Raw genomic sequence first — 143,513 nt, 5'->3', positions numbered from 1 at the left:
GGGGGCAGGAGGGGAAGGGGACGACAGAGGATGAGATGGCTGGATGGCATCACTGACTCAATGAACGTGAGTCTGAGTGAACTCCGGGAGCTGGTGATGGACAGGGAGGCCTGGCGTGCTGCGATTCATGGGGTTGCAAAGAGTCAGACACAACTGAGCGACTTAACTGAACTGAACTTAGAACAGAAAAATAGACCTCTGCGGTTATCAATTAGTTATATAACTGCACTATGTCTTCTCACTTTTAGCAGTGTACAAAAGTGTTTTACACTGTTGCAATTGGTCAACATCTGTGTTTCAGTTCAGTTCAGTCGCTCAGGCCTCCCTGTCCATCACCAACTCCCGGAGTTCACTCAGACTCGCGTTCATTGAGTCAGTGATGCCATTCAGCCATCTCATCCTCGGTCGTCCCCTTCTTCTCCTGCCTCCAATCCCTCCCAGCATCAGACTCTTTTCCAATGAGTGAACTCTTCGCATGAGGTGGCCAAAGTACTGGAGTTTCAGCTTTAGCATCATTCCTTCCAGAGAAATCCCAGGGTTGATCTCCTTCAGAATGGACTGGTTGGATCTCCTTGCAGTCCAAGGGACTCTCAAGAATCTTCTCCAACACCACAGTTCAAAAGCATCAATTCTTCGGTGCTCAGCCTTCTTCACAGTCCAACTCTCACATCCATACATGACTACTGGAAAAACCACAGCCTTGACTAGACGGACCTCAGTTGGCAAAGTAATGTCTCTGCTTTTGAATATACTGTCTAGGTTGCTCATAACTTTTCTTCCAAGGAGTAAGCGTCTTTTAATTTCATGGCTGCAGTCACCATCTGCAGTGATTTTAGAGCCAAAAAAAAAAAAAAAAAAGTCTGACACAGTTTCCACTGTTTCCCCATCTATTTTCCATGAAGTGATGGGACCAGATGCCATAATCTTCGTTTTCTGAATGTTGAGCTTTAAGCCAACTTTTTCACTTTCCTCTTTCACTTTCATCAAGAGGCTTTTTAGCTCCTCTTCACTTTCTGCCATAAGGGTGGTGTCATCTGCATATCTGAGGTTATTGATATTTCTCCCGGCAATCTTGATTCCAGCGTGTGTTTCTTCTAGTCCAGCGTTTCTCATGATGTACTCTGCATAGGAGGTAGATAAGCAGGGTGACAATATACAGCCTTGACGTACTCCTTTTCCTATTTGGAACCAGTCTATTGTTCCCATGTCCAGTTCTAACTTGCTTCCTGACCTGCATACAGATTTCTCAAGAGGCAGGTCAGGTGGTCTGGTATTCCCATCTCTTACAGAATTTTCCACAGTTTACTGTGATCCACACAGTCAAAGGCTTTGGCATAGTCAATAAAGCAGAAATTATGTTTTTCTGGAACTCTCTTGCTTTTTCCATGATCCGGTGGATGTTGGCAATTTGATCTCTGGTTCCTCTGCCTTTTCTAAAAACAGTTTGAACATCAGGAAGTTCACGGTTCACGTATTGCTGAAGCCTGGCTTGGAGAATTTTGAGCATTACTTTACTAGCATGTGAGATGAGCGCAATTGTGCAGTAGTTTGAGCATTCTTTGGCATTGCCTTTCTTTGGAATTGGAATGAAAATGGACCTTTTCCTGTCCTGTGGCCACTGCTGAGTTTTCCTAATTTGTTGGCATATTGTGTGTTTAGCTCACTATTATTTTATATAAATAGTTCCATATACTTAAATTCCACTAGCTTATACATTATATGCATGCCACTAAATATAGAATCCTTGTCTAGATCACTATTGCTATTTAGGTTAGTGCTTCATTTTCTCTATGAGTATTGATTTTGGCATAACAATCTATAAACATATTCCTTTGGTTGATAATCCCACTACGGAGATTGCTAAAACAAATGATTGGATCAAACATTTGAACATATGAACAGTTTTATGATCCCCAAGCCTTACCAGGTTGCTCTCCAGAAGAACTGGCTAATTTACAAAGTCAGGAGTGATGTGTTGGTGCCCTTCTTCCTCCCTAATCCTGCCAGTGCTTAAAAAAGAATCACTGGGTTAGTTTTGCTAATTTAACAAACACGGTAGAACCTCATGATATTCCAGGTTGAGTTTCTTCATTATTAAGAAAGCTAGGATTTTCCTCATGATTTCCTATCTATATTTTTCTATGTGTACAATATTTGTTTCACTTTCTCTTTCTTATATGTTAAGGAAATACTTTAAAAAATGAGGAACAGTGTTCAAATATTAACACTCTAATAACTGGGAAATTCTCATATTCAATTCACTTGACTAAGATTTTTTAATTACTTGTACTATACACATACCATCATAAGACTCTAAGAAATTGCAAAAAAATTAATAATAATTGTAATTGTTTAAAAGTTGGAGATGGGACTTCCCTGGTTGTCCAGTAGGGAAGACTCCATGCTCCCAATGCAAGTTTGATCCATGGTCAGGGAGCTAGATCCCATATGCCACAACTAAAGACCCAGTGCAGCCAAATAAATAAATAAATACTTATTTTTTAATTTTATTTAAAATCATTTATTTTATTTTAAAATAAATTTTAAAAGTTGGAGATGGTGCCAAGTAATACCAGATATCTGATACTACCATTCAGAAATACGATGCTATAAATGGAAATACCACTTTTTCAAATAATGACACTTAGCTATTTTGTTTTCTTTAAGAGTTTCAGGCTTCTTTGAGATTCTGACAAAGGGTCCTTCTGATCTATGGGTCATCTCCGTGAAAGATACCCATATGCATACACTTTGCACAAGGTCTCACAGATTTCCATGGGTTCCCAGTTAACGATTCCTGTTTCAGCAGTATTATTTGTATCATTTTTTTTCCTTCAAAATGTTTCTCCTAACTACCCTCTTCACTATATCCCATTGCTGATCCCCCTGGTTTGTATCTGGGGTTACAGAGAAGAATATCAGTGGACACTAACCCTAATGCTGTCATGACAGCGATGAGTTCTGTAACGGAGGTAAGGCCAGCGTGCAGTGGAGGTGTGCTGAAGGAGAGCCATCAGTCTAGTTTGACTCACCACTGCTCACCCCAGACAATTTCAATAGCTTCCTAACTGGTCTTGATTTCTCCTTTGCCTTTTGCCCCAATTCACTTTTTGCTTACTAGAACAAAATGTCCTCTTAAAGCCTAACCAGACCACATCATCCCTTTGTAAAACTCTCTAATCACATGAAGAATAAAATTCAAACCTTTATCCATAGCTTCCAAAGCTCTACTTCATCTGGCCCAGTCCTCTCTCTTATTACTCTCTGTTAAGTTGAATCCATCCTAGCACCACTTCCCTTTCACCTAAGGACTTTTGCACTTCTTTCCCTACCTGAATCACACATCTCCTGGAGCTTCCATGACTTTCTTTCTCTCTTCATTTAGATCTCAGGTGGCTGAGAGGTGCATTCCCTGAACACACTGTCTAAAATCTTCTCTCAGGACTTCCCTGGTGGTCCAGTAGTCAAGACTGCACATTTTCAATGCAGGGCCTGCAGGTTGGACCCCTAATCAAGGAACTAGATCCCACATGCAGCAACTAAGACCTGGAACAGCCAAATAAAGAAAGAAATATTTTTAAAAACTAAAATAAAATCTCCTCTCCACCCTGATCATTCTTTTACTGTTCACTCTGTTTCATAATTTTTCATCACACTTGTCATCACCGGGCACTTTATTAATATGTGGTTTGGTTTCTGATTTTTCCATTCATAAATGCCATGAGTACAGGGACTTTGTTTAGGTACTGGTGTAACCGTATGTAACAGTGTCTGCCCAGTACACATAATAAGTTTTTCCAATATTTATTAAATAAATGTTGGGATTCATACTTTGTTTATGCACTATAGATCATACTATTTTCTGTTTACAGAGTAAAAAGTTAAAGAAAACTTTTTAAAAGTTAAAAATCTTCAACTACTATAAAAGGATAAAAGGTGTAATGATAGCAGTCTAGTATTCATATCTTAAATGTACCTATTATTGTGAAAAATTAACATGAGAAGACCAGATTTGTAATTTTTATAAAAAATAAACTGTCTATAAAAAGGAATGCATTTCAGTTCTAATGAGATGGATGAACCTAAAGCCTATTATACAGAGTGAAGTAAGTCAGAAAAAGAAAGATAAATATCATATATTAATGCATATATATGGAATCTAGAAAGATGGTACTGACTGTTCTATATGCAGAGGAGCAAAGGAGACACAGATATAAAGAACAGACTTTGGACACAGTGGGGGAAGGAGAGGGTGGGATGATTTGAGAGAATAGCATTGAAACATATACATTACCCAATGCAAAGCAGATAGCCAGTGGGAGCTTGATGTATGACACAGGAAAACCAAAGCCTGTGCACTGTTACCACCAAAAGGGGTGTGGTAGGGAGGGAGACGGGAGGGGGGTTCAAGAGGGAGGAGACACATGTGTGCCTATGGCTGATTCATGTTGATGTATGGCAAAAGCCATCACAATATTGCAAAGTAAGTATCCTTTAATTAAAAACAAATAAATAATAAAGCTGTCATGCACTGTATTTGAAAAAATTCAGTGTAAACACATATTAAAGGGTTGAAACTACATAGAAAGTTTATGTAATTAAAAGTAGAATTCTCTCCTATTTATATTCAAATATCTGTGTGTGCACCAAGTTGCTTTAGTCCTGTCCAACTCTTTGTGACTCTATGGACTGTTGCCCGCCAGTCTCCTCTGTCCAAGGGATTCTCTAGGCAAGAATACTGGAATGGGTTGCCATAACCTCCTCCAGGTGATCTTCCTGACCCAGTAATGCAACCCACATCTCTTACATCTCCTGCACTGGCAGGTGGGTTCTTTACCACTATTGCCACCCAGGAAGCCTTCACACACACACACGTGCACGCACGCACACACACGTGCGCACACGCGCACACACACACACACACATATATACTTAAAATGTATACAAATTAACCTACATACCATCTTTCAATTTCTTTAAAAAATGCTGAATTTATCTTGGAGGATTTTTAAGGTTTCAACACTTAAGGCTACACTAAGGACTTCCCTGATGGTCCAGTGTCTAAGACTCCATGTCCCCAATGCAGGGGTCCTGGATTGGATCCCTGGTCAAGGAACTAGATCTCCCATGCTACAACTAAGAGTCTGCATGTCTCTAAGAGCTCATATGCCACAACTAAATATTCCACATGCTGCGACTAAAGATCCCACATGCTGAAACTAAGACCCTGGGGCTGCCGAATGAATGAATAGATAAATAAATATTAAAGCAAAAGAAGGCTACACTAATTCTTCTAAGGCTGAGGAATACTTTTGACTAAACAGGTCATAACTTATGAATGGGAATTTAATTTAGATTAATTCTAAAATTTTTTATTTCTAAAATGGTTCAGTAGATATCTCTGTATGCATGCTCAGTCATTCAGTCATGTCTGACTCTTTGCGACCTCATGGACTGTAGGCCACCAGGCTCCTCTGTCCATGAGATTCTCCAGGCAAGAATACTAGAGTGGGTTGCCATTTCCTTCTCCAGTCTCTGTATAGATACATGTAATAAATATAGATTAATAAGGATCATACATATTATACAATATGTGATATTTAATATATCATTGAAAACATTTGTCATATATTATATAATTTTACTGAGGATAAATAAAGTTCCTGGAAATAAAATATTTGAATTTGATACCATCAAATTGCTCTTCTAGATATCAATTATCCTTTAAGAAATAAAATGTGAAAATTCTTGTTTTCTTATACTCTTGACAACTTTGGACATTAATTAAAAATTACAGTCAGTTCCATGAATTAAAACAAAATTGTGCCTCATATTGTTTTGCCTTTTTTAAAAAAATTATAAGACGTACTAAATGATGCTCTATCTGATCCAAAATTATGGAGTACTTGCTTCAGTGATTTGGTTCAAAAAGGTTATGAGTATTTATGCCAAAAGGAAAACAGACTTTAAATAACTTAAGTAATGATCACTTCATTTGTAATATAACACCATCACATTCAGTTCAACTCCTACAATTTCCATCTATGTAAAAAAGTCTATTATTACGCATTAAGCATCTATCTTTCCATTATACTACAATGGTCTTCTAAATGTCAAATACAAGGGGTACTAGTACTACTTTTATAATTTGCCTTTATTATTTGCTTCTTTAATTTTTGCCATTAATAGTACAATAACCCCTCAAAATTTCCTCTTCTTTTTTGCTTCTAGGACATGTGCTCTGGGTTGTCTCTAACTCCAATATCATTCCAGGTTTGATTACAGCATACTCTTCCTTGGTACATCCCCTCATCTTAGGGATCTCTTAAAAGTTGGTCTTTAGCATCTTCACAATACACACACAATCTGCCTTACCTCTTATATTTTCATATTACCAGCATGGTGATAAGTTATTAATTTTGAGCTCAGTTCAGCCCAGATATCTTCTCCGGGGATATTCACCTATTTAGTCAAATAGAAATCTCATTCTGAACATTCCACAAGAAGCTTAAAACTGAACAGATCCCCAGACAATCAGCTTTCTCTTTTCTTTCTCCATCATCAGCAATGTTTCTCACTTCCTTCTCTCTGTCCCACCCAGTAAATAGCACCACAACCAATCACTCAGGCAGCAAGCCTTCACAGATACCTTCCGCAACCAACTACTCATACCAGCATTAGTGCTATTGTTACCAAATCCAAGCTTGCTCTGCTCGCCCATCTGATAGGCCAATGAATCCAAGAGATGAAATGTTGAGACAAGGAAGAGACTTTAACTGGGAAGCTGGCAGACCAAGAAGATAGCAGGCTAGCACCTCAAAATAACCATCTTATTGGGGTCTTTTATAGATCAGAGAGAAAGAAGCAATGAGTTACTAAAGTCAAAAGGCAGAATAGAGAGGGAGATGCAGTGGTGAAGTAAAGCGAAAGATCTTTGGTCTTGCAAAACATCTCCAAGGGAATGGCCAGCCTTTGGAAGGGGGTGTGTTAATCTCTTCTCTTCACAGGTGGGCAGGGACAAACTCTGCAAGTTGAACTAAAGGCACTTTAGCTTACAGTCAAGCAGAGGGGCAGGGTCCTCCAGGCAAGCCATTGAATATGATTATAATAATAAAAGCAAATCAAAGAAAGTTTCCCACATGAAGTCAGAATTGGCTTCCTCCCTCCAACACTATCCTTTAAATATCCTTTCCAAATACATGAAAGCTTGTCTTTCACACTCTAAAACAGTCCAGTATACCTTTTGAATGGTCAAATGAGTGAATACATTGGAACGGAAGATAATAAAGAGAAAGAAATGATGGCACGTAGCGCCCTATGTTAATATTCAATGGAATAGGTTTTATATTGGTTTTCAAAGTGTTTTTTTTTTTAACTTGAGGTCTCTTCATTCAGCGTTATGAAATGCCTATTGACTTTTTCTTGTACGAAGTTGCCTTCCTTCCTTCTCCCTCTTTTCTTCTCTTTCTCCATTAAATCTTGCCTTTCTTTGGGTCCCTCTCCCTGTCGGGGAACCCTCCTCCCAGCACGCTGGTCAGCTCCTCTCCCAACTTGCTGGTTTAGCCCCGCCCACGCGGAGCTCAAGTCACGAGGCCGCGGGCGGGGCGCAGCCAAGGGGGCGGGGGCTCCACAGCGCGCATGGGCGGAGCGGGGAGCGGGCCGCCCCAGCTATATCTGCGCCTGCGCGGTGCCGCTGCGGGGCCAGTCGGGACGGAGGAGACAAGATGGCGCTGCGGGCGATGCGGGGGATCGTGAACGGAGCCGCGCCTGAGCTACCAGTACCCACCAGCGGGCCCCTGGCGGGGTCTCGAGAGCAGGCGCTGGCAGTTAGCCGGAACTACCTCTCCCAGCCTCGTCTCAGTAAGTATCAGAGAGCAAGACGAATCCTGTCTTTGCTCTTAGCCCCTTGCTCCCACTCACCTGCTTAACCAAAGGGGTGGGTGGGGTGGGGAGGGTTGTTTTTCGGCCTCGCGCCCCTCTACCCCGACCTCCGCGTCTCTCTCTAGAAGGAGATTTTCAGTGTCTCTTAATTTCCGTGCCAGCGGTGAACTCAGGGGAAGAGCACCATCGGAACTTTTTCCTGGGTTGGTGGGCTCCGGTCTGTTGCCCTACCCTGTGCAGCTTCCCGAGGCTGGAGCCTGCTCAGGCGCTTGCTTCCTGTCCTGGAGGCAAGGCCGCTCCTTGCAGCTCTTATCCTGATCTTCTGCTGGCCTCATTTGGATCTGCGAGGGTCGAGGGAACACCCCTCCCCATCCCTCTGCCTCGGGTGTGGACTTCAGGGCAGGTTTTGAGCTCCTGCCGAGGGAGACGGTGTAGTGTCATCGCTGACGTGGTCAGGCTTTTCTCGGATGGAGGTCAGGCCCGCAGCCAGAGGGAGATGTTGTTCGGTGGAGAGGCAGCCCCGCAGGACACCTAGATACCAGCGAAAGCCAGACCTGAAAAGTACCCCGCAGGTCATCCCAGTGTAAGCCTCTCATTTTACAGTGAGAAGCCTAAGGTTCTGAGAGAGACAGGGCATGCCAGGCTTTAGATGCCTAATTACTGACAAAGCAGGAAAATTCAGATGTCTTCATTCCTGCTGGACCTTTTTCCTACCATTAACTTGAGTGCAAGGTTGTCTTAGGGAAGACAAGCAGTTTTGCCTGTATATGTCGAATATATGCAAAACATATGCAGAGGCATGTTTAAAATGTTGTTATTCTGAAAAAATCCTGATAACCAGGCTTAAATGGACTGCTCAGCAATTCCAAATAAATGGTTCTTGATTACTAAACAGTGAGATTGTGTATCATCAGACCTTCTTTAGGCATTGGGGATGAGCCCTGAAAGTAGACCCTTTACAGTTTAGGAAAGCACCTGATGTTTCCCAACACTGCTTAATGGCTAGAGTGCCTATTTGTGGGTGGCTCTTCGGTTGGAAAGAATTTCAGATGAAGGGTTTCAGTCTGGCGGCTCTCCTCCTGACTAATCCCATCCTGATCAGTCACTGGGTCATGTGACAGCACTGCAGTGTGAAGGAGGAGGAAAGACTTGATCATAGGTTTGCTGAGATGTGCTCTTTTTTCCTTGTTTGAGATACAGTTGATCTATAACATTGTGTTTCAGGTGTACAGCAAAATGATTCAGTTATATGTATGTGTATATGTGTGTGTTTCCCTTTTTAGATTCTTTCCCATTATAATGTTAAATTAAATTATAATTATAAAGGTTATTACAAGATATTGAGTATAGTTCCCTGTGCTGTGCAGTATGTCCTATTGGCTACTGGTGTATCAATTGTAATTCCAAACTTCTAATTTTTCCCGCCCCCCCCCCCCATGTGCTGTTTATAATGGGAATTATTTGCATTAGAGAATGCCTTTTGGGAGTTTGAGCTGAAGTAAATATTTCAAGAAATTGACAGAAGTTGCATTCATAAGAATACGTTTGTGCCTAACAATTACAGATAACTCTTACTAATTGCATTTGTATGCATTGATGTTCTTTGGGTAGAACAGATAAGACATTAGTGGTGCTTCTAGGGAAAGATTAGAAGAAGCAATAGTCATTTTTCCATATAATTATTCACTCAATCTCAATTCAGAGTATCAACTGAAACGAAGTTGAAAGAGTACTCCATGAGTAAGGTTGTGACCTCTTAAGGGAGGGATGATTTCTGGACATTCTGTGTGTGCTTAGCGTGGCTGAAGAACTTCAGGAGATGAGATGCCCCTGATAAGATACAAGATTGCAACAGAGTGCTTAAAACTGAAACTTTGTGGTTCAGGAATCCTTTTTGTATCCTCAGTGCCTAGTCCTGTGCCTTCTGTTGTGTAATTGTTGTGTAGCTTGTATTTAAGCTCCTTATTCTGATCGTTTAGTGTTTGAATCCTTAATGTGGATGGAACCCGAGTAGGGAGTTGGGGTACTTGGTTGGAGTTTTCCTTCTGTGTCTGGATTATTCTAAAAAGCACAAATGATACCATACTTATGCTAACAGCAAACAGCATTTGAATGTCATTTTTTTCTTATATTGCTACATTCTTGGTTCTGGTTAACACTTTAATCACTTCTGAATAAATATTGATTAACCTTGTCACTTTTCTAATTAAAGATGTTACCATCCTTAGTGAAAAGTTATAGTTAATGTGTGTTGTTTGAATAAAGGAATGGAATATTGGCAGTTCCACTGTACAATAGGATGCTGATTTTGAAAAATTAGGGGATTATGGGGCTGTTAACAAGGTCTGGAAAAAGATCTGCAGACTTGAAATAATCTTGAGCACATTGGTTGAATTTCTAGTCACAAGGAAAGAAAGCTTGATTTTCTTTTACACTTTGAGCAAGATTCAGTAATACACTTAGAGCTTTTGGATGTTAAACATTTTGAATTAATCTCCTGTGTAGAGCTTTTGGATGTTAAACATTTTGAATTAATCTCCTGTTTCTTGAGATCCTAGGTCCTCCTCTCTTGCAGTTCTTATGTCATAAAGTAAACCTAACCTCAGTGAAAAGTCCAATAAAGGAATCATTGGCCTGCCCTTTTTCTAGACCCTCTCTCTCCTTGCCCCCTGCAAGGTGTGGGTCCCTACTTTTCTTGCACAATAGATGATGATTGTTCTGGTTTTGTTTTGCTAATAAGGTAGAGGCTGAAGGACTAGATCCATATTGTGCAATGGTTGTTGAATTTTCTCTTTGAAAGTTTCACAATCATTAAGTAGTGTTAGATCTGTTGAACAGTCTTGTATCCTGTAGGAGGAAGAGGATGTCATCTGACCAAGGATGTGCTTCTTAAAACCTTTGTAGATTTGGGGTTTAAAGTGTTGTTGTCTAAATATTTATCACCTCCCTAAATATTCAGGATCAAAGATGTAACCATATCTGCTTTGTTGTCAAAAGTTCTAATCATTTCATGCAGACCGAAGTTCTTGTTTGTTTGGAATTTTACACAGGCATATTTATGTAATTTGTGAATGGATTTTGATATTTTGAAGAATAGCTTAATGTCTTTGGCAGCTTTACTCTAAACAGTTGTCTTTGGTTTGGGCTGTTAATAGTAATGGTGAGGTGTGCGTGCGTGCTTAGTCGCTTCAGTTTTGTCTGACTCTTTGCGACCCTATGGAGTGTAGCCCACCAGGCTTCTCTGTCCATTGGGATTCTCCAGGCAAGAATACTGGAGTGAGTTGCGGTGCTCTCCTCCAGGGAATCTTCCTGACCCAGGAATCGAACCTACATCTCTTACATTTTCTGCATTGGCAGGTGCGTTCTTTACCACTCGTGCCACCTGAGAAACCCAATAATGATGAGGAAAGCTGGGCAAATGCTGTTGAGAGATAAAAGGTGGTGTTTGATGTTGTTTTCTCTGCTTGTCTTCCACCCTCCCCCAACCCCACCATTTTATTATTATGGAAAGGTGCTATAGTTTGTATATAAACTGTCTTCTCCCTGTTTGTAGTCCAATGCTATAAACTGTCTTATCTCAATATTTTTAAATTACACTGGAGACTAAGGGTTAACAAACTTAGAATTAGGAGAAGGGGGACACAAACAAACAAAAGTAATTTTAGCCCTCTCTCTTTGATTTAGTAACAGGTTTCTCAGAGATGTAGTTCAAGTGTGGAATATGTATGTCAGCCTTGCCTGCCTCCCAGTGTGTTTGTGAGCTGAAACAAGGTAACCTATCTGAAGATGCTCTGCTAAGGGTGAAGCAGTTTGTTTTGGTAATGTGTTTTGTTTAGTTTGGATTGTGCCATGTGTTAGTTTCTTTTGTATCCAACTTTAATTTAAATCAAGCATGTTGCTTAAACTCTGCTTTTTATCTGAAGTGGTCTCCTGGTGCTTACCAGTGAGAGCAAATTGCTGAAACATCTCCATCAGTTTCTCCCTTTTCTGTTTCAACATTTCTAATGCTTGCACTCCATTGGAGAAAGATTATTTTTCAGTAATGATAGAGTGTCCCAGATCACAGAAAAGGACCAGTTCAGTTTTAGAATTTGAGCTGTAGCACAGAGTTAAAGAAAAAGTGACTGGAGGTGGACTGTGTAAGTTCAGATCCTTAGGGAAGTTACTTAATTTTGGGGGGGGGGGGGACTTGGGATAATATTCATTAACTCATAGACCTGTTATGGAGATTAAAAAAGAATTCCTGGCAAGTACTCATTAAATATTATCGGCGGTTTTGGTATTAATCAATTTGAATGGTTCTTGGCTTTTTTGAAGGCTACGTACATTGTTTTAAATTCGGAGACTGTGATGAAGTAGAATCTTGTCTTCTATAGTAGCAATCAACTTGGTTCACTATTTCCAGGAAAAGCAATCATTAGTGTATTTTTTTTTCATGGTCATACTTTTGTCTTGTGACTGGCAAAACTTCATAGTTTTGAATGAGCTTGAATTTAAACATGAGATTCTAAAGGATCATTGTTGACGAGGTTAAAAATTCAAAGAAATTGCAAATCTTTTCCAGAAAGTAAAGAGAATTTCAGAACCTGAAGTGTTTAAGTTGCCTATAAATCTCAAAACTGAATTCCCTTCACTGGCCCACTCTCTCCTCCTGTTCCCAACTGTTAAGGTTTTTGAAAAAGTCAGTGTTTTAAAAGCCAGGTGCTAAGAAAATCTGTTTCTAATGTAGTTCACTTTGCATATCCACATAGCAGTTTTAGAAAATCATTGAAAATTAATATTTGGAATTTTAAAATGAGAACAATGAGGAAAAAAATCTAAAAAGAGTAAATGTGTGTTTGTGTGTATAACTGATTCACTTTGCAGTACATCTGAAACTAACACAACATTGTAAATCAACTATATGCCAATAAATTTTTTTTCAAAATTACATAAAAAAGTATTCTTAAAAAATGAGAAAAATTAGGGAATTCCCTGATGGTCCAGTGGTTAGGACTCTGCACTTTTAACTCCCTGGCCTGGGTTCAGTCCTCGATCAGGGAACTACTATCCCTCAAACCAGATGACACTGCCAAAAATAAAATAAGAACAAGGAAGAAATTGTTTCAGGGGTAGGAATTATTTTTAAGAGTATTAGGTTGTTTTAAAACAGTAGGGAGGATGGATCAGTAGTATGTTAACTGTCTTTCAGGTTGGCGGCAGTCAGTTATAACGTGTAATATTCTCTACCTGGCAAAGCATAAATGTGATGTACAGGCAAAGCATAAATTAAAAAAGAACTTATGAAAACAAATAATGCAATGATACTAGGAAATGCGCTTTTGTATTTTTATTCTTGTATTAAGTTATTTGCTGGCTATTGTTGGCCTCTAGTTCAGTGAGTTGGGAGGATTATCATAAAAGTAGTAGAAAATATAACAATTGAGATCTTTCTAATAATCTTGAATTGCTTGCTTGCTTAGGTGTGCAATCATATCCTACCTACTCTTTGTGACCCCATGAATTGTAGCCCCCCCAGCCTCCTCTGTCCATGGGATTTCCCAGGCAAGAATACTGGAGTGGAATGCCGTTTCTTCCTCCAGGGGATCTTTCTGACCCAAGGATCAAACCCACACCTCCTGTGTCTTACATTGCAGGTGTATTCTTGACCACTTGAGCCATTAGGGAAAACCTTGGAGGCATGATTAACTTGTTTACATGGACATCCATTCAGGTTGTGACTTCCTTTTTATCTAAAGTTGAAGAAAAAGGAAAAATAGAGTACTTTTAGGGACCTCTGTTCGGAGAAGGCACTGGCACCCACTCCAGGACTCTTGCCTGGAAAATCCCATGGATGGAGGAGTCTGGTAGGCTGCAGTCCATGGGGTCGCTAAGAGTCGGACATGACTGAGCGACTTCACTTTCACTTTTCACTTTCATGCATTGGAGAAGGAAATGGCAACCCACTCCAATGTTCTTGCCTGGAGAATCCCAGGGACCGGGGAGCCTGGTGGGCTGCCGTCTGTGGGGTCACACAGAGTAGGACACAACTGAAGTGACTTAGCAGCAGCAGCAGGGACCTCTGTTGATCATTACAGTTATAAATGTATTCAAGCAAATATTTGGTGTCAGGAGTTAAATGTCCTCAGAATGAAAAACAGGTGTCTTAATAGTGCTTGCTCTCTCTCTCTCCGGAGCACTTGCTTCCTGGCTAAAGAAATTGTGGTTTTAAATTCTGAAGCTCCTTGAGTGATCAGACTGCTTGTTTAAATGGTTTCCTTATTCTTGGGCATCTACATTCATGCAGAAATTTCTGTCTAAGACCCCATAAGAAATCATGCAAGTGAAAATTTCCCAACTGATTGACAGCTTTTTATAAATTATTTATTTCATTTGTTTATTCAGCTTTTCTGATTATAAAATTTAGTTAATTCTGACATTGTTGGATTTGCTCTCCTGAGTTCTGATTTACACGATTACTGTTAATTACGCTTGGCAGGTATGGAGCTGTGTTGTGGTTCACTGATGGCTACACCTTTTCTAAAATGAGGGATTTGGGTAGCTTGATTCTATGCATAATTTGCAGTAGAAAATATAAGCTTCTACAATGACAGTAACATTTGACTTTTTTTTTTTATAGGATACTTTTATGTTCTCTGGCCTTTTATCCCCCTGCATAAGCTCTTTTTTTGCAGTTTTTATGGTACCGTTTAATGATGGCTTTTTATCTTAACAGACTACTTTTTCTCGGATTTCTTCCATGAGTTTTGTCACTTTTGCTTAAAAAGGCTTCCCTTCCCCTTCTCTGTCTACTTTGCTAAGTGCCACCTTTTCTACAAAGCCATTTCTCTTCTAAATAAGAACAGCTGCACTGTCTTCCCCATGCTCCACAGATCCTCTGAACACCTCTGTTAGAACCCTTAACTCCCCTCCTCCTCATAAAATTGTGGACTCTTAGGAACTCTCTCTCTTGGCCTTTGTTTTCCTAGCCTAGGTCCTTGAAGCAGTGTGATTTATAGTAAGAATTCAACATGGTTTGGGTTGAATGAAGGGGAATTATGAAAAGTTGTACAGATAGGGGCATATTTTATGAATTCAGTGAAAAGTTTCATACTGTTTGAGTGCTCCATATAATAATGGATGTGACAAAGTAGAGGACTTTTGGTGATACCAGAGAAGTAATGGAGACTGTTGTCGTATTTGACTGGCACTGACTGTTTCTGTTTCTTTCCAGCATACAAGACAGTATCAGGAGTTAATGGTCCACTAGTGATCTTAGATCATGTTAAGGTAATACCACTGTCCTTATCATCTAACCATTTATGCAGTTAAAAGTACAGTACTGAAAACTCTAATTTTTTGTAATTAAAAATTACAAATTTTAAGCCTGCCTTGGTCTGAATGTCATTGCTACATAGGAGATAAGAATTTTAGAGCAGAAGTCAGAAGATAGGATTCTAGTATTGGATCTATTGTGGATTCTGTTTGTGGTCTTGAGTCCCTTATCTGCAAAATTTTTAATTTTAAAAAATAAATTTTTAATAAAATTAAAATTATTTTAATTAAAATTAAATTTTAATGAATTAAAAATTTTAATTTAAAAATTTAATTCTTCCTCCTAGGTTTATTAGGGAAATAATTGTAATATTTGTAAGTATGTTTTATGACTTGTAGAATATTAGATATACAGTATCTTATGGCTCTTGTCATAGACTACCATGTATTATAACTCCTTGTTACATATTTTTTTTATCTTCTCTACTAAATTTTAAGGTCTTTAAGTGAATAAACAATAAACTTTATCTTTGAGGACCTGACACTAGTGTTCAATTAATGAATAAACGACCGGTTATCTCAACAGCGGCTAAAACCATAAAGTGAAGAATAGCTTTTACCTATTCAGTTTGTTGAAAGACTCTTTTGTTACCTTTTTTTTAGCTACACCTATATAATAAGAATTATCTTAGAAAAAGAGGCACGTAATATAGTTTATAATTGAGTACCTTGGGTGAAGCCTCCTGAGTTCTGTGTTAAAATACCTTCAGAGGAGATAATTTGTGTAATATGCTCAGTAATTCTGCTTTGGTTGTTGTTGAGAGTGGATTGGGGGAAAGGTACACATTTATTAGTTTGTTGGGAGAAGTAATGATGAAAGTACGTTTGGCATGTGGCCCTTCTAGATGCAGAAAGTAATCAAAAGACATTTCCTAAAAGAGTGCAAAGTGCATTATCTGTTCAGCTTTATTTAAGTTAATATTTTTATGCATGACAGGGTACCTATACAAATCAGATTGAGCACATAGCTTGCTCCTGGCCGTGGCTTCATGCTAGTGTGCAGTTTGATTCAGAGCTTCAGTATGTAGCACTGAAGTTGTACAACATACATGCAGATGTCGATTAATGTTTTGTGAAAGGATGGAGCATACACTTTTCTTTTTTGAGAAAGTATTGAAAACATTATTTGTTTCTTTATCCTTTATTCTTTTTTACATACTTCTTATTAGATAAAATTGGGGGCTTATATTTTAAAAATATGAAGCATATTAGTAATATACTTTCAAACAGTTTAAAAATATTCAAGTTTCAACTATATTAAATGTTGAACTCAGCACCAAAAATATACAATACAAATATGTAAATGTCTAATTGCTAAGGGCTGTGAAGGATAAGTACAAGATACTGTGAGAGTCAGTAACGGGAAGGACTTCGAAAACATCTTGGAGGAAGTAATTTTAAGAAAGCTGAGAAAGTTTTATTGAATGTTTGGGGTATAATGCCAACTGAGAAAAAACTGGTAAATAAAGTTGTAAGAATATATATGCCATAATGCATATATATAGGATCAAGGAATAGATAATTTTATACAAATTGTATCAGAATAGATGATGATGGAGACTTCTATGTTTAACTCACTTTCTGAAGGTAGCACATCTTTCAAACCAGACAAAAGATAGTATCAGAAAAGAAACAGTGTAGCTATTCTCACTCACAGGTACAGATTCCAAAATGTGAGCATAAATGTAAGCTCACATTGGATATTAGCAAGAGCATATTTTAAAAAGTCAACAGAATTATGACAAAGTAGAATTTATCCTAGTAATACAAAGATGATTTGATATTAGAAAATGTCAGTATAATTCAGGTCATTCATAGATTAAGCTAGAGAAAGCTTATGCTCTTTTCAGTAAATACCAAAAATATATCTGATAAAATTACTTGCTGCTTAAAAAAAAAAAGAAGAAGAAGAAAAAGAAGGTGGTTTTAGAAATAAGGGATAGAACAAACTTTCAAAACCTCTCAAATGCTATCCACTATAACCTACCACAAACAGCATCCTTAAGGGGAGACTCTGGGAACATTTCGCATTTAAGTCAGGAACAAGATGAGGGGGCCCGTTGTCCCCACCACTCTCCATCTTTGTTTATCCTTTTGCTTGAACCCTGATCAGTGTTGTGGGAAAAAGAAATTAGGGGCTATAGGGATTAAAAAGGAAAAGGCACAACTATCATCATTTCTTGGTACTGTGATTAAACAGAAAACACAAGTCATTCAGTGGATGGACTATTAGAAACAGTGGTGTTAAACAGTGTTGCTGGATTCAGAAGGTCAGTCTGTAGAAACCAGTAGTGTTTTGTATGCCAGGAGTAACTACTGGAATAACTAGTAACTTTTTACAGAAAACTTTGTTGAGAAACATAAAAGTCAGCTTCAAATAAGAGGAGACTCCACACCCATGAATGAAAAGACTTAGAATTCTCCCCAGGTGACAAAATCAGTTAGAAGCAGATCATAAAGATTTGGTGCAAGAGTGGGCAGGCATTTCAGTGGAACAAAACTAAGATTCCTAAAACCAGCTCTTCTCACACCTGAGAATTTGACTTGATAAATGATAAAGGCTACATTACAAGTCAGTGGGGGCTATTTTGTGTTACTCAGTAAATAAGAATTGGGGCGTTTGGCTTCCTGTATAGAAAAAAGAAAAATGAGAAAAATACAATTACTTACCAGAAATAAATCCAAATGGATTAAAGACCTAAACATGAAAAACCTATCAGAAGACAATATAGAAGACCATTTTTCTTTGTGATTTTAGATTGGAAGGTTTACCTACAAAAAAGAGGCAAATCGTAAAGGAAAATAAGTCATTTTATTGTAAAAACTTCTTTCAATTAAGATTACCATAAATAAAATTTAAAAAACAGACTGGGAGCAGATTCTTGGAAAAGGATTAATATTCAGAATCTATGAGACTTATCTAAAAGTAAATTAGAATAAGCAGATTCAGTTGAAAAATGAGGAAAATATGTTAATAAGCCAGTTACAGGAAGTGAAGTCAGAATTGTCAATGAACATGAAAAGATGCTTAGTAGAATCAGAAAAATGCAAATTGAAAGATACTATTCTTTATTTTATCAAAATGGTAACAATTAAAGTTTGATAATATAAGATTGGCAAAGATGTAGGGAAAAGATACTTTTCTGTGCTACTAGGAAATTGTAAAGATTACTCCTTTGCAGAGTAATTTCACAGAAAAATGGACACAACCTGTAACCTGCCACTAGGTAACTAAATACCTTAGGGAAACTTAGGCCCACTTGCATGAGGCCCATATGTGAGACTGTCCATTGAAGTATGTTTGTACTAGAATAAATTTGGAACAACCTTGAACACCAGTGGTAGAAGAACAGCTGGGTGAAATGTCACATCACTTGATTTTATTTTAAATATTATCATGACAGACCCAAAATATTCAGGCAAGTGGGAAAAAGATGATATGTTTAGTATGTTCCCATTTAGGTAAAAGAAACATTAATGGTATATTTTTGGAAATATGCAATTTAAAATATTAAAATGGACTAGAGGAATGCACTTCTGGTTAGGAGAAGTGTATATTGAGGGGGGTATATTAGCATTGTTTATAATGAGTAATTACTTTATTGTTTGGTTGCATTTTATTCCTGTTCTCTGACAGCACGAGGTGATTAGTGTTTAAACAGCCCAGAAGCAAGCATCATTGCTGAGTAGAGGGAATATAGTTATTTGTTAGTTTTATCATCTTTCTATAGTCTGAAAACTTAAAAATATACATGGAAGAAAAAAAATAATTAACTGCTGTGTTCCCATAGAATCAAGATTCTTCTTTCTGTACCTTTCGCTGTGTTTGTCAGAATGTGTGCCAACAATGAGCGTTTTAAGGACTGAAACTACCTGAGGATATTTTAGCCTCTTGATATACACCTGCATGTATAGGGGATGTGTAGGGATTGCACACGCGTGTGTGCTGTGGCAGAGTCTGTAGAGCATTTGGCCTTCTAAAATGTCGGTTTATTGAGCCTTTGTTTTCTTCCTATTTAGTTTCCCAGATATGCTGAGATTGTGCACTTAACACTACCTGATGGGACGAAGAGGAGCGGGCAAGTTCTAGAAGTTAGTGGTTCCAAAGCTGTGGTTCAGGTAAGCATTACTTTAAAAATCTGGCCAGTTGAACATTTTGCTAATCACAAAAAGGCATAAAAAACACCATTTCTTATGATTTGTAGTGGTTTTTAGTTATTCTTATGTTTTCTCGTGATTATCGCATAAGTATACAGATCTTTCTTGACTTACTTGTGGGATGACAGCTTGATAAACCCATCAGTAAGTTGAAAATACCATTTAAGTTGAAAATGCATTTAGTACATCACAGCTTAGCTTAACTTCCATTGAAGATGCTCAGAACACTTAAGATTAGCACGGAGTTGCACAAGACCGTCTAATGCAAAGGCTATTTTACAATAAAATGGTACATATCGAATGTATTTCTACCATATGACCCCTCTGTTTTTTTTAGAGATTGATTACTGACTGTGAGGGAAGAAAATGAATTTTCCTTGTTTCTTGCCAAATGTCTGCCACCTATGTGCATTCTAGCCCAAGAGCTCCACTGGTATAATGGCTTTTTTTTTTTAATTGGTAAAATGAAGCAGATAATCACATAGAAGGAAAGAGACAAAAAAACAGAATGCACAGCTTGTGGGTTGAAACCAAAACAAGATCTGAGTCTTCGACTTTAAATTGTCTCTGATAAGTCTAGTTTTTAATGTTACTGACTATAGAAAGTAGCAGTTTTCTCGAATAACATATTGCCCTAAAAAGTAGTATGGATGGCATCACTGACTCAATGGACATGAGTTTGAGCAAGCTCTAGGAGATGGCAAAGGACAGGGAAGCATGGCGTGCTGCAGTCCACGGGATTGCAGAGTCAGACACAGCTAAGCAACTAAACAACAACTAAAAAGTAATCTAGAGCAGAGGTCAGCAGAATTTTTGTAAGGGGCCAAATAGTAGATTTTCTTAGGCTTTGTGAGGTTTTATCTAGGGTTTCCTCTGTTGCAAGGTCTTTACACTTTCTTTCCCTTCTTTTTTTTTTTTTTTTTTTTCTTTAAGAAAAACCACCCTTTAAAATTGTAAAAAAAAAAAACAAAACCAAAAAACACATTCTTAGCTTGCTTGATAGGTTTGGCCTGCAGGCATGACCCTGGTTAAGAGGTGGAAGTTTGGTTCATCACCCACCATGAACACTTGTTAGTGATATTAAAAGTAGTCTATACATTTATGTATTTTACTTTTTAAGGGCCATTTAAGAGGCAAATAAATTTTAAGCACTTATGATCATATTTCTTTTACTCTTCTGTTTACTTTTCTTTCTTGATAGGTATTTGAAGGGACTTCAGGTATAGATGCCAAGAAAACGTCCTGTGAGTTTACGGGAGATATTCTCCGAACGCCAGTGTCTGAGGATATGCTTGGTAAACAGATATTATTATTCATTCTGAGCAGAGATCTGTTTCCTTTTTAACATATTTCCATGTAGTTTTTTTTTTAATGAATGTTTAAAAACACGGTTTAAAAAGTGAATATTTGAGTCATTGTACTCTCTGTACTGTCTTGTCATTGTTTAACAGGTCGGGTATTCAATGGATCAGGAAAACCCATTGACAGAGGTCCTGTTGTCCTGGCTGAAGACTTCCTTGACATCATGGGTAGGGACATGAAATGGATTTTGTGTTTAGAGGAGATAGCATCTGTCTTATACCTTTGTCAGAGAAAGGATGATTTTTATGATACTTAAGTAGATAACCAACATGCTTCATATTTAATTAGTTATTTTGTTACTTAGTAATTTTATTTTTCCCAGTTTATCTTAATTTTTTATGTCAAATACTGCAAGATATTGTAAAATATTACTAGGATATATCTGAAATATAAGTAGTAGAGCCATAATGGCTTTGAAATTAGGGTTTCTCTCTTGCTACACTGTATAATTTATGAATCTACAAAAGATTAATGGAAAAAAGTTTCAGATTTCAAAAATAACTCATTTTTTAAGAGTAGAAAGAAATGCTTTATATGACTGTAGTCTTTATATATAGATGTATTAAAATATTCTCTTTTGGAAATGCATTAGGCCAGCCAATCAACCCTCAATGTCGAATCTATCCAGAGGAGATGATTCAGACTGGCATTTCGGCCATAGATGGCATGAACAGTATTGCTCGGGGACAGAAGATTCCTATCTTCTCTGCTGCTGGCTTACCGCACAATGAGGTGAGAACTAGAATCTGTTTGATCTGAAATTTAAGAAGAAAGGATCTCCAAATGTTTTACTGTTAGTGAGAAACCAAATAAAGGATTTTCAAGGTAAATACCCAGTGTTACTGTTTATATAATCCAGTTCCATTGACTCTCTTACCCATGTATATCTGACTTCTTCCTTACTCTTAGGAATCTTTGCAAAAATCTAAGGGAAAGACCTTTTAAGACATCCCAATTTCATTTATGATTTAATTCCCAAAAGTTTAGGTTAAAGGCTATTTTGTTATAGAAAATATTATTTTAGATTTCAACTCAGTCCTTTTATACTCTCCATCAGATTGCAGCTCAAATCTGTCGCCAAGCTGGTTTGGTAAAAAAATCCAAAGATGTAGTGGACTACAGTGAGGAAAATTTTGCGATTGTATTTGCTGCTATGGGTGTAAGTATAATCTTTTCCTGTTTCAGAATGAAATGTAAAATTGCTTATGTTCTTAAAACAGTGTAGAGAAATACACATGTATCATTCAATTTATTGCTAGGTAGAGAAGTTTCAACTTGGTATTTTGGGCAACCCATGTATTAGTATTTAGCAGTTGACTGGAATATAAGAATAATTCTTTTTGTGCCCAAAGCTGACTGTTTACTCTCCTGGCTTTTGTGAATGTTTTGGGAGTACCTGAAGCTTTAAAAGAAGGAGCAGTACATATCTATAGCTTGGCCTTCATTAGAAATAAATGCTGGGGGGCCGGCGGGGGGAGGGGGAGAAATACTAAGAATCTTGCGTCTCTGAGCACTGATGAAGTCATTGCTATTTAGGTAAACATGGAAACTGCCCGGTTCTTCAAATCTGACTTTGAGGAAAATGGCTCAATGGACAACGTCTGCCTGTTTTTGAACTTGGCTAATGACCCAACGTAAGTAAATGAATATGCTGTTTCTCTCTGTTTACACGGGCTTCTGGTCAAAAATGTTATCTTAGACTAGGGAGGTAAAACATTATAATGAAAGCTTCATGGGCCTAGGAGTAAGATAACCATATATGTAAATTCCAGCTCTGGTTTTTACATGTTACTTGGTTTTGGGCAAGTCATTTAAGCTCTGAAGTTCAATGTCTTCTTTCATAAAATGTGATAAATAATACTTGTCTCACAGAGTTGGGGATATTAAATGAGATAATAAGCTACTTAGCACATGGCCTATACTCAGTAAATGACCTTTTCCTTTTACCTGTAAAATCTGGCCCCTGTTGTTTCCTCCTTTCTCCTTCTTGCTCGCTTCCTTTCTTGCTAAATTTTGAGAACTATGTAGTTCTGAGAAATTATGGGGCATTTATAACATAATCAACTTAGCTGTGTAACACTGAGTAAATACATAAAAGAACTCTGCCTTACTTAAGAATTTTAAAGTAGTAATTGCTTCACCTTCCTCAGTTTGTGTGAAACTTTAAAAGGGAGATGGTACTGTTATTTCCGGAATCATTTTATCTTGCTTTTGGCCTTTTGTCTGCGTGACATAGTACTTAATGTTTCCTTTCAGTATTGAGCGAATCATCACTCCTCGATTGGCTCTAACCACGGCCGAGTTCCTGGCCTATCAGTGTGAGAAACATGTATTGGTTATCCTAACAGACATGAGTTCTTACGCTGAAGCACTTCGAGAGGTAATTTTTCTCTTAACTACAGTAGGTTATCTTGTTAGGGTTATCTTGTTGCTCTGCAAGTTTTCATTTTTTTTAAATCATTTTTAAAAATTCATTATTCATATATTAGTGTAACACCTTAATCAAGAAAGAAAATATTATTTTTGTCAGCCTAGTTGAAATGATTGAAAATGAGATTTAAATTATTAGCCTATTTATCATACTGTCACTATCTCCATTGATTAAGACTGGGTTCTCAGGACTTTTCCTGGTGGTCCAATGGTTAAGAATCCACCTTCTAGTGCAGGGGTTGTGTGTTTGAAACAGGTGAGAGAACTAGGTTCCCACGTGCCACGGAGCAGCTACGCCCGTGTGCTGCAACTAAGATGTAACACACCAATGAATGAATGATAAAGTGAATATTAGAAAAAGGTCGGATTCTTAAAGAGAGTAAATCATGCAAGCTGTTCAGTCAGCTCCTCTACCAGGAAGTTCTGTCTCTGTCCAGACAGTCCATTTTTAGCCCTTTTCAAGAATTTCATTTTCAGTGATGTAAATTTTTATTTACATAAATAAAGACTATACTCTGGTGGAACCCTCTTCAGAACTTTTTTCCCTTCAGAAAACTCAGTATTTAGAAACAATATAAGATTCTAGCATCCAGAAGTGTGGGGTGTGTTCTGATGCAAGTTAGGAAATTTTGAGTAAGTTGCTCTTTTAAGTATGTAAAAAAGAGAAAAAGACTTCTGAAGAGACTTGCTATATAAATATCTAGCTTCTTAAAATTCCTTAAGATCTGTCACCATATCTCACTTCGCTTTGGTGCTTTTCCATTGAAGGACTTTTTTTCTCCCATCCATCCATCCATACTCACATAAAAGGCAGTAAAAATAAGTATCAGTGAAAATTTTTAAGAAAGACAATTTAAAAGCCCTTTTAAAAAAATTATTAGATTCAACAGACAGCTATTCTGTTAAATAGCCACTTAAGTTTTCTATATGTTTATCTTGCGTTCTACATGATCTCCTTTGATGTTCGGTTGCTAAGTTATGCATGACTGTGACCCCATGGACTGCAGCATGCCACATTGATAAAAACTGGTCTGCAGGCCACAGTTTGAGTAGCTCTGATGGAGCATGCTCTTGGAGGTGCCAGAGTAGCACTTAGAAGTTGGGCTTCATGCTTTAGGGTTGTAGATTAATATGTGTACATAATATTCTAGTGTGCATGTCTCTGAGAGAAAGACCTTGTATTACTGTTCTTGTGCAGTGATCTAGGGAAATTATCTGGTCCTTGATTCCAGTTGTAAATTGGGGTTAATATTAACTTCCTCATTAGAGTTCTTGTGAGGATTAAATGATGTATGTAAAGTATATCTGGAGAAGGAAATGGCAACTCACTCCATTCTTGCCTGGGAGATCCCATGGACAGAGGAGCCTGGCAGGCTACAGTCCATGGGTTTGCAGAATCAGACGCAACTAAGCACACACGCATAAAATGCATCAAGTGATTTATGTATATATATTTATTTTTTCCCTTTTGATATTTTCAGAGTTTATATAAATCTGCAGGATACATAACATGAAATAAATCTTGTGAACTGAGAATGTTCTCTTGGTTTTAAAATGGACTTCCTTTGATTTATAAAATTGCAAGCTAGATTTTCTTCTGGCAGGCTATTCAAAGATTCTTGTTATGGCAATAATGATTTTAACAAAAAGCTTCTGGTCTCCAGTTGTCAACATTTCTGTTGTAGAATAGTCTGAAATTTTGTTGCTAGATTTTTCTTAATGAGACAATACTTAAAATGAACAAGATGATATTTCTGACTTTGTAATTTGGCCTGTTCAAACAAATGTGTTCTAACCAAGCGTTAGTTCTCATATTCTGGTATGTGATACTATTCTCCTTGACTCACTGTCAGGTTTCAGCAGCCAGGGAAGAGGTTCCTGGTCGACGAGGTTTCCCAGGTTACATGTATACAGATTTAGCCACAATATATGAACGCGCTGGTCGAGTGGAAGGTCGAAATGGCTCTATTACTCAAATTCCTATTCTCACCATGCCTAACGATGGTAAGTTTTGCGTCTTTGGATTATAGCAGGCCTGATCATTGTAAGGGCTTTAATTTCAAGAGAGATCATCTATTGTTTTGAGAGTATTAGAAGTTGAGTTTACCTAATGATTTGTTTCTGATAAAATTTTTTCATTTCAAAACTACCTATAATTATTATTTAGTAGAAAAAAATTTATTGTAATTTTAATTTTTATTAAGTAGCTAGTATTTAGTGTCTGCTTTTTGCAGTCCACTGGTCCAGATGTAAGGAAATTTTTTAAAACGTATGAGCTCTTCTTATTGTAAGCTACTCATTCTACTTGGATGTTTTCTTTATGTATGTGGACCAGTAATTTAAGGTAGCTTAAGTGCCAGATAAAGAGCACAAGTAAATGCCGCGAGACTGGAGGTGGAACGACTGGCAAAGGCTTGTTAAAGATGGCCTGGTTCTACCATGTGTGTGAGTGCCCAGTGCGGTGCCTGCCTGGCTGTCTGCCCGGGAGCTCCTGGGTGAGACTTTCAGCATCCCCCTTTCGTTAGTGTCTTTTTGTCTTTATCTCAGTTTTTTTTTAATACTTTTACAGAATATTTTCAGAAACAGTAATAACTGTAACTGAGCACTATTTCAAGTGTGTTGTAAATACTGACTCATTTGATCTTCATGGTGACTTTGAGGTGTCTGCTCTGCTGTGAGGCACGGGGAGGTAAAGTGTCCCAAATAGGAAGAGGTGGCTTTAGAACCCAGGCAGTCTGAGTACTACCTCAGATGTGACAGTGATTTGTTCCAAGGAAGTAGCTACAAGATTACTCTCCGTAGTTGAACAGACCAGGGACACCTTGCTCTGTAGGGCCTGTTTGGTGCTGCCTGTAGTGTTGCTTTACTTGTTTAGCCTCTTTGTATTTCCCATGTTGAAATGTTGGGTACCCATCTGGGATAATTGATGGAAGAATGCTGTCTCAGTATACATCAAATGGTCAAATCCCTGCAAGCGAACTTTTTGTTTAAATGGAACGTTATTTACACTTGGGGGAGAGGCAGCGTATCTAGGAGAAATAGTGCTTTTTTACGAATGTAGCTAATTTAACTTGTGTCAACACATATCTGACTGTGCTGCAGCCGAGTAAGTTAAACTGGCCATTGTAACCTCTAACCATTTTGGCTGTTTAAATTCTAAACTTTATTAAAATCAGATAAAGTTTTTAAATAAAATGTTTCAGTCACAGTAGCCACATTTGACCAGTGGCTGCCATATTGCACAGCACAAATAAAGAATTTTTCCATCATCACAGAAAATTATTTTATATAGCACTGTTTTAAGTAGTACAGATCGACTTCCTGTGGTTTTGTTTATATGAGATGGACAGTAACTAACATCAGATGTCTTCCTCTGGTAGATATTACTCACCCAATCCCTGACTTGACTGGATATATTACAGAGGGGCAGATCTATGTGGACAGACAGCTACACAACAGACAGGTATTGAGCACTTGTGCAGTGCTATAAGCTTACACATCTATTCTTCAATTATTCTGTAGTGTCTCTGACTTTGCTCTTAGGAATTATTTATTTAGATAATACCAACTTGAATTGTTTTTAATATGACTATGAAACTGTCATTTCTATAATACTAAAACCCTAGTTTGGAAAAGACTGCCAGAATTAAGAATTAAATTTCTACTTTCCTTATTATGCCTTAAAGTAGAGTCCATTGTCTTAACTCTTTTTGGGTCTTTATTCCAAAATGGTATGGTGCACCAATTTTGTTACTAATATAAAAATAGATTTTTCAGATTATTTTCCTTTTTATTGTTATTTTTAATTGAGGTATAATTGACATAACATTTCATTAGTCACAGGTGTACAGTGTAATGGTTTGATATTTGTATTTGTCGCAAAATGATCACCACAATAAGCCCAGTTAACATCTGTCACCTTACATGGTTAAAGTTTTTTTTTCTTATGATGAGAATTTTGGCAATCCAGTCTTCTAGCTACCTTTAAATGTGCAACGCAGCGTTACTAGCTTACACAGCCACCGTGCCGACCGTTCCTTCCTGTGACTTAACTGACTTCACCACTTACCCTTTCATCCCCCTCACCCATTTTTCCCACCCCCACCCCTTGCCTCAGGCAGCCACCAGTCTGTTCTCTGTGAGCTCAACAATTTGTTTTTTAAGATCTCATGGATGTGAGATTATACATATTCTCCTTTTTTATACATTATGCATATTTCTCTTTTATCTTTTTCTCTCTGACTTATTTCACTTAGCATAGTGCCCTCAAGGTCCATCCATGTTGTCACAAGCAGCAAGATATCATTCTTTTCTATGCTGAGTAATCAAAAATGGAATCTTTTAATTATTCTTTAATAGGTGCCAGCATCTAATAATCAGCTTTTTGATGAAATTGTTAAATCTTTTTATGTGTAATTTTATGAGAGTTCAGAACCATTTTGGATTTGATATTGCAGACAGATTTTGAAAATTCAGTTTTTTTTAATCTTGTACTGTTTTGTAGATTTTACTTTTTGGATTTGATTTATCAAAAGAAGTTAAGCTTTAAAAAATTTCTTCCTTATCAGGAAAAGATATTAAGACTCATCCAGGAAGCAAATGCAGCAGCTTTATCCAATTTAAATAATAATAATGAGCTTCACAATCCTTTACTAACAGTAAAGCTTGAATTTTGTACTTAAATATTTTTTCTCCCTTCACATTTTACCCAAGATTTACCCACCCATTAATGTGCTGCCCTCCTTGTCGCGGTTGATGAAGTCTGCTATTGGAGAAGGCATGACGAGAAAGGATCACGCCGATGTGTCTAACCAGCTGGTACGTGTGCTCTCCAGAATGAATGCTTTCTTCGTTCATTCCTTCTGCTTTCTTAACACCTCTTGTCTTTTTCCCACATCACTTTTCTTCTCCCCCATCAAAGCAGGAGTGTAATATAGAATAGTGGAATATCAGTAGATTCATTAGAGCCTAGTAATTTTCTCATAAGGGTAAATAAATGCTCGTGACAAAGATAAAAAATCACATGCCTTGGAGAAGGAAATTTTGGCAAACCACTCCAGTGTTGTTGCCTGGGAAATCCTATGGACAGAGGAACCTAGCAGGCTACAGCCCAAAGGGTCACAGAGAGTCGGACATGACCAAGTGACTAAGCTCATAGCTACTTAGGTCTTAGAAGCTGGCCCTTTGGTGTGGCTCACTGCTCCCATCTGGCGTTGGGCCCAGGGTCTCTCCCTGAGTTGCCAGTTGTCAGCAAAGAGGGTATCTTTCCCCTCTCCGCTCAGTTCGTCCACCTGACAGCTGTGTAACACAGGACTCATGTGTCTTGAGTGAGATAGTGCCTCCCACCTGCTCCTCAGATCCTTGATCCCTCCCACCCCATCCCCTCTCCAGTCTCAGATGCAAATAAAGTTTAAAGACAAGAAAAAAAAGAACCACATGCTTGAGACCTGCCTCCCATAGTGTATGAATTAGTTTTTAAATTAAAAAATCAAGGCCTAAAGCCTTTAAGTTTTTATTAGTAATCTTAATAGTAATTATACAGTATTTCTGAAAGCATATTCTATCTTATTTTTGTTTAACATAGTAGGCAATCACCAGAACACTAAGGGGTACATATATATATATTCTGTGAAATCTTGATTTCTATAGCTCTGAAATTGTATAGCAAGCATAATTAAAGGAAAATGCATTTGACCTTAAAATCGGTATGATAAACCTACTAATATCACAAATATTTTTTGAATAGAATTTAGAGATGGATTTCTCCCATAGTGTAAGTTATATGAAAATGCTCTACAAAATGTAAGCTCATTGATATGTTGAGAGAGCATTTTTTTGTACATTGTTAGTAATGCTGGTGTATTGTGTCCCTGAAGACTCCTTTCTGAGTGAGACTACTGTATAATAAAGTCTGACTTGCGTATGAACTTTGTGAGTTACGTTTGAAAGTGGTATGAAATCCTGGGAAGGTAGCTGCAGCAGTACACTTCTGTAGCCCAGATCACTGTTGCCATTCATGGAACCTGTCTCTGCTTTTGTCTCTGCAGTATGCGTGCTATGCTATTGGTAAGGATGTGCAAGCCATGAAAGCTGTCGTTGGAGAGGAAGCCCTTACCTCAGATGATCTTCTTTACCTGGAATTTCTGCAGAAGTTTGAGAGGAACTTTATTGCTCAGGGTAAGATGACTGTTTTCCCATGAACATAAACAGCATCCTAGGTAGTTCTGAGGACTTCTTTCCTAGTCTGAGAGAAATTACATTCGTCTCCATGCAGTTTTCCTTCTGATCGGAGAAGAGGTTCTCTCAGCCTCTGCCTTCAACTTCTTGATCCGGTTATTGGCTCCTGTCTTACTCTTTCCCTTCTTAAAACCAGCCTTCTGCTCTGCTGCCTCCCTTGTTGCTGCTGCTTCTTAACCTCTTTGCAGTGCTCTCCTCTGGTTTTGGGGCTTTCAGACTTTTCCAATCCATCTATCCTCATCTTCCTGATTGCCTGTCTTCTTGCTTCTTAATTGTTAATGTTTCCAAAGGCTTAATTACCTCTTCCTTCTGTGCTTTTCCCCTACACTGACTGACTTTCTATTATGAGCCTTTAGCCTCTTTCTGAAGCTCTAATGCCACGTCTCTAACTGGGATAACTTTGTTTATGCCACTATCTTCGCAGACTTCGCATAGTGAGAAGCAGAGGATTTTCCCAACTGACCACCTGCCTAGCAATTAATTCCCTGTCTACCTCTCACATGACCATTGTGCCATTAGCCCAGGCTCAGGAATTAGGGATTCTTAACCTTTTTCATTTATTTTCCATCATTAAATATTGGCTAATTTGCATTGTTCTCCTTTAAAACATCCTGTTCTGTTTTTTTGTTGTTGTTCCTAATATAACTTAGGCCAGTATTTCTCAAAATTGAACACAGCTTTGAATCTACTGGGGATCTTGTTGACATGCAGATCTGATTCAGTAGATCTGGGTGGGGCCAGAGAGTCTGCTTTGACATGTTTCTGGGTAATGTTGAAGCTACACTGATCTCTGTCCACTCTGAGTCGGAAGACCTAGTCTAGTCCTTCTCGCATCGTCCGTGTCTGGTGTCTTCACCAGTTTCCCCAGCTCTCTATACCACTGCTGAGTAAATTTACTGTTAACTATATTGATTGTCCTTCTGTTAGAAAGTCTGTAGTGGTTTTAATCACATAGCATATGTAATGTAGGGCTTTTGAGCGGTTTTGTTTGGTCTCTCCCCTGCCACTCCTACTAACGCTGATGAACGATATTTTTTACCTCACTGGTACTTAAAAAAGATGTGTTTATTTTGGAATAATGCTTCAGCTATGCACATAGGATTTGTGCAGTTTTCAGTTTACTTGATACAGTTTTTATTAACATTAAAAATCCCCCATATATGATTGCTGGGTTTTCTTAAAAAAAAAAAAATATATATATATATATATATATGTAGAACCTTACTATAAAGGATAACAATTATTCTGGTAGAAAAAAGGATCAAGAACTCTTAACTCCTTAGCCAAAATATGAGATTCATTTGCAGGATAAGGATGACTCTGCTATTAAAAATAATAATGGCAATAACGACTTTGAAACCCACTGCCCTATTCAGGAGCTTAATTGGCGTTCAAGGCTTTTTATGTGTCTGTACTAGACTCTTTCAGGTTGGCCTCTTTTTTCTGGGGAACAGTTTTCTCATTACTCCCTGGATAAAACCCTGACTCTAGTTTCCGTTATTCCATGGAATGTATTTAGAGCCCACCCAGTTATCAGAAAAAGGCATGACTCTCCCTGTGGCTTTCTCCCTTTTCACTTATTCTTATGTCTAAACCCTCATTTCTACATTCAGTCACATCCAGTCGAGGGGGACCTAGCTATTTGTGTCTCTTTTTTATACATCACGCTCCCAGTGCTAGGCCGATAACAGAGTAAATTTTGAATAACTCTGGTAAGTTGACAGTAGTTGGCCTTTTACTCATCTGATCTCAATTTTTTGTAAGGTCCTTATGAAAACCGCACTGTGTATGAGACTTTGGACATTGGCTGGCAACTGCTCCGAATCTTCCCCAAAGAAATGCTGAAGAGGATCCCTCAGAGCACCCTGAGCGAATTCTACCCTCGAGACTCTGCGAAGCATTAGCTGCCGCTCCATCGCTGGCTCGATGCCCTTGTGAAGTACTGGTTCTGTTTTCTTTATTCCTTTTGCACTCCCCCATCCCCACCTTTGTGTTGGAGTTTACTGTGTTACCCTGTAATTAAAAACGAAGACTAGGTAACTTACTGTGCCAGTGTTGCAATGTTTTAAACTGCTAACAGACTTTAAAATATCCCCTGTTTAGAAAGACCTGGATCCTTCCAACGCTTTCTTTAAAGCAGCTGAGAGTTGGAGGTGGAGTTTTTCGTCGACGTGTGTATTTGTACATAGTGGTGTACCTGACTGCCTAGTGTCCTCATTATTGGGGTCTCTTAGCCCTTGCCTCTCCACCCTGGCAATAGTATCACTATCTGAAGTTACAGTGCTTTGGTCTCCGAGCTAGGGACAAGAGAGGGGTCTGAAAGACACTTCTCAGAGCCAAGAGGCTTTCCTGAGCGCTGGTTTTAGATTTTGGTGTGCCTCGGGGTCTGTGCCGCTGCTCTCAGCAGATGGTTTTTACTGCCCGCCTGCTCTTCCCTGTCTAATAGATAGATTAGAAAAGGAGTTTCCTTTTCCTCTTCGGTATGGATTATCTTCAACCCCCGTGTCTTACTGCTCTTCCTCCCTATGAGTAACACAGAATCATGCTACTTTTGCCCTGCTGGCATCGCTCTGAGCAGCAGGATGCCCTGTCCTCATGATCCTTACTGGGTTTCCATGCAGAAGAATCATCATTACAATAATTAATAGAACTGTTGCTTGGAAAGAGTTGGGGTACAATTTTTTAAAAGTAAAAAAAAAAATCCTTTCTACATTTGGACATGCCAACAGTGGTTTTAAGTTTGTAGAATGTTGACCAGATACTAAAAAGGCAAGTGGGGAAGAGAAAGCACTTGTGTTTATGGATTTTTTAATTTAATGTATGGATATTTTAAACTCTGTTAGATAGTAGCCTTTGGGAAATCCCCTATTCGGTCCTGCTTTTTGACCTCTTTGCCTTTTCAGGGTAATCTTGTGGCACAAGTGACAGCATTAAAAGCTTTAGCCTTTTAATTCCTCCTCCTTCCTGCTGCGAGCCCTGGGCTGTCTTCTATGCACTTCTGACATGTCTACTGTCGGGTCTCTTTGTGTTCTTTGTTCCTTGGGTGCAATAGCAGCTTCTCCGTGCATTCCATCTTTCTTTCAAGTTGTGTAAAGGTCTTCACTTTTTTCTCTGAAGGTGTAGGGGGTGGGGGTGGGGGAGGTCAGCATGATTATATTTTAATGTAGAAAATGTGACCTGGATATAAAATGAAAATAAATACTAAATTAAATGAAAGTTACCTGCAGTGACTCTGTATCTTCTCATCAAAAAGGTAGTAGCAACGAGCAAGTATATAATAATAATGCACCTCTTTGATTCACAGTTTTGAGCATCGTAACCAATGTAGTGAACCAGGTCCTCTTACAGGGGAACCATGTTTTGTATACCCGTCTGCGTTGTAGGTTGCCCTTTCAAGCTCTTTTCTGTAATACCTCTTCCGCTGTATTATAGTTTGATTCAGGGTCGGGAGCCTAAGGTTATTGTAGCATTGTTTGTTGCAAACATTCTCCAGGTTTTGAGAGCTTGTCTGCCACGAATGAAAGAGGATAATAAATAGAAAGTGAAAGACGTACTGAAGCAAGCTGAAACTTATTTCCAATAAAATCTGAAACAGATGTCCAGTATATAAAGAAAGCATAGTGGTTAAAGCACAAGAATGTGGCATCATGGTAGCCTCCCACTTCTTTCCCCTCCTCAACTAAAAGCAGCATTCAGATGTGGAGGAAAGGCTCAGTCATGGCAAGAATAGGGAGACCTGGGTTCTGAGTCTGGTGCTGCCTAAGCATGTGACCTTGCTAAGTCACTTAACAGATCTGTGTTCCTTTTAGGGTTGTTATATGGACTTGAGGTTTTGTATGTGAAACACAAAAACAGTGCCAGGTCCACGTCAGGCACTCTTATAGTAGGCCACTTTTAATAACAGACTTTATTAAGGCAGACTTAGCTGCTCTTAAATGATACTTGAGATCAGGTAGTTAAGTAGCGCTCTTGTTAGTTTGTTATCTTTTAGTGAAAACATTTTCTTAGTGTACCTCTTTGTGCCAGTGATAAGACTTAATTAAAAGAGCAGCTAAAGTTATGCTTTAATGTGGACTCTCACTACAAGTGAATTTTTTAAAGAGAAAAAGTTTTTTCCGCAGTTGGCTTAGAGTATTTGGGAGGTCTCTTCAGAGTTCAGGCTAAGTCATTAAGCATTTACTGCTTGCACTTGACTGTCACTTCAGTCTGTAAGGTTTCATGTAAGTGGAAATATGTTTTCTGGCTAATAAATGCCTCACTGAGATGTTTTATTCTCAGCAGCTGTGGACGGTGTCCGATGTCTGGGGTGAACAAAGCATTGTCTGCTTTTGAAATTTTCTCTTATACCAGTAATGGAAAGTTAGCTTAGTCCAGTACTAGGGAACAACAGAAAATAGTTTCCTAGGCCTAACTAAAAATACAGTTTAAAGATGACAAGAAAAACTCAGCAAGGCAATTCTTGAAGGACAGAGAACTTAAGTACAAAGAAATGGGTTTTGGGGACTTCCCTACTGGCTAAGACTCCATGCTTCCAATGAGGGGGGGTCAGGGTTTGATCCCTGGTCAGGGAACTAGATCCCACGTGCTGCAGCAGATCCAATACAGTCAAATAAACAAAGATATATAATTTAAAAAAAAATTTTTTTTTATGAAAATCATATTCCTTACTCAGCGACCAAATGTAGTTTTATTCCAAACTTTGTCCAGTCTGGAGTTGAACAGCACTAAAGCAAATGATGTGGGGTCCTAGCCTGTATTCGCCCTGCAGTAGCAACAGGGAACCGATGTTGAGAAACAGAAATCTCGCCAGTGACTCATCAGTCACAGAGCTTTGTATCTTCGGCAAGAATGGCAAAACCTGCCCAGAAAATGTGGTAAATACTTTTAGACAGCTGGGCGACTTGGGCATTGTTGATCCCCCTCCTGATCAGTCTGCTGCTGCTCCCTGTTGAGGAAGGAACAGCCTCTGCCTGTGGCTGCCCTCGAGGCTAAAGACAGATGACCGTTGTTCAGTGGCTCAGTCGTGTCTGACTCTTTGCCACCCCATGGACTGCAGCACACCGGGCTTCCCTGCCTTTCACCATCTCCCCAAGTCTGTTCATACTCATCCATTGAGTCAGTGATGCCATCCAACCATCTCATCCTCTGTCACCCCCTTCTCCTGCCCTCAATCTTTCCCAGCATCAGGGTCTTCCAGTGAGTCAGCTATTCCCATCAGGTGGTCATAGTTTTAGAGCTTCAGCTTCAGCATCCATCCTTCCAATGAATATTCAAGGTTAATTACCTTTAGGATTGACTGGTTGTCTGGGCTAGGTCAGTCCCCTGGCAGACCTAACCTTGAGTGAACACACGGCAGTTTGCTGTGATGAGTAGCAAGAAGTAGTACACATATGACAGACCACTTGTATCCAAACTCTAGAGCATTTTATACATTTAATAAATTTGTGACTTGTTCAGTGTCCTGCAAGAACAGCAGAACATGAGCTAGAACCAGGATTTCTCCTCCTGCCCTCAATCTTTCCCAGGATTGGGGTCTTTTCAAATGAGTCAGTTCTTCACATCAGGTGGCCAAAGTATTGGAGTTTCAGCTTCAACATCAGTCCTTCCAATGACTGTTCAAGACTGATTTCCTTTAGGATGGACTGGTTGGATCTTCTTGCAGTCCATGGGACTCTCAAGAGTCTTCTCCAACACCACAGTTCAAGAGCATCAGTTCTTCGGTTCTCAGCTTTCTTTATAGTCCAACTCTCACATCCATAAATGACTACTGGAAAAATCGTAGCTTTGACTAGACAGACCTTTGTTGGCAAAGTAATGTCTCTACTTTTTAACATGCTGTCTAGGTTGGTCCTAACTTTTCAAGCAGTTGTACTCTCCATTCCCTCTAGAGGGCAGCAGCTCCTGAACAGTCAAGTACATGCAGACACTCCTTGAGGCAGAAGGGCAGTCAGGGTTCACTGAATCACGTAGTATTTTTTTGGAGCCGCATGTTAGCCTGGGTGCCATAATGGAACACATTCTAATAAAAATAAACCAAAACAAACCAAAACTTGTACAAAGAGGCTTACATTGTAGAATCAGATCTAGAAGTATCGTAAGGGTTTTCTTCTCCAACCCTCCTGAAAACTAAAAGTCCTTTTAAGCCTCTGCAGTGATAAGACCCAGCTTCTGGTGAGTCTGGAACTATCTCAGGAGGCAGTCCATTTGAGGGATGGACCTCTCTCATGGTTGAAATCTTCCTGCATCAAGGTAAAACTTGTCTCTCTGTAAGCCTTCCCAGATGGCACTAGTGATAAAGAACCCACCTGCCAATGCAGGTAGATGTAAGAGATGTGAGTATGATCCCTTGGTTGGGAAGATCCCCTGAGGAGAGCAAGGCAACCCACTCCAGAATTCTTGCCTGGAGAATCCTATGGACAGAGGAGCCTGGCAGGCTGCAGTCCGTGGGGTTGCAAAGAGGCGGACACGACTGAAGCTACATAGCACATATGCATCAGGCCACATAGCGGTGTCCTTGACCTTCCCAGGGCTCTTCCATGTGAAAACACACCACCGCTCTCAGCATAGTTGCCACTTCCATATCTTCAGTCTAAATATTTCTAGATCCCTCAACCATCTTTCACTTCATGGGTGATAGGATTACAAACCTAGGATTACAAACCTAGAAAACATTAAAAAGCAGAGACATCACTTTGCCTACATAGGTCTGTATAGTCAAAGCTGTGGTTTTTCCAGTAGTCATGTATGGAGGTGAGAGTTGGACCATAAAGAAGGCTGAGCAGGGAAGAACCAATGCTTTCAAACTGGTGTTGGAGAAGACTCATGAGAGTTCCTTGGATAGCAAGGAGATCAAACCAGTCAATCCTAAAGGAACTCAGCCCTGAATATTCATTGGAAGGACTGATGCTGAAGCTGAGACTCCAACATTTTGGCCACCTGATTCGAAGAGCTGACTCACTGGAAAAGACCTTGATGCTGGAAAAGATTGAAGGTGGGAGGGGAGGAGGATGACCGAGGATGGAATGATTGAATGACATCATCGATTCAATGGACATGAGTTTGAGCAAGCTTCAGGAGATGGTGAAGGACAGGGAAGCCTGGTGCGCTGCAGTCCATGGGATCACAGAGACATAACTGAGCAACTGAACAACAACAATGAGGATTATTTATCCCTTCAGTAGCTGACCCAGATCTAATATAGAAAAGGAAATTTGTACTTCAGTTTTAGCTTTATGTTGCAGCTTTATGTCTGTAGATGGTCTCCAAAATGTAGAGGCTTAACCCATGGAAGTCAAGTTCTCTCCTAAGCGAGGAGTTGTAGTTGATCTTCAGGACCAGTTCTCACTGAGGCTAAGGTTCCTGAAAACCTCAGTATGCTCAAAGCTAAAACATTTTAATCTCGGGTTCTATTATACTTTCCTCCATGATCTGCCACTCAGCAGCAATCCCAAACAAAGGATGTTTTCTTTAACAGTTTACTTAATAAATACATTACTCACTGTACAGATAAGACTCAAGTACAGATAAGTACAAAGATATAAGAATCCTGTAAACCTATCACTCAGAAAAACTATGAACATTTTGTGCTACGGAATCCCCTAACAGTCATGCCTTTGGCAACTGTGGCTTATCCCCACCCATCTTTCTAAGCCAAGTGAAAGTGAAGTCGCTCAGTCGTGTCCGGCTCTTTGCAACCCCATGGGCTGTAGCCTACCAGGCTCCTCCGTCCATGGGATTTTCCAGGCAATAGTCCTGGAGTGGCTTGCCATTTCCTTCTCCAGGGGATCTCCCCAACCCAGGGATCGAACCCGGGTCTCCCGCATTGTAGACAGATGCTTTACCACCTGAGCCACCAGGGAAGTCGACTTCTAAGCCAAAGCCCTTGGCAATTATGGCTTCTTTCTCCTACAGACTGCGTATACTTAATGTGGGACTTATGTCAAGAAGAGATGTGTTTAAGCTATAAATTCTCAATGTGCTGTGCTCAGTCACTTCAGTCGTGTCCAACTCTTTGTAACCCTAGGGACTGCAGCCCACCAGACTCCTCTGTCCTTGGGATTCTCCAGGTAAGAATTCCTGGAATGGGTTGCTGTGCCCTCCTCCAGGGGATTCCCAACCAAGGGACTGAACCCTCATCTCTTGCTTCTCCAGCATTGGCAGGTGGGTTCTTTTCCACTAGCACCACCTGGGAAGCCCCTTAAATTCTCAGTACATACATTCACAAAACAGTGAGCCGCATGGCTTAATCAGAGTGCCATCAGAGTTAAAGCAACATAGATCATGGATTTCTCCAACCTCCGTGAAGGGAATCATGGTCCCCTAGCACCACTACTCGGGCTTCCTAAGGGCTTCAACAGCCTGTGAAAACATCAGGCAGTTATTTGCGTTTTTGCCAAGGATTCTGAGAGAGACAAGAACACGAATGTGAAGGATGTTCTAAGCCAGTAAGGGCTGGCATGAAGGAATGTAATCACAGGAGTTCTTTGGGGGCCTAGTGGTTAGGATTCTGGGCTCATTGCCATGGCCTGGGTTCCACCCCTGGTTAGGGAACTGAGATTCTGCAAGCCAAGTGGTGAAGCAAAAAAGAAAAAAGAAATGTAATTACAGCTTCCTTCTGCATACCGTGCTTTCCAGGAGAATCTGACAAATCATTACCTGAAGCAGAAACACTGAAGGTCTGGCAGAAGTGTGGTTATGACTGTGCATTTTTCTAAAAATAGCAACTTTATTGAGATATTATTCACATACCATACAATTCATCCATTTAAAGTATGCTTTTCATTTTTTTTTAATATAGTTATAGAGTTGTGTAACTGGCCCTACAATCAATTTTAAAACATTTTGATATTCACACTCTCACCCCCAAAAAACAAATCCTGTACCCATCAGAAGTTATCCCCTATTTCCCCCAACCCTGTTAGTCCTAGGCAACCACTAACTTCTCTGTCCCTGTGGTTGTGCCTATTCTGGCCGTTTCATATAGATGGAATCGTATATGCGGTCCTCTACTGACTGCTTCTTTCACTTAGCCTAATGTTTTCAAGCCTTATCCACAGGGCAGTGTACATACGTCAATGCTACTCTCTAATTCATCCCACCCTCTCCTTCCCCTCTGCCAACCGCCCATGTTCTCAAGTCTGTTCTTTACATCTTCATCTCTGTTCTTGCCCTGGAAATAGGTTAATCTGTACTACTGGACTTCCCAGGTAGCTCTAGTGGTAAAGAACCCAGCTGCCAATGCAGGAAACATTAGACATGTGGGTTCGATCCCTGGGTCAGGAAGATCCCCTGGAGAAGGGCACAACAACCCATTCCAGTATTCTTGCCTGGAGAATCCCATGGACAGAGGATCCTTTCAGGCTACAGTCCCTAAGATCGCACAGCGTAGGACACGACTGAAGTGACTTAGAACACACGCGCGTACCATTGTTAAGTTATCACAAAATTCTTAACCTTTTCCACCATTTGTTTCTTTTGATAATCCAGGGCCTGTGCTTTGCAAAGGTAGCTTTATTTCCAGGTCCCCACCGGGTGGGAAAAGAGAACAACATGATATCTGATCCCAAGGGCTCAGACTTGACCTCAGCTCTGTGCTGTGCTTACATGCCCAGCATCCCTCTTAAGTCTTCGTCCTTCCTGTCTTGCTTATGAAATGATGGGCGTTTGTTTGCCCTTCATACATTATCAGACAAAACTCTAGAGGATGCCGTTCTAGGATTTTATGACAGCAACAGAATTTTCACACGATGGGTGAACCGTTTTACTCAAGGAAAGACCACTGTTAAACCCACAGTTCTGCTTCCAGACCAGTTTTTCTACTGGAAATGATCTTTTCTAGAACAAGAGCAAGTTCGTTAGGAATCCACTGCTCTTTCTCCCACATACCTGGCAGAAGCCTGGAATGAAGGAGCTCTTGTTTTTCCGGGGCTGGGAACTACAGGACTTTTTTTTTCAGCCTGCCTGGTCAGCTCTGTTCTCTGGTCTTCCCTTTACATCACAACCTGAAAACTTACACACGGGAAGAGATGGCATCACAGACTCAGGTGATGAGAGCTTTTGGGGAGCACGTAGTTCTCTGCTGCTGCCACTTGGAAGAGAAGGGATGTGAAACAGGATTTTACTGAGTCTCTTGGAAGATTCCAGCTGTATTGCTATTTTCAGCCCCTGCCCCTCGACCTCGCCTCAACCCAGCGTATTATGTTGTTTACAACCATCCCAAGTTAGGCTGAGATAACATTGTTCGCCTTCACTGGAGAATCACGGCAGCCAAGCAACAGACCCGGATTTGATGGCAGAATTGGGATTGGAACTTGGGATCCTGAAGTCAAGTTGAGTGTCCTGTCATTCTGTATCTCTGTTGTGGATAGAAGCCTTCGGATGGTGGCGGCCTAAGTGGAAAATCGTGCGCTTTGGAGCACAGCAGACCCAAGCTGAAATCTAGGGTCTATACTAAACTATGAGAATGTAGGCAGGTCATTTACCAACTCTGAATTTTATCATACAATAGAGACAACACCTACTCTAAACTGTTAAGGATTAAGTGAAAACACTACAAAATACCTAGTCGAATACATGGGTTTGAAAAAAAAAAAAAATCCTCCTTATTTTACTAATGGTAACTGATCACAGCTATGGAGAAATTAAATGCCTGCTTCTCAGTGATTAAGTCATTTAACCTTAACCTTACTTTCTTCAACTATAAAACAAAATGAGCAAGGAATAATCCTTATACTGTAGGGTGGTGGTAGAAATCAAAAGTCATTAAGAGGACTTCCCTTGTGGGCCAGTGGTTAAGAATCTGGCTGCCAATGCAGGGGACAGGTTCAGTGCACAATCTGGAAAGATTCCACATGCCTCTGGGCAACTAAGCCCATTTGCCACAACTGCTGAAGCCCACATACCCTAGAGGTGTGCTCAGCAACAAGAGAAGCCACCGCAATGTGAAGACTGAGCACCGCAACTAGAAAAAGCCCACTTGCAGCAACAAAAACCCAGCACGGTCCCCCCCAAAAAAACAGTCATTAAGAACCATCTAAAAACTCATGATCTCAAAACAAGGAGGAATGTTAAGGCTCCATGTTTCTTGAAATAATTTCTGATCTTAAGATGCTTTAAGGGACTTCCCTGGTGGTCCAGTGGTTCGGTTCAGTTCAGTCGCTCAGTCATGTCCGACTCTTTGCAACCCCATGGACTGCAGCATACAGGCCTCCCTGTCCATCACCAACTCCTGGAGCTTACTCAAACTCATGTCCATTGAGTCAGTGATGCCATCCAGCCATCTCATCCTCTGTCGTCCCCTTCTCCTCCTGCCTTCAGTATTTCCCAGCATCAGAGTCTTTTCAAATGAGTCAGCTCTTCATATCAGGTGGCCAAAATATTGGAGTTTCAGCTTCAGCATCAGTCCTTCCAATGACAATTCAAGACTGATTTCCTTTAGGATGGACTGGTTGGATCTCCTTGCAGTCCAAGGGACTCTCAAAAGTCTTCTCCAATGCTACGCTTCAAAAGCATCAATTCTTCAATGCTCACCTTTCTTTATAGTCCAACTCTCACATGCATACATGACTACTGGAAAAACCATAGCTTTGACTAGAGATTTGTTGGCAAAGTAATGTCTCTGCTTTTTAATATGCTGTCTAGATTGGTCATAACTTTTCCTCCAAGGAGCAACCGTCTTTTAATTTCATGACAGCAGTCACCATCTGCAGTGATTTTGGAGCCCCCAAAATAAAGTCTGTCACTGTCTCCACTGTTTCTCCATCTATTTCCCATGAAGTGATGGGACAAGGTGCCGTGATCTTAATTTTCTGAATATTAAGTTTTAAGCCAACTTTTCAACTCTCGTCTTTCACTTTCATCAAGAGCCTCTTTAGTTCTTCACTTTCTGCCATAAGTGTGGAGTCATCTGCTTATCTGTAGTTATTGATATTCCTCCGGGCAGTCTTGATTCCAGCTTGTGCTTCATTCAGTCCAGCGTTTCTCATGATGTACTCTGCACATAAGTTAAATAAGCAGGGTGACAGTACACAGCCTTGATGTACTCCTTTCCCGATTTGGAACCAATCTGTTGTTCCATGTCTAGTTCTAACTGTTGCTTCTTGACATGCATACAGATTTCTCAAGAGGTAGGTCAGGTGGTCTGGTATTCCCATCTCTTTAAGGTCCAGTGGTTAAGACTGCAATCCCAATGCAGATCTGGATTCAATCCCTGGTCAGGGAAGTAGATCACACATGCAGAAAGTAAAGAGCCTACAAGCCCTGATGAAGAACTAAGATCCTGTATGCTGCAACTAAAACCCGGGGCAAAGTTAAAAAAAAACTATCAAAAAAGTCTTAAATACTTTGTGTATCCAGGGGAAGTTACACTGTACTGTGTCTATTATGTGTATGTTGAGATACTTTCCATTTTGTTACGGTCAATACTGAGGCAAGATACTAAGTAACTTGCCCGAGGTCACAGAGATGGTATGATTGACTTGGCTTTGACTCACAGCTTGTTCTTCAAAGACTGTTTTTTCCAGAATATAAAGGTCATGTCCAGGCCGTTAAGTCTTGTTATAGAAATGAGACCTCTAGCCATAAAAATGGGTCACACAGAGACTTGGAAGAGCCTCATAGGGCTACTGGAAATATTTGTTGTTCAGTTGCTCAGTCATGTCCAGTTCTTTGTGACCCCATGGACTGCAGCATGCCAGGCATCCCTGTCCTTCACTGTCTCCTGGAGCTTACTCAAACTCATGTCTATTGAGTCAGTGATGCCATCCAGCTATCTTACCCTCTGACATCCCCTTCTCCTCCTGCCCTCAATCTTGCCCAGCATCAGGGTCTTTTTCAGTGAGTCAGCCCTTCGCCTCAGGTAGCCAGTACTGGAGCTTCAGCTTCAGCATCAGTCCTCCCAATGGATATTCATGGTTGAGTTCCTTTAGGATTGACTGGTTTGGTCTCCTTTCCAACACCACAGTCCAAAAGCATCGATTTCTTCTGTGCTCAGTCTTCTTCATGGTCCAACTCTCACATATCCATAAGCAAATCTGAGAGATGATGGGCTCAGGATTGACACCTTTTCCAGAAAAGCAAAACAAAATAGCAAAGCCTACTGACCCTGTACTGCCTTCTCTCCTTATCCACCATCACTGCCCCCAAATGGATCAGGAGAGAAGCCTCCAGAGTCCTGGTGCGAGGCTGGTCACCTGGCATCTGTAGGGTCCCATCCTTCTCACCCACTGGGAGTATGTCTCATTTCTGCTGTGTGGTATCCACCCAGGAGTGGATCTCAGAGGACAGGGTGGCCGTGATGAGGGAACCCTTGAAGCCTCAGGACAAGACAGGCCCCCGTGCTTCCAAGAAAGCATAACCCTGCAGTCTGCGGAGTCTCAGTGGCACATCCCTGTCCTCTCCAAGAGAAGTTCTCTTGCCCAAGGCGAAGCTCAGGAAGACAGCCCTGGCATCACCCTGGCAGCAGCTGAATGGAGAGAGGCGTCCTGAGACAGGCACATCTGAGAGCCGAAGCACTCCTGAGCTCAGTGCCCCAAAAGAGGGGAGGGCTTGCCTCTCCTCACCCCAGCCTGACCAGTGTGTTGAGATGTGATTGACATACAGGGCTTCCCTGGTGGCTCAGTGGTAAGGAATCCACCTGCCAGTATAGAAGATGTAGGTTTCATCCCTGCATCAGGAGGATGCCCTGGATAAGGGAATGGTAACCCAATCCAGTATTCTTGCCTGGAGAATCCGGTGGACAAAGGAGCCTGGCTAGCTACAGTTTCATGGGGTGGCAAAAGAGACACAACTTTGCAACTGAACAACAATTGACATATAACATTGTATACATTTAAGTTATAACAAAGTAAGAATTTATGTATCTATTGTAAAACCATTGCCACAATAAGAGATCCTTCACCTCACAGGGTTATAACTTTTCTTCCTTGTGAGAGAGTTTTGAGAGTTACTCTTTTGAGAACTTTTTGTTTTTTAAGCAACTTTCAAATATGCTGCTGTTGACTACAGTCATTATGGTACTCGTTGCATCCCCAGGACTTACCCTGAATGGGAGGGAGCTCAGACCCTTGGATCGCCTTCCCCCGATTCCCGCCCCCCCCCCCCCCCCCCGCTGCTTTTGGCAACAACCTTCTAGTCTCTTGTTTGTAAGAGTTCAGTTTTGTTTGTTTGTTTGTTTTTTTAATTCACATATAAGTGAGATTATGAAGGAGGAAACAGAACAGGCTCCTTCTTGAAAGCAGGACTCCATCTCCTGCCGGACTGTGGACCTGGAGCTATATGCCCAGTATCTATGGAAATGACATACCAACTGGAAAACCAGGACCCCTGGATGGAAGAACCCCGGGGCTCGTACCTAGACTCGCTGTTGCCTAAAAGAATACCTTAATTATCTGTGTAACCGAATAGAATCATAAATTCTATTATGCTTCCTGGGGTATGACCACAGGCCTATTGGTAATTGTCCACTGTTAACTACCTAAGCTTAAGGCATATGAATCACAGGTTAACTTTGATTGTATCTTTCTTTTCCTTTGTTCAGACTAGTTTCAGGGACTTTGGGGAGGTGCGTTTGGGCCCGTACACTTAGGGTATATAAGGTTTTCAGAAAAACTGGTCAGGGTCCTTGGCTAAGAGGAGACTCTGCCCTGGGCCCGCCGGTGTAGTAAATTGCACTCCACCATCTGCATTGTCCTTCTGAGTGAGTGTGTTTCCCAGAGCGAGTGACTACAACAGTCACACAGTATTTGTCTTTCTTATTTCACTTAGCATAACGCCCTTCAAGTCCATCTGCATTGTTTCCAAAAGGGCCTGGAATTTAATTCTGAGACAGTTTTCTGACAACATCATAGCATCCCCGTCCATGTGCATGCTAGGTTGCTTCAGTTGTGTCTGACTCATTGCGACCCCATGGATGGTAGCCTGCCAGGCCCTTCCTTCCATGGAATTCTCCAGGCAAGAATATGGGAATGGGTTGTTAAGCCCTCCTCCTGGGCATCTTCCTGACCCAGGGATCAAACTGGCATCTCTTATGTCTCCTGCACTGGCGGGCGGGTTCTTTACCACTGGTGCCACTTGGGAAGCCCATAGCACCCCAGGGAATACCAATTCCTTCACAGGTTTTCTAGAAAGGGTCAGATATATCCTTCTCAAGCTGGTCTCTTTTCTCCTGCTCTCTCCTCCCCTCCTGTCTCCTCCCTAATCTCACACTCATGTCCTCAAACAGTTGCAGTGAGATGTCAGTTCTGACTCCACATTGGAACTGCTTCTTTGACTTGCTTTCCGTTGCTTTTGTTGCTGCAATCATACATAATGGCCTGCCTCAGAGAATCCTGCCCCTCTGCCTGACTGTTAACGTGCCTTTGTTCAGAACCCTGTCCACCTGTATGCACATGGCAGGAAGAAAGAAATTAACACATCTCCTGGCCTGAGGCTTGTCATTCTAGGAGATATTTGCAAGAATTAAATGGTCTTTTTACTTTGTTTCCTCACCTCCTCCCATCTCTGATCTATAAAACACCTTGGCGTCCAGACCTTGACAGGATGGTTATTTTGAGACGTCTGCTCAAAAAGACTGCGCTGCAGTCTTCTCAGTCATCCTGCTTTCTGAATAAGGTCATATTCCTTGCAGCAACACCTGGTCTCTCAGATTCATTGGTCCGTTGTGTGAGGCGAGCAAAGCAAGCTTGGACTCAGTAACAAAATTAGCAGCTGTGACCCACACTGCAGGCTTGGGAGTGCCCGTTCAGCCAGGGTTTCTTATGCTCGTTAGAGGGCATGAGGCAAGTAAATTTCCTATCAGGCAGGCAACTGAAACTTCTACTTTAGAAAACTCTCCAGAAAGCACTGATTCTTTTTTTCAAATATATACAGTATTATTATTTCTTAATCTTAGTTTGGCCATGTTCCTTGGCATGTGGTGTCTTAGTTCCCCAGCCAGGGATTAAACCTGCATGCTCTGCAGTGGAAGCAAGGAGTCTTAACCACTGGACTACCACAGAAATCCCAGGAAGCACTGACTCTTTTCTGAAGCCTGTTCTGGGCCTGGCCTGGCCTGGGATAGTGGGGAAAGGCTTCTCAGCAGCAAACCTATCAAGAACCAGGACTTAAACTCCTCTGCACTTTGAAGTCCATGTGGGTCACTCAGCGAGTTAGTTGGGAAAACAGATTAGCCATATGCTATTAGAAGAGGTGTCTGTGAAGTGGTAAATTTCCTCTAAATCCTGTTACAGAAAGAAAAGCAAACTGGGAAAAAAAAAAAACAAAAACAAAACCCTAGTGATTCTTGGTGCGTTTCCAGTATCCACCACAGGGTGGCAGTGGGCTACAGGAAAATAAGGGGCTCTTAAGGGCAGATGTGCTTCCCTTGTGGCTCAGCTGGTAAAGAATCCGGCTGCAATGCAAGAGACCTGGGTTTGATCACTGGGTTGGGAAGATGCCCTGGAGAAGGGAAAGGCTACCCACTCCAGTACTCTGGCCTGGAGAATTCCATGGACTGTATAGCTCAGGGGGTCGCAAAGAGGCGGACACGACTGAGCAACTTTCACTTTCACTTTAAGGGCAGGTATGCTCTGAGCCTATTAGTCTGGATGTTATTGAAGAGCCCTACTGGGCACTCATATCCTGCTCCCCTCCCCTCATGTGGGAGTCATCCTAGGCATCTCCTTTCCTGACCCTCATTCGACCCCTGGGTCCCACCATAGTCCCAACAATCCTACACCCCAAGCTCCCTTCTGTGTGTGTTTTTGTTTTTCTTTTTTTTTTTTTGGGGGGGGGGGGGAATTCATCTCCTCCCCTAGGACTGGGTAGCAGTGGCTGGAATTTGTATATTTACTCTGTGCCAGGCAGAGATCTAAACATTTACCCAATTCATTCAATGATCACAACAGTGTGATGCTGGCATGAGTCACCCTGTTAGATGAAGTGGGTGAATGGAGATCAAGAGCGGCTTTCTTGATCACATGGATTAAAAGCCCTGGATGATTTCCCTGGTCCTCCAGTGGCTAAGACTCCATGCTCCCAATGCAGGGGGATCGATCCCCAGTCAGGGAACTAGATCCTACATGTTGCAACGAAAGATTCTGCATACTGCGGCTAAAATTGATGATCTTCATGCCACAACTAAACCCTGGAGCAGTCAAATAAATACATATTTTGTAAAAAGCCCTGAACCCAGGCTTTACCAGAAGCTGTTTCCGCAGAGGTGGAGCCCCAGCCACAGAGTAATCCACACCTTCTTTCGCAAGCTCTTAAGTCTCTCACAGCAAAACTCCCAGGGGACTAACACAACATTGTAAGGCAACTGTATGCATGCATGCGTGCTAAGTCGTTTCAGTCTTGTCCGGCTCTGTGCTACCCCATGGACCATAACCTACAAGACTCCTCTGACCATGGGATTCTCCAGCCAAAGATACTGGACTGGGTTGCCATGCCCTCCTCCAGGGGATCTCCCTGACCCAGGGACCAAACCCACATTTCTTATGTCTCCTGCATTGGCAGGCAGGTTCCTTACCTCACGTGCCACCTGGGAAGCTGCAAAACAACTATACTCCAATAAAAATGAATAAAACAAAACAAAACCCTCCCAGGAATCCAGTTACCGTGTAAGAAACCCCAACACAGGCTGGCCTTCCATCCCTCCCCGGGCGGCAGATGGTAGACTTGAGGCAGTGAATTTTCTGGAGGCAGCTCCTTCCCACCTCCTAGGCCCTGGGGCCTCAAGTGTGCTTTGTTTCCCTGCCTTTTCCCAAGTAGGATCCTCCAGGCTCAGATCTTTATCTGGTCGAAATCCTATTCTACCCTCAACTCCTATCATGGGATGAACAATGGCCTCTCAAGAATTCATATATTAAAATCCTGACCTCCTGAGCCTCAGAGTGTGACCTTATTTGGGAAATTGGTTCATTGCAGATGTAATCAGTTAGATGAGGTCATAGTGGAATGGGATGGGGGTCAGGGAGGCTGGCCCTAATCTGATATGACTGGTTCTTACAAAAAGAAAGTGAAAGTGTTAGTCCCTTAGTCGTGTCCCACTCTCTGCAACCTAGTGGACTGTAGCCTGCCAGGCCCCGCTGTCCATGGGATTCTCCAGGCAAGACTACTGGAGTGGGCTACCATGCCCTTCTCCAGGGATCTTCCTGACCCAGGGATCTATCCCAGGTCTCCCGCATTGCAAGTAGATATTTTTTTTTTTTTTTTTTTTTTTTTACCATTTGAGCTATCTGGGAAACCCCTCTTACAAAATGAAGGCTGTGTAAAAGCAATGATGTAAAGAGAGTGTCTTGTAATGATTATGATGATGTAGCTACAAGCCAAGGGATAGTGAGATGGTCATCAAGCCCCCAGGATCTGGGAGAAATATACTAAACAGATGCTCCTTACAACCTTCAGAAGAACCTACCCTGCAAATACCTTGATTTGAGGTGTGACTTTAACATGTTGAATTTCAGACCCTCAGAAATGTGAGGCTGTACATATCTGTTCAGATGCACAGCTTGTGGTACTTTGTTATGACAGCCTTAGGGAAAGAGTACAAGATTCCAATACTTCCTCTTCAGAGCCTGCAGGCATGTCCCCAGCTGCGGATCGGGACTGTCCTCCTTGGGGGCCCGAAGGCAAGAGGCAGTTATCAGCTGTAGGAAGCCTTTAATCTCCAGGCTCCAGAGTCTCAGTGGCCCAGCCCTGTGCCCTCCCAGAAAGGTGCCCTCCAAGGAGTGGCCTTAGCAGCCTGGGTATCACCCCCAGGTCACAGCTGGGCATGCCCTTGAGGGGGAACCCCACATCCTGGCTCGGGCTGAGTTTTTAGACCACAGGCCAGCTCATGGCTTGGTCACCAGTGATGTCGAGTGTCCGAGGGCCTGTCTACCCTCGGGCTGAGCACTGTGCAAGGACAGTGTCCTGTTAACCTCAGCCCAGGTAGATCCAAATTGGGAACCTGAATGAAGCAGGGGACCCTGGGAAGTGCCTGGGGCTGAGAAGGGCAGATCAATGGGATAGGAGGAGGAAGGAAGGGATTCCATCTATATGCATGAATATATGATACTTGTTTTTCTCTCTGACTTACTTCTTTCTGTATAATAGGTTCTAGGTTCATCCACCTCATTAGAACCGACTCAAATATGTTCCTTTTTATGGCTGAGTAATATTCCATTGTATATTTGTACCACAACTTCTTTATCCATTCATCCTTTGATGGACATCTGGGTTGATTCACGTTGATAGGTCAGAAACCAACACAACCTTGTAAAACAACTATCTTCCAATTAAAAATAAATAAAAAATTTAAAAGCGATAAAAATGAAAAAAAAGAAAAAGGAAGGGAATGATCAGATTTCACTTGGTCTCAGCACCAAGGATGGCCCTGAGGCTGCTGGGTCTGCAGTTCCAAGTTCCACACTGGCCTGCCTTCCCCAGGGACAGTGCTGTGACTTAACCTTTCTGAGGCCCCTTCGGTCCTAGTGGGGAAAGACCTTGTTTTTTTTTTAAAAAAAAAGACACTTAGTATTTATTTTTTTAAAAAAGAAAACACTTAATATTTCTATAAAGAAAGTTGAGCGCCAAAGAATTGATGCTTTTGAATTGTGTTGGAGAAGACTCTTGAGAGTCTCTTGAACTACAAGGAGATCCAACCAGTCCATCCTAAAGGAAATTAACCCTGAATGTTCATCGGAAGGACTGATGCTGAAGCTGAAACTCCAATACTTTGGCCACCTGATACGAAGAACTGACTTACTGGAAAAGACCCTGATGCTGGGAAAGACTGAAGGCAGTAGAAGGGGATGACAGAAGATGAGATGGTTGGATGGCATCACTGACTCGGACATGAGTTTGAGTAAGCCCCGGGAGTTAGGGATGGACAGGGAAGCCTGGCATACTGCAGTCCATGGGGTCTCAGAGTCGGATACAACTGAGCGACTGAACTGAATATTTATTTATTTTAAAATTTTATTTATTTATTTTTGGCTGCTCTGAGTCTTTGTTGCTGAGCATGGACTTTCTCTAGATGCAGAGAATGGGGGCTATGCGTCATTGCAGTGCATGGGCTTCTCATTGCAGTGGCTTCTCTTGTTTCAGAGTATGGGCTCTAAGGCACACAGGTTCAATAGTTGCCGTGCTCAGGCTTAGTTGCCCCACAGCATGTGGACTCTTCCCAGACCAGGAATCAAAACCATGTTGCCTGCATTGCAAGGCAGATTCTTTACCATTGGACCACCAAGGAAACTCCCTGTTAAGTATTATTTATTTCAGATCTACATACACATTCTATGCCCAGCCCTAATGACTGATCCAGGGGGGTTCTGTGATTCCCATTTTACAGATGAGAAAACTGAGACTTACATTCCTTAACTTGACCACAGTCTCATGGGGACTGGGTTGACACTATCACCCTGTCTGTTCTATGACTCCCAAGCCCTGGATTTTGGAGCAGAACCCTCTCTCTCCGCATGTTGGCTGCAGGCTGTGGCCTTGATTTTTCTTCTTTTTAGCTGCACTGAGTTTTCATTGCTGCAGCGGGCTTCTACTAGTCGCAGTGCTCAGGCCTCTCATTGCGGTGGCTTCTCTTGATGTGGAGCACAGGTTCTAGGCACCCTAGGCCCTTGGGCTTCAGCAATTGCAGCAAGCAGGTTCAGGAGTTGCTACTCCTGGGCTCTAGGGCACTCGGGCTTTAGTTGTGGAGGCGCTTGGACTCAGTAGCTGTGGTTCCCAGTCTCTAAAGCACAGGCTCAGCAGCTGTGGTGCACGGGCTTAGTCAGTCCACAGCATGGGGGATCATCCGGGACTGGGGATCAAACTGGTGTCTCCTGCATTGGCAGACAGATTCTTTACCACTGAGCCACCAGGGAAGCCCTGTAGCCCTGGGACTTGAGGTGGAGTCACACAGTGTCACTGGACAGCCAGGTGGCACCCCCTTCTGTCATCCCGGTGCTCTGAACCTCCTTATCCCCAAGCTTGCCCAGGGCCGCCTGAAAGTCAGCTGCCTTGAAACAAAGGGCTGCCCCGTGCCCTTCCTCCCCTCCCCCGTCACACACACAGCCCCGCGGAGACAGCAGGTATCAAAGCAAATGGATAACAGGACCGCAGCTGCTGCCGAGCCCAGGCAACACTCAGCTTTCTTAATTCCCTTTCCCGCTAAGTGGTGATTACGAGACAGCCTGGGGCCTGATCCTTCCAGCCACCTGACTTCAGCCAGAGGGGCTGTGGGAGCACTGGAGCAGCTGGCGGGGCGCATTTCCGGCGGCAGGGAGAGTGGCAGCGGCAGATGCCAGGCCCCTATTATCCCCGGAGGGGCCGCATTTGCACTTCAAAGGGGGTCAGGCCCCAGTGCCCCCCTTCTAGGGAGCCAGGTCTATTCTGGGGAAAATCCAGTTGCTTTGAGTAAGTTCCCCACCCGGGTCCACCCCCTTCTTAACAGGAGGGAGGGTTTAAACAACCCAGGGAGTTACAGCCCACTCACTGGGCCCTCCCAGGGACCCTCTGTCTGTCAGCTCTCCTTCTAGTGCGGTCTGTTCCAGGCTGAAGGACTCTGGCGTTTAGCTCCCACCGTTTGAACAGCCTTTCATCTCAGTCCTCCCAACATGCCTCCTTAGGGGATAAATCAGGAGCCCCCTACCCAACCCCCACCCCACCCCTGCAATGTTGACATCCTAACCCTCAGTACCTGGGAACATGAATTTATTTGGAAATAAGATCACAGCAGATATAATTAGTTAAGATGAGACAGACCTCTAATCCTAGATGTCTGGAGTCCTTACAAGAAGAGGAGCGAGACACAGATGGGAATGGCAGGCAAAGACAGAGAGGCACAGGGAGAACACGGCCAGGGGGAGATGCAGGCAGAGATGGGGGTGATGCTGCCACCAGCCAGGGGACACCTGGGAGGCAGAAGCTGGGAGAGGTGGAGAGCAGGTCCCCTAGTGCCTTCAGAGGGAGTATGGTCTTGCCAACACCTCAGTCTCAGACTTCTAGCTTCTAGAGCCAGACAAGACATGAACTTGCCCAATTCTGTCCCCCACTGCTAAAAAGCCACTGTCTTGGTTAGCCTCTGGGCAATGGGGCTATAACAACCATGCCAAGCTCAGGTGTGAGGGTCTTTGCATGCTGTAAATGCTGTTGTAAGCAGATAAGGATGTGGGGAGGGGGTCCCTAGAGAAAGAGAATCAGACATGTCTGTCTTGACATAAGAAAGGCCATTTTGGGGCTGAGTAATTTTGTGATCCAAGCCTGGCCACAGTGAATGTTGAACCGTTTCAGTCGTGTCTGACTCTTTGTAATCCCGTGGACTGTAGTCCATCAGTCTCCTCTGTCCATGGGATTTCCCAGGCAAGGAATCTGGAGTGGGTTGCCACTTCCTTCTCTGGGGGATCTTTCCAACCCAGGGATTGAACCCGCATCTCTTACATATCCTGGGTTCTTCACCACTAGTGCTACCTCGGAAACCCTTGCTGCTGCTGCTGCTAAGTCGCTTCAGTCGTGTCCGACTCCGTGCGACCCCATAGACTGCAGCCCACCAGGCTCCTCCGCCCATGGGATTTTCCAGGCAAGAGTACTGGAGTGGGGTGCCATTAGGTCTCAGTAATTAGTGATTTTAAGGGAAGTAAGGGAATGGCAGAACAATGGGAAAGTCGTCAAAAAGCAACAGTCCAGTGATAAAGCAGAGTCCTAGTTCCTCCTCAAAGAACATATGTATTTTTGAGTTCTGCAGGGACTAAGAGACCCATACCCAGGTAGAGGATGGAATGATGATGCTCACCCTCCAGACTTCCATCAGCTAAAGCCTGGACTGTGTTCATCTTTGCCCCAGGTCTATGCTGAATTCTCTTCTGCTTAAGCCCCTTAGTGAGAATGCATGTATCTTTATAGCTTAAGTGTTAGTCACTCAGTTGTTCCTGACTCTTTGTGATCCCATGGACTGTAGCCCACCAGGCTCCTCTGTCCATGGGATTCTCTAGGCCAGAATACTGGAGTGGGTAGCCATTCCCTTCTCTGGGGGATCTTCCTGACCCAGGGATCAAAACTGGGTCTCCTGTATTGCAGGAGATTTGATTCTTTACCTTCTGAGCCACCCAGAAGGGAAGCAAAATTTCCCCAATTTTGCTGTTCAGGGAGGTGCTGCTTTGAGAAACATGCCAAGTGTTCTCCTGACTTGCAGTTAGAAATGGGGCCTTCCTTCTCCTGCTCCTTGCCTTGGTTGACTTTGGGCTCCACACCCAACAAGAGGCAAACCCCATTTTCAGGTAACACTGTGTCCTGTGAGACCCCAACCTACGCCCAGGAGTGGGTAACCTAACAGGGGGCGTTGTGTCCCTACCCACAACCCAGGCCCCGCCAGCCATGGCAGAAGCGCCCTCCTCCTGGTCCTCCCCCTTCCTGGTCCCCCGCTTCCAGAGATGATGGAAATCAGCTTTCCAGGGCAGGGCTAGTCCAGCACACAACCTGCAGAGGTTGCTAACATTATGTATATATATATATATATATATATATATATGTGTGTGTGTGTGTGTGTGTGTGTGTGTAATTATTTGGCTGCATCTCTTACAGCATGTAGGATCTTCATTGCAACACATGGGCTTCTCATTGTGGTTCCCAGGCTTGCCTGTGGCATGTGGGATCTTAGTTCTTGGACCAGGGATTGAACCCGTGTCTTCTGAATAGGAGGGTGGACTCTTAACCACTGGACTACCAGGAAAACCCCACTGTTAGCATCTTGGCAGGGTAGGGGGAGAGGCTCTAGAGCTAATATTTCTCAAAGTGTCTCTGCTGGCCTCAGAAGGTGCAGAAGGAGAGGTGAGGGGGACCGGCAGACAAGCGGGAACCAAAGGAAAGTATTGTTCCAACAGTCACTCGCCGCCTGGGTGACTAACCCTCATCCAGGGCACCTATGAAGTGGGGACAGCATTCCTCACAGTGCAGGGTCACTGTGCATCCTGGGGGCTGTGGACCTGCAGCTGTACCACCAGCATACTTGCCCAGCAGAGTCTGCAGTCATCCGCCTCTCCCCACCAAGAGAAAGGAAGGCCAGTTATTGTGCTTGCCTTCATGGGGACACAGAGCAGGAGGACCCTGCCCCAGCTTTTTTGCAGGATGCTGCGGCAGCCTTAATGATCTCCGCCTCATTAGGCTGCTGAATGGACATTCGCTGCCCTCCCCAGGCTGGCCTCCCCGTTGTCTGGCCATTTGTCCCCTGGCCTTTTCCCTTTCCTCTATGAACAGTACAATAGCCTGGAAATGGCCACTTCCTCTGTCATTTACTGCCTGGGGCAGCCTCACCAGGCAGTCTGAGGATGAGAGCTTCGCCAAGTACCCTCCAGATCACCATGACCAAGGGGGTGGCGGACCCAGACCCTTGGAGGTTAAGGGTTTTGATCAAGGTCATTTTGAATTGTGGTGCTGGAGAAGACTTTTAAGAGTCCCTTGGACAGCAAGGAGATCAAGCTAGTTGATCCTAAAGGAAATCAAACCTGAATATTTATTGGAAGGACTGATGCTGAAGCTGATGTGAAGAGCCAACTCACTGGAAAAGACCCTGATGCTGGGAAAAACTGAGGGAAGGAGGAGAAGGGGGCAACAGAGGATGAGATGGTTAGATATATCACCTACCCAACAGACATGATCTGAGCAAATTCTGGGAGACAGTGAAGAAGAGGGGAAACTGGTGTGCTGTAGTCCACAGGGTTGAAAAGAATCAGACCAGCTCAGTGACTGAACAACAACAAGGTCATTTAGGGGATCAGGCAATTGAGACCTGTGGGAAGTCTGACCCCCATCCAGAGCCTCCCTCTGAGCCCTTGCTGTGGCCAGAGAAGTGCCCAGCCAGTTTCAGGGGCCCCTGCCCAGAAGCCACCTACAGCTAACCTGGTGGGCAACCCTCAAAACACACCACATAGCACACCCCAAGCCCCTCCCTTGCCAGCCCCAATTCCTCCCCATTCCGAAAGTCCCAACCCTGGAGATTTGACTGGGGCATCCCAGGGGTCCTTAAAAGTGCCCACCATCAGGTATGTCAGACATATCCAACCAGTTTTCCTTTTCTTCTCTGTAACGGACCCAAATCCGTAAATGAGTATGGTTCTTGGCAGGCTTCCAGGTGGTGCTAGTGGTAAAGAACCCATCTGCCAATGTAGGAGAGTAAGAGATACAGGTTCTATCCCTGGGTTGGGAAGATCCCCTGCAAGAGGGTATCTCAATCCATTCCAGTGTTCTTGCCTAGAGAATCCCATGGACAGAGAAGCCTGGTGGGCTACACTCCATGGGGTTGCAAAGAGCCAGACACAACTGAAAAGACTTAGCACACACGCATGGTTCTCAGCAGTAAGTGTTGCTGAGCATCTACAGAGTTGTATTTTGGATGTGGAAAGAGCAGAGTTGTGGGTGAAACCTGCACTTGAGCTTTGCCAGCTCAGGACTGTTGGCTTGATCTTGGTGGCATCCATGAGGGCTTGGAGGCTGTGGTGGAATAAGCTGGAATGGAGGCCCCTATCCATGAAGCTTTAGTTGGTAGTACTGGTGTTGCAGAAAGGGGGACCCCTTCTAGGACCCAAAAGTGGCCTCTTGCCTGACACTTGGAAATGAATTGTCCGAGGAGACACACATGCTGAAAAAACAAGAGACTTTATTGGGAAGCGGCACCAGGGGGCGAGCAGGAGGGTAAGAAAACCCAGGAAAAATGCTCTACCACGTGGCCCACAGTCTCAGGTCTTATGGTGATGGGATTAGTTTTGGGGTTGTCTCTGGCTAATCACTGTGACCCAGGGTCCTTCCTGGTGGTGTGCACACATTGCTCAGCCAAGGTGGATCCCAGCGAGGAGGATTCTGGGAGGTTAGTAGGAAAGGTGGCATCTCCTTTTGATCTTCCCTGAACTCTTCTGGTTGGTGGTGGCTTGTTAGTTCTGTGTTCCTTACCAGGACCTCCTGTAGTAAAGTAACACATCATGGTTACTGTGGTGCCCGGCCAGGGAGGGCTGTCTCAGTCAGTGCTTTCTCTAACGCAGGGTTCTGAGGTGAGGGTGGGCAGTGAAGATGCAGAAGGGGATGGAGGAGAGAGAGGAGGGGGATGTGGTGATCTGGTAGCCCAGACCCCTCCCCCCACCCCCCCACCGCAGGAGGAGACTCACCCCTGTCCTGTCCAGGGTGCAGTGGCTGCCACACTCAGCCAAGTCCTTCTTTGAGTCTTGCCTGTGTCCACAGCTGCAGTTCAGCCCAGGAGTGGGAACAGGAGTAAAGGCCCAGTCCTCCTGCTCCACTACACACTAAGATTAGTGGAGACTCACAGTGAAGTCTCCCTTCATGCCATCCTGCTGGCTTCCTTCGCTGCCATGCAGCCGGGAGATATTCCTCCTCCAGGAAGACCTCCAGGGGAAACTCTGTCAAAGGCACTTTTTGGAGGTTAATTTGTGCCCAGATGAGGAGTAGGGGTGAGAGGGGAAAGCTGCAGGGCCACTGGACCACCAGGGAAGTCCTGGGTCTTAACTCGCCTTTTAAAAATATTTATTTGTTGATTGGCTGTAGTGGGTCTTTGTTGCTGTGCTCGGGCTTTCTCTAATCGTGGCGAGCGGGGGCTGCTCTTCACGTGGTTTCTCACTGTGGTGTGTCGGCTTCTCATGCGTTGGCTTCTTTCGTTGCCTCTAGGCACACAGGCTTCAGTAGTCGCAGCTCTTGGGCTCTATAGCTTGGACTCTGTAGTTGTGGCACACGGGCCACACGTGGGATCTTCCTGGACGAGGGATCAAACCAGCGTCCGTTGCGTTGCAGGGTGGATTCTTAACCCCTGGACCAGCAGGGAAGCCTGTGGGGTCCCAATTTTCAACATCAACTTTAAAACCATCTAGAAACCAGAGAAAAGTAACACTATTTTTTTGCTGCTTTGACCTGCGTGTGTGTATTTGTGTGTGTAAGAAACGTAAATTAGCTTAGTAGGCATTTACTTTTCTTTTTTTTGGGGGGGGGCAGTTATAATTAAATTTATTTATTTCTAATTGAAGGTAATTGCTCTACAATATTGTGTTGGTTTCTGCCATACATCAACATGAATCAGCCATAGGTATACCTATGGCTTTTTCTTTTCTCATAGAGGTATGCCCTTTGGGAATCTGTAGAATTCCCTATGAAACAAAGATATTTGAAAGAAGATGGCAGTGTGAAATTGAGCCTGAGAATGTCTGCTTTTCTCGGGTTCAGGAAGAAGGAGGAGAGAAGGGGTAACCAGATTGAGAAAGACAGGCTTTGGGCTGGGTTGCGGGTGGGGGTTGGTTTACTTCAGTTTTCCCGGAGCTGTGTCTCTTTGCAGTGCCAGCTCTCGTTTGGAGCTGGCCAGTTGGCATCACCGTGGCCCCTCCCGCTTTCTAAGTATAGTCTTTGAGGCCCAGCCAGCTGGGAGGCAGAGCCAGAATTTCCCTGGAAAGCATTTGCTTTCACGGGCATGGGTAGGGGAAGCTGGTGCAGGAGGCTGGGGGTCTGGATGGCTGGCACAGGTGCTCAGACTCCTCCTGTTTCTTGTTTTCTTGGGTGGGCCTGGTTTCCTTGGGCCCCCTGTCTGTCCAAGAAAGGCTTGGAGGGATGGTCCTGGGGCTCCTTCCAGGCTGGACCTCTGGGTGGGCAGCCCTCTCCTCCCATCTGCATGCTTACCAAGTCACTTCAGTTGCATTCAACTCTTTGTGACCATATGACCACTGCTCTGTCCATGGGATTCTCCAGGCAAGAATACTGGAGTGGGTTGCCCTGCCCTCCTCCAAGGGGTCTTTCTGGTCCAGGGACGGAACTCGTGTCTCTTATGTCTTCTGCATTGGCAGGGGGGTTCTTTACCACGAGTGCCACCCGGGAAGCCCCTTCTCCCATCTGATGGTGACCAAAGCAGAGGCCAGGAATGGTCGCGCTCTGTGCTGCTCAGACAGGCATTTGCAGCGGCTGGGGCTCGGGTGGCCCCCAAGGGAACCTGAGCCACTCAGATGGGAGTGGGAGAGAAAGGCAAGGTAGCCTTGAGCAGCTGAACCCCTGTCCCATCTGCCCCCATCCCAACTCTGAAGCCCAGCAATCTCACATGACCTCACTCATCTCCAGTTTGGAAAATACTTCAGAAACCAGTTCACTTCCTCTGGGTTCCTCTCCTGGGATATTGATACTTCTGAAAGCTCAGCTAACAGTGGAATTTCAGGACTCTGTAAGGGACAAGCCTGATTGAGGGGAGGTGGGGAAGAGTAGTTCAGAACACAGCCTTTTATGGCACTTCCGGATCTGCCTGCCGGTGGAAAGAAGGGTGAAAGGAAGAGGCAGGCTCGTGCCAGAGCGAGAGACTGGGCAGTGGCCACAGTCAGGCCTCGTGCATTGGGGCAGAAGGTAGGGGGCTGGCTTCTCTGAAACGCAGCTTGTGTGTGTGTGCTCCGTCATACTCAACTCTTTGCAATCCCATGGACTGTAGCCCGCCAGGCTCCTCTGTCCATGGGATTCTCCAGGCAAGAACACTGGAGCGGGTTGTCATTTCCTTCTCCAGGGGATCTTCCCGACCCAGGGATTGGACCCGTGTCTCCTATGACTCCTGCGTTGGCAGGCAGATTCTTTACCACTGTGCCACCTGGGAAGCCCAAACACAGCTTCTTCATGTATAAAAGGCAGCCTCCAGTGAGGGGCAAACCTCATGTGGATTTGGGAAGTCATCCAGCCCCGGCCCAGGAACTGATAACTTCCCTTCTGGGAGTGGACTACACCCACTGGTCCCCACCCCACCGTCTGCTTGCTCCATTGTTCTCATCGTTCAGCCTGGAAAAACCAATTAAGCCAAGGGAACCCTGGGCCTTGAACCCTCCGGCTACATACTGCCTTGCACTTGGCCCCACAGCCCAGGAGGGTGCCACTGGGTGACGGATGCTGGCAGGCAAATTGTCCTGTTATTTTTGGTGCAAGGAATTTAATTTGCCTCACCTGTCACTGGTTACAAAAGCTGTCGTGAGCCTGCTTACCGCTCAATTAGCTATAATTAAGGCAGTGGAGTTGGGGGCATGGGGAGAGTGGAAGGGAGAATACGATGGAGACTGTGTGTGTGTGCATGGGGGCACATGTGCATCAGTGTGTGCAGGGTGGAAAGATGGGAGGGGCTGTGAGAGCAGAGGGGCTGCACTGGGGAAGGTGGTGAACTGCCTTCTAACTGCGTCCCTCCAGGCATGGGGTTTGGCCTTTGTCACAGTCTGGCCGGGCTCAGGCCTGCTGCATCATCACCCCTCCCCCGTTATCTCCACCCCAACCCCCAGGCCACCCCAGCAAATCCTTCTTTGTCCCTTTCTTCCCTCAGCTGCGCCCTCTGTCCCAGGAGCTTCTCCCCACAGGTCAGCCTTCTGGAGTTTAGAGCTGGTGAGATAAAGCTGCGGGGTGGTAGGGAGACAAAGCTGCGGGGTGGTGGGGAGACAGCTGACCAGAGTAAAGTCAGCTGTTCTCCAAGGCAGGGAGCTTTGCTGGGGCTGCAGGAGCCTGGGCCACCACTGCAGTTTATCACAGCTTGAAGCAGTGACATTATATTAACAAATAATAATAATTATGGTGGGCTTCCCAGGTGGCACCAGTAGTAAAGAACCTGCCTGCCAATCCAGGAGATGAGTTGGGTTGGGTTGGGTAGATCCCCTGGAGAAGGAAATGACAACCCACTCCAATATTCTTGCTTGGAGAATCCCATGGACAGAGGAGCCTGGTGGACTACAGTCCATAAGGTTGCACAGAGTCGGATATGACTGAAACGACTTTCATGCACACACAAGCATGCAATAATTATGGTAACAATAAAGTATGATAGAAGTATAAAAATAATAGCAATGCTCGAGCTAACTTTTATTGGACATCATCTCACTGCATTGTCAAAACCACCCTCCAAAGCACAAGGAGGTTAAGTCACTTATCCAACATCACACAGCTCAGTAGCAGCAGAGTCTGGAGGTGAACTCAGCTAGCTCTGAGTCTGCCTTTGACCCTTGCCATGCTGCCTCCCATTGAGGCTCCTTGGCGGGGTCTCAGGGTAGAGCACAGGACTGGGCAGCAAAGTGTGTTTTGCTTATATACTTATTTACGGCTGTGCTGGGTCTTTTGTTGCTGCATGGACTCTGTCTAGTTGCAGTGAGCAGGGCCTGCTGTCTAATTGTGGTGCAGAGGCTTCAGGTTGCAGTGGTTTCTCTTGTTGTGGAACTTGGGCCGTAGGGCATGTGGGGTTCGGTAGTTGTGGCACGTGGGCTTAGTTGCCCTGAGGCACATGGGATCTTAGTTCCCTGACCAGGCATCGTTGGCAGGCAGATTTTCAACCACTGGACCACCAGGGAAGTCCGAATGGGTTTTTTACTTTTCGTAAAGATTTCTTGTGTCTGACAAGAAATGTCTTCATGCTTGTTGAGCTTATGTTGATGGTAGTTGTGATGTTTTAGGGTTCTGCGCTTTGACCTGTGGTTAGAGTCAGGTTTGCTGAGATAGATGTTGGAACCATAAAAGGTAGAGACTTAAAGCCAGCTAAGGGGAACTCAACCTTATCCTGAGGTTTGAGGGGAGCCCCTGAAGGTTCTGAGCAAGTGGGGAACCTGGTGGGAGAAGCACTTGGGGTATAAACCTGAGTGTTGTGTGTCCCTGGATTTAATGGACCAGAGTTGGGAGGGAGAAACCAGTGGGGATGTGAGAGTCATCAAGGTGACTAAGTTCTGTCATTCACTAGCTGTGTGACCTTGAGAAAGCCCTCTTCCCTGTCTGGCTGGCCTCTTTTGCACATTTGTAAAAGTGAGGTGGTTGGAACTAGAAGATGTCTAAGATGTCTTGAGCATTCTGTGATTCTTTGGATGACCTCTGCTGGGTCAGTAGATGTTGGAAGAAAAGAGGACAGGAGGAGGGCTTTCAAGAGGAGGCCCTAGAGGATGTGGGACCTGACTGGATAGACAGGATGATGGAAAAGTGGTGGTGGTGGGGTGGGGGGTGCGGATCAGTGATGGCTCCAACCTGCAAGGATGTATTGATGGAATAGGGACATTGTGGGAAAGCAGTTTGAGTTATACAATAGGTTGATAAGCTTCTGCTTGCACACCCAGTAAGGCAGACCCCTCCCACCAAAACAAACAGGCCAAAAAATACATAAATACATAGAGAAAGAGATGGCTAAGTTAATTAAAATGGCTACGTTAGTTAAAATTGAACATTTCTCTATCAAGTTACTTGGAAAGATGCTCTTTTAGCATTCATGTAAGGATTATGCTATTTCACAAAATTTGGTTTTTAACTTTCACATGTGGAAGAACAGCATTTAATGCTTCAGATTTCTCAAGGGTCTTCATGGAATGTGCTGGGTGGAGTTGTTTTTGAGTGAAAAGACAGGATGACTTTTCCATCATCCTGTCTATCCAGTCAGATCCCATATCCTCCAGAGCTCCCTCTTTAAACCCCTCCTCCTGTCCTCTTTTCCTCCAACATCTGACCCAGCAGAGGTCATCCAAAGAATCACAGAATGCCCAAGCCATCTTAGACATCTTCTAGTTCCAACCACCTCACTTTTACAAATGTGCAAGACAGACCAGCCAGATAGGGGAGAGGACTTTCTCAAGGTCACACAGCTAGTGAATGACAGAACTTAGTCACCTTGATGACTCTCACATCCCCACTGGTTTCTCCCTCCCAACTCTGGTCCATTAAATCCAGGTTTCAAGGCTTCTCAGGACTGGGGATTTTGGGGGCCAGTAACAAGTGGATGCTAAGGTTATGGGAGCATGGTAAGCCACCTATCAGGAAAAGGTCTGCTGAGACCCTGTGAGAAGGTGAAGTTTCCAGGGAGAGAAATTGGGGTAAAGAGGAGTCCACATTAGGAAAGGACAATGGTTGGCACAGTCTCCCCAAATGTTGAAATGAGGGGATAATTTGGTTTTCTGATCTTCTTTTCCTGAACCAATTCCCCCCACCCTTCCAGACACAGTACCACCTGGGTCCCGCTGGCTCAATCATCCTGTTTACTTCCTTCATCTCATTTCTCAGAAAAATCACTTGATTTATTCGTTTAGTTCCAGAGTGTGAACTCCATCAGGAGGAAGAACCTTGACTATGTTTGTTTGCGGCTGTATAATTCTTGGCCTTTAGAACAGGGCTGGGCATAGAGTTGGAGTTCGGTCAATATGTGTTAAATAGATACATGCATGCAGGCTTTCCAGGTGGCGCTAGTGGTAAAGAACCCACCTGTCAATGTAGGAGACATAAGGACGTGGGTTCGATCCCTGGGTCTGGAAGATACCTTGGAGGAGGGCTAGATCTCTCTAGCATTCTTGCCTGGAGAATCCTGTGAACATAGGAACCTCACGGGCTACGGTCCATGGGATCACAAAGAGTTGGACACAACTGAAGCAACTGAGCACAGCACAGCAGATACAGGCACACACACGTGAATAAACGCAGTGGTGATATTTCAGGCCTCGAGAAGCCTGGGCTGGGAGAAATTTAGGGCAGCATGACCTTCCTCATATAACTCAGAAAGCACCTGCTGCGTGGGCTGCTGGGGGCCTTCGCTGGTCTGCCTCCCTCCTGATGGGCACAGCACACACAGTCTGTCTATAGCTCTGTGAGAAACTCTGAGAAGCTATATATATAGCTCCCCTTTTGTTCTATTTTTTTCCTAAAATAATAAGGAGGTTTGAGGTGTGTGGGGGGGTGATCAAGGAAGGCTTACAGCCTTGACAGCACTCCAGAGCAAGTGGAGTGGGGAAAGCCTGTGCCCCCCAGCCCTCACTTGGCTGCCCACCTGCAGCTGAAGTGGTTTCCCATGGCCCTGTCCCTTTCCAGACACTCGGCTTTTCTGTTAGCCTTTTGGGCTTCCCAGATGGCTCAGTGGTAAAGAATCCACCTACATTATATATAAGAGATGCAGGAGATACAGGTTCAATCCCTGGGTTGGGAAGATCTCCTATAGGAGGGTATGGCAACTCACTCCAGTATTCCTGCCTGGAAAATCCCATGGACAAAGGAGTCTGGCAAGCTGCAGTCCAAAGGGTGAGAGTCAGATACGACTGAGCACGCACACAAGCCCTGTGGACGGAAAGAGGCTTGCTGGGGTGGTAAGTAAAGGGGTTGCCACAAGGTGTTTGGGTTACCCTTTTCTGTGAAGTCAAAGTGTAATTTTCTTAGTCGTGTCTGACTCTTTGTGACCCCATGGACTATAGCCCACCAGGCTCCTCTGTCCATGGGATTTCCCAGGCAAGAACGCTGGAGTGGGTAGCCATGCCCTCCTCCAGGGATCTTCCCAACCCAGGGATCTCCTGTACTTCAGGTGAATTCTTTACCGTCTGAACCACTAGGGAAGCCCAGCCTTTTCTGCACCACATGGTAAATCACCCCGGGTTTACTAAGAGGCTTAAAAACAGTGCTATTCCAGGTGCTCTGGTTAAGATTCTAGAAGGGCCGAATGGGAAGTGAACCTCTGCTTCATGAGGGTTAGCTGGGTCCTGGTCACTTGCAGGACAACAGGACCTCTCTTGCTCTAGAGGGTCTCCCAGCAGACTTGAAGGGTTTCTCACATGGCAGCTCGGGGGCCCCAACAGTATATGTGAAAGTGGAAGCTGCCAAGCTAGGCTGGAACTGGTGGAGCATCACTTCTGCTGACTTGGATTAATTTAAGTGAGTCCCAGGGTCTGCCTGGACTAGAGGGGAGAGGGCTACACAGGGTCATCAGTGGGGGCATATTCCCATGGGTGTCACCAATGCAGTGGCCTGCCAGCCTTGGGCCAGGTCTGGGAGAAGGGGAGGGGTCACCCAGGCCTGACATCTTTGCCCCAATACTGGGGTTCTGGATTTAGATGTGGGCTACTACCCAGGCTTGGCCAGTTGCCTGACCTTTGCACTTTGATAGCTCACCCCCTACAACCGCCGCCCCTCCCCCTCCACCCACTGGTGGGAAGGGATATCACCTTTCTTACTTCAAATGCAAGAGCTCCAGGGAGCTGCCGTGACACAGCCAGGGGAAGGAGGGTGGCTTACTTGGGAGGGTGTGACCGCCTCTCCCCGCCTCTCCCCTGCACATCCCCATCTGCCTCACTGGCCTCCTGTGCACCTCTCTGGCCTCGCTGGCCTGTCACCTGTGCAGACAGGCAGGGAGACCACTGCTATGGGAAGGCCACCCTGGGGTGCATTTCTTGTCTTCCCTCTCCTCTCCACTCCTCTAAAGTTTCACTCATGCCACGAAAGCCCCCTCCTGCCCATCACCTTCCCGGAGACCCTGATCTTTCCCACCCAGAGGCACTGACATCTACCCAACACGTGCTCCACAGGCTGCCTCGTATTTTTAATTCCCTCTTTACAAGTCCCTTCTGTCTCCTGCCACCTGAGTAGAAAAGCCCTTTGAGTTTCAAATCTGGGCCCAGAGCGGTAGGGATTGCTTGTCAGTGAACAAGGCAGGCTGGCACGGAGAAGGCTGGACAGATGGCCATTGTGGTGACTGCACCTTCCTAGCTGGGAGGCCGGGGGTGGTGACAATAGCCACCCTGGTCTCCAGCCAATGAGGCCATATGTAGTAGGCCAAGGAGCTGGCTGGCGAGGGGAGCGGCTGGAGGGAAGAGGCAGGGAGGTCTGAAGTTGGGGCTGGGGGAAGGGGGCTCTCTTTCGGAGAACCCTCTGCCTTTGCAGGGGACCACAGCCCTTGGTTTCCTTTCTACCTCCTCAGGTTCTCCCCAAGACCTAGTCACATAGATAAGGTCACAGGGTTGGTGAGGGGCAGGGACCAGCTGAAGATCTGTCTGATGCCATGGCCCCTGCTTTCCTACCAGCCAATACAGCCGATATCAAAGCTGTCCCCCTTCCCCCCCACCCCCACCCCCTGCCGCAAACCACCCCCCCCCCCCACCACTGGTGGGAAGGGACATCACCTTTCTTACTCCAAATGCAGGAGCTCCAGGGAGCTGCCATGCCACAACCAGGGGAAGGAGGGTAGCTTGGGAGAGCATGAGAAATGGCATTCTTTATTCATAAATAAAAACATAAAATTACCAGATATAGTTTACATGGCCAAAAGGGGGCATCAAAAATAAATCAAAGCTGTCAAAAGCAGAGCAAACCAAACAAGACACAACCAAGAGAAAAATAACTCTGTACATGGTCTCCCAAATGCTAGTCCATCCATAGCGAGCCTGGGCCGGAGTTCCCTCTTTGCCTGCAAAGGAAGCGCAAGGGCGACCACAGATAAATGAGGAAGGCGGAGCATGAAAGCACACAGGAGCATACAGAGATGCGTGCCCTCCTGGCAGGGACCGCTGCGGCTCCGACCGCTCAGCCTGCCTGACCCCTAGGATCTCTCTCCTAAGAAGTGGCCCAGGCCAGGCCGGGAGTCGAGCAGGAGCAGAGGCTCGGCGGGTGCTTCTCAGGGGAGAGGTACCCCCCCAAGCAGTCCCCATGGAACTCGGTGTTCGTGGGGACCGACTGTGTCCAGCAGGGGTTAACCCGAATGCAGAGACCAGAGAATAAATCCAGGGTGGGCCCCACATGAGAGTCTGGTCACTCTAAAGCCCAGAGGCAGAGCCTCCCTCGGCGTGGCTGCCTCCTTGCTCACAGCAGAGAGCTTCACCATCCTTCGGCTGGCAGAGCCGCAGCTCTGATCCAGTGAGCATGCGTCCCAGCAGTCGCTCTCGGGGAAGGGGCGGTGATCTCCCGCTGGCCCTGGGCCAGGCTGCCTGTTCCGAGGCCTGCGTAGCCGACTTCTGCAGTCCTGCTCAGCCTCTGCTGCTCAGAGGCTCCTTCCGGAGACAGGCTGGGTTTGGCAAGGTCCAGGAATAGCGCAGAGGTTTTAGCACAGGGAAGGGAAGGGAAACCACACCGCAGCGAGGTCGCTATGTTATAGGACACTTTCATTCTGGTGCAACTGGGCCACCCTGGAGTCTCGGGCTGGTGGCAACCCAGGGAGGGCTCCATGGGTTGGCCTGGTGCAGAGATGGGGACAGGGGTGCAGGGCACTGTCACACTGAGGTGGAGCTGCTGTGCCCCTCAGTGCCCTCCCCTGGGGCTTAGCACCCACCTCTTTGCAACGAGGTCTTGAGGGTAGAGCAATGGGCTTTTGGCTGCCCTTTGGGAGGGGGGTCTCCAGCCTGAGGAGGGGGCAGCAGTCTCTTTTTCTATCCGTCAGGACAGCCTCTGGGAGGAAAGGACTCAGACAAGGCACAGGCTGGTAGAGACGGAGAAACCAAGAGACAAGGGAAGTCTTTGACTTGGGGAGCAGGGGTGATCTGCCTGCGTCCTGTGGATGGGACTGGCCTCTAGGCAGAGAGGGGGCTCTGGGCCTGTGGATTCCGGGTTTAAGTCTAGCCTATGACTAAGAGTAATGGCTTGAAATTCCAGAGAGGCTCCTCTGTCACGTGAGGGCAGGACAGGCACAGCCTAACTTGGGGAATGGAAGGCAGAGCCAGCATCCAGGAAGGCGGCCCTGCTCTCAGTCCAGGCTCAAGGAGGGACTGTGGGAACCCTGGTAGGATGGGAGGCTGGAGAAGAAGCAGCTCCCCACTACCACCTGGGGCCTGAAGGGGTCCACAGTCAGGGACAGAACTGGGGAGCAGTGGCCTGGGGCTGCTGCATACTCAGACATTTGGTTAACCCCCCTCAGCATGCGGGCGTGAGCCCAGGAATCCACCCGGGGCTGGCTGTCCCAGGAACAGCAGCTGCAGCTCGAGGCAAAAATAGAACATGGAACAGCCTGGCTGCCTGCGAGATCTGGCTTGTGTCTGAAAAGACAAGAAAGGAAAAAGAAAATTCCCTGAACCAAGCAACTGAGAAACAATCTTTTCTCTGCACATCTTTGAAAGGGAAGGCCAGCCTTCTGCAGGCCAGGGGTCCTTGACTACGGGGCTCTGGTGGGGCTAATGCAAGCAGAGGTGGGGGTGGTGCAGCTGGGGGCCCCAGGGCCTTTCAGAGGCTGTGTTTGAGCCTCTTACTGTCTTTGGACACTGGCACTTTGGGGCTTAGCCCTGGAGGTGACAAGGGACATGCCTGGCAGCAGGATGGAGCTGAAGGGGAAGGGGGAAGGCCTAGCCCAGATGACCCTGTGCCATCTCATTGGACACAGGTTATTCTGAGTTCAAGCAAAGACTTGGTTCTTAGGAATTAAAACCAATGCAAGGTAACTGCTGAGCAACTTGAACAGGAGGGGAAATCCCTATCTCTGGTCTCATGATGAAAAGATCTGGGGGCTCCCCTGGGGACAGCATGGAGTTACACACTCCCTGCATCATCTTTCCTCCTCAGCACCCACCCCAGGGCCTTGGGGCTATGGCTTTAAGAAGAGATCAAAGGCCACCAGTCACCCTGAGGCTGCTCACGTCCAGTCAGCAGAGCTAGATGGTCTGGCTGTCACCACCTAGCTTCTCCTTCAGACCCTCTCTGGTCTGGCTGAGTCTTGACACCCCCTGGGTGGCCCCAGCTCTTCCCTCCTTTCTGAGACCAACAGTGTTGGGAAGCTCTGATTGCTGTTCAGCCAGGTTCTCCACATCCCACTCCAAGCCCTGTCCCTCCATGGTCGGGGGAAATAGCTCAGGTATGACCAGGTCAGATTCCAAAGCTTCTGGTCATAAATGCTCGTGTTCTGTTCCCAAGGGGCATCCCAGTGTGTCAGGAGCGGGAATGGGGGGCAAGAAAAGTTGTAGGAAAAGAGGTGGAAGGGAGCTTCCATCAGTCATCACCCTCTCTGGGAGAGCATTTAGGGAACTCTCTAAATGCTTAGAGGGTTCAAAATCTCTAAGCATTTTGAACAAAGACCAAGTTTTAGGAAGCCCTTAACCAAATCTTGATGATCCCAGGACTCCTCTCTTGGCAAAGCTGGAGGTCTGGCTAGCTGCAGGGTTGCTAAGCGCTGGATCTTGGGAAAGGCCAGGAGAGGCCCTATAGCAACAACCGTCCCCCACTCCCACCCCGCAACCAATCTCGCCTTGAAGTCTGTGCTTCTTCTCTCTGAGGCCTGAGCAGGGTAGCAGGGCAAGGGAGCCCCCATCGACGGACTCAGCACCCCTGCCTCCCAATGCCAGGTCCCAGGCCCTCTCCCAGGAGGCCCCTCAGATCTCGGTGGCAATGATGTCCTCGTAGGGGATGTCAGCCCCTTCAAGGTCGATCTCAAAGGGCTCCCCCACCCCGTCCCCGCGGGCCAGCTGCTGCAGTGCCTTCTCCAGGCGCTGGTTCCGCTGGTACATGGCCAGGTAGCTCTGCTGCAGCTGCTTCTGGTACTGGATCACTTTCTCCTTCTCCTCCTTCCACACCAGCCGCTCGTGCTGGAAGCCGGAGGACATCTGGTCGTGCCCCTGCCGCTCCTCCTTGAGCTCTGCGCGCAGCCTCTCCAGCTCGCGCTGAAGGGCGGGCACGTCGTCCGCGGAGGCGGGACCCAGGGCGGCCACGTCCCTGCTCCGCTGCAGGGCGGCCTGGGCCCGCAGCTCCAGCAGCTCCTGCTCCAGCAGGTTCACCTTCTCCCGCAGGAGCTCCGCCTCGTTCTTCTTGCGCTGCAGCTCGTTTTCGCACACCTCCAGCTCCAGGCCCTTGGTGCGCAGCGCGCTCTCCAAGTCCTGCGTCTTCAGCTCCAAACTCTCCAGGCGGCCCCGCGTGTCCTTCAGCTGAGCCTTCAGGTTGAGGATCTCGCTGGCCTTGGCGTTGATCTCTGTTTGGGACTCCTTCAGCTGCTGCTTCAGGAGGGAGATCTCTCCGGACTTCTGGCACACCTGCCACGGGGCAGGGCAAGGACAAGAGAGAGCCAAGGGGTGAGAGTCCGCACGTACGGGGCACCTGACTGCTTAAAGCACTTAATTCTACGCGATCCAGTGATTGGGACTCATGGTTTTCACTGCCGAGGATGCGGGTTTTGTCCCTGATCGGGGAACTAAGCTCCTGAAAGCCACCCAGCGCGGCCAAAAATAAAAAGAACTAAGCTAGTCCTCACACAGTGCCTGGAAAGAGTCCCCAGCATGGTGGTCTGGGCGACCCACGAAGGCCAAGCCCCTCTGTGAGGCTCCTTTCATTCTGAATCTGGCTGGGTCTGTCCACAAGCCTGCCTCACCCCTAATTCAGAGTCTAAATCTCAGTCCATACCCAAACTCATGTCCCTGTTGTTTAGTCGCTAAGCCCTGGCTTTGAGACCTCATGGACTATAGCCCACCAGGCTCCTCTGTCCATGGGATTCTCCAGGCAAGAATACTGGAGTGCCATTTCCTTTTCCAGGGGATCTTCCCGACCCAGGGATCAAATCTGTGTCTCTTATGTCTACTACTTTGGCAGGTAGTTGGTTTTTTTTTTTTTTTTAACCACTGGGGGAGTCCACCCAAACTTATAGCTATGTATAAATTAAGGGCCAGTGGTTTAATCTGCCCACAGCTGGTAGCTCCACTATCTACTTTAACATCAATGATGTCAATTTGGGGTCTGCCTAACTTCTATCATTTGTGTATATGCTCACACCCTCTGGCCTCACCCCTGCACATACTCTCTCCTTCCTCTTGAGATAAAGACAATATTCACACAATCATGGCTGCACCCCAGCAACCAGTTGGGCTCAGAGACAGTGCCCAGCTGGCATCTGCCAAATGATGAGCCACTGTTCTCCCCAGCGCCCTCCACCATTTCTACTTCAGTCTCCATCAAAAGTTGGCTAAGAGCAGCAAACAAAACTAATGGCACTAATGACACTAGCTCAGACCATGTGTCTATGGAATCCTGGCCACTGGGGGTCACGAGTCCAAGGTCAGTCTGGCTGGCTGTGTCACAAGAGCATTTTCTGCCAGCCTGCAGGCAAGATGGCCAGAATGAAGGCCAGGGCCTTCAAAGAATAGAGTCTTTGAGCAAGACTGGAAGTATTAATAGTTCCTCTTTGCTTCTTCAGGTAGAACCACCCCTTTTTCTCATGCACCACCTCTGAAGTGTGCACAGCCCCACCACCATGCTTGGCTGGGACTGAAACGGCCTTCCGAGGGTGAGCCTGGATTTGCGTCATGCAGGGGGCAGCAGAGCCGTGGCTGAGGATGGGGCCTCGCTTTGAATCCAGAGTGACCCGGCCAATTCTGCATCCATTAGCATAGTAGCATTATGAACATAAAACTCTGAACTCTGGGACCTGGGATCAGATCCTGGCTCTGATATCTGTTATGTGGTGACTTTGGCAAGTCATCTAACAAGCTCTTTGCTATTATAATTGTTCTCCGTGCTTCAGTGTCCTTAACTCTAAATTGAGTTTCATAGGGCTGTTGTAAAGGTTAAATAAAAGGACCTGGGACCTGGCATTAATAAATACCCTATGAATTATTGTTATTATAAACATGTTTGTAATATATCTCTATATTTTTGTGAAAATTTACTCCATTTATTGTTTTACTAATAGTCTGACTGGACAACCTGGGAATGAGGTCACAGCCATATCCAGCTTAGTTCTGGATTAGACAAGCAAGAACAGATACATAATGCTAGCGCTGCCTTATGTTCTGAGATGGGCCAAAGTGTTCCCAAGTCCTGGCTGAGAAACCATGGCTGGGAAAGGGTCTCCTGAACTAACAGTGATGAGAAAAAGAAAGGCACTGGTCCCACGGCTGGGGTCCTTTCCTCTTTGGGAAACCTGGCAAACAGACAGTGACACTCCCTGCCCACCTGTCTAGTGCCTCTATCCATCACTTCCTCAGAAAGGATCTTTTTCCTTTACCCTTGATGACACCTGTCATTCTAATTTCCAGAATAAGCACAGGAGATCAGTTCAGACAGATGGCTGCGTGGCTGATGGTGTGACGCCCCCACCTAGGGGTGATGCTGGTCTAACCAGACCCAGTGAGCCCTCAACCCCTTCCCTCCCAGGGCAGGAGTCTCTGGGGTGAATGCCATGCACACGCCTCTTCTGGTCCCTGCACCACCTTTAGAGGCCCGTCAGGTGAGAAAAGTGAGCACAAGATGGGAATTAGGCTGTTCTCCAGTGAGACCAGGGGCAGCCACCTAATTTCCAGGTGTGCCTGAGGGTGTGCATGTGTATATGAGTCCTCTTTCTTCCTGCTCTATGCTTCCATCTCAGCCCACCAAACAAGCTCCACCTGCACTTCTATGAGGACTGGCCAACTCTGTCCCCGAGACCTGCACAGATGTGACCACTCCCACCAGTGGGTGAGGTCCCTTTCCTCAAAAAGTCACAGATGAGGGACTTCCCTGGTGGTCTACTGGTTGAGACTCCATGCTCCCAACGCGGGGAGCTTGGGTTCGATCCTTGGTCAGGGAACTAAGACCCCACATGCCGTGTTGTAGCCAAAAAGTTTAAAAAAAAAAAAAATCCCGTAGCTTTGGAACTGTGATGTTTTCAGAGTGCAACAAAAACAAAAACAAAAAGATAAAGAAAAAACATCACAAATAGTGCTATGGTCTTTTGTGGCTTTGGGACCATCATGAACCAGAAATGGTTTGTGGTCCTGTAGAGCCTCTGTGAGCAGATGCACTGAGGTGGCCCTCAGACAGCCTGGCTGGGACTTGGTTCTCTTGTTCTAGTTTCTCAGCCAACGACTCAATTAGTAAATTCAGTTCTGGCCATGAAGCATCTGGTTGAGGAGATGAAGAAGCCCAGACTAAGAAAATCTCCAACATGGTTTACTGGGGAGCCCTTTCCTTGGGTCAGGAAGCCAGCACTCCAGCCCAGTTTTCTGGGGCAATTGTGTTCCCACCCCTGTTGCTCCGGTAGTTCAGCTGGTGAAGAATCTGCCTGCAATGCACAAGACCCCAGTTTGATTCCTGGGTTGGGAAGATTCCCTGGAGAAAGGATAGATTACCCACTCTAGTATTCTTGGGTTTCTCTGATGGCTCAGATGGTAAAGAATCTGCCTGCAATGCAGGAGACCTGGGTTCGATCCCTGGGTTGGAAGATCCCCTGGAGGAGAGCGTGGTAGCCTGCTCCAGTATTCTTGCCTGGAGAAGCCTGGCAGGCTACAGTCCATGGGATTGCAAAGAGTCAGACACGACTGAGTGACTTTACACTTCTCCCTGTTGCCTAGAGCCTGAAGGAGACCTGGAGAAAGTGGTAGGGAATGCAGGCACTGAACCCCTGCCCGCCCCCCGCCCATGCCCTCATCCTCACCTCCCACTGCGTCTCCTCCAGCGCAGGGGCAAAACTGGTCTTCTCCTTCTCGTAAGACCTGAGTTTGGTCTCCAGCAGGTCCTGCTCCTTCATGAGGCTCTCGAGTTCCTGCCGGAGCTGCCGTTTCTCCTGCTGGAGCTGGAGCACCTGGAGATGCAGGACCTGCTGGGCACGCTGGCTCTTCTGTGCGGCCACCTTCATCTTGCCCTTGGCTTCCAGCCCCTCCAGCTCATCCTTGCAGCGCCGCGGCCGCTCCTCATAAGGTTGGCTGGCGGCCAGCTCCTTCTCCTCGAAGCTGCGGTGCAGTCTCTGCAGCTCACCCTCCCTCTCCAACAGCTGCTTCTCCAGCTCCTGGATGGTGCACTGGTCCGTGGAGATGGGGGAGCGCACAGAGCCCTTGTCCTTGCTTGCGTGGGCCAGCTTGCTGCCCCCGTCGGAGAAAGACAGGGCCTTCAGGCTCATCATGTTGCTGTCTTGGAGGACAATGCCCTGTGTGATGTTGTGGGCTGAGCCCCCAAACCGGCTGGCAGGCCCCACTGGAGTGACCAGTGGGTCCAGCTGGTAGCTGCTGCTGGTACTGTGGGTGGGCAGGCTGGACATGGAGTTCCGGCCAGAGTCGGACAATGCCCCGGAGCACAGGCTGGGCTTCAGCTCCTGCTCCTTGGGCTTGTCCAGAGGTGCGGGATGCAGCTGGTGGCTGGCGCTCTCAGGGGATGAGTGGAGGATGGCGCCTGACCGTGGCAGCACTGGCTTGAAGGCCGTGGGTCTCACAGCACCCTTCTCAGAACCCTGGGGAGGAAAACAGCCATACTGACCCTGTGTCTCCCTGCGATGAGCCCTGAGTCAGGTATGCATGCCAGCCACATGGCACCTTACTGGTCGGGGGCTGCAGGTGACCTCACCTGTTACTCTGAAGGGGCCAAAGGTGGTGAACCTCCCTCAGGGAGGAGGAATTCCTCCATGCCTGTCCTTAAAGATCATCAGGCCCTTTGTTTTGTGAACTGCTAACCAGTTTGTCACCAGTTTCTCCAAGATGACAGCCTTTTAGGTTCACTGGCTGAGACCCCCATGCCAGGGTTCTGGGGCTCCGTGTGCTGCAGGTAAGGATGCTGGACACACTGTCTTCAGGGAAGTTCATCCCTGCTTCTTCCCCATTACTTCCAGTTGGCCAGCAGCTGGAACTCTGGCCGTGGCCTCCCCCAGTGGTTGGGAGAACTGCTTGAAATAAGTCTTTTCCCTAAAGCCATCATTTTCATTATTAGAGGACTTCAAAGTTTACAAGCTGTTTACTTTGAAAAGCTTAAAACTCTATCCAACATGTGGGCCATTTCCTAGCATATCAATGCATAGATTCATTCTCCCAGGTGAGGCCAGGATACTGAATAGGAACAATGCTTCTAGCACCGACTGGCAGGACCCATGAGAACTTAAACTGGGACGAGGGATGGATTTCTGAGCACCTGGGACTCTCTGCCCTCATCCTTGCTAGATTGGTGATGATAACAAACCCGAGGGACTTTTCTGGTGGTCCAGTGTTTAAGACTCCGTGCATCCACTTCAGGGGGTGCGAGTTCCATTCCTGGTCAGGGAACTAAGATCCCGCAAGCCACACAGCATGGCGAAAAACTAACTACCAAACTCACAGCTCTTATCCCACCAAAGATGCTTTGGGGCTGGTTTGAGTGAGAGCTGCTCTCCCACCAGATCAGCAAAGGAGGAGAAAGCCCACCTCTGTGAGTCCTCTAACAAGATAGCCTGCCAGATCTCTTCAGGTGGGCTCTCCACCTGCTTTTCCAGATGGTAAGTGAGCCTCTCTCCCCTCCCATGCACTTGAAAACACTGCTATCGGTCCTGCCTTGGCAATCCTGAGTTACAGCCCAGCAGAGTTCAGAAAGGCTTGCATTCTCCGATTGCTCTGTGCTAAAAAGCTCACCCAGGACTTTTGCATTATGAGACTGATCAATGCGTCTATTCCTTTGTCCAGTCTTGCTCTCTGGTGTGGCTGAGCACTCCTGCCCTCTCTGCATCATTCAGTAATATAAGCGTTCTCAGTGATGTAAGCATTTAAGACCTTCACCACCGCCGCTCTCAGCCCCAGGCCTCTTTCCTGACTTTCCAATCCAGCCACCCACACCAGAGACCCCTCCACTTACCATCTCTAGCTGATTGGAGAAGGGCAAGAGCTTTGGGGGGGTGGACGGGTCGAAGTCCACCCCTGCCTGGCCCCCTAGGTCCCCACTGGACAGTGCCGTGTAATCAGGGCGGTGGGAGCCCCGGGCCTTCTGGCTGACCTTGATGTAGAAGAAGTCTTCGCTCTTGCCCATTTTGGAGCTGGACTTGCCATGCCCTGAGTCTTGGGAGAAGCCGAACCTCAGCAGCCCGTCTGAATAGCGGTTGAGCTTCTTGAGGTGGGAAGACTTGCGCAGCTTGTACTGCGAGGCCCGGCAGTGCTTGCTGTGGAAGCCGTGGCCGGAGATGAGGCTGCTGACGCTGCCCATGGCAACACGGGGGCCGAGGACAGCTGGGGCAGAGTGGGGACCTGGCGTGGCAGGGGCGGTGAGGGGCAGTCCTGGCTCCGAGAAGAGACTGCAGTCATAGCAGAAGCCTCACAGAGCCTGGGAGAGCTGAGACCTGGAAGGAGACATAAGCAGAAGTCAGCCTGGATGGGCTGGCCATGGCACATCCCCACTCGTGACCAACCTCGAGATCTGGGCAGCAGCAAAATGCGTGTTTTCCCCTAACAGAGGCTCAGCCCTGTCTCTGTCTCAATGGGCTCCCCTCTCATTCTTCCTTTGTCCTCTAATTCAGCAAACATCTGCTGGAAGCCTCCAATGGGATGACTCTCTTCTTCTTTTTTTTTTTTTTAATTTTTATTCTTTTTTTTTAACACCAAAAACATTTTGTATTAGGGTATAGCTGATTAACAACGTGTGATAGTTTCAGGTGAATAACAAAGGGACTCAGCCATACATATGCATGGACCCATTCTCCCCTCAAACCCGCCTCCCATCCAGGCTGGCACATAACACTGAATAGAGTTCCATGTGGTGTACAAAGGTTTTTGTTGGTTATTTGCTTTAAATATAGCAGTGGGTACATGACCTTCCAAAAGTCCGTAACTATCCCTTCCCCCCCAGCAACTGTGAGTTTGTTTTCTAAGTCTGTTAGTTTTTTCCTGTTTCGTAAGCCAGCTCGTTTGTATCATTTCTTTTTAGATTCCACATAAAAGGGATGTCATATATTTCTCCTTCTCTGTCTGACTTACTTCACTCAGTATGATACTCTCTAGGTTCATTCATGTTGCCGCAAATGGCCTTATTTCATTCTTTTTAATGAGTAATGTCCCATTGTATGTATGTCCCACGTCTTTTTTGAGACGGCTCGCTTCTCAGCACTGGGATGCAGGGGTGAACAGTTCCAGTCCCTGCACTCACGGGGCTTGTGTGTGGTGAAGGGTGGACAGGCCATAAACAGATCAATGTGTGTGACCTCAAGTGATCTGTGTGCTTCAGGGGAAATAAAGCCAAGTGAATGGGATGGAATTCTGTTGTACTAGTCGCTCACTCAGACTTCTTGTGACCCCATGGACTATAGCCCGTAAGGCTTCTCTGTCCGTAGACTTTTCCAGGCAAGAATACTGGAATGGGTAGCCATTCCCTTCTCTAGGGGATCTTCCCGACCGAGGAATCGAACCCAGGTCTCCCACACCACAGGCAGACTCTTTACCGTCTGAGCCACCAGGAAGGGGAAGTGGTTCTTTTATGCAGGGAAAACAGAGGAAACCTCTCTGTTTGGTGTCATTTGAAGAGACCCCAAGAAAATGAAGGAGAAAGCTATGTAAGGAGATCTGTGGGGAGAAAGAGGAAGCTCAGGGGTAGCCCCAAGTGCAAAGCCCTGAGTCCCTGAGTGGAATGTGTTGGGCATTTGTGAGACCAGCAAGGAGGCCAGTCTGGCTGGAAGGTAGTTAGCAGTGGGGGTTTGGAGGACACAGACGTCAGAGAGCTCGTAGGTGCCAGGCAAAAGAGAGCCTGACTGGCCATAAAGGTTTTGGCTTTAGTCTGAGATAAGAAGCCCCCAGATGAGTTTAAGCAGCTGACAACTTGGTCTGACTTGGGTTGTGGAGGGTCACTCTGGCTGCTGTACAGAAAAGAGCCACTGAAGAGCTTGAGTTGGAGGTGCTGGGCCTGTTACAGCAGCTGAGTGACTAACATGGCTAGGCTAGGGTGCTGGCTGTGGATTCGATTTCTCTTCAATTTTATTTTTAATTACTTAGTCTTGACTGTGCTGGCTCTTCGCGACTTTGTGGGCTTTTCTCTAGTTGCGGTGCACGGGCTTCTCATTGCAGTGGCTTCTCTCGTTGCAGGGCATGGGCTCTGGGTTGCACGGGCTTCAGTAGCTGTGGCAACTGGGCTCAGTAGTTGCGGCTCCTGGGCTCTAGGACACAGGCTCAATATTTGTGCCACACAGGCTTAGTTGCTCTGCCGCATGTGGGATCTTCCCAGACCAGGAATTGAACCCATGTCTCCTGCACTGGTAAGTGGATTCTTTACCACTGAGCAAGCAGGGCAGCCCTGGATTCAATTTCAGATGTAATTTTAAGGTTGAGCTGATGGTACTAGTTAAAAGATTGAATGCAGGGAGGGAAAGAGTGGAATCTAGGATGACTTCAATGTTTTTTATCCAAGTATCCAGAAGAAGTAAGTTGCCATTTATTGAGATGCAAAAGACCACAAAAGGAACCAGTTTAGGATGAAGAGGGGGTGGAAATAGTACTTTGGTTTAAGACATTAAGATTGCAAAGCCCATTAGAGATCCAAGCAGTGATGTGGAGTAGGATGGGTGTGGAGCAGGGCAGGCTGCAGATTTCCCTGTGTGAGTTGTTTGTGCACAGTCTCGGAGCTAGGTCTGAGACTAGATGAAAAAGCAAGGGCAAGAAGGCAAGAGAAATATGAGGACTGGTTCACAGAGGCCAGGAAGATGAGTGGGAATGAGGAAGAGACACTAACGGATCTTTGACAGACATGCAGGAGACCCGTGAAATGTAAGGATGAAGATGGTGTCAAGTGATGCTGAACTAAGATGGCAACTAAGAATTGGTCAATGGATTTGGCTGTGCGGAGGCACCAGTGACCTTGACAAGAGTGGTTTTGGTGGAATGGTGCAAGCAAAGGCCTGACTGGAGAGGGCTCACAAGAAGAAGAGAGAAACAACTGTACTCTTGAACAATGAATAGTAACATGGGCGACTTGGTTTGGATTCCCAGTTATGCTCCCTGCCAGCTATGATGTGGAAGGCAAACTCTCTTACATCTTTACCTTCAGTGTCACAAACCAATTCTGAGATACACTTAGGGTTTTTTTTTTAAGTAACAGCACTGCATCTTATCATCAACGCTGAAAACGATAACAACGGCCTTGCCAGTCACCAGACAGAGGAATGCACCAGAAGGCAGTGCGGACACCCTCGCGGATGTAGGCGAATCGCTCAAGCCCGGGTCACCTGATTTTCAGAGCTTGGAAATGCTGTGTGATTGCCATGCATTGAGAAGGAGTATCTCAGTCAGTCAAAAGACAGATGATTCAATTAAGAAGCGGGGGGAAGGGAGGGACACGGCGAGTTTAATAAAATAGGAAATGCAGAAGGAACCCTGCATTCTTTATTCTGCTCTAAATTACCCTGTCACCTGAAAGGGGCAGAAGACATCCCACGTGGGTGAGAAGGGGGTATTATGGGCACAGCTGAGGGAGCCAGAAGACTCTTCAGACTCTGAAGATGAAGGCTCAGATTCAAACATGCATTGTCATCTTGAAGGCTAAAGTAGCTATGACATGAATAAATACATCCTATATTCCAATCATAAGAGCACCACACAACAAAACAGCGTTCCATAAGTGTAATGCATGCTTTTCTATGAAAAGCTTTTATTAAACTGATGATCTCTTAGAATCAGGGAAACATGATGATACCTCATGGGGCCATTACAAGCAGTTTATTGGATCTTACCAGAAGCTAATAGGTCTGATACATTTATTTAAAGCCTAGTGTATAGTAGGCACTCAATGAATAGGAGGTATTTTCACTGGTATCTATGATTTATATTATCATTATTGTTCTCTCCAGGCATTCATCAGCACTGTGTTATCTTCAATGGCCACATCTCATTTTCCAGAACTAGTTCTCTCCTCTCCAAATGCAAGTTTCCTGCATCCCATTCCCTGACAGTGCTACGTAGGCGCATGAAGTTCCTCTGCTACGTTAACCGTTGACAGTGACAAAATGTGTTTCTCATGCTCCAGGTCATCCATCTCTTGCTTAGCTGAGGCCCCAGGGGGTTATGAGGCAATATTTTACTGCTGTCCATATACTGGGAAGCTATTTTTGGCCTAAAGACTCTTGTGCACTCTGCATGATCTACCAGTTGGACAACTGGTGACTTACTTTTTGCTCATCCAGTTACACATTTGTGAACATCTGCATGGACAGTGTTGTAGAGATAAGACTATAGGCTATGGCATCAGAGAGACTGGGATTTGAAAATTAACCTCTCTGGGGTTTCTTTGCCACAAAATGGAAATAATCAGGATTTCACAGGCTCAGTATGGGGATGAAGCAAACTCACAGAAGTCAAGTGCGATGCCTCACACATGGTAGGTGCTGTCCAAGGAGTCCATGATCAACAGGATTAGGGTGCCTTCTAGAAATGTGTAATAGCTGGAACAGAACTATAATACCAAGAAGACGTGTGAAATGAATCTGTTTGCAGCTCATAAAATTCAATAACAAAAAAAGAACAAACTTAATTGAAGAATGGGCAGAAGATCTAAATAGACATTTTTCCAAAGAAGACAAATAGATGGCCAACAGGCACACAAAATGATGCTCATCGCTAATAATCAGAGAAATGCAAATCAAAATTATAATGAGGTACCACCTCACACTGCTCAAAAGGACCATCAGTAAAAAGCCTACAAATAACAAATGCTGTAGCGGGTATGGAGAAAAGGGAATCTTATACTGCTGATGGGAATGTAAACTGGTGCAGCCTCTATGGAAAACAGCATGGAGGTTCCTCAAAAAACGAAAAAGAGAGTTGCCATATGATCCAGCAATCCTGCTACAGGATATCTATCTGAAGAAAACCGTAATTCAAAAGGATACACGCACCCCGGTGTTCGCTGCGGCACTATTTACAATAGCCAGGGCATGGAAGCAACCTAGATGCCCATCAACAGATAGGAATGGTTAAAGAAGAGGCGGTACATATATATAATAGGCTATTACTCAGCCATGAAAAGGAATGAAATAATGTCATTTGCAGTAACATGGATGAACCTAGAGACTATCATCCTAAATGAAGTAAGCCAGACAGAGAAAGACAAATGCCATATGAATACCACTTATGTGTGGAGTCTAAAATATGACACAAATAAACGTATCTACAAACAGAAGCAGACTCGCAGACATACAGAACAGACTTGTGGTTGCCAAGAGAGGGTGAGGGAAGGATAGATTGGGAGCTTGGGATTAGCAGATTCAAACTAGTATGTGTAGGATGGATAAACAACAAGTTCCTACTGTATAGCATAGGGAACTATATTCAATATCCTGTGATAAACCATGATGGAAATCAAAAAGAAAATAAATACAGTTAACTGAATCATTTTGCTTTACAGCAAAAATTAACATTGTGAATCAACTATACTTCAATAAAGTTAAAAAAAAAAAAAAAGAAGAAGAATCTGTTTGCAGCTCTCCTGTTGCACCGCCATCTCTTTTCACTTGGACCCTGAGACAGCCTCCAAATTTATCTTTCCCCATCTGCTCATCCTAAGCATCTGGAGTGTCAAAGTCCTCCTGCTCACAGGTGAAAACCTTTCAAGGCTTCCCATTGCTCTTAGAGTGAAGCAGGCTCCTCACGAGTTCAGCGGGTTTGGCTGATTGGCCCACCACTCCAGTCTCCTCACCTCAATGACGCCCACATTGGTTTTTTTCTGCTGGTGGAACACACCAAACCTTTTCTCATCGAGGAGCTTTCGTGCCTGCTGTTGCCTCTGTGACAACTCTCTTCCCTTAGCTCTTCCTCTTCACACAAATTTCCCATTCTCACGCTTTAGTTTTCCATTCAGATATCACCTCCACGGATTTCCTAGTTACTCATAGAAAAATTCATTTCTCCCATTCCTCTCTGTTAGAACCAATCTGTTTATTTCCTTCACAACACTTGATTTAATCAGTCAATTCTAAAGAAAACTCAACCTTGAGTATTCATTGGAAAGACCGATGCTGAAGCTGAAGTGGCAGTATTTTTGCCACCTGATGTAAAGAACTGAATCATTGGAAAAGACCCTGATGCTTGGAAAGACTGAGGACAGGAGGAGAAGGAGGTGGCAGAGGATGAGATGGTTGGATGGCATCCCTGAATCAATGGACATGGATTTGAGTAAACTCTGGGAGATGGTGAAACACAGAGGAGCCTGGCATGCCGAAGTCTGTGGGGTGTCAAAGAACTGGACACTGAACAACAACAAAATCTTTTAAAACAAAACTTTTTATTATATATTGGAGTATAATTGATTAACAATGTGTTAGTTTCAAGTGTACAGCAAAGTGATTCAGTTATACATATACATGTGTCTATTTTTTTTCAAATTCTTTCCCCATTTAGGTTGTTATATAATATTGAGTAGAGTTCCCTGTGTCATACAGTAAGTCACTGCTGCTAACCTATAATAATCTGCTGCTAACTTATAATAATAACCACCAGAATTTCAGCTCTATGAGAGCAGAGACTTTGTCTCTAGACTCCTAGGGTGAAAATGAAGCAAAACTCAGAGGGGTTAGATGACTTGGCCTTTGTCATTCAACTGGCCAGTGACCAAGGTGGCATTTGAACCCAGACCCAAATTCCATGATCTCCACATGAGAGCAGATTGCTGAGGACTATAGGTAGAGGCTCAGAGATAGGGTGCCTAGTCGATCAGTCATGGCTGACTCTTTGTGACCCCATGGACTGTAAACTGCCTGGCTTCTCTGTCCATGGGATTTTGTAGGCAAGAATACTGGAGTGGGTTGCCATTTCCTATTCCAGAGATCTTCCCAACCAAGGGATCGAACCTGCATCTCCAGCAGCTCCTGCACTGCCTGTGGATTCTTTACCACTGTGCCACCTGGGGAGCCCCTATCCTGGAAGGTAGGTCAGTTTCAAGGGTTGACAGAAAGAAAGTCAGGAGGGGAAATTAAGCTCACGGCCTCCAGCCATGGCTTCATTTCCCAACTGGGCAGAAAACAAGGTTCTAGGTATAGGTGAGCTCCTTCACTGACCTGAAGGGCAGCCTGGAAGATGTGCAAAGGGCAAGAACTGTGCTGGGCCCCAGGGGAGAAGAGGGACAAGGCTAAATGATGCCGGGGAGCAAAGGCATGGAGTGGGTGAAGGATGCTGGCTCTGATCCTGAAAGCATTTCTGTCCCTTAGCCCTGGAGCCTCTGCTCTCCATTCCCCAGGTCTTAACACACAGAAGAGCTTTGAAGTTTGAGATTCTCCCCCAGATATATTTGAAGCTAACCTAATTATCTTTAAATGTCTAGACTTGTTCAGTTTTCAACTTGGAGAGGGCATCACAGAAAACCTGGCCGTGATCCACCCTAGTTCCCAAATCTTGGGTCTTCCCACCCACCCCCTACCAGACTCATTGTCTCTGCCCTCAGGCAGGCAAGGGGAAGGGCACATTTTTCTTCCTGGGAAAGAAATCCTCACTGGCCGAGAGTGTGTGTATGGGATGAAAGTGAGCAACCACACAGATCTTGGAGACTGCAGAAGGGGAAAGGAAGAGGCAAGAAGGACTGGAAAGGGAAAGGAGCCACGGCTCCTCAGGCTGGGCTCAATTACGTGAGCTCTGTGACCTGCATGGACGTTACAAAAGAGATCCAGCAAGCATTAGACTTGACGAGGAAAGAGAAGGACAGCCAAGAATAGGTGGCGGTAAAGGAGCCCCTAGGATACATGTCTCAGAATCTGGCCCCAGGGAACTGAAGGGACTTGCCTCTAGAAGTGCCAGCACCACCACCCCCACCCTGCTACGTGACCTTCCCCACCGAGGATGGCTGCTACACCAGGAGCGGCAAGGACCTGGAAGCCCTGGACTCTGAGCTGCTGCTACTCCCACGGCAGCTGCTCCCTCCCCATCCATCTTGTACTCTTTTAACCAGGGCTCACGCCAGGGTGACACATTCCTCCCTTTCTGGAATATGGAGCTAGAGACACAAACATGAAAAGGAGTCTGTCAGGACTCAGGAAGGTGAGAAATATTACTGCATCCCCCCCTCATCTCACACCAAGGGGAGAAGCAGCTATGGCCTTTTGTTGTTGTTCAGTTACTATGTTGTGTGGACTCTGCGATCCCACGGACTACAGCTTGCCAGACTTCCCCGTCCTTCACTGTGTCCCAGAGCCTGCTCAAACTCATGTCCACTGAGTCAGTGATGCCATCCAACCACCTCGTTCCCTGTCACCCCTTCTCCTGCCTTCAATCTTTCTCTGCATCAGGGTCTTTTCCAAAGAGTCTATTCTTCACATCAGGTGGCCAAAGTATTAGAGCTTCAGTCCTTCCGATAAATATTCAGGATTGATTTTCTTTAGGATTGACTGCTTTCATCTCCTTGCTATCCAAGGAACTCTCAAGTCTTCTCCAGGACCATAGTTCAAAAGCATCGATTCTTTGGCTATCAACCTTCTTTATGCTCCAACACCCACATCCATAAATGACTCAGGAAAAACCATAGCCTTGACTATATGGATCTTTGTCCACACCAAACCCAGACTTCCTGCCTAGGGAAAGTGAGGATACACAGCTGCCCTCTTGCCTGCCCTCTTTGTCTGCCTCCATCCGGGGCATCCACTGGGCAGTGCTGCTGCTGATGGAGCAGGGGGAGCCCTCACTGAACCCTGAGGAATTCTCCAGCACCCATGGAGAAGGGGAGGGCACCCACACCAGAACACACTCCATGGGGTGTGTCCTCAGTGAGCACCAAGTAATCTCACCTGTGGGCTGACCTGATGGGGTTCCTGTGTAGGGTTCACTGGGTCACTAATTCAACAATATTTCTTCCTCATCTGACAAAGGCCAAGTACTACGCAAAGTGCAGGTGGAAGAGGGTGAGGAAGGAAGGAGAGGAGAAAATGTATAGAAGGAAAAGAAGAAAAGCCAGAGACAAAAGTCAGTTGTGTGTGTGTGAGTGTGCACATGTGCGCGCGTGTGTGCACGTGTGTGCATGTGTGTGTGCACGCGTGTGCATGTGCGAGCATGTGTGTGCACGTGTGTGTGTGCATGTGCGTGTGTGCGTGTTCTCTACTTTAGTTGCAGCGTCCAGGGAAGATCTTGGAGAAGATGGGATTCAGGAAGAGCCAGGCTGATGAAGGTTTCGGTAGAATGGCCCCTAGGCTCTGACGCAGGAGTGGGCTTAGGGGTTTAGAGCAGAGGGGTCTCCAGGGTGGCGGCCTGGCAAGATCTGAAGGCAAGACTTCTTCGACTGCCATAACCAGGGGTGCCATGGGCATCCGGTGGCCAGAGCACAGAACTCTTGGAACAAAGAATTATCTGACCTGAACCCTCAATAGTACCAAGGTTGAGAAACCTGGATTTAGAGGAACAGAAAGAAAACAGATTGAGAGCCTCAAGTCTGCCACTTTTGTGGTGTGACTTTGAGTTAAGTGGTTTAAGCTCTGTGCCTCCGTTTTCTCACTTGTAAAATGGAAGTAACCACATTTGCCCTGTCACAGGGCTTTATCATGAAAGGAAGTGAGAGCTTAGAATACACCAGAAAAATCACCAACGCTGGTTATTGTATGATTTCTCACTGCATCCAGGACAGTTCTCTAAGATATTCTATTATACAATAGGGTTTATTTGAGAAGCACCATGGAGCTGCACCCCCAGTACAGACCCTGGCCTGGACACAGAAGTCTCAGCATGATGGCTTGTCTCGCACAGCACCCATGAACTGGGGTGTAGACAGAGACTGGGCTGCAAGATGTAACAATCCTCCCCTTAGCTGGTGCAAAGCTGGGCTCAGTTTCCAACCAGAACACGAGGGGCTGGATTCAGTTCAGCTCTTCTCTGAGATCTGAGAATTTAATCTCCTAAGATCTCCTGAGAGCTATCCACACCCTCCTCACAAAAATGTCACCTCCTACCCCCAATCCCCCGCACTCCAACATTTTGACTATCATGTCTTAGAATTCCTTGACCCCAAACACCCCTCGATGGACCTAGTTTAAAAACATGAATACATCCTGCTCTGGGGGATCAAACACGAGCTTTGGAGTTCCAGGTAAAGGGGTAGTCGCTGAGTCATGGCTAACTCTTTGTGACCCTGTGGACTATAGCTCTTCAGGCTCCTCTGTCCATGGAATTCTCCAGGCAAAAATACTGGAGGGGGTTGCCATGCCCTTCTCCAGGGGATCTTCCTGACCCAGGGACTGAACTCAGGTCTCCAGCATTGCAGGCAGATTCTTTACCATCTGAGCCACCAGGGAAGCCAGAATGAATACTTTGCCTTGGATCACTGACTTAACTAATGACTCCCTGCTTCTCTGTGGAAACAGGGGAGGAAGTGAACTAAAAGGACTGTGTGTCACCTCAGTGCAGCCCCCCACCTCCTACACTCAGGATCCCGTGACTTGGACATAGCTCAGACCTACTTCAAAGGAGGTCATAAGGTAAAAGGCTATTTGTAGTGGGCAGCAACCTACCTACCTACCAGGGGATGAATAATGCTCCCTCAGGCAAGATTTTCACCAAAGCTTACTCTAGTTCCTGATGGGCCATTATTAAAGCTTTTTTCTATTCAATTCTAATTGATTTTTAAAATACTGAAATCCTATAAAAATCACGTAAGTAACTCATGCAGAACTGACAACCGTAAAAATGTTGTCCTATCTGTTTCGGAAATAAAACAGCTCCAAGTGGAAATCCCCTTTCCTTGCTCCTTTTTCCTGCACCATCTCTCCCTCCCCAGGGGGAATCCTTATCGTGACTTTTGTGGGTACATTTGTTTATCATCAAATGCATTCTTCACATATGAGAATATGTCTATGTACTGCTTTGATTTTTACTTTATAGAAATGTTATCCTGGGACTTAGCTGGTGGCCCAGTGGTTAAGAATCTGCCTTCCAATGCAGGGAGTGACAGTTCAATCCCTGGTGGTGGAACGAAGATCCCACATGTCACGGAGCAATTAAACCAGTGCACCACGACTACTGAAGCCCAAGTGCCTAGTGAAGCTAAAAGAAATCATATCCTGTTGTGTGTAGCAAGCACTCTGTAACCTTGGTTGCTTTATTCAATGCTTTACACTCGGGATCCATTTGTATCTTTCCTTTGGGTTTCTAGGTGGCTCAGATGGTAAAGAATCTGCCTGCAATGCAGGAGACCCGGGTTCGATCTCTGGGTCAGGAAGATCCCCTGGAGAAGGGCATGGCAACCTGCTCTCACCTTGCCTGTGGGGGCGGTGATCCTCACATGTCCTTCACCAGTGCTCAGATATTCGCATTTCATTACAAGAACCCTCTGTTAGGTGATTACTTCTCCATATGTGTGGGAATTTTTCTAAGGTTCATTTTTCTCTGAGTCTTGGAAGCTATTTAGTTTTTAAAGCCACTCCCCACCCCCTTAAGTTGAAATCCTGGAGGAGAGGAAGCATCTGAGACCCTTATGGGCCAAAACATCAGAGGAGGGCGCCAAGAGTGGGAGGAGCTGGGAGGAGCGCCTCCAAATCACACTTGGAGTGTTACCCTGGGGTGGGGGAGGGGCACACCCCCTGTTATTAACAAGAGAGTGTCACCAACACAGCAGAGGAGGGAGAGAGGGACCTGGAGGAGCCTTGGCCAAATACACAGGTCCTCCGCTGCTCTTCCTCGCTCAGAGGCAGCCTGGATGCCAAGGGCAGCATCTTCCCTGATCAAATCCCAGACTCTGGAGCCACATGGGACATTTACCCCAATTCCTTCACCGCCCAAAGGTGACATGGAAGTCCCAGAGCAGGGAAGGGACTCGCCCAGGTCACGTCACAACTTCCGGACCTGAAACTAATATCCTTTCCATTCTATCCAGAGCACAGGACCAATTGGAATCCATTTTCCAGATGAAGGGTGGGCAGTTCCTGCTTTATGTGGGCTGCGTGTGTAAGGAGGAGGTATGGAGTGTGTGTGTGTGTGTGTGTGTGTGCATGTGTGTGTGTGCGCGTATGTAAGACTGCCTGATACAAATGAGATTCTGTCCTGTGGGAGGGTGGCATGCTTCATTCAGAGATGCCCAGCTCGTGGATTCAGTGCCGGAGAAGGCAGAGGAAGCTGCTGCAGGCTCTGCATGGGCCCCAGCCGTGGGTGGCAGGGCTGGCTGGCCTCCAGGAATAGCTGGAATAGCTGGTGGCTGCTGGGCTGGGACTGGAGCTCTGCCTGCATCACCAGCCCAGGACAATTGCTAATCTTGGGAACCACACCTTTGCGTTCTTATGTTCACTTCCATCTGTGGGACTTAGCAAACTTCACACTCACTATTATTCACCCACATGGTGCTCAGGGTACACCACGTGCAAGCATTGGGTGCTGAAAAGGAGGGGACAAGTCCTCTCACAAAGAACTTGAATGTGCTTGTGAAACCTCAGCTTCCTTTTCTTTTTCCTTTAATTTTTTTTTAAGGCTGCAACATGCAGCATGCAGGATCTTAGTTCCCTACCCAAGGATCAAACCCATGTACTCTGCATTAGGAGCATGGAGTCTTCAGCCCTGAACCACCAGGGAAGTCCCAACCTCAGCTTCCTTTGAAAGGAAGACTTGGTTTCCAGACCTGGCTCTTTTCTCTCTACTGTGAGAGGCCCCACTGACCACAGGAAGCCCCCAACTCTGGGCCCAGAGCTGCTACTCAGCTCACTTGGCACTCAGCCTACACAGCCTGCAGACAGCTCTTGCATTACTGAGTTTTTCAGAAGCGAAGGGTCTTTAAACTTCTTTAAAGGCTGGGATGGCACCCCAAAGCTTCCTTGTATCTCACATGGTATGGTGAACAGTGCTGAGAACACAATACATATTTTCAACGAAATCTCACAGAGGGCTCACAGAGAGCTCAGGCTTTACTGGCCAAGCTCAGTGGGGAGGATAGGTGACTTCAGCTGGGTTCCCACATATGCAGACTGGAAGCCAAGTCTATAAAACTAGAATCCAAGTCTGGTTTCAACCCAAACTTCCATATTTTGGACTTCACTGGAGTCAACTGGTCACCTTGGGAAGAAGGAAATTTACTCTCTCTTTGACCTCCCAGTCCTGTTCAAACCTAGGGCCAAAACAAAGAAATACTGGGTTGCCCAAAAAGTTCATCCAGGTTCTTCTGCAATATGAACTTTTTGACCAACCCAAGAAAAAGCAGAGTATCTGTTTTCAATGGTTGAGTTGAAAGAAAGACAGAGACACTTAAAGAGAATTTAAAAGGTAGCACTAGTTTAACTAAAGATGCAAGACAAACCAGCAGGAGTTTACTGGATTAAAGCCAGCCCTCTGACTCCAGCATATGATAAATTTTAAATTTTTTCTCTTATATAGGAGTGAGATAATTGTCTGCTGTGAATGCTTGCGTGCATGTATGCTAAGTTGCTTCAGTCATGTCCAATTCTTTGTGATCCCATAGACTGCAGCCCACCAGGCTCCTCTGTCCATGGGATTGTCCAGGCAAGAATACAGGAGTGGGTTGCCATTTCCTTCTCCAGGGGATCTTCCTGACCCAAGGATCAAACATGGGTCTCTTGCATCTCTTGCATTGGCAGGTGGGCTCTTTACCACAAAAGCCACCTGGGAAGCTCTTATGAATGTCTGAATCCCACTAAAATTCATGTTGAAGCCAAAAGTGATGGCTTTGGGAGGTAATTAGTTTTAGATGAACATGTGGGTGGGGTCTTTATGATGGGATTAGTGCCCTTATAAGAAAAGATGAGAGAGTACCTGTTTTTTGTCTCTTTCCCATCCCCTTGTCCTCCACCACACCCAACGTGAGGACACAGTAAAAAGTCAGCCATCTAAAGAAAAAAAAAAAAGCCATCTATAAGCTAAGCAGAGAGGTCTCACCAGAGACAGGATCTGCCAATGCCTTCATCTGGGACATTCCAGCCTCCAGAACTATGAGAAGTAAATGTCCATTGTTTAACTCCCCCAGGCTGTGGCTACTGTGTTCTAGCAGTCTGAGCTAAGACGGGCTTCCTGGGTGGCACTAGTGGTAAAGAACCCACTTGCCAATGCGGGAGACATAAGAGATGTGGGTTCAATCCCTTTGTGGCAAAGATCCCCTGGAAGAGGACAAGGCAGTCCACTCCGGTAGTTTTGCCTGGAGAATCCCATAGACAGAGGAGCCTGGAGGACTATAGTCACAAAATGTCAGACAGAACTGAAGTGACTTAGCATCCATGCACAAGCTGAGCTACTGTCCCCCTCCCTACCCTCCAGACACCCTGGCAGAAGATGCAGTCTGAGCTGTCAGGTCACCCCGTTTCTGGCATTGTCCTTCCCTTATATTCTTACCCCCTGCTTCGCGTGGTGCTGGCAGCCTCACAGCCTGCAGACATGCCACGCTCTGTGGGGAGCTCCATAATGGACAGACACTTGCTGAGAAGTCAGGTACTCGGAGCGCTAATCCTGGTTCTGCACTCCACACCCCTCCACCCCATCCCCAGCCCTCAGACACCAGCAACCAGGTCACTGTCTGGCCCCATCTGCTATGACTTGCCTGCCCCTTCGGGTTGTGGGTCCACAGGAGAGAACCTCATATATGATAAATACACATTTATCAGATCCCATCCGTGGAGCCTGTTCTACTTGCATTATTGTGTTAGGCCCTCAACAGAGAATCACAGAGTGATGGGTCTGTTTTGTCTTCTGGCAGAAGAGTGAACCTTTCAGCATCTCTATTTTCCTGTTAGATAAGCACAGCTGATTCCCGCACCTCACAGAGCAACCGTCAGGATTAAATGAAACCACATTTATGAAAATGCTTGACCGCAGTAAAAACAGTACACACAGGATGAATCTAAACCGAGTGTTTGTGGAATTATAAAGCAGTATGGAAAGATGCTGGAACTACATCCTCCTGAATCTTTAAGTTCAAAGGGCAAATTTGTAGGGAAGGACTACAGCACCCCCCCTCCTTCCACCTCCCACCCCCACCCCCATCTCCTGCTATCTCCCTGTGGCGGCGGGCTGCTGTCCTGGGGAACTGGCAGCCACCAGACCTTCCTCTCAGCCTCCAGAAGGGCAGCTGGGGCTTGCAAGGATGTGAGAGCAGTCTCGTGGCATCTGCCAGCTGGGGCTGGGAGGTGGCGGCGGTGGGGGGGCGGGGCGGTGGGGGAGGGGGGCGGCAGTTGCTGGCTGCACCAGGCTGGTGGGAGGGCTCCCAGCCAGCTCCCCAGCAGAGGTCTCTAGGGGCTAAATGGGGCACGTGCCCAGGATTAATTGACTCCCCTTTTAAGATGCCTCTCCCCCTGGCCCCTCTGCCCCTCCCCACAGCATGTTGCCTGATTCAGCTTTCCTTATCTGGAATTCCAGTGCTAGTATTCCTGTCCTTGACCTCTCCTCCCATTTGTCACTCCTAAAGGAAGGTCGGGCAGAGGCTGGGGCCAGGGCTGGGGCAGGGGTGAGCCAGGGAGCTGGTTAATCATCTCAGCCCAATCTGCAAACCTCCCAGCACTCACTTGGTTTATTCTTGCCTGGAGGGCTCCATGTGCAAAGCACACTACATTTTTTTTTTTTTTTTTGAGTGAATGGATGAATGAAAGAGAGGCGAGGATGAAGGAGGGAGGGGGTGGCGAGCGTGGGCAGCGAGACGAGAGGTTGAGGGGGAGCAGGGGCCCACGCAGCTCTCAATTAAGTGTACTCGGGTTCTGTGGAAAGGCAAAGAGTGAAAGAAAAATCGCTGGCAGGCTGAGTCACACCATTGGGGTGAACAATCGGAAGCAATTCTCCTTCCCACTGCCGGGGAGGAATCAAAAGCCATTCTGCCCCGCCGCCTTTTGTGTGCAGGCTGGGGCGCTGCAGCTGAGCCTTCCTCCGTCCCGGTGGGCAGCTTGTGTCTTAGCAGTGCTGATTGACGGTTCTCCCCAGGAACCAGATTACCCACCAATCCCAACCTGCCCTTCTCCCTTCCAAAAATAAAGCCACAGTTACATGCAAAGCTCATGCAAATTTAACCCCACAGCTGCTCGTGCAGTGGCTGCTCTCACGTGAGGGAGCAGAAGGCGAGCCTCAGGCACATCCATGACCCGGGTCCCACCGAGCCCCAGGGCCCCATGAGCTGGGCAGTGTGGTTGAGGGGAGCCGCTTTTCCTCTTGGTCAAGGGGGCGGCATGTAAAGAACCAGATCTTAAGTAGAGGAGACATGAGACATCCAGGAGGGCTGGGAATCTGGCTAGACTCCTTCCCGTCCTCTCTGGTCAGAGATTAAAAACCCAGGACCAGTTGGGCTTTGGAGGCCTGAACGCAAGGAACAGATGGGTCCCCCTGTCTGCCAAACCCTTGCCAGCCTAGAGTACAGACCAAGTGGGTACCTCCTAGAAGGGTAAATTTGAAGGTACTAGGTCTGTGTCAGAACCAACAGGGTCTTGGACAGGCATTCAAACTTAGGTTTGACCTATTTATCATCTCCAAAGTGTTAGTTGTGTCTGACTCTTTGGGACCCCATGGACTGTAGCCTGCCAGGGTCCTCTGACCATGGGATTCTCCAGGAATGAATATTGGAGTGACATGCCCTCCTCCAGGGGATGTTCCCGACTTGGGGATCAAACCTGAGTCTCTTATGTCTCCTGCATTGCAGGCAGATTCTTTACCGTCTGAGCCACCAGGGAAGCCCTATCTCCCATCTTGGTGACTGTCTAAAGGATACTGAGGTCAGTTTCAGGTTCAGTATGGACAAATCTGTGTTAAATTAGCCACTTGGATCATGGGCTTGGGAAAGGGCAGCGGGGACACACTGTTAGCTACGTGACACCCCTGGTCCATGTGCCAAAGTTGGTACCTGGTTGCTGTTCTTTACTTGCTAAGTTCTGTTCAGTGCTTTTGCAACCCCATGGATTGTAGCTTGCCAGGCTCCTTTTTCCATGGGACTTGCCAGGCAAGAATGCTGGAGTAGGTTGCCATTTCCTTCTCCTGGGTATCTTCCCGACTCAGGGATCAAAACTGAGTCTTCCTCATTGCACGTAGTCTCCTGCATTACAGGTGGATTCTTTACTACTGAGCCACCTGGGAAGCCCTGGAACCTGGTTAGTCTTTGGCAAATCAGATGACCCAGCATCTTAAGTTGAGTGGGAGATGTCTCGAGTTCCCTCAGGATCTCTGACACTGTGGAATGCCTTTGTGGCTCCACCTCTCCGGAATCATGACCCTTCCTTCCCCTGGCCCAGCTCCACACTGTGGTCCTCCTTCACTCTCCAGACCAGGTTCCTGGGTTCTGAGGAAATCAGCAAGGGAGTGACCTCACATTCCATTTCATCCCAGGAGCCAGGGAGAGGGAAATGCAGGGAGCCTCTCACTAGAGGCGCCATTTGAGCAGGAAATGGGCTTGAGGCCCCTTCCGGGGCATCATAGATATACCTACCTAACCACTCCACCTGTGCATGAGGTCTATCCTAAGACAGTGGGGGCCCCAGGGAAATTGGTAGGACAAGAAACAAGTTGGTACCAGATCACAGAATGAAGAAAAGCTTTTAGAGACTAGAGGTATTGCTTCAATGCTTCACAATAAGAGGCCAGAGTGGTGGGGTGACTTGTCCAAGGAAATACAGCAATGCAAGTGCAGAGCTGGGGCTAAAAGCCTGGCCTCCTAACTCCCCAGATGGCTTGATTCTCACTTCCAGCTTTCTCTATCAAGAGAAGGAAGGGCAAGAATGAAAATATCATTCTGTACTGAGAGGTACTGATTTAAAAATATTCAGATTAGGGACTTCCCTGGTAGTCCTGTGGTTAAGAAGCCACCTTCCAGTGCAAGGGATACAGGTTCAATCCCTGGTCGGGGAACTAGAATCCCACATGTTGCAGGGCAACTAAGCCCACCTCCCGCAACTAGAGAAAGCCTGTGGTGTTACAATGAAGACCCAGCACAAAACAAAAAACAAAAAACTCAGATCAAAGGATCCAAACTCAAGATGAGATGAAGTTCCCCACCCCACATCCCAGCAACCCGCGATGTGTCACCATCAGCCATAAACAGGGGCTGAGGGCAGGTAATAAGTGGTATCTCTCCGAGAAAAATCAATGGCAAACTGGAACTTGTAAATTTGGCTGGTGCAGCGCTGTGACAAGGACTTCTCTGGGGGCTCAGTGGCAAAGAATCTGCCCTGCCAATGCAGGAGATATGGGTTCAATTCCTGGGTTGGGAAGATCCCCTGGAGGAGGAAAAGACAATCCACTCCAGTATCCCACTGGGAAAATCCATAGACAGAGGAGCCTGGTGGGCTACAGTCCATGGAACTGCAAAAGAGTCAGACACAGTCAATCATGCACATACAGAGCAGAAAGCTCTTGACCACCCACGACACCCTCGGAGAGCTCTGCCTCAGGAATAAAAGAGGGAGATCTTACAACAAAAGACGCTGAGTCTTCCAGAAGGCTGGCAGGTGTGAGAGGAGGATGGAGGGTCGATGCGGGAGGGGAGCGTTTGTTCTAAAGAAGCCACCCTTCCCTCCTCACCTCTCCCCTCATCCCCACCACTGACTGGCTTTTATACCCACCGAGTGTATTCAGTACACGGGCTTCCCCAGGTGCCACTAGTGGCAAAGAACCCACTTGCCAATGCAGGAGATGTAAGACACCCAGGTTCGATCCCTGGGTTGGGAAGATCCCCTAGAGGAGGCATGGCCACCCACTCTAGCATTCTTGCCTGGAGAATCCCATGGACAGAGGAGCCTGGTGGGTAACAGTCCATGGGGTTGCAAACAGTCGGACATGACTGAAGTGACTTAGCACACACAGCACTGAGTATATTCAGTATGTGTGAGTTTATGCATGGAGTGGGAGTAGGGGTGGGCATCTGGTAAGTTTCAGAACTCAGAAAGGAATTGGAATTGAGGAAACCCTTGTTCTGGATGCTGGAAATGACCTAGAGGAGCTTGAAGAGCTTAACCTGCTTCTTTAGGGAATGTACCCCTCAGTATTTGGAGTTGTCTGTGGGCATCTGAGTGTTCTTTGTGGGCTCAAAGGAATGGCCTGTCTGTTGAGATCTCTGTGCATAGCAGGGGAACCTCCCCAAACCCTGATCATTTCTGACATTTCTGACGAGTCTCTACAGGTCCTGAGTTAATCCTTTCTTCAGAGCATCTGCTGTCTCTGGCTGGGGAGTTTTGACTTCTGCATCAGCTCTGTCCTGATCTCTCAACCTTCTGCTTCTTCCTCCTCCAGGGCACGTTCCTGGCAGTGAACTAGGAGCCAGAATAGCAGACTTTGGTGAGCATCAAGCACCCCCCCCTATCTGTTTGGAGCCCCTGGCCCACACTGGCCCTGACAGGGAGATAGTTAACCTCTCTTCAAAGCCCAGGGATCCCACAAGGCTGGCTCTTGGCCACCCCCTAAGTGGGGGGCAAAGCACCTGGTAAGTGGTCCATTTAGCTGGGACTCTGCTTCCTACCTGCTTCAAGAGGCTCAAGAGGGAGGGGCTATATCTATACTTATAACTCATTGTTGTACAGCGGAAACCAACACAACATTCTAAAGCAATCATCCTCCAATTAAAAATTTTAAAAATAAATGAACAAATAAAACAGATAACAACGACAAAAAAAGTTAATGGGATCACTAGTATTAAATATACTACGACAACCGACATAAACTAGGATGTGTTTACGTATCAACCATTATTTATTCTCATGAGGGCCAGACCAGGGGTAAGGATGTCAAGCAGGAAATCTGACATCTCTTGACTTCCCGTCCCCTTCTCTTAGTCACTTGAACTTTTGTTGACTACATAAGGGACAAGGAAAGGGAAGCAGCTAGGAAGCAGAGTCCCAGCTAAATGGACCACTTACCAGGTGCTTTGCATACAGTGGTCTGCAGGAAGCTATGGCCCCTGATACTTCAAGCTCCTTTGAATTGGGTCCTGATCTCATCTGTCCTTACAACAATCTTGGTGGCTCAGATGGCAAAGAATCTGGCCGCAATGTGGGAGACCTGGGTTCGATCCCTGGGTTGGGAAGATTTCCTGGAGAAGGGAATGGGAACCCACTCCAGTGTTCTTGCCTGGAGAATCCCATGGACAGGGAAGCCTGGCGGGCAACAGTCCATGGGGACCAGAGAGTCGGACATAACTGAGTGACTAATACACTCCTTGGTCTCAGCTAGAAGAACTGATTCGAGAAGCCAGGACTGCTGGTCATGGGCCAGAGCTCATCGACTGCCTCGGACAGCCTTGTCATGGGGCAGGCAAGGAGAAGGCAGGATGGATCCACCCGGTGGGTGCACGACACTTCCCAGCGTGTCAGCAGATGCTGCGACAGGGGTGAACTGCTGGGAGCACCCGCGTCTTTGTCCCACATTCCCAAGTGTTTGGCGAGCACTTATGTGCAGTCATCATCAGGACCCTGTAGATACAGCGATGAGCAGACAGAGTCTGCCTTTACTGACATGGAGAATTGTGTCAGGAAGTGACAAATGTCGTTTGCCTTCAAGGCCCTGTACAGTCTCCCTTCTCTCTTTACCTCCCGTTATAGCGCTTCCCAACTGATCGGGGCTCAGGGTCATTGACACTCAGGGGTGCATCTGACATTGAGAGTGACCTCCTCGCCAGCATCCCTGATGCCCTCAAAATTTTGCAGCCTCCATGCCTTTGCTCATGGGGCTTCTTCCTATCTGAAGTTCAGATACACACACACACACACACACTCTCTCTCTCAGGTCCACTCCTCCCTGGTTTCTCCTGCTCAGCAGACTTTGTACTTTTGGGCAGTACTTTTGTCAACCAGATAGTAAATGCCTTTTGAGCCCAGATTCTCAGGGACACACCAAAGAATCAAGATCTCCTAGCAAGCCTGTTCTGTAACTTCTGCCTTTAGAGCTTCTCAAGTCAAATCTATTAAAGCTTCTCTACTCCAAGCCCTGTACCCACTTCTGCATTTTACTCCCTGCAGGCAGGTTCATCTCTACAAGCACTGGGAGGAAACTCCATCAAGTTCTTCAACTCCTAAACTTACATGCAATTGACGTGATTCTTGCCTATCTGTGCCTGTCAGTGAACTTACATCAGGCTAATCCTTCCAGCCCTGCTATGATGCCACCAACTCCAACCATCTCAGAGGTCCGCCTCTAAGAACCATGTCCTTTTCTTCTATTTCTTCACATTCTTGCTTTCTGTTATTCTTAACAAAGAGCACTTAAACATGCCGAAGTCTGCCAACTCCAAAGCAACATCTGAACTCCATTTTCCCTCCCCAAATCATCATCCTTCCTCCTGTGCACAGCCAGCTGCTGCTGTTTCTTTTGTGAAAACATTTATTTCTATGGTTGCACCAGGTCGTATTTGTAGCACACAGCATCTTCCATCTTCTATGCAACATGTGAGCTCTTTTAGCTGTGGCACGTGGATTCTTTAGCTGCAGCACATGGGATCTAGTTCCCTGACCAGGGATTGAACCCAGGCCCCTTGCATTGGGAGTGTTGAGTCTTAGCCACTGGACCATGAAGGAGGTCCCCAGCCAAGCTTTTTGAGAAAGAAGGTTATCCTCACTTTTTCCACTTGCTCCTTCCCACTCGGGTTTAGTCCACAAAAGCTTGGCTTCTGTCCCTCCCAATCCACTAGAATTTCTCTCCAGGGAGGTTGCTCATCCAGCTGATACTTTTCAATAGTTATCAGACTTGACCTCCCAGTCACTCCATATTGTTTTTTAACTCCATCCTTTTGGGAGCACTATTTCCTTTACTTGCTGTGCTCAGTCACTCAGATGATATTGTATCTCTTGACTTTTCTATCACCTTTGGCTACTCCCTCTGTCTGTCACTTTTATTCCTTTCATCCTGAAAAGCTGATGGCTCTTCAGGGGTCCGCAGTGGACCCTGTTCTCTGCTCCTGGTTGGCCTGTCTTTTACATGGTTTCAGCTGCACCCACACCATGATTTTTGGATTCAGGTCTGCAGCCCAAACATCTCTCCCAAGCTCCTGATTTGGAACATCCAACTGCTCACCTTCACTGGGATGGGCCAATGCATCTGAAACTAACGTGTCCAAAATGGAACTCGCCACTCTCTCCTCCCTGCCGTTACCCGCCTCCCCCCAACAGGTCCCTCCTTCTGAGTTGCTAGGCTTGAAGAATGGTACAACCCAGCCAGACCTCTAATTCTGAGAAATCTGACCAAGACAGGAACCCTTGATCCCTTCTTCTCCTTTCATCTTGTATCTGAGCAGTCACCATGTGTTACCTTATTTTTTTTTAAACTTAAAAACATCCAGGTGGGATCTTTAGCTGCGGCATGCAAACTTTTAGTTGTGGCATGTTGGATCTAGCTCCCTGACCAGGGACTGAACCCGGGCCCCCTGCATTGGGAGCTCAGGGTCTTAGCCACCTGGACCACCAGGGACATCTCAATCCTATTTTTATTATTGATTTTCCTCAAAACCATCATTTCCCTCCAAATCCACAGCATTATCTTAGTCTGTTTCCATTATATTTCCCTTGGGATATTGGTAGGCCTATATTTTGCACTTTTCCAAGCTTTCCCAAGGATTCCCTATTGCCCAAAGTTTAAATAAAGTCCAAAGTAGTAGAGAAGACCTTTGTGATCAGAACTATTTATCTTGTATCTTCATATTATATAGCACCAGGCCCTTCCTTCCCTCCCCTCCATCCATTTTCTATGGATTTGAGTTTTGGAAACGTATAGTATTGTCCAATGACCTTCATCCAAGTTTTCCCACACTGCTCCCTATACCCAAGTACCCAGGACTTTGCTGAGATAGGACTTCCGGTCTGAGGCCTTCCTGCATGTCCTCAATGTGTCCATATTCCTAACAGGGCTTCAATCACCCCACAATGCAGGTCCTCTTCATTCATGTCTCTTTCTTAACAGACTTTATGTTTCGTTCAATGCTATATTCTTAACTCCTAGCATTGTGCCTGATCCAGAGCTTTATAAACATTTTCTGAATGGTTCTCCATTCTAGGGACTTCCCTGGTGGTCCAGTGGTAAGACACTGTGCTCCCAAAGCAGGGGCCAGGGTACGATCCCTGGTTATGGAACTAGATCCTGCATGCCTCAGCTAGGAGCCTTCATGCCACAACTGAGACGTGGTGCAGACAAATACATAAATAAAATAAAAACCATATTCTATTTCAGTGCATGGATTCTGTCAGCTGCAACACCACAAAACATTTCACAGTGGTGTTTATAAACATTTTCATCCTAAGCCCGACCCTGAGGGGCTCCCTGGAACACACTAGGGCAGTCTGGAACACAGCTGGGACCATCCTCGCTTGGCCACACTCCAGAGAAGGCTCTTTTGGGTGGCACTACCATCTCAGTGGCACCACGTCTTGAGTGTCTGGTGGGTGCATCGGAGTGTCTTGACCTGCTAGGCCTAAGTGTGTGCGTTAAATTCAGTGTTCCTATTGGCATCAGGTTTCTCTAAGTCACCTGCACTCTGAACTCCATTTGTGAAGACTGTGGGACTCACAGAGTGACCACCCATCCTGTTGTGCTTGGAACTTCCCTGGGAGGTCAGACTGCGGCACTAAAACCCAGAAAGTGAAGTCGCTCAGTCGTGTCCGACTCTTTGCGACCCCGTGGACTGTAGCCCGCCAGGCTCCTCCATCCATGGGATTCTCCAGGCAAGAATACTGGAGTGGGTTGCCATTTCCTTCTCCAGGGGATCTTCCCGACCCAGGGATCAAACCCAGGTCTCCCACAGTGCAGGCAGACGCTTCAACCTCTGAGCCACCAGGGAAGCTGGAAAGTCCCAGTAAAACTGAGATGAGTTGGTGTTCTCATCTAGTCTGGAGGGTGGGATTAGTCCCGGCCACACCCTGACCTGCCACTTGGCCTCCCACTGGGTGGCTGCTGTCTGGGGTAATGTGACAGGAAACCAAGGAAGGATAGCTGCCTCAGTGCCTCTCAGGGCTGTGATCTTGGGCTCCTGGAGGGAAGCATCTACAGGGAGGGCTGAGTCATGAACTGGGGTGGGGACTGGCAAAAAAAAATGTATGTGGACGGGATGGGTGAATTGTTACATTTGAAGGAGAAAGAAAGGGGAGAATCAAGCATATGGGTTAGCCCTCATGCCCAACATTCCAACAGACCTCAGAGAGACAGAGAAGCAGCAAGTGGAGGAGGGACCTGAGGGAGGAAGAAAGGAAGATGAGGAGGAGGTCCAGAGGATCTGAGAGGGGGAGGGTCCAAAAGGCTGAGGGGAACTCTCAGAAGGGGGAAGAGCGTGGAAAGGAGACGATGGAGAGGGCAGGAGTAAGACTGGGAATGCCAGTTGGTCCAGGGTGCAGCAGCAGAGGGAGGACCAGACAAAGATGCTGGGTGAAGGTGGGGCCTCATTGTGATGTAAATGCAGTGATGGGGAGGGGGAGGGAGCTGAGGAAGGAGGGTCCACTGCAGAAACAGCAGTGGAGATGAATGCAGAGATTATATCAGAGCTGCTGCTTATGGAGATCTGATTTCTTTTGTGCAGCTGTCACAGGCCGGGTGAGCTGTTATTAACTAAAAGAAGTCAGGGCTTAGCAGAAAGGAGGTGTGTGGTTGAGTGTATCTTAGCATGGCAGGAGAAACCATGCAGCCTGCAGAAATGAAGCTTTCAGGGACAGGGGCACACTTCAATAGCAACAGACATCTGAAGAGCTAGCAGCTACTACTCTCTCCCCCACTGCCAAAACCCAAAACATTTAAGAGTAAAAAATAAAGAATAAAGTCAAATGAATCTTTAAAACCCCCCAAATGAAAACAATTTTTAAATTAAAAGATAAAATAAATTATAGAATCCTTGAAGATACTTGTTTTATTTGTTTTAAAACACAAAATGACTTGGACTTCCCCGGAAGTCCAGTGGTTAAGACTTCATGCTTCCAGTGCAGGGGGTGCAGGTTTGATCCTTGGTCAGGAAAGCAAGATCCCACATGCCTCAAGTGGTGTGACCAAAAAGAAAAAAAAAAATACAATGACCTGAAGAGTGGATAACTTCAGTAAAGGTACTTCCAATACTGGCCATCAGAAGTGAAGGTAAGTATACCAAAGTGGTGTTTTAACAGGACAAAACCAAGAAAAGAATGGTTTAAGAACAAGGCTTTTACCTGGGGGTTTTATTCTTGAAAGTCATTGGGTCAAAGGGAAGAGGGAAGAGCACTAAAAAAACCCCAGGAGCCTTGGAATGGCAAACTCCTAAAAGCATCATTTTCCTCTTGGGCTTTCCTGGTGGCTCAGAGGGTAAAGCATCTGCCTACAATGCAGGAGACCTGGGTTTGATCCCTGGGCTGGGAAGATCCCCTGGAGAAGGAAATGGCACCCCACTCCAGTACTCTTGCCTGGAAAATCCCATGGACAGAGGAGCCTGGTAGGCTACAGCCCATGGGGTCGCAAAGAGTTGGACACGGCTGAGCGACTTCACTTCACTTCACTTCTCCCCACTGAAGAGCCAAGAATCTCACACAAGGTCCCAAGCAACAGGATGTGTCAGGGCCATCTGTGTCTACTGCTAATCCTGGTTTCGCACAGAGTTTGGAGATTCTGGGGCTGGAGGGAAGAGAGCAGTAAGAGAGCCCCTCCATCAACCAGGAGGGTTCTGCTGCCTTAGCAAAGACGGGTAGAAACAGCCCCACTGACTGTGAGTCTCTTGGAATGTGTCATCACTGTATCATTGAGCACAGTGCCTGGCACACAGGTGGAGCTCAATAAATGTTCAGTGAATATATACATAAAACAGATAACCAACAAATACCTACTGTAGAGCACAGGGAACTATACTCAGTATTTTGTAATAACCTATAAGGGAAAATAGTCTGAAAAAAGAATATATACACATATGACATGATTGAATCACTTTATTGTATACCTGAAACTGACACAGCCTTATAAATCAAATATACTTCAATGCATTAAAAGAATTTTTTTAATAACATGTTTTCAAAAAGTTCAATGAATGAATGAATGAGCTTCCTACCTTAGAACTCTCTTAGTGCAAATGGATCTTTCCCATTCTAGCAGCTTAAGTTTCATTTCTAAAACAGACCTGAATGCTTCAGGTTGAGATTCTTTACAGCCTCTCCCCCTTGGCAACAACTGTCCTAATTTCCTCCCTCAGAGACTTGCACTGCCAGGACACTCGTGATTCTACACGACCTATTCCCAGCCCCTGCCTTTCCAGCTCCGTTCCGCCCTTCACCCTCCACTGACTGCTCACCATTTCCTCCAGACACCTCTCAGGACATCCTACACCCAGGGCTTTGCTCAGGCTGTTGGCTCAGCCTAGAAACTCTTTCACCACTTGCCCCTGTGACCCCAGCCTTCAGCCTGTGCTAACCCCCTCTTCAAGGTCCCTCTCAAATATTACCTCCTCCGGGAAGTGCTCCTGTGTCTCCCTTGCTCCTTTGTGGGTCATTTCACAACGGGGGGCCTGGAGGAAGCTCTGCATGGTTTTCCTTCTTTCTCTTTAAGTCCTTTATTCTTTACTTAAATTGTGCCCTAATCTTTGGGCTTCTTGAAGACTAACACTGCTGTCTTTGTCTCCATAGACTCAGCTATATGACTCTTAAAGAAAAGAGGGAAAGTGAAAGTGTCAGCTGCTCAGTCATGTCCGACTATTTGTTACCCCATAGACTGTAGCCCACCAGGCTCCTCTGTCCATGGAATTCTCCCAGCAAGAATACTTGAGTTGAGTTGCCATTCCCTTCTCCAAGGGATCTTTCAGACCCAGGGATCACACCTGGGGCTCCTGCATTGTAGGCAGATTCTTTACCATCTGAGCCAACAGGGAAGGAGGGAGGGAGCCAAAGAGGCTCAAAGAGGTTGGAAGAAGAGATGTTAATGGGTTGGTGTATAAAATGGCAGATTTCCCAGACTTCTCTGGCGGTCCAGAGAACGATAAGACTCTGCATTCCCAATGCAGGGCCCCGGGTTTGATCCTTGGTCAGGGAACTAGATCCCACATGCTACAATTAAAGATTCCGCATGCTGTAACAAAGATCAAAGATGCCACGTGCCACCAAGACCTGGTGCAGCCAAATAAGGAAATAAATATTTTGTTTTAGGGACTTCCCAGGTGGTCCAGTAGCTAAGACTCTCCCTTTGCAATGCAGGGGGCTGGGTCTGATCCCTGGTTAGGGAACTAGACACCACAGGCAGCAACTAAGAGTTGACATGCCACACCTAAAGATCCTGCATGCTGCAAAACAAACAAACAAACAAACAAACAAAAAAACCCAGGTACTTATTCACCTCTAAAATATATAAATATTTTTTTAAATGGCTAATTATCTAGCTTTTTGCCTCAGAAATTGCTGTCATAGGCCCTGAACTTCCTTCTCCTGACACAGGTTCCATCCCAAGATGTACAATTACTACTGAGGGGAGCCAGAGGAGGCATGGACCACCCTCCTATCAAGGCAGGAGTGAAGATGCTCTCATTCCTTTAGGCATCCCACCTCCATTCTGAGTTTCATCAGAGAAAATATGAGGGTGGATTTCCCTCCTGTTCTCAGTTCTTTCTTTGGAAGAATTGGTTGTGATCTTAGAGCATCCTACAGCCGGCCTGTGCCCTTCTTCTTGCTTTAATCTACCCAGTAATAGCGCTAATTGCCAGGACTTGGGCTCTTTCTCCAGTCCTGTTTTGTCAGGCATAAAAGTCCTCTCTAATTTTCTGGTTGTGGACACTGTTCCCGCTGGCACTCTTCCTTGGGAGTTCCATTGTCACTTGGGCCTCATGAAAGGCCCTTTCCAGCTCGCTCATTTACTGAACCTCATTGTCCACATCCATTCATTGACATTCTTCGGGATAATTCCTCCTCCCTGCTGCCACAGGCAGGGAGGCACGTGTACATGTGTTCAGATCCCTGGTCCTATTAGCAGCGGGGACACTTGACGCAAAGGATAGCGCTGCCTGAATGGGGAACAGCCCTCCCCCTCTAATAGCTGAGGAGTCCACTGTGTTCATGTGATTTCAAGAAGTATCAGGAGGACTGGTATCCTCTGCAGAGCAGGCTGGGAGGAAGGGGGAGGCGGGCTCCTAATCTCAAACACTGTCAGCTGCATCACTCTAGACAGACAGCTTTGCACCCTCCCATTCCTCCCAGAACCAGCTAGTTCTGTTAGGGGAAACACTGAAACCATCCACCTGGGCCAGGCATCATAGTAACTTCTCGCCCGAGTTATCTTGCAACAGGAGGTTCAGGTAAGGAACATGGAACTAAAAGCTACCACCAACTAGAAGAATTCAGCCAAAAAAGGAGAGAGGAGATGCCAGTCCCTATGTCCTTCCAACCTCCCAGAATCCTCCTAGCTGGGATCCATCTTGCCTGAGAGATGCACGCACCACCAGGAAGGACCCTGAGTCAGAGTGATTGACCAGAGATGACCTGGAAACTAACCCCATCACTATAAAATCTGAGACTGTGAGCCACGTGGCAGAGCAGTTCTGGGTTCACTTACTCTGCTGCTCTCTGCCCGGGCGCCCTTTCCCAATAAAATCTTTTGCTTTGTCAGCACATGTGTCTCCCTGGATAATTCATTTCTTAGTGTTAGACAAGAGCCCACTCTTGGACCTTGGAAGGAGTCCCCCTTCCTGCAACAGTTCCAGAGACTCAATCTTCACCTCCCTCTTGGCTGTCAGCCTGGCATTCAAGGCTCCAGAAGACAGCTCTCAAGTGCCTTCCAGGCTTTTCCTCTGTTTCCTCCCTACACTGAATTCCATCCCAACCAGTCAAGTCTGCTTCTAGGGTCTGTGGCTCGTACTTGGCTTATGCATTCTCTCCAACCACTGCTTAGGGACCAGGTGGCTGTGATGGCAGAATGGCTGTTCTCAGTAACTCAGCAAAGACAGTCTTTCAACAGTTTTTAAGGTAACGGTTAACAAGATGGTTGTTAGGACTGTGGAGAAAGTCATTAGAGGAAGCAGAGCAAAAGTAAGTCTCTTATATAGGAGAAAAAAAGAGAAAATAATCAGTGGACCGGAAGGGCTTTCCTTATGATCTAACTCTATCACCTGCCCATCAAACTACAGGCCCAGCCCCTCCTGACCTGAACCCAGAATCAAGCTTGTTTCTCCCTAATTAGGACAGCAATACTCTCCTGAGTACTGAAATCCCACCACCAGGCCTTCCAGGACCTACTCTAGGCCTGCCCTTCCATGAAAGACACACTCTGTTCCCACCAGGGCCTGCAGTCCTTCTGGTGACTGTGGGCTTCATGGCAGTGCCCTCACGCAGCACTCAGAAGGGTCCTGCTTGAGTTGAGTAGGACCCTATGGGGCCTGCCCCAGACAGACCTTCCCCCTTATCCTAGGCTTTAGCTCCTCTGGGAAATACCTAGATAATAGTATTTGATGCACATTTCCTGAGTTGTTTTGCAGATGTGACCTGCTGCCCTCCCCCCAAACAGAGGAACTGCTTGATAACCATGAGCACATAGCCCCAGGCCTCCTGGAGCCTAAGGACAGAAAATGCTAAGCCCCGTGACATCACCCTCGCAATCAGTCAATCAGAGAACTGTGCACAAGCTGATTGAGCACCCTGTGACTCCCCACCCCACCTCCACCTGGCTTTTAAAAATGATTTGCTGAAACCTTCTGGAAGCTCGAGGCTTTTTAGGGCATGAGCCATCCATCTCCTTGCATGCATGCGTGTGAGCATATACAAATGCTTCAGTCATATCCAACTCTTTGCCACCCCATGGACTGTAGCCCACCAAGCACAGAGGTCCATAGGTTTCTCCAGGCAAGATTACTGGAGTAGGTTGCCATTTCCTTCTCCAGGGGATCTTCCCGACCCAGGGATCGAACCCAGGAGGTCCAGAGATGGATGTGGGTTCAACAGTTTCCTCTAGAAGACTTTTCCAAGGAGACAGCCTGTTTCAGCTTCAATTTCTCCTCCCTACCTGGTTGTTCTGGGGAGACAAATGGTCAATTCTAGACAAAGGACCACAGCTCACAAAGGGCTGAATCCTGCAAGAATACTGGAGTCGGCTGTCATTCCCTTCCCTATGGCATCTTCCTGGTTCTGAATCAAATCCTTTATCTCCTGTATTGCACTCAGATTCTTTAATGCTGAGCCACCAGGGAAGCCTGTCTCCCTGTATGGCCTTGCAATAAACCTTTCTCTGCTCCAGACTCCAACGTCTCAGGTTGTTTGGCTTCTCTGTGCGTCAGGTACATGAACTTGTGTTAACACATGTGCATACATAGCTATTCAGATGACAGCCCTGAAGTCTGGAGGGAAGAAGCAGGGGTTCATAGCTCTGTGATTCCCTAGAGCACCCTGTGGGAAAAGTCTGCACCACAGCAGCTGCTACCCGGCTCCCCAGCTGGCGGCGCAGATCCGTGTTTGCTTGCCTAGAGAAATGATGACGTTTGTTCTGCCAGGAGATAGGACCTGGTGGGTCACTGCTTTTGAATAGGGGCATTTTGTAGTCAAAAGATCACAGGCTTTCAGATCACACTGATGTGGACTGTACTGTCCCTGGCCATGGACTGCTAGCTGTAAGGCCTTAGGGAAGCTACTTAACTGCTTTGAACCCCGTCTTTTTGCTTTTGAAAATTGCAGTTGAATTTCTCGGGCTAGAGAATTCTTTATTATAAGCTGCAGTCCCATGTATTGCAGGAAATTTAGCAACATCCCTGGCCTCTATTTACCAGATGCCAGTTGTACTTGCTCTCTGCCCCCACCTCCCCTGGCATGACAATGAAAAATGTCTTAGGGACTTTCCTGATGATCCAGTGGTCGAGAATCCACCTTCCAATACAGGGGAGTAGGGTTCGACCCCTGGCTGGGGAACTAAGATCCCACATGCTTCGGGGTAATTAAACCTGCCTGCTGCAACTAGAGAAGACTGTGTGCCACAACAGAGACCTAGTACAGGAAAAAAATTTTAAAAGGCTTAGAGACTGCTAAATATTTCTCATGGGAGGAAAATGGATCCAAGGAGAAAAGCACTGCTATATACAGCCTAGGGTTGTTCTTAAGTTTGTGCTTAATTGCTCAGTCGTGCCCAGCTCTTTTCCACCCCACGGACTGCAGCCCACCAGGCTGCTCTGTCAATGGATTCTCCAGGCAAGAATACTGGAGTGGGCTGTCATTCCCTTCCCTAGGGCGTCTTCCTGGTTCTGAAGATTAGTGATGTGATAGTGAATGTAAAATAAAGTGTCTGCATAGAATAGGTGCTCAATAAACTTTAGTTCCATTTGCCATTGTAAGTAGAATTTGGCATTTCCCTTCCAACCTTTGGGGAGTCAGAAGTGGGTGGAGTGGGGATGGCTCAGCTTGGTAGAGGATGTTTGAGCCCAGGGACCTCGCCCAGAAGCTTCCTAGGTCTCAGAGGAGACCTTTCGTGCATGCTCAGGTGTATCTGGAAGTATCTGATGGGAAAGGGGCGGTGGACCCAGAGGTCCAGAGATGGATGTGGGTTCAACAGTTTCCTCTAGAAGACTTTTCCAAGGAGACAGCCTGTTTCAGCTTCAATTTCTCCTCCCTACCCAGTTGTTCTGGGGAGACACACGGTCAATTCTAGACAAAGGACCACAGCTCACAAAGAAGCAGTTCATAGCAGGAAGGACTGCGGAAGTACTGCTGAGATGCTACATTGGGTGGGGCACAGGAAGGAAGGACTCAGAACCTCCTGGCTGTACTGCAGACACCAGAGGACAGAGTGCCAGCCCGCCTTGGCCTCAGTGCATCTGGCCAGTGCAGCTACCAAGTCCTGCCTGCCCTGCTCCAGGCCTTTCCGTGGAGGCAGGAAGACAGAGGAAGGAGAGAACTCTCTAGAGGCTTCACTTCCTTCTGGGCCAGAATCCATGGAAATCTTTCAAGTTCACAGTTGGGTTCCCGTGGCAGGCAACACTGACCCAATATAGGGAATCTCAGAGTTGCTGGTTATACACACCCCTACTACCCACTTCCCCTCAACTCCTGTGAGAGTTTTTTGGATCTTTTGTTGATGTTGCTGTTTAATGGTGGAGTAGTAAATATTCATCAGAGGGACTGAAACTGAAGCTCCAATACTTTGGCCATCTGATGCAAAGAGTGACTCACTGAAAAAGTCCCTGATGCTAGGAAAGATTGAGGGCAGGAGGAGCAGGGGGTGACAAAGGATGAGATGGTTGGATGGCATCATTGACTCAATGGAGATGAGTTTGAGCAAATTCCTGGAGATAGTGAAGTCAGGGAAGCCTGGCATGCTGCAGTCCATGGGGTTGCAAAGAGTCAGACATGACTTAGCAACTGGACAACAACAGCAAGTAATGACAATGGCCTAGAGGCTTAAACTTGCTCCCCTGGGCTGTTGACTAGTGCAGCCTTGTGTGGTTCTGAGTGAGTAATTCTCTCCAAGTCTCCTCTCCATCCTCTGCTCTTGGGCATCAAGGTCAATAGTCTCTCTGATACAGATACTTTAAGAGAATCTGATGACATCAGAAACCAAAGAGGCTTTGAGTGGAAAGACAGGATTGTTGGTGTATACCCATTGCCAAGTTCAGCTGCATGCTGAGAGAGCACAGCCTGCAGCAGAGCCATTTAAAGAGAGTCCTGGGATGAAAGAACCAAGTTAAAAGAGTGAGCACAGACCACAGCTGGCCATCTCTGAGAGACCAGAGCAGACTGTCCTAGGAAGATTAATGAGGTCAGTGTGTTCAGAGGTGGGAGCCCACAGCCTTCTGCTGGGAAAGGGGTCCAGCAGAGCAATGGGCAAGGTGGGGAGAATTTATTGTGTTTGGTTTGGCTTTAATCATGAGAAGGGCTTTCCAGGTGGTACAACGGTAAAGAATCTGCCTGCCAGTGCAGGAGATACATGAGATGTGGGTTTGATCCCTGGGTTAGAAGATCCCTTGGAGGGAAAAATGAGAACCCACTCCAGTATTCTTGCCTGGAGAATCCCATGGACAGAGGAGCCTGGTGGGCTACAGTTCATGGGACTGCAAAGAGTCAGACACGACTGAGCACAAAACACAGCAACAACAAGAGAAAGGGTAAAAGAAACGGACATTTCACAGGTTTTTTAAAATGGGACATTGAGCTTCCGAAGCCCCAAAGGTATTTTCTTCACGTGGATGGAGTTGTGGACCTGCCTGGGTGGGTAACTGACTTATCCTCTCTCTGTACCCACTCCGCCCTCCCTGAGCACCTGCATCGTCTTTCCCTGGCACGTGGCGTGACCTTTAAGAGGGCCTGCTCAGGGACTTCCCTGGGGGTCCAGCGGTTAAGATCTCATGCTTCCAGTCAAGGGGAAGATCTTAACTGGAAGTCAAGGGCTTCCAGTCAGGTTAGATCTCTGGTTGGGGAACTAAGATTCCACATGCCACATGGAAAGGCCAAAAATAATAATAATAATAATAATAATAATAATAATAATTGTTAAAAGGACTTCCCTGGTGGCTCAGTAGTTAAGACTCCACACTTCCACTGCAGAGGGTGTCGGTTCAGTCCCTGGTTGGGCATGTTCTGTATGCCGTGTGGTGTGGTCGGGGCGGTGGGGGGCGGGTGGGAAGAGGACCTGTTTCTTTCCATTAACCCTTCTGAACAAAGGTCTTCTAAACACAGATTTCAACACTCACATCTTATCTTCCTGATAACCTTTGCCTGCTCCAAGGGCTTATCTCATCAAGACCCACAGCATCATCTGATAGTATCAGCAAACTTCTGCCTTAAGAGGGGGAATCAAAATTTGCACTTGATGCCTGTCTTCCCACTGACTTCCTCATGGACCCAGCTTGGCCAAGAGTCTTAACTCTCTGAGCCCCTTTCTTACCTTTGAGAAGGACAGAAAGATCTCAGTCAGTCCAGTTCAGTCCCTCAGTCCTGTCTGACTCTTTGTGACCCTATGAATTGCAGCACGCCAGGCATCCCTGTCCATCACCAACTCCCAGAGTTCATTCAAACTCATGTCCATCGAGTCAGTGATGCCATCCAGCCATCTCATCTTCTGTCATCCACTTCTCTTCCTGCCCCCAATCCTTCCCAGCATCAGGATCTTTTCCAATGGGTCAACTCTGCATGAGGTGGCCAAAGTATTGGAGTTTCAGCTTCAGCATCAGTCCTTCCAATGAACACCCAGGACTGATCTCCTTTAGAATGGACTGGTTGGATCTCCTTGCAGTCCAAGGGACTCTCAAGAGTCTTCTCCAACACCACACTTCAAAAGCATCAATTCTTGAGTGCTCAGCTTTCTTCACAGTCTAACTCTCACATCCATACATGACCACTAGAAAAACCATAGCCTTGATTAGATGGACCTTTGTTGGCAAAATAATATCTCTGCTTTTTAATATGCTATCTAGGTTGGTCATAACTTTCCTTCCAAGGAGTAAGCGTCTTATAATTTCATGGTTGCAATCACCATCTGCAGTGATTTTGGAGCCCCAGAAAAATAAAGTCTGACACTGTTTTCAGTGTTTCCCCATCTATTTCGCATGGAGTGATGGGACCAGATGCTATGATCTTCATTTTCTGAATGTTGAGCTTTAAGCCAACTTTTTCACTCTCCTCTTTCACTTTCATCAAGAGGCTTTTTAGTTCCTCTTCACTTTCTGTCATAAGGGTGGTGTCATCTGAATATCTGAGGTTGTTGATATTTCTCCCGGCAATCTTGATTCCAGCTTGTGCTTCTTCCAGTCCAGCGTTTCTCATGATGTACTCTGCATAGACGTTAAATAAGCAGGGTGACAATATACAGCCTTGACATACTCCTTTTCCTATTTGGAACCAATCTGTTGTTCCATGTCCAGTTCTAACTGTTGCTTCCTGACCTGCATATAGGTTTCTCAAGAGGCAGGTTGGGTGGTCTGGTATTCCCATCTCTTTCAGAATTTTCCCAGTTTATTGTGATCCACACAGTCAAAGGCTTTGACATAGTCAATAAAGCAGAAATAGATGTTTTTTCTGGAACTCTTTTGCTTTTTCGATGATCCAGCATATGTTGGCAATTTGATTTCTGGTTCCTCTGCCTTTTCTAAAACCAGCTTGAACATCAGGAAGTTCACGGTTCACGTATTGCTAAAGCCTGGCTTGGAGAACTTTGAGCATTTACTAGCGTGTGAGATGAATGCAATTGTGCGGTAGTTTGAGCATTCTTTGGCATTACCTTTCTTTGCGATTGGAATGAAAATTGACCTTTTCCAGTCCTGTGGCCACTGCTGAGTCTTCCAAATTTGCTGACATATTGAGTGCAGCACTTTCACAGCATCATCTTTCTTGACTTCACATTCCAGGATGTCTGGCTCTAGGTGAGTGATCACACCATCGTGATTATCTTGGTCGTGAAGATCTTTTTCATATAGTTCTTCTGCGTATGCTTGCCACCTCTTCTTAATATCTTCTGCTTCTCTTAGGTCCAGACCATTTCTGTCCTTTATTGAGCCCATCTTTGCATGAAATGTTCACTTGGTAGCTCTAATTTTCTTGAAGAGATCTCTAGTCTTTCCCATTCCATTGTTTTCCTCTATTTCTTTGCATTGGTCAGTGAGGAAGGCTTTCTTATCTCTCCTTGCTATTCTTTGGAACTCTGCATTCAGATGCTTATATCTTTCCTTTTCTCCTTTGCTTTTCGCTTCTCTTCTTTTCAAAGCTATTTGTAAAGCCTCCCCGGGCAGCCATTTTGGTTTTTTTGCATTTCTTTTCCATGGGGATGGTCTTGATCCCTGTCTCCCGTACAATGTTACGAACCTCCATCCATAGTTCATCAGGCACTCTGTCAGATCTTACATCCATGAAATTAAAAAGATCTTACATCCATGAAATTAAAAGACACTTGCTCCTTGGAAGAAAAGCTTTGACAAACCTCGACAGCATATTAAACAGCAGAGTCATCACTTTGCCAACAGAGGTCCATATACTCAAATCTCTAGTTTTTCTAGTAGTCGCGTCTGGATATGAGAGTTGGGCCATAAAGAAGTTTGAGCATTGTAGAACTGATGCTTTTGAACTGTAGTGTTGAAGAAGACTCTTGAGAGTCCCTTGGACTGCAAGTGGATCAAACCAGTCAATCCTAAAGGAAATCAATTTTAAATATTAATTGGAAGGGCTGGAGCTGAAGCTCAAGCTCCAATACTTTGGCTACCTGATCAGAAGAGCTGTCTCACTGGAAAAGACCCTGATACTGAGAAAGAGTGAAGGCAGGAGGAGAAGGGGGCGACAAAGGATGAAATGGTTGGATGGCATCACTGACTCAATGAACATGAGTTTGAGCAAACTCCAGGAGATCGTGAAGAACCGGGAAGTCCAGCCTGCTACAGTCTGTGGGGTCACAAAGAGTTGGACACAACTTAGCAACTGAACAACAACAGAGCTATGCAGTGAGGATCAGTTACACAGTGGATAAAAACTGTAAAGTGCAGTACCAACATTACATCCTACTCAGGTCTCTGGGACCTCTCTCAAGGTCGATTCAAGGTGGTGTTCGAGGCTCTTCTCATGTCTCAGTGGCAACGAATCCACCTAGCAATGCAGGGGACTCAGTTTTGATCCCTGATCTGGGAAGATCCCACAAGCTGCAGAGCAACTAAGCCCATGCACCACAACTACCTCTAGAGACTGGGAGCCTCAGCTACTGAACCCACATACCACAACTACTGAAGCCTGAACGTGTTAAAACCTGCACTCTGCAACAAGAAGAGCCATCCCAGTGCAAGGCCTGAGCACCGCTCCTAGAGAATAGCCTCAGTTCACCATAACTAGAGAAAAGCTTGCGTGCAGTAACAAAGACCCAGAATAGCCAATAAATAATCAAAAAAAAATTACAAGGTAGTTTTCTTATGGTTCTTGTGTTGTTTCTCTCCATATGGATTAACCTTCTTTCAATTGGCCCAGCAAATACTGCCCTCGAGAGCTCACTGCCTTTCCCAACCTGATGGCCTCATCCCCTTACTAAACGTACGCTTAGAAGCGAGTCCCTTACCTGCCTCACCTGTGGCACACAGATAGGAGCTGGCAAGCTCTGACAATGTGCTGGTGGTTTACCCATTATCTCATTCAACCCTTGCAATAAATTTAGACGTCTCTGGATACAAGGCCAGTATATAAAAAACAACTGACTTCTGTCTACTAACAAGAAAGAAAGAAAAAATTTAAACATTTTTAAAAATGTGTATGCCTGGAAACAACAGAAGGTATACATGACCTCCACAACATAAACTGTAAAGTATTATTGTGGTAAATTAAAGAAAATCTGAATGAGTGCAGATATATGTCAAATTCATGGATTATTAGAGTCAATATCCCAAAGATCCGAATTCTTTCCAAACTGACTGATATGATCCCAGTCTACACCCAGCAGTTATATATCAGAATGCAAAAGACCAAAAATGACCAACACTATCCTGAAAAAGAACAAAGCTGGAGGGTGCATGCAGCCAGATTCAAGATTTATGAAATAACAGTAATTAAGACAATGTAATTGACATAAAGGCAGGTAAATCAGTAAATAGAATAGAGTGGAAACATTCCTGCACATGTACGATTGCTCGATTTATGACAAAGAGGACAACGCAGAGCAACTGAAAAATAAAGCTCATTTTGAAACTTGCTGCTGGATCTGCTTGTATCCATCTATTTAAAAAGTGAATCTTAATTCCTACCTCATACTGCACACAAATAATTTCAGATGAACGGTAGATATAAATGCAAAACACCACACACTAAAGCACCTAGAAGGAAGCAGAAGAATAATTTCTTGGCTTTGGATAGGCAAACATTTCTTTACCAGGACAGAAAAAACTAACTGTAAAGGAAAATTACTGAAAAATGAAGAATCCATCTTCATCAAAGGTCTCCCTTGACAGTGAAATGGCCAACCAGAGAGTGGAAGAAGGTATTTATAATACACTTAACTGACGAAGAACTCCTATCAAAACACAGCAAAGAACTCTTACATAAATCTCTAATAAAAAAACAGAAGCCAGGGGCTTGCCTGGTGGTCCAGTGGTTAAGACTGTGCCTTCCAATGTAGGGGACACAGTTTCAATCCCTGGTCAGGGAGCTAAGAACCCACCTGGTGTGGAGCAACAAAGCCCACACACTGCAACTCCTGAGCCCACACACTATAGAGCCTGCACCCCGCAACTGGAGAGAAGCCTGGCACTGCAGACCAGGAGCCCACACTGCAAAGAAGACTCAGCCCCACCAAAAAATAAAAAACAGAAACCAAATTAAAAATTAACACCAAATTTGAATTAGGCACGTGATAAAATAAGATATGGAAATGGCCAAAATGTATACACAGGTGCCCACCATGACTGGTTCAGGAAAATGCAAATTAAAACCATAATTGTGTGTGTTTAGTCACTCAGTTGTGTCTGACTCTTTGTGACCCTTAAGACTGTAGCCCACAAGGCTTTTCTGCCCATGGAAATCTCCAGGCAAGAATACTGGAATGGGTTGCCATTTTCTCCTCCAGGGGAACTTCCGAATCCAGGGACTGACACCTCTCCTGGTGTCTTCTGCTCTGCACATGGATTCTTTACCCATGCATTATAAGTGAAGTGAAGTCGCTCAGTCATGTCCTACTCTTTGCGACCCCATGGACTATAGCTCACCAAGCTCCTCCATCCATGGAATTTTCCAGGCAAGAGTACTGGAGTGGGTTGCCATTTCCTTCTCCAGGGGATCTCCCTGACCCAGGGATCGAACCTGGATCTCCTGCATTGCAGGCGAACTCTTTACCATCTGAGCCACCAGGGAAGCCTAGAAAGGCAAGTGAAAAAGTCCTCCCGACAATATCAAGCATTAGTGATGATGTAAGAGAAACTGAAGTGAAGTCGCTCAGTCGTGTCCAACTCTTTGCCACCCCATGGACTGTAGCCTACCAGGCTCCTCTGTCCATGGGATTTTCCAGGCAGTAGTCCTGGAGTGGATTGCCATTTCCTTCTCCAGGGTATCTTCCCAAGCAAGGGATCGAACCCGGATCTCCCGCATTGTAGACAGACACTTTACCGTCTGAGCCACCAGGGAAGCAAGTGACATCTCCTATACCGCTGGAAAAGTGCAGATATGTTTAGCCACACTTGAAAAATACTTGGCAAGGTCTATTCAAGTTGGACATATGCACACCTAATGACCCAGAAATCTCACTTCTAGTTGCACACCCAGTAGACGTGCTCACACGTGTTTCCTAAAAAGTCCTAGCAGCATTGTAAGAGTCCCAAACTGGAAATATCTGGAAACCTACATTCTATCCAAAGTAGAATAAATGAGCCACGACCTATTCTTACAGTAGAATGTTACGGAGCAATGAGAATGATGGAATTACTGCTATCTGGACCTGTCTCTCAGAAATGAATGCATAGGATTTGATTCTATTCATAAGAAGTTTAAAAAGAGGGTACCAATTATGGTGCCATGGTGAGTGACTGGTAGGGGGACCAGAGGAGTTTCTAGAATACTTCTAATGCTCTATCTTTTAACTTGGCTTATATTTGTATGAAGTTTTTGAAGTTCACCTGGTTGTTCATCCATGGTTTGTGTACACTTCTGTATATAAATTATACTTCAATAAAATTTTCACTTAAAATTATTCTCAAAATAACTTCTCCAAGGTGGTTCTTTCTTTCTAACTCACCAATGAGGAAATGTGACTCGGAGAAAACAAAGAACTGGTCCAATGTCACATGGGGATGAGAGGCAGATGAGGATTCACATCCACCCTGTGTGCATCCCTAAACACTGTGTCGTGACTTTACAGGCAGTGCTGTTCTCTCCCAAGTGTTCCTCCCTGGGGCTTTGTGCCCTCAGAGCCAGGAACCCTCATTTCTACTGGTCTTGTGCTCCAAAGGCTGGACACTACAGCCCAATATACGCCCAGTGCTATGGACTGTTCTGTCCCCCAAATTCATGCGTTGAAGCCATAACCTCACATGCAGTGTACTTGGAGGTGGGCCTTTGGAGGTGATCAGATTTAGATGAGCTTGTGATGGTGGGGCCCCCATGATGGGATTAGTGCCCTAATAAAGAATAGAAAGATATTAGAGCTTCTTCTCCCTCTACCACTCGAGGACACAGCAAGAAGGTAACCATCTGCAAACCAGGAAGTGAGCCCTCACCAGACACCAGATCTATAGGCTACTTGATCTTTGACTTCCTGGCCGCCAGAACTATGAGAAATGAAAGTCATTTTTAAAGCCATCTACACTATAGTATTTTGTTATAGCAGCCCCAGCTGACTGAGGCACTCAGTGAGAAAGAGAGGAAGGCCAGAAGCTAAATCTATAAACCTGGACACCTACTCTTTTTCTCTCCCTCCCTTGTACTCTCCTTTCCTTCCTGGTTCCCCAAAGTGCTCCCGAGCCTTGCCTGGTTCTTGACTTGGCCTCCCTACTTGGCAGAGCGATGTCACCTTTAGGACATGGGAGGCAGGGTGACCTCAGCAGAGCTCCAGAGTTGGAGTGGTGGGGGACAAGGGGGAGGAGGAATGCTGTCCTGGCTGCCAGCCTCTCCCTCAGGCCACCTGCACCTGAGCCACCACCAGGCAGGGTAGGGTCTTTTCCACTCAGCTGCTCCTGGTGAGGTCCTCAGGGCGAGGGGAGGGGGCTGGACTGGCCTGCTCAGCTCCCCTCTCTGGGCCTCCAGGGCATGGCTCTGCCCCCTCCACCTCCAAGTCAGCTTTCCTCTTCTGCCCAGAGAGAAGAGGGAGTGAAGCTGCTGTCAGTTATGGCAGATCACCAGAGCAAGGCTTCCTTCCCTCCAGCTCCCTCCCTCCCCTACACAGTTGGGGGATGTTTGAGTCTCTGCCTCGCTGAAGAATCAGGACCTGGATACAGTCAGGAGCCTCCTCTGAACAGGCTGATCACCAGCCTCCCACAGCTTAGGAAGGGGGTCGCTGCCAGGAAAGGCTGGGGGTGGGGGATAGCCGCCTTCGCCTTCCATTTCTTCTGGCCAGAGGAGAACGCTCAGCTGATCTGCAGAGTCTGAGGATGTCAAGCCGCAGGACTGGTTTCCTCTCAAGCTCCCACTGCTGTCTCCTCAGGTCTTGGGCTAAGCACTATACATACAGGACGGGAGGCAAGCTGCACTCCAAGGTGCCCTGAGAGGGGACTATTATTATCCCCATCTGACAGAGGCAGAGAATGAGGCCTTGGGTTTTATGCCTAGCAAGTGGCCATGCCTGACTTTGAACCTGGCCGAGGCCGACAGTGCACTAGCTCTTCATCTCCAATGGCGTCAGGGTCGGGCATGCAGGGCCTGGCTCAGGGCAGACCTCACCGCCAGTCAGGGAAGCCAGCTCCCACCCAGGCCTGCAGGCTCCTCTAGACCTCACCTTGACTATGTTTGCTCTTCCACCAACCCCTGTACCCCAGGTTGGTCTGTAGTCCCCTTTAACCCCTTTCATCCCTAGTCTTGGGACCTAGCTTTAAGCTTCTGTTCCTTGCTTGTAAACTGGGGCTGACCTTAGTACCTACTCCATAAGGTTTCTGTACGTATTGAGTGACTTTTTTTTTTTAAAGATCAAATGAGAGTTTGTTACAATGCAGTTGACAAGAAAATTTAGTTACTTCTGCGTCATACAACATTATAGGATAATAAGAATTACAGTAACATTATACCAGGACATATCATATTTTCTAAAATACTTATATTAATAACATTCACCCACACAATATAACCTAAGACTTTTTCCAGGTAATAAAAAGTACCAGATAAGCCTAATTAATGTAATATGTCTCTTTCTCTCTTTTGTGATGTTTTATTTGCAAATTAGTCAGGATATGATTAAAAGCTTAGTAAATGGCAGCTAGTTTTTGTTTTTGTTTATTCAACATACAAGATTTGGTAAATCAAGATACTATTGGGGTCTAACCCTAGGCTCAAACTCTTAATATGTTTTTCTCCAACTTTCCCTGGGCTCTATTTCTTTTCCTTCATTGTCTAAGGAACTGGGGACACTTCCATTCTGGACCTTTAGAGACTTGTGTGCTGTGTTCAGTTGCGTCTGACTCTTTGCAACCCCATAGACTGTAGCCCACCAGGCTCCTTTGTCCATGGCATTCTTTAGGTAAGAATACTGGAGTGAGTTGCCATTTCCTCCTCCAGGGGATGTTCCTGACCTAGCGATCCAACCCACATATCCTGTGTCTTCTGCATTGCAGGCAGATACTTCACCTCTGAGCCATTAGATTTTTTTTTTTTTTTAAGGTGAGTAATTAGCATCCATTGTTAGTCAATATTGTTCTTAAAGTGCTTAGAAATCACGAATCTGACCAATAGCTAGTAAACTCCCCAAGGACACTGATATCCCTGGGGACTGCCTTAGAGTCTGCCAGGCAGGAAGAACTCAGCATATTCAAGGAGAGGAGGTGAGAGTCAAAACATGGTTCAGTATGTCCAGCTTCTTGTTAGGGTGATACAGAAGGTCAGAGGTTAGGGTGTAGCTGGAGCCACCCCCTTGTGCCCCCTGTAAGCCCCCCAACTCCCAGCCAGCTAACACCTGCTCAGGCCCAGGTATGGATGAGATGAGACTTGTCTGTCTCCCCTGGAGGCATTTCTGTGGGTCTCTGGCGTTAATGTTCCTTTGGGCCACCCCTTATCTTTTGCCTCCATGTTCAGCTCAGGTTGTTTTCATCACGACCTCCTTGTTGCTGTTTAGCACTAAGTTGTGTCTGACTCTTTGTGACCCCATGGACTGCAACACACCAGGCTTCCCTGTCCTTCACCACCTCCTGGAGCGTGCTCAAACTCATGTCCATTGAGTCAGTAATGCCATCCAACTATCTCATCCTCTATCTCCCCTTCCAATTCCAAAGAAAGGCAATGCCAAAGATTGTTCAAACTACCGCACAATTGCACTCATCTCACATGCTAGTAAAGTCATGCTCAAAATTCTCCAAGCCAGGCTTTAGCAATACGTGAACCGTGAACTTTCAGATGTTTAAGCTGGTTTTAGAAAAGGCAGAGGAACCAGAGATCAAATTGCCAACATCCGCTGGATCATGGAAAAGCAAGAGAGTTCCAGAAAAACATCTATTTCTGCTTTATTGACTATGCCAAAGCCTTGGACTGTGTGGATCACAATAAACTGTGGAAAATTCTGAAAGAGATGGGAATACCAGACCACCTGACCTGCCTCTTGAGAAATCTGTATGCAGGCCAGGAAGCAACAGTTAGAACTGGACATGGAACAACAGACTGGTTCCAAATAGGAAAAGGAGTATGTCAAGGCTGTATATTGTCACCCTGCTTATTTAACTTTCATGCAGAGTACATCATGAGAAATGCTGGACTGGAAGAAACACAAGCTGGAATCAAGATTGCTGGGAGAAATATCAATAACCTCAGACATGCAGATGACACCATCTTTATGGCAGAAAGTGAAGAGGAGTTAAAAAGCCTCTTGATGAAAGTGAAAGAGGAGAGTGAAAAAGTTGGCCTAAAGCTCAACATTCAGAAAACGAAGATCATGGCATTCGGTTCTATCACTTCATGGGAAATAGATGGGGAAACAGTGGAAACAGTGTCAGACTTTATTTTTTTGGGCTCCAGAATCACTGCAGATGGTGACTGCAGCCATGAAATTAAAAGATGCTTACTCCTTGGAAGAAAAGTTATGACTAACCTAAATAGCATATTCAAAAGCAGAGACATTACTTTGCTGACTAAGGTCCGTCTAGTCAAGGCTATGGTTTTTCCAGTGGTCATGTATGGATGTGAGAGTTGGACTGTGAAGAAGGCTGAGTGCCAAAGAATTGATGCTTTTGAAGTGTGGTGTTGGAGAAGAGTCTTGAGAGTCCCTTGGACTGCAAGGAGACCCAACCAGTCCATTCTGAAGGAGATCAACCCTGAGATTTCTTTGGAAGGAATGATGCTAAAGCTGAAACTCCAGTACTTTGGCCACTTCATGCGAAGAGTTGACTCATTGGAAAAGACTCTGATGCTGGGAGGGATTGTGGGCAGGAGGAGAAGGGGACGACCGAGGATGAGATGGCTGGATGGCATCACGGACTCGATGGATGTAAGTCTGAGTGAACTCCGGGAGCTGGTGATGGACAGGGAGGCCCGGCGTGCTGCGATTCATGGGGTCGCAAAGAGTCGGACACGACTGAGCGACTGAACTGAATTGAACTGAACTGATCTCCCCTTGTCCTTTTGCCCTCAATCTTTCCCAGCATCAGGGTCTGTTCCAATGAGTCAGTTCTTCCTATCAGGTGGCCAAAGTATTGGAGTTTCAGTTTCAGCATCAGTTCTTCCAATAAATATTCAGGGTTGATTTCCTTTAGGATTGACTGGTTTGATCTCCTTGCTAACAAGAACCCTTATGGGTTTCCTTTTCACCTGAGTCCAGGGAGGGGAGAGAGGACAGAGTTGAGGAATCCAGGGTACCACCTCCATTTAGTGGCTGAGGGCAGGGAGAGTGACATGGAGCAGTGCCAAGGCTGGTATGTACCCAGCAGCAATACTCAGTTTCCCAAGGGATGTGGTACATGCTGAACACTCTGAGATGAGATTTTCTGGCCAAAGAAACCTTTACAGTTACCACTCTTAGAAACCAGACTCTCCCTCATGGTGGCAACACATTTGTCTGCAAAGATTGAGATCCTAAAAGGCCTTTCTGGTCCTCAGAAGCAGCTGATCACCGGGGTCCCTTTGCTCCTGTGGCCTCAAAAACACTGAGCAGCCCAGACAGGCCTGTGCAAGGCAGGGAGATAGTGCTGTTGCTTCCAGAAACCCCCATGGCCTCCTTGTCCCTGTCATTTGGCCTTTCCTGGGCCAGGCAATAGAGCACGGTCCTTGTTGCTGGTGGAAAGGATGGCAGGGAAGGGAGTGAGGGGAGAAGGGTTCTGGGCTAGTGTTGTCATCTCTTCATCTTAACTTCCTGTCTTAGGACACATCTCCTGCGGCCCTGCTGGGTGGAGAATCTTAACATACACCACTATATCCGACTCTTGGCAGACTTCCCTAAAATCACATCATGCCAATGAGACAAGACCTAATTTTGGGTTGCCTCATGTGGCTTTCACAAGCTCTACATCTCAGCTTCTGAATCCAAGAAGCAAGGTCAAGTGGGAGTTTAATAGCTGCCGACCCGGGATGGTGCAGAGGGCAGTCCTTTGAACTGTGTCTCCAAGGTTCAAGGGAGATTCCCACCATCCCTTAATTTAAAGGAGGAGGCAGAGACAGCCTGGAGGCAAGTCCCATGGCTTCCTTTGTTCTGGGAGGCTCACTGAGGTCTCTTCACATTCTCCAAATCTTAGCCCTTGCTGGCCCCTCAGCTGAGTTAGCATCCCCTCTCCCAAAAGTTCCTAAAAGCCAGGTGCTCTGTCCTCAACAGATCCCAACATGCTAGAATGGAGGAATTGCTGGACTCTGAAGAGAAGACCTAATGTCAGATCGGGTAGAGGAAGTTACCTCAATTTTCTGGGTCACGCCATCACCACGGGAAAGTTTTCTTTACTAAACACACACACAGGGACTTTCCTGGTGGTCCAGTGGTTAAGAATCTGCCTTTCAATGCAGGGGACCAGGGTTTGATCCCTGGTCGGGGAACTACGATCCTACAAGCCTCAGAGCAACTAAGCGTGCACCACAACTAGAGAGCCCGGGCACTACAAGGGAAGATCCACAGGACACAGAAAAATCTTCATGACAAAACTAAGACCCAATGCAGCTAAAAAAATGAATATTTACACACAAACACATACACACAACCACAGAGGAGGAGGAGAAAGAAGGCAATATTGAGCTCTCCTGGAAGGAGCATGAAACACCAGTGTGCTTGTTTCCCTAGAGAGGACTCAGGTATGGGATCCTGGAACTGACTCTGTCCCAAAAAGGAGCCGTTTCTCCTGGGTCCCCCCAGGCTGCCTGATCCCATCTTAAGTGCCATTTGCGTGCGTGCATGTTCGGTCACTTCAGTCATGTCGGACTCTGCAACTGCATGGACTGTAGCCCACTAGGCTTCTCTATCCATGAATTCTCCAGGTAAGAATATTGAAGTGGGTCGCCATGCCCTTCTCCAGGGGATCTTCTCGACCCGGGGATTGGAACTGTGTTTCCTGCATTGGCAGGCAGTTTCTTTACCTCTGAGCCACCTGGGAAGCCCTAAGTGCCGCTGAAGGAGAAAAAATATCCCTCAGAAATGGCAACCCATTTAAATATTCTTGCCTGGAGAATCCCAGGGACGGAGGAGCCTGGTGGGGGCTGCTGTCTATGGGGTCGCACAGAGTCGGACACGACTGAAGTGACTTAGCAGCAGCAGCAGCAGATTCTCCAATGTGGAATTCAACCCCCTCAGCCTTTTGCATCCTCTTACGGGAGTCTCTGCCAGACCTGGGCCGTCTTGCAGCTGTGCATCTCCCACAGACAGAGTGCAGAGACAGAGTTTCATTTTATTTGTTTTTCTTTCTTCCCCCTTTCCTAACCATACGTGCTACCTAATCCAGAAAACATCCAGATCGTAAAGACATTGCCTTTGAAGCCAGAGGCAGGAGAAAGAAAGGGATGCAGCCTAAACTGCTTCTCTCCAGCCATTCACCCTGGGGAGAAATCTTCCTCTCCTAAACTCTGCCCCTCACACGTGCACAAGATGGCTTTTTGGGGTCTTCCTGAGACAGGAGAAAACCATAAGGTCTCTGAGTACCCCCCTCTCTGTTCATCCTCCTCTGCACACACATTTGGCACAAGCCAACGTGAGCACCAGGGCTTACCTGATGGCTCACAAGGAAAAGAATCTGCTTGCAATGCAGAAGAACTGGGTTTGATCCCTGGGTGGGGAAGATCCCCTGGAGAAGGGCATGGCAACTCACTCCAGTATTCTTGCCTGGGAAATCTCATGGACAGAGGTGCCTGAGGGCTATAGTCCATGGGGTCTCAAAGAGCCAGATGCTATTAAAGCGATTTAGCACAATGTGAGCAAGAGATTCAGTTTCAGTGCTGAGCCTTGATGTCGGAGCAGTCAAAGATGTCCTGCTCATCTGTTCTACATAATTTTATAAGTCAATTTTAATTTAGTCAATTTGACAACAGCGATGGAGATCCAGAGTGACAGAGGTGGTAGGGATTCCCTCCCATCTGTTTTCAGTTACAATTACCCTCCTTTGCCAGAGTGAGCAGACAAGAGGGAAGCTATCATAGGCATCATTGCCTGACCCCTTGGCTATGTACCTGGACCAAGGGCTCATGACCCTTCTGCATAGACAACTCAGCCTCTTGCTGGGTTTCCTGCCCTTGGAGCTGATGGAAAGGGGATAAGACTGACATAAATTGAGCTGCTACTATGTTTCACATGCTTTGACTTATACTTGCTCTTGCAATTTTCATAAAAATTCTATGTGGGACACAAAACATTTTATAGATGAGACAACTGAGGCTCAGAGAGGCTAAGTGACTTGCCCAATATCACACACAACTCTTATGTAGCAGAGCTGAGATGTGAACACTGGTCTGATTCCCAAAGATACATTCTTTCTGCTGTCCCCTCCCAGACTCATCCATAGTACTGGCAAGCATGAAAAAAATCTATGCTTTACCTCTATTAGGATTTACCTACTCTCTCTACTAGAGCTGAAGGTTGCCATCCAGGTGAGAGAACTGCTCTGGGAGCCTAAGAGCACGTGGCGTGGGCTGGAGTGTATGAGGAGAAAGAATCTGTCTCCAGGTGACAGCTCACTGGAGACTTCACAGGACACTGCCACAGCCTTGCCCCTCCCTAGGCTAGCCAGGTTTTAGCAGGTAAGAGGTAGCTCTTGGGTAGGTATCTTGCTTGAGGAACCTTCCAGAGGAAGATGGGGAATGGTGTTCCAAGAGCTTCAGAAATAAGGGCAGGGGACCCCTGGCATCCTGTCCTTCTGAAACTGAAGGAGGTCCCTGATTGCTGAGACCGGCCTCTCCAGGCCCTGGAATGCACACCTGCCTCCTGTCCAGGAATCTCTCCTGATGTGGCATCAAACATGCTGGGTGGCTACAGTGACTGGTGGCACCTGCAATCTTCCCATTTAAACGTCCCAAGCTGAAACTGAGCTCCAATCCTTTGGACACCTAATTCGAAGAGCTGACTCATTAGAAAAGACCCTGATGCTGGGGAAGACGGAAGGCAAAAGGAGAAGGAGGCAACAGAGAATGAGATGGTTGGATGGCATCACCAACTCAATGCACATGAGTCTGAGGAAACTCTGGAGATAGTAAAGGACATAGGAGCCTGGCGCGCTGCAGTCCATGGGGTTGCAGAGTCAGACACGACTTAGCAACTGAATAGCAACAACAAATCTTCTCATTGAAACTGAGCACATGTGAGACAGGCAGAGACCTCATTTCTCATTTTTGAAAGACGGCAACTGGTAACTATGGCCAACGGCCTCATAAACCTCACTCTCATGTTAGCTAGGAGCCCCTCAGAACTTTTAGGACATAGGAACCATCAGAGAAAGAGAAGGAAATAAAGCATCCGAAGCATTCAGAGAAAAAGACAAGAGAGAAAAATGGAGACTGTGGGTATCAGCTGTCTCTGGCATACAAGGAGAAAGCCTCAAAGGCTGAGAGCATCCCACTACTGACAAGCTCTCAGACGTGCCCTTGGGCAAACCTTCCTGACACCCCAGGTTGGAGGACCTGATGCATCCTACTGGGCCCCAGTCCTTGTCTACAATTAGCAGTGGGTGAATGAAAGGAGTCTGAAGTGGGAGCACCAGTCCTGGTTCTACACAAACTAGCTGTGGGACCCTGACAAAATAAGTCCCTTCTCCTGCCTAAGCCTCTGTCTCCATCCATTAAAAAACAACACAACAAAAAGCCCTGAGCTTCCCTGGTGGTTAAGAATTCATCTTGCAATGCAAGGGACACTGGTTCGATTCCTGGTCTGGGAAGATACCACGTACTGAGGAGCAACCAAGCCTAAGGGTCGCAACTACTGAAGCCTATGCACAGAGCCTGTGCACTGAAAGAGAAGCCACTGAAATGAGAAGTTCGCACACTGCAATGAAGAGCAGTCACTGCTCGTCCAACTAGAGAAAGCCCTCATGTAGCAATGAAGACCCATCACAGCCAAAAAATCCCTCCCCTCCCCCACCCACTCCCTCATCCTCGATTTCTTCCAGGTCCAAAGCTATGAGATGTTCCCTATGTCTTCTGTCATAAATAAGGCCTAGACCCTGCACATGAACCTCTAACCTTTGAGCCTGGACTAGGAACTCCTCTCTCCTTGAAGCCTCAGCCACACTGTTTCCAGACTGTGTGGGATCTCTGGGAACATGTGCCATCAACTGGGACATGAGAGGGGCCTAGAAAGGCATTCTAATAAATAATGTTATTTCTAGAAAGAAGCCGCTCTGCCTCAAATCCATCCTACACTCCGCTGCTAGATGAACTTCTCAAAACCAAGGTCTGTTCAACGCCACTCTTCTCCCTGGGACTTCAGTGGCTCCATGCTACCTGCCAAACTCTGAGCCAGATACACAAGACCATCCTCGATCTAACTCAACTTGCCTTTGTCTCCCTGCCACTTCGGGTCCCTATCTGTGCCACCCACTCCCCCATCTCTTTGAATCACATCCAACCCACAGGGTCCTTCTCAAATCTGTATCTTCCAAGAAGACATTTTTAGACCAGCTGGGCTTTGTACTGTGATTTTGTAAAATGTGTCTGTCTCCTGTCCCAATACAGGATGCTCCAGGAGTCAGCAGAGTATTTGACACAAACCTAGCACTCTGTGACTTTAAAAGAATGAAACTAATAGAGAATGAATTGTGTTTCTGGAGTCTGAAACAGCAGACTCCTGTTCTACTCCTGTAGAAAAACGACTGGAGGAAGGTTTTGATGTGGATAGATTGGGATTTAAGGAGATTCGCTAGTGGTCTATTGGTTAGAACTCTGTGCTTTCACTGCCAAGGGCACAGGTTTGATCCCTGGTCAGGGAACTAAGATCCCTGTAAGCCCTGTGGTGTGGTCAAAAAAAAAAAAAAAATATGTAAGGGTCCTTTCCACCCAGAGACTTTGTGTTTTATGCAAAGTAGGTTGCACTGCTTCAAAGAAGGCTCTCTAGTTTCCTAATAAATCTTGGAACACTGGCCTTGATGGTCCTGTGACAGCTCTAGCATAGAAGTGAGTCTATCATCTAGAGAAGGTTCTAAGTCAGCAGATGGCTGAGGCACTGCTGGGAGGCCTGGGGACACTGACAGCCCTGCACTCCTGGTTATCCTTGTAGATGAGACATTCGCTCGGGAAAAGCCAAGCATCCTCTCCTTGCCTGACCGCAGCCGGCCCGGAGCCTTTGAGCAGGGCAGCTGCAGGCCCTTTGACGGGAGGGGCACCAGCAGCTGGGGTGCCTTCCTGGGTCCCTGGGCTGGGGCCCTCCCTTCTCTGTGCAGGTGGAGGGCTGGGGGCTCTGCCCACTGGTCTTGTTTTCCCCACCTGCCTGCAGTGCGGTTTGCCTGCCGGCGCCAACGAGGCGTAGGGGCTGGGGGAATTTGATCAGCAAGGAGGGGGAGGTTGTCTCCCTGAGATATGAGCACAGTCTAATCCCTCCCTCCCTCCTTCAGGGCAGGCAGGCTTACTGCTGAGATGCTGAGCAGGCGGGGGAGCAGACAAGAGCTGAGGCTGAAGTAGCTGAAGGTTGCCATGGGTCAAGAGGTGCCCTGGGTGCCTAACTGTCCTTCTGAACCTCTGCTGACCTGACCTCTTGACCGCTAAGGTGCTGAGGCAGATGTGGCCCAGGCATCCTCCAGGCGCTGTCTCTGAGCAATTGTTGGAAGGTCAAGGGCAGGTTCAGGGCTCCTTCACCCAGACTTATGTCCTTTGATATTCTCAGCATGGTTCCCTGGTGTCCCTACCTCCCTAGCTGTGCAGAGGCTTCTGTTCACAGGGTTTTCCCATTATCTTCCTTGAGAAAAGGGTGGGAGGGAGAGGAGGCCGGGTCACGGGCCCACCAGGTTTCAAGCCAGCTGGGGTTGGCACTGAGTTCTTCCAACCTCCCCTGAGAGACCAAACAAATGTTATCAGTGACTCAGAGAGCCTCCTGTCAAGGTCACTCTGCTCTGCCTGATGCTGTCTCTGCTGTTTGACATGAGAACTGACTCTGCTGTCCACTGCCCACCAGCTCCAGTGCACTGCCCAGGCACTAGGTGACCTCTCTCCATGACAGTCTTGACCCCTCTCCATGACAGTCTTGACCCCTGGCTGGAGATCACGGGGCCTTCCATGCCAGGATGGAGGGCCTCCAGGTTTCTGCTTCCTTAGCTGATCTGTTCTTTTGTGGTATTAACCCTTTCCCTCCCTGAAGCTTCCTCACCCAGATAGGAGACCAAGCCCTGAAAGCTCCCTTGGGATTCCTCCTCTTCTCGTGTGCCTGGGATCCCAGACGCTATGGTCCTAGGGCAGCAGGTCGGGAAGTGTTAGTCTCTCAGTAGCCCCCCATACTCCTCTGTCCATGGAATTCTTCAGGTAAGAATACTGGAATGGGTAGTCATTCCCTTCTCCAGGGGATCTTCCCCACCCAGGGATCAAATCTGGATCTCCAGAATTGCAGGTGGCTTCTTTACTGTCTGAGCCACCAGGGAGGGAGACATGAAATGGCTGGGTAGGAAGGACCACCGTAGCCCTCACTACCCTCGATCTTGATTGTGTGGGGCTCAGCCCCGTGTGTGTCCAGGGCCTGGTGCTAGGCACAGGGGGCATGACATATTTTCCTTTTCAAGTTTATCACTGAGAATTCCTGGGAAGTTCAGTGGTTAGGACTCTAAGCTCTCACTGCTGAGGGTCTGGATTCAATCCCTGGATGGGAAACTAAGATCCCACCCTTGCGATGTTGCTAAAAATAAAATTTTAAAAGTTTATCAACTAGGCAGGGAGGAAGGATATAAGTTACATTTTAATTCACGGGAACAGATGTTCAAGGGAGAAATAAAGGACCAGACTGGGCAGGGCAGCCCCAGTAGTGAGTGTACTGCTCTCACCCTAGAAGGCCTGGGTCTCCTAATAGTCCAGCACTCACTCACTCACCTATGGCCCATTGCCCCACCACCCAGGGTGGCTGGGGTCACAGGGACAGGTGCCGGCAAGCCTGAGCTTTGTTCTCCTGCCTCCTTTGCTTTCTCTTACCTCCTTCCCTCTCCCCTTTCCTTGCATGCCTATGCTCAAATCTCTCTCTCTTCAGCAGGAATATAATGTTCGGCTGCTTTCCACCCACTCTCTGAATGCTGCCAGCGAATAATGACTAAGGTGGTGGGTGGAAGTACAGCAAGTTGAGACCAATTTAGCAGTCCGGGGTGCCAGGAGGAGGGTGATTTAGCAGCAAATAGCTTTGCAAACAGCAAGGAGAGTGAAGATGCCCCCAAAGCCAACAGACCAGTGAGCCAAGTGCACAGCCCTGCCCAGGTGCCTAGGGCAGGGACTGCCTCAGCTGCCTGGCAGCCTGTGCAGGGAGGTTAGGTCATGTGAGGGGCAGGACTTGTCCTGAAATGCCAACTCATTTTCAGAGTCATGCCTACCCCCGATCTCAGTTCTATTTTGGACATCTTTGAGGGGCCCATGTTCCTGTACATCCCTGGGGCTGGCAATTTCACTAGTTAGGTCCTTCTTCTAATGGATGCTGGGGCCTCAGAGGATCTACAGCCCTGAGGGGCTGATGGGAACTGGACAGACTGCTCTGGGCATGGCAGAAACAGAGGTCCTGTAGTTTTGGGGGAGGGGGCTGCCCCCAGCATGCTGTGGACCAGGCCCCGGAGAGATGCCAACCCAGGTGGATACTGGTGTGGGGCTTGCAGGGTGGGCCAACCAGGAGTCTTGAGGACTGGTATTATGGCACGTGACTGCGAGTGTGGTAGGTATCAGAGGAGAGCTTACCTGAGATGAAGAGATGATGAGAATGCATGGGATGTGTGTGTGCGCGTATGTATGTGTGTGCACATGTCTGCCCACTGTCGTCTTAAAGGCAGTTCTCTTCTTCCACAGTGATTAGCTGACATGGAAGCAAATCTGTGGGTGATCTGGGGAGGGTGGCTCTTTCCTGCCTTTGTTCCAGACGCTGGACGAAACCCACATCACATCTGTTCAGACACCAATTTGGCCTGTCACTTACGAAGAAAAATCACCTCTCTGCTGGACTGATTAGGACAATTAGTTTTGGCTGTTAGGGCACGTATGCACCCACACGTAAACACACACACACTCACTCACTCTCTCCTCTGTCTCTTTCACCCTCTCCCCATTCCACCAACTCCCCTGCCTCCCCTACTTGGAGCCCCACTGCACTGTCTTGCCACCAATCCTCCATCCAGTTCTGTCATCTGGGAGGCAGCCTCCGTATGTGACCACCCCTGAAGTCTGGTTTCCACACGCTGCTCACATTACCAAAGAAGAGACCGCTAATCCCATTTTAGTTTAGGACTTTGTTGCATATGGATAAGGTGGGAACACTGAATTAGATTATAGATGAAAACTTGGTATTCCAATGAAACATCGTTAATTCAGACTCTGTGAAGACAAATTCTGCATAATTTCAACGCAGCATGGACTAAACCTTATGAGTTGACTAGCTATAAAGAGAAAGAACCGACATAAAATACATTTCATTCCTTAAAGTGCATCTCAAGTAGAGATGCCATTATGCCAGATACTTCTTATTTCTTGTTTATTGAGCTTAAGCTATATGCATAACAAGTGCTTGGGGATAAGAAGAGGGTGAACAGAAAAAGGGGAGAAAAGTCTAAGACTTTCATCAAGCTTGAATTATAATAAATATGGAAGTAAACGAGTTCTTATAATTTTAAAAAATCTTTCCTCTTTCTGTATGTTAAACACTTGACACCAATTCACTGAACCTAAATCTCTTTACTTAATTTGGCTGTGTGGTTACTGCTTGGATTGGGAGTCAAGATGGCCCAGTTCAACCCACAGCATTCCACTTAAAGTCTTGGGTAAAACTCCTTTACTTCTCGTTTAATTTTCTCCTCTGTCAAATTGCAGAAGAAATCTCAGAGTTGTAAATAATAATAATAATCCTTTTGAAGTTCAAAAGTGCTATTAAAATCACTACAATAGGAAAGCCAGGGATGGTCAGGCTGTCTGGTGGGAGCCTGTCATCTGACAGGAAGTAAGAAAGAGACGTAGGATAGAGATTGCAGATACAGAGGCAACTATGCAAAACAGCAGCAGCTAGAAGCCCAACTCACCCCACCTGACTCTGGCTGACAGAGTCAGCGGGCCGAATTTTCCAGACCCCTGGAAGAGCCCATCCGTGGCTAAGCTATACACTCGCTCTGCTGGAGGCAGTTGTAAAGAGCAGAGTTACCTCCCACCCGGCATTGCCCAGTTTTGTCTGGTCTGCATGGCTGGTCAAACCAGTTAAAAGGAGGTAACAGGCTCCCTCCAGGGGCTCCCCTTGGAGAGACAGACTCATCTCCTGGACTCTGAACTTGCATCTGGGAGCTATGACCTTGTTGCTGCTATGCTTCCTCTCTATAGGGAAGGTATAAATTCCTTCCTTAGGTTCAACTTCAAAGTCTCATTCAGGGAATTCCCTGGTGGTCCAGTGGCTAAGACTCTCAGCTCCCAGTGCAGGGGGCCCAGGTTCGATCCCTGGTCAGGGAGCTAGATCCCACATGCTACAACTAAGACCCAGAGCAGCCAAATAAATAAATAAAAATTTTAAAAAAATGTTTTTTTTAAAAAAAAAAAACAAAAAAACCAAAGTCTCGTTCACAGCCACCTCCACCCTAGAGTCTTCTAGCTTACCTCCCTCCTGGGGAACAGCTGCCATGTTCAAAGTTGTCCCGATCTAGTTTTCAACGTACTTGTCACTGACTCATGGGGGCTGGCTCCTCTTCAATCCTCATCACAAGTTTTATTTAGCCAGACCATTATTTAGTCATTTTGTTTATCCCCCATCACCCTGGCACCTTGCATGGATAAGACCTTTAATAATGAAGCAACTTAGGATGCATGCACATACATATAAGGTGCCAGGGAGATGAGGGATAAACTGGGCTTCCCTGGTGGCACAGTGGTAAACAATCTGCCTGGTAACACAGGAGATGCGAGTTTGATCCCTGAGTTGGGAAGATTCTCTGGAAAAGAAAATGGCAACCCATTACAGTATTCTTGCCTGGAAAATTCCATGGACAGAGGAGCCTGGTGGGTTACAATCCATGGGGTCACAAAACAGGCAGACACGACTGAGCACATGCATGAAAGAACGCAGCACATGAGATTTTCAAACTTGGGTGATGATCTTTGAAAGGAAAATGAAAATCACTGAGGACCCCTGAGAGAGCATGTGAAATCCTGACACGAGGAATAACGGGGTGGTACAAAGGGCATGGGAAAGGAGTCACCAGACTCTGAACCATGTGACCTTGGGCAAATCACAGCCTGATGACCTCTCCAAACATGGGAGCAACTCACACTCCCAGCAGAACCGTGAGAGTGTCCACTCCAGAACAGTGTTTTTTAAACTGCAGCAGCACAAAAATCTATTCAAAAGCCAGCTCAGTGACCCACCATGTAAATCGTCTAAAGATTTCCCAGGCAGTTGGAAAGATTTCCCAGGTTTGTTGGCCAGACCCCAGAAACACCTCATCACTACCCTGGAACCACTGCCCCCTGGGGGTTCCAACTGTAGGATTTTGAAACCTCAAATCTAGATCACACCTATCACCTCCTACTTGTATAATTATACTTCTCGGTTGAAGGACCTGGAGATATAGTGCGTAGGCTGGCAGGGTGGGTGGAGGCTGGGTTTTCTTTAGGATCCCAAACTACTGGAGGCAGGAATCAGGATATAGGAGCCCCAGTTAGGCAGAAGCCCTGAAACAGCTGGCCCAATAATACAGACAGGAAAATCAGAGGTCATGCCAGTCAAGCGTCCTTCAGCAGAAATCTGCTGCTGGGAAAAGTGCTCCCACCAAGTCTCTGATACCTCTTTTCTGTCCAGTTATTTTATTAAACACGCATTTCCTAAGGACTTCCCCCTAAAAGCCAACTACTACTCTGACCTGGGAATTGATGACACAATCTCTGCCTCTAGGAACTTTGGAGGCTCTTCAGGAGCCTGTGGGTAAATGCCAGGAGAGCAAGGAATGACGGGAAGGCAGGTGACCCAGACTTAAAGAGAGAAGGGACAAGTTGTTGGAGGAGTTGATCCTGTATGGTTAAAACCTGAAGTGTAAATGGGGGCTAGTTGGGTGGAGGTAGAGGAAGAGGGCAAGAATCTTTTGCACAGAAGAAACATGTTCAAAAGTAGCAGAAGAATGTGCAAAGAGCCAGGCTCAGCACTAAGCTGAGCTGAGACCCTTGCTCCTCCACTTCCTATCCTGGCAATGGGATTGAAGTCTCCTCCTCTAATAATCATACATACCCTGTGGGGCTGTGCTGAGAATTAAAGGAGATAATGAGCCAAAAGTACTGGGCACACAGGGTACTTAGTGAAGGGTATTAAATGTTGCTAAATATTTCCCACTACACTAGCCTGTAAGCTGCATAACCACTGGCTTGCCATCATCGGTTTATTCATCCTTGTAGACTCACTTTCAGGCCCAGAGCCTTGCCTTTTGTAGGCACCGAATGAATATTTTTAAAATGAATGTTGAAAAAGTGCAAAGGCGTATACCTATGTTTTCGGGATCAGAAAGCCATTTTTCCATAGCTAGAGCCCATGTATCTCTGTGGCCATATAGGCAGATGCATGGTTTCTCAAAATAGCTCAGCAAATTTTTCCCTCTCATGGTCCCAATGCACTGGCTCTCCCCAAGCCATACTACCCCAGCCGTACCCCTTCAATGGCAACTATCCTGACACATATCCACCGGGACACACGGGCAGACAAGGGGCTCTTCCTATAGACAGACAGGAGCAGAAGCTGAAGTATTAAAACAGGTTCTACCTTGTGAAGCACAGAGGCTGCCATCAACATTCAAAAACCCCACCATCTCAAATGTCCCATCCTCCCTCTTGCTCACATGCTGGAACCTTCAAAGAGACACCCTTCTTTTCCAACCTGAGTTTCTTCTCATCACCAACAGATGAGTGTCCCTGGCTCACATCCACCCAGCCCTGATCCCTTCTGCGTGGACTCCCACTCGTTATGCCTGACTTTGCTCCCATGAACTGTGGACCTCAGTTAAGTCCTGCCGCTCTGTGGCCTCACTTTTTTCACTGTCAGAACACAGAGAGTCAGCGATGCTCCATGCTCACCTGGTAGTTATGTCTCAAGGGTAAAGGAGATAACAAATGAGATAACGTCTATGATGCACAGAAAACACCTCAAGAAGAAAGGCTCTGGATAAACACAAGGTGTTAAAACCACACCTGATTAGCATGTATGTCTCTGTCCACAGACTTCAACCATAGATTCCACTTTCCTCCACCCCTGAACATAAACACCCTTCCTGCCTGTAATCATTGTCTCTGCTACACATCTTCACGTGCGTACATATACCCACAGACTTTCAGCACCTGTATTTCCCCCAACATGCCCAGGGAAAATTGTTTTTCAACTCAGAGGAAGCTCAGGTTACAAATGCTCCCTTGCCCCTACACAGAGGCTCTTTTTCAGGACGCAGGAACAAGAGCCAAGCAGCCAATCTCTCAAGCAGGGCATTTCAGCTCCCACCATGAGGCTGCAGGAGATCCTTACCTGCCACAGCTCCTGCAAGGGCTTTCCAGGATGAGGTGACTCCTTGCTAGTTTGCCAGCACCCAAGACCAGAACAGAGGGGCCGATGGCAGCAAGAGGATGTGGCTGGAAGGCCAGAGCAAGGACCCAGACACTTCAGATGCTCAGCGCCCTAAGTACTCCTCATTCCTGGGAAGTTAGGGCCCCGAAGTCAACGAATCAGGAGCACTTTCCTAGGCATGACACAATCGTGGGCAAGCAGACCGCTCAGGTCCTCCCCAGTTTAGTCCTTTCCACTTGGAGCAGCAACCAGAAAGCCTGTAGTGGTTGGTGCCTGTTGCTGCTGAGCTCTATGCTCTAAAGGCTGGAGTTAAGCATGTGGAAGGGTGTTTGTGTGTGTGTGTGTGTGTGTGTGTGTGTAGGGGAGTGGGGAGAGAGTGAGGGGCTGGCTGCCTGTGGTGGGTGAGAGAAAGAAATGAATGTGATATGTGTGTAGGTGTGAGACTGTGTGTGTGTGTTGCTTTGGCTGAATGAGTACAGGCAGTGCTAATTTGCTTCACTCCTGTCCAACTCTGTGAGACCCCATGGACAGCCCTCCAGGCTCCTCTATCCATAGGATTCTCCAGGCAAGGACACTCGAGTGGGTTGCCATGCCCTCCTCCAGGGGATCTTCCTAAACCAAGGATCGAACCAGTGTCTCTTACCTCTAACCTGCATTGGCAGGCAGGTTCTTTACCACCAGCGCCACCTGGGAATCCCCCAGCAGGCAGGGGGCCACCTAAATACCCAGGCTCATCACCCACCTTCTCTATCGATCTCAGCCCCTGTGGCCTATCCCTTCGGTGGAACAATCTATACCTCCAACTGCACCCGTGTCCCCGCCACCAGTGCGGACACACACAGCCCATCTCCAAAGTTCCAGACAGCAAAGTTCAGTGGCCCGGCCGCGGCTGTCAGACCCTGCCTGTACATCTCCCGCTTCCTCATTTCTGGACTTCGGTGTCACCCAACACCTCTGCCCCCGCAGATCAGACTCGGGACGGGGAGTAGATAAACCCGGTCTGTAGGAGACAAAGCCGGAAGGACGGGCGCACCCTCCTTTCTTCCAGGCGGGGACCAGACTCGCCGCACGCGCCCAGGCAGAGGGGAGACCCTGACAGTTACATGCGGAGACAAAGACACCTGGACAGACGCCGGCACAGACAGACAAAGACCGACTGACGCGCAGGCACGCCGCGGGGAGCCCAGTTTCCCGGGAGCCCGGCTCCCTCCTTGCGGACGGAGCGAGACCCCTGTCCACCTCACCTTATCTGTCCCTGCGCCTGGGGCTGACTTCAGGGTTTTTTTCTTTTCTTTTCCAGTGTGTTTGGCGATGTGCTCCCGTCTCTCCTCTCGCGCTGGCCGGGCGGGTCCCGAGATTGCTCTCAGCTCTGGCTTGCTAGATGAGGCGAGCAGAGAAACTTTCTATCTCGCCTCCCGCCCGGCGCCGCCCGGCCGCCCGCCCGCTCGGTGGCTCCCTGAGCGCCGGCCCCAGCGCGGGTCCGGGAGCCTCGGGCGGGCGGGAGGGCAGGGCGGGGCGGGCGGACCGGGGCGGGGTTGGCGCCGCTCATTGGCCAGGGCGGGGCGGGGCGGGGCGGGGCGGGGCCGGCGCCGACGCCGCTCGTTGGTTAGGGCTGCCGGCGGCTCTTCCCAGCCGCTCGGCGGCCTTTGTTCCCAGCTGACAGCTGGGTTTGCCCTCGACCTCCCGCTCGCCTGCATCCGCCTCCCGCGCGGGGTCCCGACTCCCCCAACTCTCCGATCTCACTTTCAGCAGATCCCTCCGGGTTGCCCCGTCTGCTCGATCTTTTTCTCCCCCCTCCTTCTCTTCCCCCATTCCTTCTTTTTTGTCTTTTTCTTCTTTCCCCTTCTTTTCACCCCCTTCTTCTTACATGCTCCATTTTCCCCAGCACCATCTCCCCACTTCAGTCCCCTGGATTTCTAGGTTCAAAAAAGGCACCAGCAGTCTGGTAAGAGGCATTGGCTCGCCAGGATTGCAGGTTGGAGCCTAGACCACTGGCACTCCCACTCCGAAAAGTTTCAGGTGAAAGCTGAAGACTGTTTATAGCTAGTAATCTTACCCAGTACCTTTCTAACACTATCATTTTCTCTACCACCCACTTTCAACTTCTAGCATCTGAGGTAGGAGAGGACCCAAGTTTACAAGATTTGGTTGGACAAGGGCCAGTTTATTGGGTTTCCAGGGGTTGCATGAGGCTGGGGTCCTGAGGATGCATGCCCAGGTAGTATTGAGGTGGGGTGTGGGGAGATTGAAGTGCCTGGCTTCTGATTATAAGTAGAATGATGAAAGAAGATGGCCTGAAAGGAACCACACCATATTGTTTCTGCTGTTTCTCCACTTGAAATCCTGTAGAGGATCCTCACTATCCCCAGTTCTTGACCCTAAAGACTCCATCTTTCAATTCTTGGCTTCATGGGGTTTAAGGGGTCAGTCAGACAAGCTCTGCTACTTATCAACTCTATGACCCTGAGTCACTGCTTTAAATTCTTTATATCCTAGTTCCTTCCTTTATAAAATTGGGATAGCAATTCCCAGAATGTAAACTCCCTGAGAGCGGGGACTTTCTTTTTTTATTCATGATTGAACAACTTGATTCCTTTTGTTCACATATAACCCCAACACTCAGAACTTGATACATAGTAGGCACTCAATAAATAATTGTTGAATGAATGAATTTCTTATTTATGGATTTGTTGTGAGGATTAAATAAGAATCCCAGTATATGGTCAGCATGGGCTTCCCAGGTGGTACTAGTGGTAAAGAACACACCTGCCAATGCAGGAGACATAAAGAGACGGGGGTTTGATCCCTGGGTTGGGAAGATCCCCTCGAGGAGGAAATGGCAACCCACCCCAGCATTCTTCTCATACTGTTCATGAGGTTCTCAAGGCAAGAATACTGAAGTGGTTTGCCATTGCCTTCTCCAGTGGACCACGTTTTGTCAGAACTCTCCATTATGACCCATCCGTCTTGGATGGCCCTACATGGCATGGCTCATAGTTTCACTGGGTTAGACAAGGCTGTGGTCCATGTGCTCAGTTTGATTAGTTTTCTGTGATTGTGGTTTTCATTCTGTCTGGCAATAGCGACCCACTTCAGTACTCTTGCCTGGAAAATGCCATGGGCAGAGGAGCCTGGTAGGCTGCAGTCCATGGAGTCACTAAGAGTCAGACACGACTGAGCGACTCACTTTCACTCTTCACTTTCATGCATTGGAGAAGGAAATGGCAACCCACTCCAGTGTTCTTGCCTGGAGAATCCCAGGGACGGAGGAGCCTGGTGGGCTGCCATCTATGGGGTCGCACAGTGAAGCGACTTAGCAGTCCAGCAGCCCTCTGATAAGGATAAAAGGGTTATGGAAGCTTCCTGATGAGAGAGACTGACCTTGGGGGAAACTGGGTCTTATTCAAGTATTCTTGCCTGGAGAATTTCACGGACAGGGGGGCCTGGTGAGCTACAGTCTATAGGGTCACTTAGCACGCATGCAAGCATGTGGAAAGTACACATGTGTGCATGCTAAATTGCTTCAGTTGTGTCTGACTCTTTGCGACCCTATGGACTGTAGCCTACCAGGCTCCTCTGTCCGTGGAATTCTCCAGGCAAGGATACTTGAACAGGTTGCCATTCTCTTCTCCAGGGGATCTTCCTGACCCAGGGATTGAACCCACATCTCTTATGTCTCCTGCGTTGGCAAGGGGTTCCTTACCACTAGCGCCATCTGGGAAGCCCTGAAAGTGCATATACATGGCAGCAATTATAAATCTTGGGGTTGACACAAGGAAATTGTAGCACTGCTTATAATAGCTGCCATGAAAATACATATACATAACAGCTATTATAAGTAATACTACAATTTCTTTGTGTCAGCCCCAAGACTGGTTACTCAGCTTTCTCAGGCAATACTTCCTACCCACCTTTGTATGTACTCATCCCTCATTGGAAAAGTCATTCTCCATTTGTCAAAATTTAAGACCTAAAATGCATTCCAGGGTTTGATGTACAGCTCACTTAGAAGGACTGAGTTAGGCAAAGGGTCTGGGCAGAGCAGTGATGTGTGTGAGAGGTGAAATCCAGAAACAGTAGGGAAGAATAGAAACACCCTGTGCAGGGAAGCTTCAGAGATAAAGTGGGGTGTATGGAGAATGGGGGCAGAGTAAGGATGAAGAATGAGAGAGGAGAGCCATGATGGTACAGTGTGTGTGCATGTGTGTGGTCATAAAAGCCTCAGGAATGTGGTCTCCTGAAGTACGAGGCCATAATTAGCTTCCTGATTCAGCTGTTGGGTATGGAAATGCAATGCCTGGGTGTGTCTGCCTCTGAAACCTCTGATGGGATTCTCACTGTGGCTCCTCTCCCATTGTCCAGTGATGGTGTGTTATCCTTCTAGGTCCTGGCTATCCCATTTGGCCCTCTGCTTCTCTCAGGCTCTCCCTTGCTTGAGGTGAGTCTGAAAAACTGGGTCACGAATTATGCTCTTACAAAATATTCCCTGCCATCCTCATCAACTCGTTATCTGAGGTTCAAATGGCTTACTGTTCTAGCTTAGTATTCTGTTACTCAGCTCTAGGACCTCAGATTGGCCACAGAGGACCAAGCCCATGGCCCAGTAACCTGACAGCTGGTCTGAGCTAGAAGCACCTCTGCTTTTTTCAAAGTACTTTCTCCTATCACAGTTTAAATAACCGCCTGATTTCTTGTTTGTCTTCAACTCTCCTGTGTGTTTCTTATTCAAAGCCCAACATCTTTCTTATTCGACATTGAATCCCCAGCACATTTTTTGTATGTAACAAGCACTTAAAAAGTACTTAAATAAATTCTGTAGTGGAAGGCAGGTTGATGTTGCAGAGAGTGGAATGAACTCATATACAAAAGATTCACATCTATTCCTGCTTTTTCAAACTTGTAACCTTGTCGTCACCATATTGAGACTCAGTTTGCTCATCAGTAAAATGGGCCTAGTAATATTTGCCCTGTCTGTGGCACTGATGCAAATATGAAAAGGATTACTGAAATCAAAGTGGTAAGAAAAGTAAAAAATGTTAAATACCAGTTTAATGTTATTCTGAGTCTAAAAATTCAGGACTTTGTGTTGGGAGGCAAGAAAGGATGACTGTATTTAACTGAGGCTGGGTAATCTCTGAAAGCAGGTGAGAAAATATTATTATGCTAGAGCATGTGGTGCTAGTGGTAAAGAACTCACCTGTCAGTGCAGGAGACATAAGAGACAAGGGTTCAGTCTCTGGATTGGGAAGATCCCCTAGAGAAAGGCATGGCAACCCACTCTAGTATTCTTGCCCGGAGAAGTCCATGGACAGAGGAGCCTGGCAGGCTACAGTCCATGAGGTTGCAAAGAGTTGGACAAGACTGAAGTGAGTGAGCATGCAGCAGAGCATTGAGAAAAAGATTTAGCGGATCAACAGGCTTCCTCTACTCCATCTATCTTCCAGCTAGCCTGGGGAAGTAGGGGTAGGTTGATTTTCCTTCAGGCAAAGCCAATGCCTCCTGATCTTAGAAGATGCCCAACCAATGTCCTGTCTCCCTCTAGGATGTGAAGCTCTTAAAACCAGAATTTACATTTCTTACTTGTACATCTCTGGGTGCTTTACATCTCTTATCTCTGGATATCACTAAACTCCTGTGTTTTGAGAGGGCCATCTCTTCCTTGATTTCTCTACCTATTAAGAAAACAAGTTAGATAAAATGCAAATAGTGTTTCTCCTTTCCTAGAAAGTATTACACAACTTCCAGAAATTGTTTAGCATTATTGTTATCACCATCATTATCATTGTGACATTATTATCTGACATTATTATATTATTATTCTGTATTCTTAACCTATATTCCCATTCAGGAGACTAGGGAAGTTGTGGAGGGAACAAACACTCCTCCAGGCCCTGGGGAGAACGTGCTGACCTCAGAATTCCTATCCTGGGATGACTCACCTCCATTAAGATGTTCAAGTCATCTTAGGAAATATGTCCACCATCCTTTCATCTAAAGGAAAACTGAGTCAAAGAACAAGATAAGAAATTGGCCCAGCTTCACTGGGATGCCAGGGTCTTAAGGCATGGCTCCTGTGCCTACCTCAGCAACCGTGTGACTGATCCAGTGCCTGATGTGCTTTGGTTTGGGCAGTGGAGACCACAGGCAGGCAGCCTTCCCCTGAGCAGAGACTAGTAAAGCAGTCACCTTAGCTAAAGCAAAGGGTTCAAATGGCATTCATGCATTTTAGGTTGCTTCAGTCGTGTCCAACTTTTTGTGACCCTATGACTATAGCCTGCAAGTCTCCTCTGTCCACAGGATTTTTCAAGAAAGAATACTGAAGTGGGTTGCCATGCCCTCCTACAGGGGATCTTACTGACCTAGGGTTCAAACCCACAGCTCTAGCATTGCAGGAGGATTCTCTACTACTGAGCCACCGGGGAAGCCCGTTCAAATGACACTGACTAGCTTCAGTGTGAAGAGGTTTTGTCCAGCCACCAGCCAGCAAAACTCACAAGATAACTATTTAGCAAATGCTTCAGTATAAATGCAAGATTAAACTAGATTATGGAAAAACTGAGAAGAAAATACTCTGATTCCTCCTATCCCAGCACCATTTTCAATAGGAGGTGGTTGGTTACTTCTCATTCAGCATCCTCACTTTGAAAGGTTCTGGGCTATAGCACCTGTTAGGGAATCTGTCTCTTCCAGGGTTTGGACTAGTTTGTCTGAAAGTCTGAAGCAGGCAGATGTTTCCACTTTGTCTCTACTTACAGTATTAGGAAAGCTTGACTTAAACTGGGTTAAACAAAAGGAAAAAAAAAAAAAAACCTGTCATGAATGAATAAGTGAAGAGATCAGCTCCCAGGTTAGTGCATACCATGGATTCACAACATCATCAGAGATCAGGTCTCCATTTCCTGGTTTGGTATTTTCAGAGTAAGTGCTTTGCCCCAGAATGATTGTTTAGGAATACAGGCTGGATCTTTCAGTCCCATTGGTACACCCAAAGTCCAACAATAGTCTAAGGATTAAAGTACCTTTGTTTCTGCATCTCTTTCCTAGGATCAAGAAAACCTTTCCTGAAAGGTGAGAAAAATCTTTCCTGCTGACACTGAACAAACTTAGCCACATTAGCAAGCAGGCATTGACAAATCCAATGAGATTATTTTGATTGGGTTTTACCAAGGGATTGGAAGTGGAATAAATATTGGGACATACCTGTATCTGTTGTTTTCAAAGGAGAAGGGGGAAACTGGTGAGAACTGACAATCATTGCTTGTCTATTGCATCCCTGTACTTTGCTGGGAATTTTATCTACATTATCTTACTTAGTTATAGAAATCATTATTATTTCTATTTTCCAAGTGAAGAAACTGAAGCTTAGAGTGGCTAAGTAATTTGCCCCAAAGTATAATTAAGTGAAAGTCAAGGTGTTAGTCACTCAGTAGTGTCCAACTCTTTGCGACCTCATGGACTGTAGCCCACCAGGCTCCTCTGTCCATGGGATTTTCCAGGCAAGAATCCTGGAGTGGGTAGCCATTTCCTTCTCCAGGGGATCTTCCCAACCCAGGGATTGAATCTGGGTCTCTTGCATTGCAGGTGGATTATTTACCACTGAGCCACCAAGGAAGCCCTCCACCACCAGATTTAAACTTCTTTCTTAGCATCTCTACAGTGTGCCTCTTTCTCACCTGTGCATTCCTTTTCCTCCCTCCTGCCAAGAGATATGTCTTTTTACTTCCACACAACTTCCCCACCTCCATCAAGGCCACTACCATGCTCTTGCCTTCCTTCAGGGCAGAATGGAAGTGTCTTTCAAGGTCCTCCCCAAGCCCTGACCCTGCCCTCCTGCACACCCTACTCCCACTCCATGATTGGAAGTCCTATCAAATGTGTCATGTCCGTGTCCTTCTCTTCTTTCCTTCTTGCACACTTTGTGACTTGCACTTTCTTGTTTTAGGTGAATGCGCCTTATTTTCCCACTAGATTTTTCAGTGGCCAGCTCCATGCTTAGTCCATGAGAGGGCTTTCCACAAATATTTAATGACTAAGCGAGGGCAGCGACCACCTCTTACTTCTCTAGCTCTCTCGTAAACCTCAGTCTGCTGCTGCCCATGGGTGGTGACTAATGGACTAATTGGCTTTGGGCTGATTCCTCCCCAGGGCTGAGGAATGACAGGCAGACAAAGAAGCTGGCATGACCTTTGTCAGTACTGAGAGAGGCCTTGGGTAAATGGGCCCCATCAAGCCCACATTTGCTTGTAGCCCTCAACTCATTTAAGCAAATAGAGCATATGAGACCGTGACTTCTGGGAAATCATTTAGTTCCCCTATGGAGCATGTTGGCAGGCTCATTTCCTGTGCCTAGGGGGGAGAAAAAAAGAAAAATAGCAGAGGCTTTTGAGACCCTTTGTGCTGAAATAGAATTTACACATTTACTCAGCTCTTTCTGAAGAAGCAGTTCAGGGAGCCAGCCCTAGACTGAAAGGCTGGTGCTGTCCCCTAAGAGTTGGTGACATCAAGACCGGTCGCCTGGGACCTGCCCTGGACTTGAGCTCCTGCTGGCCTGCTTGGCTTTCTTTTTTTTTTTTTTAGGGCTGGGGGATGTGCGTGCTGGATCTTCATTTATTGCTGTCTGTGGGTTTTTCCTTGGGGCATGTGGGGTCTCTAGTTGTGGCACTTAGCTGCACTGTGGCACGTGGGATCTTAGTTCCTCAACCAGGGATCAAACTCAGGCCCCTGCACTGGAAGATGGAGTTTTAGCCACTGGACTACCAGGGAAGTCCCCTGCCTGGTTTTCTAACTGAATCCTCTAGGTCACTCCAATCCTCAAGTAGCATTGCCATTCTTCCCTCCCATCTTCTGGAACTAACTTCACTGCCTTTACTTTGTGTATTGAATTCTCTAGGTGTTCACCCTGTATTTTGCCTTTATTCTCCGACTCACTGAATTTGCTCCATGCTGACCATTTCTTTTGCTTTCATTCCCAGAATGATTGAGAAGGGCTCCATCTCACCAGCTCCAAAAATAGAGGCCAGAAAGGGGGCAGAGAAGGAAAGGCAGTGGGTGGCTGTACCAGGTGATCTCTGAGGTCGCTTCTGGCATTTTCTAACTCTTTTTACCTAAGGTGGCTGCTGCTGCTGCTGCTGCTAAGTCGCTTCAGTCGTTGGGAGCAGCAAAAAAGGACAGCTGCAGGTGCCACTTGAGCACTTTGGCAAGAAGAGGCTCTTGGTGATCTTGAACTAATTTTTCCTGTAAAAAAGCCTCAGTTTGCTTGAAGTTCCCTATTACACCTGCCTTGCAGAGTCGCCTTGAGTGTTTAATGCATCAACACTTGTGACAAGCTGAGCCCAGCATCCAACCTATAGGAAAACCCTTCATCTGCTCTTCTTCTCTGTGCGACCTCTCCTCCCCCCGTCAGAAACCCAGGGCCTTTTCTGCCCTGTTTCTTCCAATTAAAAACATTCTCATGATTTGGCCCAAAACCCATTCAGCATGGTGAAGTGGAAAAGTGAACAACATTTTAAAATTTTCATTATTTATTTATTGTTTTTGGCTGTGCTGGATCTTTGTTGCTGCACGCTGGCTTTCTCTAATTGCGGGGACCCAGGGCTACTCCTCACGGTGGGCATGGGCTTCTCACTGCAGTGGCTTCTCTTGTTGCAGAGCAGAGGCTCCAGGGTAAGTGGGCTTCAGTAGCTCTGGTGCACAGGCTTAGCTGCTCTGAGGCATTTGGGATCTTCCTGGTTCAGGGATTGAACCTGTGTCCCCTGCATTGGCCGGTGGATTCTTATCCACTGCACCATCAGGGAAGTTCTGAGAACAGCATTTTGAGTCTATCGATTGCAGCTGAAGCCTTGAGTTTGAATCCGACTCTGTCCTCAGTCCCTATGTGATCTCGGCCAAATTTCTTGCTCCCATATCCTCTGCTTCTGGCACTTTTGAGTGATTTTAACACTATAATCTCACAGAGAGGAATGCAAGAAAAAATTACAGGTGATTAAAATAATATCTATAGAACTTCCCTGGTGGGCCAATGATTAATATCTGCTTTGGGGTGGGACGGGTTCGATTCTTGGTCAGGGAAGTTCCATACACCTCAAGGTGCGGCCAAAACAAACAGCTACATTTCTGTGGGTACTGTGATTGTTTTTTTTTTTTTTTTTTTAATTTATTTGTTTGGTCTTAGTTGAAGCACACAAGGGGCTTCCCGGCTTGGCACTAGTGGTAAAGAACTCACCTGCCAATGCAGAAAATGTAAGAGAGGAGGGTTTGGTCCCTGGGTCAGGAAGATCCTCTGGAGGAGGGCATAGCAACACACTCCAGTATTCTTGCCTGGAGAATCTCATGGACAGAGGAGACTGGTGGGCTACAGTCCATGTGGGTCACAAAGACTAGGACAAGACGGAAGTGACTGAGCACACAGCAAGCACACAAGATCTTCCCCATGTCATGTAGGATCTTTCCTTGTGGCACATGGCCTTTCTAGTTGCCAAATCTGGGCTCCAGAGCCTGCAGGCTCAGTTCTGCTTCATGTGGGATCTTAGCTCCCCAACCAGGGATGAAACCCATATCCCCTGCATTGCAAGGTGGATTCTCAACCACTGGACCACTAGGGAAGTCCCCCATGATATGAAAGAGCCCTTCACACCAGAGTGAATATGACTCGTCCTCCACAGCTTAGGGCTGCTCCCTTTCTGCTCCACTTCGTGCCCACCCCCTGCCCTAAGGTCTGAATTTTATCACAGAAGATAATCAGTCTCAGTGAATGCAGCAGAGGGCACTTCCTGGCACAAGCAGTGGGTGGACGACACTCATCTGTCCTTGAGCCCTGTGTAGCGAGGTTCTGAGCAGAGAGCTGTAATGCCCAGTGGGAAAGAAGTAGCTGGAAGTTAGGAGGGCAGCCCGGGGAATAAGTCCAAAATGGCAGCTTGGGAGGAAATTCTGGAACCTCGCAGAGCAGTGTTTAAAATGTTCTCTCTCATTAATCCTATTTAAAGCCTGGCTGCTGAGAAGGGAGGGGGGAATCCTGTTTCAACTAGCAGTGCTGAGATTCCCCGCCACCCCCTCACCACCACCCCACCCCTCCACCGCCCCGCAGTGGGAGGGGAAAGGGGTTCAATGGGGCCACCCTGCTGGCTCTCACAGCCTCTCAGAAGAGCGTCTCCAGCTTCCCCTCCCCCGAGACCTGCATTTTATTGGTCTGCCCCAGGACCTGATCTGTGTGGAGGGAGCAGCTGCTTGCTAAGAAGGCGGGAGGTGTGGACTGGCAGGCTGCCGCGCTGGTGATGAAGGGGTGCTGGAGAAGGTGAGGTGCAGAGGAAGGGACAAAAAAATGGGGGTTCTTATACAAGAGGGATTTCTGGGAAAGTCCTGCTCCCTCTGACATGGGGAAGTCTCTCAATGGTTTAAAAGCTAAGAACAAACATTCCCAGCTTGTCTCTTCGAGATTCTCATGGAAAAGTCAGGTCTAGGGAAAGGGGGCCTCCCTGGCCTTGAAAGGAAAAGTGTGAGTGAACCTACCATTTATAATGCAGGATCAGTGGCAGCCTGGATGGGAAGGAAGTTTGGGGCAGAATAGATACACGTATGCTGGGCTGTGCTCAGTCACTCAGTCATGTCTGACTCTTTAAGACCCCATGGACTACAGTCCACCAGGCTCGTCTGTCCACGGAATTCTCCAGGCAAGAATACTGGAGTGAGTAGCCATTCCCTTCTTCAGGGGATCTTCCCAACCCAGGGATCGAACCCAGATCTATATTGCAAGTACATTCTTTACTGTCTGAGCCACCAGGGAAGCCCCAGATACATGTATACGTATGACTAAGTCCCTTTGCTCCTGCCCAGTCACAATATTGTTAATCAGCTATCCTCCAATATAAAACGAAAAGTTAAAAATAAAAAAAGTGCAGAGTCAGCCTTTTGCAGAGAGAGAGAATAATGGACAGTGTTTACCTCATTGGTATTATTCCTGGGAAACCAAAAAGAGCCTTTCCAAATAAATCCCTGTAAATGTGAGTCAATCCTTGAGATTTATTTATGAACAAAACAGCATCTTCTAGTGTTGTTTTCCAAAGGCCAGAGTTCACGAGTAGCTCTATCTAGCTGCATGACCATGAATACCATTTAACCTCAGCTGATTAGCTGTAAAGTGGAGAGATTCCCCCTCCTCCCAGCCAGCCCCACCCCCACCCCCATCTGACACACATCTCACTGAGTTATTACCAAGACCAAATCAGGTGACAGTGCGAAAGTGCTTTTGAATTGAAAGTCACTGTCTACACTTGAAGGGCGTATCTTTTTAACTCAGAGTTTCCTCCAGTCTCAGGCAGA

The 143,513-nt window shown here is 46.3% G+C and overlaps 2 protein-coding genes across 4 annotated transcripts; one reads left to right on the top strand and one right to left on the bottom strand.

The window, feature by feature from the left end:
- Positions 1 to 7,697: 7,697 nt before the first annotated feature.
- ATP6V1B2 (ATPase H+ transporting V1 subunit B2) lies at positions 7,698 to 32,598 on the top strand. The gene is made up of 14 exons (XM_004004217.6): positions 7,698 to 7,860; positions 15,095 to 15,150; positions 19,216 to 19,314; positions 20,555 to 20,648; positions 20,805 to 20,882; positions 21,308 to 21,447; positions 21,773 to 21,874; positions 22,252 to 22,349; positions 22,972 to 23,095; positions 24,999 to 25,149; positions 26,526 to 26,608; positions 27,859 to 27,963; positions 29,193 to 29,322; positions 31,147 to 32,598. The coding sequence occupies exons 1-14, from the start codon at positions 7,725 to 7,727 to the stop codon at positions 31,284 to 31,286; spliced, it is 1,536 nt and encodes a 511-aa protein (XP_004004266.1). The 5' UTR covers positions 7,698 to 7,724; the 3' UTR covers positions 31,287 to 32,598.
- Positions 32,599 to 64,295: 31,697 nt separating this feature from the next.
- Positions 64,296 to 132,663, bottom strand: LZTS1 (leucine zipper tumor suppressor 1). Of its 3 annotated transcripts, none has more exons than XM_042243179.1 (5): positions 132,443 to 132,663; positions 87,402 to 87,475; positions 73,567 to 74,044; positions 71,414 to 72,202; positions 64,296 to 68,042 (listed from the first exon to the last, which is right to left on the bottom strand). In XM_042243179.1, exons 3-5 carry the CDS (start codon positions 73,909 to 73,911, stop codon positions 67,389 to 67,391), a joined length of 1,788 nt encoding a protein of 595 aa, XP_042099113.1. In that variant the 5' UTR covers positions 73,912 to 74,044; positions 87,402 to 87,475; positions 132,443 to 132,663; the 3' UTR covers positions 64,296 to 67,388. The 3 variants fall into 3 exon arrangements, with proteins under 3 accessions (XP_042099113.1, XP_042099112.1, XP_014948606.3); XM_042243178.1 differs by lacking the exon at positions 87,402 to 87,475 and adding an exon at positions 78,033 to 78,135; XM_015093120.3 differs by lacking the exon at positions 87,402 to 87,475.
- Between the last annotated feature and the right edge of the window lie 10,850 nt (positions 132,664 to 143,513).

Source organism: Ovis aries, chromosome 2, assembly GCF_016772045.2.
Source record: "Ovis aries strain OAR_USU_Benz2616 breed Rambouillet chromosome 2, ARS-UI_Ramb_v3.0, whole genome shotgun sequence".
NCBI classification, from domain to species: domain Eukaryota; kingdom Metazoa; phylum Chordata; class Mammalia; order Artiodactyla; family Bovidae; genus Ovis; species Ovis aries.
This window is presented reverse-complemented; position numbering and strand designations above follow the sequence as displayed.

Coding starts and splice junctions, on each gene's coding strand:
- LZTS1 (XM_042243179.1), bottom strand. CDS start 73,911: ATGGGCAGCGTCAGCAGCCTCATCTCCGGCCACGGCTTCCACAGCAAG. Junction 72,203..73,566: donor TCTCCAATCAGCTAGAGATG/GTAAGTGGAGGG, acceptor TTTCCTCCCCAG/GGTTCTGAGAAGGGTGCTGT. Junction 68,043..71,413: donor TGGAGGAGACGCAGTGGGAG/GTGAGGATGAGG, acceptor GCCCCGTGGCAG/GTGTGCCAGAAGTCCGGAGA.
- ATP6V1B2 (XM_004004217.6), top strand. CDS start 7,725: ATGGCGCTGCGGGCGATGCGGGGGATCGTGAACGGAGCCGCGCCTGAG. Junction 15,151..19,215: donor TGATCTTAGATCATGTTAAG/GTAATACCACTG, acceptor CTTCCTATTTAG/TTTCCCAGATATGCTGAGAT. Junction 19,315..20,554: donor GTTCCAAAGCTGTGGTTCAG/GTAAGCATTACT, acceptor CTTTCTTGATAG/GTATTTGAAGGGACTTCAGG.